The sequence below is a fragment of the Plectropomus leopardus genome, chromosome 20 (genome assembly GCF_008729295.1).
Source record: "Plectropomus leopardus isolate mb chromosome 20, YSFRI_Pleo_2.0, whole genome shotgun sequence".
Classification (NCBI taxonomy): domain Eukaryota; kingdom Metazoa; phylum Chordata; class Actinopteri; order Perciformes; family Serranidae; genus Plectropomus; species Plectropomus leopardus.
Genome location: NC_056482.1, coordinates 15,746,963 through 15,871,462, shown reverse-complemented (window position 1 = coordinate 15,871,462; position 124,500 = coordinate 15,746,963). Strand labels below are relative to the sequence as shown.

At 39.2% G+C, this 124,500-nt stretch overlaps 8 protein-coding genes across 11 annotated transcripts; 2 read left to right on the top strand and 6 right to left on the bottom strand.

The window, feature by feature from the left end:
- Nucleotides 1-3,922: 3,922 nt before the first annotated feature.
- On the bottom strand, nucleotides 3,923-48,611 carry rai14 (retinoic acid induced 14). Its single transcript, XM_042509429.1, has 21 exons — nucleotides 48,372-48,611; nucleotides 46,661-46,742; nucleotides 23,288-23,418; nucleotides 21,145-21,233; nucleotides 20,814-20,878; nucleotides 19,663-19,720; nucleotides 18,924-18,994; nucleotides 14,664-14,770; nucleotides 13,998-14,182; nucleotides 12,593-12,618; nucleotides 12,180-12,266; nucleotides 11,619-11,708; nucleotides 10,234-10,371; nucleotides 9,568-9,669; nucleotides 8,425-9,141; nucleotides 7,668-8,128; nucleotides 7,203-7,371; nucleotides 6,638-6,805; nucleotides 6,386-6,544; nucleotides 6,209-6,274; nucleotides 3,923-5,854 (listed from the first exon to the last, which is right to left on the bottom strand). The coding sequence occupies exons 2-21, from the start codon at nucleotides 46,694-46,696 to the stop codon at nucleotides 5,768-5,770; spliced, it is 3,012 nt and encodes a 1,003-aa protein (XP_042365363.1). The 5' UTR covers nucleotides 46,697-46,742; nucleotides 48,372-48,611; the 3' UTR covers nucleotides 3,923-5,767.
- Nucleotides 48,612-50,914: 2,303 nt separating this feature from the next.
- Nucleotides 50,915-52,602, bottom strand: LOC121960312 (liver-expressed antimicrobial peptide 2). The gene is made up of 3 exons (XM_042509985.1): nucleotides 52,511-52,602; nucleotides 52,239-52,378; nucleotides 50,915-51,479 (listed from the first exon to the last, which is right to left on the bottom strand). The coding sequence occupies exons 1-3, from the start codon at nucleotides 52,574-52,576 to the stop codon at nucleotides 51,446-51,448; spliced, it is 240 nt and encodes a 79-aa protein (XP_042365919.1). The 5' UTR covers nucleotides 52,577-52,602; the 3' UTR covers nucleotides 50,915-51,445.
- An 833-nt stretch (nucleotides 52,603-53,435) lies between these two features.
- LOC121959810 (lysosome membrane protein 2-like) lies at nucleotides 53,436-64,593 on the bottom strand. Its single transcript, XM_042509311.1, is given in 13 exon segments — nucleotides 53,436-55,298; nucleotides 55,558-55,710; nucleotides 56,003-56,054; nucleotides 56,429-56,502; nucleotides 57,495-57,613; nucleotides 57,787-57,965; nucleotides 58,659-58,778; nucleotides 59,510-59,601; nucleotides 59,747-59,938; nucleotides 60,636-60,780; nucleotides 62,506-62,537; nucleotides 62,539-62,664; nucleotides 64,378-64,593. Coding segments are annotated over 13 exon segments (1,446 nt in total). The 5' UTR covers nucleotides 64,501-64,593; the 3' UTR covers nucleotides 53,436-55,259.
- A 2,052-nt stretch (nucleotides 64,594-66,645) lies between these two features.
- On the top strand, nucleotides 66,646-79,003 carry LOC121960005 (iporin). Its single transcript, XM_042509590.1, has 10 exons — nucleotides 66,646-66,882; nucleotides 71,493-72,875; nucleotides 73,041-73,335; nucleotides 73,437-74,426; nucleotides 75,808-75,884; nucleotides 76,028-76,202; nucleotides 76,322-76,427; nucleotides 76,536-76,582; nucleotides 77,783-78,458; nucleotides 78,594-79,003. The coding sequence occupies exons 2-10, from the start codon at nucleotides 71,535-71,537 to the stop codon at nucleotides 78,703-78,705; spliced, it is 3,819 nt and encodes a 1,272-aa protein (XP_042365524.1). The 5' UTR covers nucleotides 66,646-66,882; nucleotides 71,493-71,534; the 3' UTR covers nucleotides 78,706-79,003.
- Nucleotides 79,004-81,083: 2,080 nt separating this feature from the next.
- On the bottom strand, nucleotides 81,084-85,172 carry fam166b (family with sequence similarity 166 member B). The gene is made up of 6 exons (XM_042508729.1): nucleotides 85,108-85,172; nucleotides 84,239-84,447; nucleotides 83,160-83,314; nucleotides 82,534-82,660; nucleotides 81,292-81,504; nucleotides 81,084-81,178 (listed from the first exon to the last, which is right to left on the bottom strand). Exons 1-6 carry the CDS (start codon nucleotides 85,170-85,172, stop codon nucleotides 81,084-81,086), a joined length of 864 nt encoding a protein of 287 aa, XP_042364663.1.
- A 2,663-nt stretch (nucleotides 85,173-87,835) lies between these two features.
- si:dkey-106l3.7 lies at nucleotides 87,836-91,938 on the top strand. The gene is made up of 6 exons (XM_042509687.1): nucleotides 87,836-88,642; nucleotides 90,205-90,357; nucleotides 90,548-90,713; nucleotides 90,859-90,941; nucleotides 91,061-91,158; nucleotides 91,461-91,938. The coding sequence occupies exons 1-6, from the start codon at nucleotides 87,836-87,838 to the stop codon at nucleotides 91,546-91,548; spliced, it is 1,395 nt and encodes a 464-aa protein (XP_042365621.1). The 3' UTR covers nucleotides 91,549-91,938.
- A 961-nt stretch (nucleotides 91,939-92,899) lies between these two features.
- rnf208 (ring finger protein 208) lies at nucleotides 92,900-103,371 on the bottom strand. 4 transcript variants are annotated; one of them, XM_042509313.1, is made up of 4 exons: nucleotides 102,677-103,371; nucleotides 94,527-95,095; nucleotides 94,381-94,412; nucleotides 92,900-94,093 (listed from the first exon to the last, which is right to left on the bottom strand). In XM_042509313.1, the coding sequence occupies exon 4, from the start codon at nucleotides 94,021-94,023 to the stop codon at nucleotides 93,247-93,249; it is 777 nt and encodes a 258-aa protein (XP_042365247.1). In that variant the 5' UTR covers nucleotides 94,024-94,093; nucleotides 94,381-94,412; nucleotides 94,527-95,095; nucleotides 102,677-103,371; the 3' UTR covers nucleotides 92,900-93,246. The 4 variants fall into 4 exon arrangements, with proteins under 4 accessions (XP_042365247.1, XP_042365246.1, XP_042365248.1 ...); XM_042509312.1 differs by having other exon boundaries at nucleotides 94,381-95,095; XM_042509314.1 differs by lacking the exon at nucleotides 94,381-94,412.
- An 11,496-nt stretch (nucleotides 103,372-114,867) lies between these two features.
- slc5a1 (solute carrier family 5 member 1) lies at nucleotides 114,868-123,570 on the bottom strand. The gene is made up of 15 exons (XM_042509051.1): nucleotides 123,433-123,570; nucleotides 122,780-122,851; nucleotides 122,317-122,421; nucleotides 122,034-122,093; nucleotides 121,531-121,635; nucleotides 121,334-121,439; nucleotides 120,818-120,898; nucleotides 120,504-120,712; nucleotides 119,401-119,536; nucleotides 119,153-119,260; nucleotides 118,917-119,067; nucleotides 118,658-118,826; nucleotides 116,166-116,381; nucleotides 115,936-116,041; nucleotides 114,868-115,844 (listed from the first exon to the last, which is right to left on the bottom strand). The coding sequence occupies exons 1-15, from the start codon at nucleotides 123,568-123,570 to the stop codon at nucleotides 115,630-115,632; spliced, it is 1,977 nt and encodes a 658-aa protein (XP_042364985.1). The 3' UTR covers nucleotides 114,868-115,629.
- Nucleotides 123,571-124,500: the final 930 nt, after the last annotated feature.

The window sequence follows — 124,500 nt, the reverse complement described above, 5'->3', positions numbered from 1 at the left end:
CACGATGTTGTTTACAATGTAGAAAATGTGTACAATGAGCTGCAGATTTACACACAATGTTAGACTAATTCACCATCTCACCAAGTGAAAATGTTAGTGAAATTACTGATATTAGTACTGTGAAAGGTGTTCACATCTGTATTTTCCCCATGGTGGGTGCAAAATGTAAACCAGTGAAGTGATGCCTTTTTGATATTGCATTTTAATTTGGGCTCAACTTACCACATTTTGATGAGTTGCAGGGCGTAGTTCAGTTGCAGTGTATGATGTGCCATTGTTACCTAAAAGGTTGTCCTGTCAAGATGTCATTAATAGCAGCCAAAATATTAGGAAATACTTAAATAAAACAACAAAAACAACACACACTGTCAGTTACAAGTACCAACACTTGAGAAGATAACGCAGGCCTGCTCACTGAGACGAAGAATGTGGCCTATGACGCACATTTGTGAGAAGCCATTCAACAATATTTACTAAGCCCACAAACCTTGATTAAAAGGAAATACACAGTATAAACAGTAAAAACATGGGTAGAAAAATTAAGATGTGTTCTAAAAATGGCACTTTGGCAGCTGAAACTGTACCTTATTGCTGCTGCCTTTAATCACTAGTGAGTCATGGTTGTCAAGAATACTAACTAGAAAAGTCATCCCTTCATCAGCAACTTCCTCTCCCTCCCTCTGCATGTTCCTCTCATGCTTCTGGCAACTTATACAAGTTTGTACGCAACTTCAGAGGAGTCTGTTAGTGGCAGATTAGTCATTCTTCCAGTGATTCAGCATATACACTTGTCCCTCTCTCCCAACTGATCTGCTACTCTTGCTTCCCCTTGTTTTTTCTTTTGGCCACAACTTCTTCTCATTTCCTCTCCGAATGGACTCTTTCAGCCACAGTCTTCCTCTCCTGGGCTTTGACCTTCTTTTATGACTTATTAACATTGTCTAAAAGCTGTCTTTTCATGGCCTTTTTGTTGAAGATGTGTCAGTCACAAAACACCTTATCTGTGCTCTGGTGTTCCTCTGGGTTCTTTTCTGGGTCACCTCATCATTTTGGCAGTCTGTGTGCTAAACCCATTAACCTCTTGACCCTCATTGCTTCACTGGCAAATCATCATTACAAAGTCTCTATTTCAAATTCTATTCCAGATTGGGAAGTGTCCAAGCACATGCTGGACAACAGAGAAATGTACAAGACATCTCCATTTCTCAACTGGATGTAATGGTGTATTAATACTAATCAAAAACTTTGGTTTGGAATATTTAAATCAAGACAGTATTAGTACAGATTAATCTGCAGATTATTTTGTCAATAGAGCAATTTTTCATTTTATTTGTAAAATAGATTTGTTTTCTGACATTTTCCCAGAGCTAAATGTTTCATTTCCATCCAAATCCCAAATATATTAAATTTGAAGTCACATAAGATAAAGAAAAGTAACTGCAAAAGGATAATTTTACACTTTTGCTCAATAAACTTTTTTTTAAAAATAATTCATTATCAGTTTTCACCAAGTTTTTGATGATTCATTTCTGTGTTTAATTTTTTAAATTACCTTGATAAATTTCTGATCGATAATTGGTTAATTGGGTAGTTATTTTAGTTAAGCTACTATTGAAACAAGCATATTAATAAAAAACATTTACCATTTTGTGAAAAACATTCTCATGTTTGAACATCCTCTTCAAATAACGTCCAATTGAATATTTCAGTTTAGCCAAGCAGAGTTCATCCTGCCACTCACAGACTGGGATGCTTTACAAATATGAGCCCTGGCTGGATTAGGATCACAGCGCTGGATCTCTCTGCACTAACCCCCGAGGCCTGAGGGCAGAACGTGTGGGAAAGCAAGATTGACAGGAAGTTGTCGTGTAAAGGCAGAGGTGTATGTGTATGTGTGTGCGTAGTTCCTTGCGTGCATATGTGTACGTGTGTGTGTTTGCCCAGCGGGCAGAACACAGGGCCAGGGCAGGAAACGAAGTGTGGTTGTGCCACCGGTTAGAGGAAACAGAACGGCAGATAAATTACCCAGAGTTGGGCTGGCAGGACTTCTGAGAGCCAAAGCTGAGTGGACATTGAGGGAGGACAGAGTGTTGACATGGAGGACGGTGTGCCTAACCCAACAGGAAGATAAACAATGCAATAATAATTTACCCAGTATAAGAGTATATTTCTTTCTCTGATTCTGGAGGAAGTTAGAGTGAATGCATGGGCTTAGAGAAAAGAACAGAAACTGAACATTAGATATTGTGTCTGTACGTTGTGACAAATTAAAGAAAAACAAACACATGGACGTGGGTAGGGGTTGAACAACCACGAGGCACAAGAATAGCCTCAAATGCTTCTTTTGCATTAATTCTACAACTCTCTGTTACTCTACTGCAGGGATAAAGCATCAGTCTTATAAAAGATATTCCTATATTTAGTGTTTTGATGGTGTTGGAGAGTCCAACATGTCAGTCCCAAATATTCCATAAGAGTTCAATTAGGTTACGATTTGGTGACCGTGATCGCCCCATCACATAATTTTCATAGTCATCAAACCATTTCTTTTCATGTCATTTATTGATTTTTTAATTGATTTTTTCTACAATTTGTCCCGTCTGTGGGGTGCGAGCAGGATGGCTCTATGGGAGCAACAAGAGATTCAGTTTTGGCAAAGGCTACCATCTAGTGGTCATTTATTATGTACACAGTCTTATTTTGCTGGAAAAGGGAAGCAGTCTTGTTGTTCGAACATGTATATGTGGTATTGTGAATCTTGTTGCTATTCATCTGTTGTGGCGTATAAAAGCATGCTGGCTGGGCTCACAAAACCAAAAACTGAATCCTTCCAATTTCATGCTTTTAAAGGGATTGTTCTGTTTTTCGATAGAACACATAATTCCCATTTTAAAACACAAGAGCATACTATAATTTGTATACTTAAATATAATGGTGAAAAATAAAGGTATTTACCCTCATGTTTTCTTTGTAGGCATCAAAGCAGTAGCAGCATGAGATGGTTCCCCTCTATAGGATGCACCTCCTCAATCCATTCAGGTAAATCCATCCATTACTTTGCCTAAAACAAACAAGTTAAAGGGACAGTTGATCTCAAAATCAAAAATACATATTTTTCCTCTTACCTGTAGTGGTATTTATCCATGTAGATTGTTTTGGTGTGAGTTGCTGAGTGTGGAGATATCAGCTGTTGAGATGTCTTTCCAATATAATGGAACTAGAAGGCATTCGGCTTGTGGTGTCTCTACAGAAATCATGACCCGGTTACTCAAGATAATCTACAGACCTTGTGAGCAATTTCATGTAAGACCTTTTCTCTTCTACCAAACTACATCCACCAACTGTATAAAATCTACTGCTGTGCATCTACAGTTAGCTCACTTAGAACCATTGAGCTCGCTAACATCACATGTGTGCAGTGATACGAAAGGCTCAAGCTCCTGACAGCAAGAGATATAAACACTAATGGCGCTGGGGGAGCTAGCAGCGGATGCACGTTTTCTTCTGCACAGTAATACTGTTGGAGGGTGTACTTTGGTCTAAAGAATATAGTTCCTACATGAAACTGCTCACACAGAGTCTGTGAATTATCTTGAGTAATCGGTTTGTGATTGTTGGAAGGTGACAGTAGTGTTGAGTTTATAAAATACATATTTTGGCACTTTAAGCACCACGAGCAGAGTACCATACAGTTTGATTATTTTTGAGAGAAGGCAGACATCATCACAGCCTATATCTCCAACACTCACACCAAAACAATCTAGACTGATAATTAGCACTAAACTAAGACAAAAAAATATGTATTTCAGTTTTGGGAGTGAACTGACGCTTTAAAGTTTTAAATTATTTAACGTTACCTTTTTACAACAATCTAGCAATTTTCATGTTTTGATACAAAAGAGATGGGAAATATAAAGCAAACTTGCAGGTACAGCATCTTGAAAATTTATTACTGTGGCCAAAAAAGAAGTTGGCAAACAAGCATTTTTTTCCATGTCACTACAAAACTGTTCATGAAGAAACAACAAACAGAAGAGGTGTTTCTTTTCCCTTTCGTAGTAAAAAACGTTTCAGTCAAGGCCTAGAGAGAAAAAGAGAAATATGTTGTTTGATATTCTACACCTATGAAATAAAGCAAAAGCTCGACTCAGAGTCTAACAAAGTTCAGTCAGGTGTTAGTCGTGTTCAGTATAAAAGTTCCTGAGTGAGAAACGAGAATGGGAGCGTCAGTCAGTCAAGGTTAACAGTGTTTCTGTTGAGTTTGGCTTCTCAATAATCTAAAACACTGTTCAGAAGGGTGATTATCTAAGTGTGTATGGCTCAAAGTACAGTACTAAGGCAAGGGAGTGTAATGTGAAAACAGTTCAGAAGCCTTGAAAAGACTTATTTAAACAAATTCATTCTGTACAGTGTATATCCATACCCACAAAGAAACACCGAAAGAGATGAGAGTATCACAAATAGAAAGACAGAAAAAACATTCCTGGTAAATGTAAATAAATTAATAAGGGAGTACAAGTAAGCCTGGTGGAATTGGCATCTAATAATTACTAATACTGACGTTAATTCTCAGGTGAAAGTACTGCAGACAGGCACATGAAAGCAGACTTAACCATTTGCTTTCAGCCAACGTATTTTGCATGCTTTTCAAGTAAGGAATTTCTGAACAAGAGACCAAACTGTAACATTAGCAAGAGGAGAGAAAACATGAGAATCTTACCTCCTAACTAACTATCCTTTGAGTCAGAAACACTAAAATATTGAGCCAATACAGTTTTTTTTAAACAGTACACAATCATATTCAACCCCTTATATGTAGAATATGAATAACAACATTTAACTAATTCAGATGTCACTAGATCAAATAGTGCTTTGTCATACTCAAGGAAAAAGAATTCCATTCACACAGACACAAGGCTATCGAAAACACAGCTATCAAACCTCTTCATTAAAGTATCTTAGAAAACATGGCATGGCAATACAATTCAGCAAAATACATTTTTATAATTTTTTGCGCTAATAGGAAAATAGCAATACAAACTGTATCATGCTGTTTCTTCATAGAAGTGCAACCAGAAAAACATTTCTATGTGATTTTTGGGCTGGCGTTGAGCAAAGTTACATGCATTGTAAAGAGGGCACAAATAATTTAGATTGTATCAGGAAAATGTTGACATCTGTGAAACCTTTAGACAATGAGTAAAATAATACTAACACTGTTGTATCATAAAATAGATACTAGCAACCACAACAAGTCTTTTAATAATCTAAGCGCGTATTGTAACAGAAACAAACCACTCACTGGACTGATTGGTGTGCACATACATGTATATGTCAGAGTATACACCTTTGTCTCGCTTGTTCAACTGCATGTGATTAAGATTACTGCACATTGACAGTGTAGTATTAACATGCACATACTGAGATATGTTTGGCTGGAACTACGTGCTTCAGCTGAGTGGTCAGTTTGTTGTTGTACAGTATCTGTATGCTGGGCTGAGGTTTCCCAAAAACATCACCCATCGTAATATTGATAACCTTTTTCTCTTAGTCGGTCCTGACATTAGCAAAGGCAATGAACATATGACTGTAAACCTACTCCACAGTAACAAATACTCAAGGTTTATTCAGAGGCACCATGTGTTGGCCTTGCTTGTTATCAGCACAAGCAATGCGTGATTTTGGACGGGAGGACACGTAGTGACAGCAGCAGTTCACTTCAGTTTTGCTAACAACATGCTTTTGGGGAAACCAGGCCAAGAGTGTCTTAACAGGCCTCCTTGGCTTGGCTCGGCACCTTGCACATCATCAGGATCTGCTTCAGGGCTTTCTGGACATCCTCGTCCATCTGACCCTGATAACACACAGTAGATAAAACATTTTGTGGTTGAATTGTAAAGATTTTTTAGATGTCTTTTGCTGCCAAATGAATACAGTGGAGGAGAATATAACTGTTGTAGTGATAATTAACAGATGTAACTATAGACAGCTTTAAGTGGAACTACTTTCTATGCTGTGGAATATTTTTTTAAAGGATTCTTTTAATCTTGCCACTTCCTCGAATACAGTTCTTTTCTCCTCCATTGAATAGGGATGGACATGGGAATTTTATTTCAAAACAAAATACAAAAACTATATGCATGGCTATGCATGCAGGCTAAGTCAGAAAAATACAGTTCTTCATAATTTGGTTTAACCATTCATTTACCTGGACAGCATAGAGGAGGTGCATCCTGTAGACCGACACTATCTCGTGGTGCTGCTTCTTTGACTCCTACAGAGAAAACAAGAGATGAATACACATCTTTTTCACCTTTACATTCAAGTATTTCAAGTACAGTATGTTATTTTGTTATTTGTAAAAAAAATGTTGACCAAAACATACAGCTAGCTGGTACTGTAGTTGTTTGATTTGTTGCTGCATCGTCTCCAGCTGCTGGCTTTGCTGTTGTCTCTTGGAGGGAGAACCAGAGCTGTAGGAGAGCTGTGAAAGGCTGTTTAAGGCATCCCTTAGCTTCCCCACTTCCCGTGACAGGTCATCTATCTGAGAGGGGAAAACATAAAACTCTCATGCAGTTCGTGAGACAATGCATTAAAAAAGATATAGTGCAATGGTAAAAGTGGTACTATTACTGACCCTCTTGTTCTTCTCTCTCTCTGATGCAGTGTGGTTCTCCACCAGCTGTTTGAGCTGACACACAGCATCCTGGGCCTCAGTCAGCCTGGTTGTCAGCGTCTGGTTCTCCTTCTCCCTCGACATCACCAGCTCCTGCAGGGCCTCCCGCTCTGCACGATTATCCCGAGCCTGATGGATGGGTTCGAGTGTTGATGGGTAAGTTTTAAGAAATGCATGGTAGGGTTTGGCAATAAGAGGGAAGAGCGTGAAGGGTGTCAGTAGAGAGGGTGGAGCGAGGGAGTTTAGAGAAGGGAGAGCGGCAGAGGGGAGAGTAGATCGAGACAATGGAGCGGGAGGTTAGCATGAAGGAGAGTATAGAGCGCTTAGAGGGAAAGAGGAGCATTTAGAGCAAGAGAGGTAGAGCGACAGAGGAGAGAAGAATGTGAAAGGGGAGAGGAGAGTAAAGCGTGTAGAGCTAGAGAAAAGCGTCAGAGGTGAGAAAGAAAGCAGAGCAAGAGAGAAGACAGAGCAGGAGAGGGGCGAGTACAGCGTGTAGAGCCTCCTCTGTGGCTCCTCTTCTTCTTACCTTCTGCCATGCATCAGCAGCCTCCAGAGCCATCTCGTCCTGCTTCCTGAGGGCCCCCTGGAGGAGCTGCGTCAGGTGGTTCACCTCGCCCTCCAGTTGCTCTCGTGCGGTCTCGTGCTCCACTCGGGAGACTGAATCATCTGGGGTGACCTCTTTCTCTGCTGCCAGCCTTTCATGAAACAGAAACAAATCTCATGTTGATAAATGACACATGGTCACCTTGATCCTCCCAGTGCTAAAGCCAGAGAAGCTATCTTCTATTCAGTCATCTTTCAGTCTCCACACTAATTACGCAAGTAGAGTACAAGTACCTCAGAATTGTACATTGTTTAAAAACTGTGCCTAACTCCATTGTTTTTTTGTAAATAAACCATTTCATAAGCCTTATATCCATCTCAACAAGTCTAGTAAAAGTGTAAAAAAAATGCATCTATCAAACATAGGTGACATAGTTTTTCTCCTCACCTGCTCTGAAAAGCCTCCACCTGCAAGACTTTCTGATGTAGCTGCTCTTTCAGGGCCTCTGACTGGCTTTCCAACTCTTTGATGGCATTTCCCAGAGATGACATCACCTGCGTGTGGTCGGCGAGGGACACGGAGCTCTGCGCCTGAGCTTCTGCCTCCTGCCTCAGCAGTGAAATCTCCTCTTGAGCAGCCGAGAGCTTCTTCTCTGCCTCCGTTAGCAACGTCTGCAGCTCCTCCACCTTGCTGTTCAGCTGCTGCTGCTCTGAGGAGGGAGACGAGGCTGCGCTGCTGTCAGCCAGCTGTTTCTGTGCAGCACTTAGCTGACTCTTGGTTTCACTGTAGGAGTGTGAGAGTTCCAGCAAGCGGCGCTGCAGCCCAGAAATTACCTCATTTAGCTCAGCCTTCATTTCTTCAAAGTCTTTGGCTGCAGCTTCAACTGGCACTGTGCCCCTCAGAGCCTCCTAAACAACAAAAAGGGACAAATATAAGAAAATATAGGAAACGTGCCATAGAATTCAAGAAGTAAGTGAAGTGTACTAATGATTTAAAGATAAATCAATGTTGAAGCAATTCCCTTAGTGTTCTTCCGCACTTTCAAAGAGTACTCCATTGATTTAGTGCTGCACTCATGATGATCAGTGCAACAGAAACGGATATATTGTCTGTTTTTAATCCACACATTCTTCTTTCTTGTCAAAAGTTGGTGCCTACATTACCCCAAAGGTAACAGTTTAGAGAGAAAAAGGCCTATACTCACCTGGAGCATCCTAATCTCCTCTTGTGCCTCCTTGTACAGCTCCTCAATCTGTGCATTCCTCTGTTCTTTCTCCTTTACACTCCTTCTCTCCTCCTCCACCCTCCTCAGCGCCTCCTCCAGTTGTCTGATTCGTTGAGTTGCGCTCTCTTTCTCTGACCCTGATTGGACAAGCAGGGCCCTCAGCTGTTTTACTTCATGTTCAAGTGTGGATGATTGAAGTCTCTGGCTCTCCTGCTTCTCCGTCAGCTCACCTTCTCCTTTTCCTATCCTCACCCTCAGCTCCTCCACCTCCTCCACAGCTTGGTGGTATCTCTCCTGAGTGTCTGTCAGCTTTGCCTGGAGCTCTGCGAGACTCTCCATCAGCTCTTCCTCTCTTCCTTTCTCCCTTACGCTTTCATCCTCCTCCCTTTCTCTGCCTCGCTCAGGTTTCAGCTGGGCCTGAAGTGAGCGGTTTTCTTTCCTGGTTTCAAGCAGTTTCACTTGAACACTCTCTAGGGCCTGTCTCAACAGTCTGATCTCCTCTTTGCTCCCACCTCTCCCTCTTTCACCGTCTTCTTCCTCCTGCCTGACAGAAACAACACCTGATCCATCTTCCTTTTCCACTTGTGGCACAGAATCAAACTCATCCTGGGTGGAGTGGAAGGAAGAGTTGGAGGCCATGCTGTTTGGACGACTGGTGTCCTTCAGGTCCTCAATTCCTTGGAGGGATGGGTGATTCTGCAGGGTGAGGGAATTAAAAATGAAATCTTACTTACAAATCACACACCACTTGCATGAATTAAAATTTTGTAGCTAAAGACTGTCGATACATAGAGGGCCAGTATATTTTCACAACCAGCTAAGGGTGACTAACACAGTGTCTTTTTTTCCTTAAAATGTACTTTTATACTATTATTATATAATGACTACTGAAGAATACTACTTGTGTGTACACTGTCTTGTAATGTCTAAATAAAAACAGAACTTGAAAAAGTCTTCTGTGATTTTTTTGTCCTCTAGTTTAGGTTCTTTGTTTCTCACATAAAGACCATCTGAGTACCATTTGCTTAGCCTATGTATACGGCTTGTTGCCCCCTACCATGAGTGTGTGTTCATCTGTTGGTTTATGTTTAACTCATGAGTATGAATGAATGGCTTACATACCTTAAGTTTGCTTGCAAGTTGCTGATTCTCCAAAGTAAGACTGTTGATCTTGGCTTGCAGAGCAGAAACCAGAGCTGCAGATGCTGTAAAAGTGTGCTCGACCTGTCGACACATACACACATATATTTATATGCAGAGGCACACAGAGACAGAAAAGCAATGTTAAAGACCACTTGCTACCTGCTGAAAAACAAAGCAAGTCGTGACACATCTAAAGCTTAGGTTAGACTTCCCTCAAGAATGCCCAAGGTGAAAAGGTTCAGCAGTGCACAGCTGTCTGTCTGCAGAGTATAGAATTACACCTACAAAAGCAGCGTTGATTTAAGATTTTCACAAACAGAAAGACTTTAGTCAACTTGTAATACATAGAAAAGACCAAAAAATAACCACCTTGTAAAAATACCTTCTTACTGTATATTCAGCCTAAAAGTTTTTGAATTCCATTCATCCAAACAGAGAGACATTTTAGTTTAACATTCATGAATGCTACACACCAATAATCATATTCAATGCATGTGCTGTACTCTACACTGTTGTATTTTTCCACTTTTAAACTAAAAGTCTGACCTCATTTCCTGATTCTGTTTAAGTCACAACATCTGCTTAGAAATGTGCTCATCAGTAACATAAATACAGTCACTATAGTTTCACTCAGTCATTAGTCACCTTCGTATCCAGTTCAGGACCAGTCAACGTCTGCTCCACCGACTGCTTCAGGTCTTCGATTGTCTCCAGCAACATGTTTCTCTCCTCATGGAGCTTCTCAACCTCCTCTCTAAGTGCCGTTCCTCGAACCTCATCCTCCTGCGAAATGAGAAAAAGGAGGAGTGGCGGGAAAAAAGAGTGGGAGGGGAGAAGAGCAAAAGATGGACAAAGAGAGGAGAGAAAGTTAGGGTGAGGAAATAAAGAAAGGAAGAATAGAAAGAAAAGGTATGAAGCTTGAAAGAAATCACTTATCACATGGTTGGCACACGAGATGCTACTATATGATGATAATAAGTTAATATTGTACACAATGTCTATTTGGAGTGGAAATTTAAAAATGCTGCATATTTGAAGTAATTCTGGAAACATCTTTGCATTTTCTACTAAACTTCTTACACCTGAAGACTAATTTGCACAAACATTTACTGTGAACCACAGTAAATGGCTGAAGCTGTTTTCATCAATGAAGGCAAAGCTGCTTTATATCTGTTTTTATTTTACATTTTTAGGGTCAGGAGCAGTTATCCTCATAATGTACTTTTTTGGCTGATTCTCTTGTCTCACTGTATATTACGTTTTCTAGTTATAAATGTAATTTACATTATTCTGTATTCACACCTTTTCATTGCTCCTGTGGACCTCGTACAACTTAAAGTTACAGGCTGTGTTTTTTCTATGGACCCTGTGGGTCTCCTTATGAAATTATGTTTTAAATTTGTCTTGTTTGTTTGTTTGAGGGATTACAATAAAAACTACTGGGTAGATTTCATGAAGTTTGGGGCTGATTTAATATTTTAATATAATTCTATAATAACATGATTGTAAATGTATTCAACTTTTTATTTTCCTCTAATCATTCTGTACATCTTGATGTCCCTACAGCAATAAATAAGACTATTTCAGAGGTCTGTTGTGTAGAATTTATTGGCCTCTAATGGCGGTACTGTGTACCAAGCATGTAGGAGAACTACAGTGGCTGAGGTGAAAATGTGAATGTCCCCATCTATGGAGCCAATGTTTGGTTTGTCCATTATGGGCTACTGTAGAAACAGCTTGGCAGACTCCAAAGAAGAGGACCTGCTCTGTATGTAGATATAAATGGCTCGTTCTAAGGTAACGAGAAATGAAAATTTTTAGTTTCAGGTGATTTTAAACTAATAAAAACATAGTTAGAAATAATATATACCATTTCTGCCAAAATACCCCCTTAAATCCTACACACTGGACCTTAAAGCTCTGAGGAAAGCATGTTGTTGATGAAAGCAGCTTATGCAATAAAGTCTGTATTGCCAAGCTTCTTATTTGTGTTTATATCTTTTTTTTGTTGACTGTTGTTTTGATATTACCTTGTAGTTGAATCTTTTGGGAGTGTCACTTTTGTTGGATCCAGGGGTCCCAGCGGAGGTAACGACTGAAGGAGAAGAGGGTCCAGAGCTCTAAGAGAGGGTGAAGTCGATTAGTTTTTGGATTTGTTTTCCTAATAACCCCTTGTCATGATTTGATTGGGGAAAAAAATGTCATCATTATATACAAATGTGTGCAGTATGTTTATAATCTATCGGTGCAAAAACCCCAGGGACTAAGATTCAAAATGTTAGTGTCCTATACAGTGTATAAAACGGATGGCTTAGATGTTTGTATTTAAGTACATTTTTAAACCTTAAACTCTGGAAAACAAAAGGCAGATTAGTACACAAATACATAGTACATAAGTAAAGTATTTTGTTATACTTTGGCAAGCCTTAAACCAATGAGGCACTGACTGACAGAACAATAATGTAGAAGATAATGTATCAACAGACAAGTCACGTACAGGTCTGACCACTATTTTTATGAATACACTGCAGACATGCATTAATACAAAGAGTGGCATACTAATACAAGCAGACAAAGAGACATGCATTTACCTGCAGTGGACTAATAGGAGGTGGAGGTGCTTTTCGTTTTTTGGGAGTTGTGATCCGTTCATCACTTAGTTTAGCTACTTGATCATGCTGAGGAGCCAGCAAAGAGACGAAAGAAGAAAGGTAACGGAAAGAAAAAGAAAGGTGGGATTCAGTGCTGGTTAGTAAGCGGAGGGTCAATCAACTAAAAGATCTTTCACAAGTTTCATATCAACACAAGAAACTACAATCCATTAGCTGTAGCTACAGGACAGAAATTAGAAATTGGCTTAATTTTCTTTTGTCACTTTGCATCAAATTGTAGTACTGAAAACTAATTTAGACTTAGTTGATTATTGTAAGTTCAGGTGTTTAAGTAACTTCAATTGCCTGTTTGAACAAGTAACAAGTATTGAAAAACAATACAGGTGTGTTACCTGAGGACTTCTAGGAGACTTTGAATCTGTCAAAGGAGACAGGAAGAACATTAAAAATGGACACAAAAAAATCAAATAGAAGTAATAATTGTATGTTTATCCTCAGATGTTTTACATTTTTCTACCTCAGGTGACATCAAATTCATAGCAGGGTTCCCACAACTTCTTACACATTTAAGTCAGAAACTTTCACGAGTTTATTTCCCTCAATTTAAAGGACCAAACACAGCAAAGTGACACACGAATCTAGATTAATTAGATACAAAACTGAGAATTTTTATATGAGAACTAGCAGAAGCTCAAAGACAACAACTAAAAACAAATGGAGGCTTGAATCATCGTTGAAACACATTAAGTCTATGCGTCCTGTATAAAATGTCCTCTATAAATAAACCTGAGATTGATGTGTGAACAACTTAATTTAACACTGTAAGACATTTTTCATGCCACAGAATGTAATTTCAGACTAATTTTACAATAATAAAAACTAAAGGAAAAAAAAGAACATGAAAAGACATAAATTACTCAGGGTTAGGAACAATTTTTCCCAAATGTTTATTTTAACATTTCAAATTAAAAAGTCAGAAAATCTACTTGAAATGTTAAAAAAGGAATTTAAACTTTGTTCTTTTGTCCTGATCTGCATGACATAAATGTGAGAGGCATTTGGGAAATTATTTACTAAATAGATTTTACTAATTATTTCAAGAGTTTACAATGCAATGTCTGCAAAAAAGTGTTTCATAATAGCCTACTTACTGTGTCTTTAACATTTTAAGACTTTTGTAAGAGTGATTTCAATTTAATTTTTTCTCATGCTAATTAAGGCCTTATTTTTAGACTAATAAATTTAATGCTTTTTAAGACATTTTTAGGATCCACAGGAATCCAGGTCACATAGAACAACTCACACAAAAAAATTGGAAGAAAAAAATAAGAGGAGAACTCCTCCAGATGGCAGTGTTGACTTTGTGTTGAAACCAGATCAGTATGCATCTCTATGGCACAGAGGTGATACGTCTTTGTGTGTGTGTGTGTGTGTGTGTGTGTGTGTGTGTGTGTGTGTGTGTGTGTGTGTGTGTGTGTGTGTATTGGTATTGATCATCAGAGATTGATAGATCAAAGATCTAAAAAAAAGGGACATTAAGGGGACTCAATTCTCATCTGGGGACAGAAAGTTGGCCCCCACAAGATTGATCATCAAACAGTAAGACTTTTTTGGTCAAGACTTGTGTTTGGTCTAAGGTTTGTCTCCAGAGAAATAATGTAAATGACCTTAAGTTACAAAACAAGCATGTGGGCATTGGTCCAAAAGAAAGTGTCCAGATAATGTGAATACAAACCAACACTCCCCTCCTGCTGCCTCAATGCTCACGAAGTGTGTGAGACTTTGAATACCTCTCACCTGAGACCTGCTGTCTGTTCAGGGCAGCGGTGAGGGCCATTTTGAGCTCAGCGTTGCCCAGCAGTTTGGCGTAGTGTGCGACATCATGGCCTTGTGAATCAACAGCTGACAGATCTGCTCCTCGCTGAACCAAGACCTCTACAACAGAAACGGCGTTGGACTCGCTGGCCAGCATCAAAGCTGTCCTGCACAACCGAAGAAAACAAATAATGATCATCGGTTGAACAGAAGTGTCTACAATGTAGGGCTGTACTGAATAGTTCAAAGCTATGGAGATTCAATGTTGAGATTTAAATTCTAAATCAATATCTGAATGCTATGAACCTTTTAATTGCACGTCTGTTCATTCTATTTAAACCAAGTATTTCTGCAGTCACAGATAAAGATTAGGCTACACCAATATTATCAATATTGTATCATTTGCAGGATTAGATTCCATTGGTGTCTGCACAATAACTGTGTTGTAAAGTCCAAAAGTTAAAATTTAGTGAAAAGAGTAGATGAAACCATTTAAAAAATTAATTACGCTATCTTACAAAATGTTCAGCTTCAATCCAAACTTGTTGGCATTAATCATTTAAAAAATACATACAGTACTTAAATTCCATTTATTCATTAAAGAAAGTTGATTTGATAATAAATGACTGTGAACGACTGTGTTTGTACCTGCCGCTGTTGTCAAAAGTGTTGATCTCAGCACCGCAGTCCAGCAAAGTGCTGCACACCTCAGCATGAGCGTGTTTGGCTGAGAGCAGCAAGGGGGTGAACCCGTCCTTTGGGAGAAACAGACATTATAGACAAAGATATGACCGAAAACATCCCACAGAGGGACGACAAACTAACACAACACACACACCTACATAACTTATCTGGTGTGACATCAGGACGTGGGCCAGGACATGAAGTATGGTAAGTGTCTGTGTGGTGAGAGAAATCTCAGATCCATGTGAAAAAGGAGTGGATGTCTACTAAATGAATTTCCCAGCCGATAAATATAAAAGCCCAAGCTGTTCCTCTTTCTGGAGAGGCACAGTTTTTGGAAAATCCCCGAAATGATATATTTACTGTTCTAAATGAAGGGGCTGACTCAGAGTTTATTGCTCTGAGTTGGGCAACTGAGGCAGTATTTTATGCAACGTAATCCCAAATTTTTCACCACGATTGACAGTTCCTAACCCCAAGCATGACATTTAACCTAACCTTAAACGTCTATGACCTAAATCTAAACTAAACATTTGATTGGCTAGGCTTGTGGAAGGCAGTGTACAGCCTGGAAGGAGCTGCTGCCACTACATCATCTCCACTAAGCTGACAGTAGGACAGCAGATAAGTATTCCAAAATGTAACCCTCTGAAACCCATGAAAATTTGCTTCATTTTTTCTTTCTTAAAAAAAACCCCAAAAAAACGGGAAGAGTGCAATGATGAAATCACCCAAAACTAGCCAAAAAAATGGGAAGATATACAAGAAAAAAAAAAAAAAAGTAAAAACACAAGTAGACAAGGCAAACAAGACTTTAAAAAACTGACCAAAATTATTTGGTTAAATGTTTCAACTAAAGTTTTCTCTGGAGGCTTTAAAGGATCCAGTGTGGGCAGAGAGCATCTGGTGTAACGCAATGGGGCACGATAAGCAGATGCTCGCTTAGGACACAATGTGGCTCCTGAAAGGGCCAGCCACATTTTCGCCTCGGACACTGTAGTTCTGCTACATGCTTGGCACACAGGAGATGTTTTTTTTCAGTATTGCAATCTCACCACTAGATGCCACTTAATCCTACAAACTAGACCTTTAAACTGTAAGAACAGACATTTCCATTGGTCATTTTTTAAAAGCGAAACAAAGGGGAAAGTAAATCTGAAGTCATGTACAACTGGAAAAACAAAGAATGTCAAGAAACAAGAAAAGTGTGTCAGCATAGCTTTGTGTTTTATATTACAAGGCTGCTGCTTTCACACACCACAGAGAACAAAAGTATGTTGTGGGTTCCTCTGAGCTTTGCTAAAGACTTTACCAGCCCTGTGTCTGCTCAACTCAGTATGTGTTTCTACTGAACTGTTTCTACTTTGGAATCTAAACGAAAGAAATATTTTTTCTTCTCAGGGCAATAGAGTCAGAGTCTATGTAGGTGAATGTGAGGGTGCAGGTGTACAAATGTTTGTCTACACTGCTTATTTGAGTTACGTTTACAACTTGCTGCCACCTTGTCACTTTTAAGCCAGAATACCAAATTTGGGCATTGAGGCAAAGACTGGGCAGAGCTGACATAGAGCAGCAAGCATCACAGCCAAGTGTGATAATCTGAGAGGCCTGTCAATCAATGCAAACACACACAATCATGCCCCTGTTTTAAGCTTAATACACTCATAATGGAACAATTACCAAAAAAGCTACCAAAACACATTAGAAGCGTTTAAATTGGCTTTAACACCAGCTTGTGAGAGAAAAATGACCAGTGTTGAAATTCAAGAGAGAGAATGAATCATTATATTTGTAACTCTCTGTGGTTGCTTCTTGATGTAGACACAGATTCTGTACATACAGCTCAGGTCTCTGCGTGTGTATCAGCCCTGTGAGTGAATATTTAATGAGTACAACATGTGACAGACCACTTTAGAAAGGGCATTTTTTTCATACCACCTTTGACTCATAAAAACTGACATGAGAGCACACATGAAAGTGGTCGTTGTGCTTTCTGAATTACTTTATGTGCTGCTAAATGAGGAGTGGGCGGCTTTGTCCTTTTTTAGCATGCCACCTTATTAAAAGAGGCAACGTGTATTTGTGACACCTCTTCACACGTTACAAATGACAATGAGCTGTGAACTGTTGAATCAAATAAGTTCGATCAGATTGCTTCATTTCAATAATTTCAGAGGCCTGAAGAGGTACACTACCCACAAAAATAGAAAGATAGACGGGAAAAAAGTCTATTTACAATGTCGAGTGAGAGAATTGTTTTTCCCTTCTCCTGTCTTGCGACTCTGTACAAGGTCCTCCTCATTCTCAGATTGAAAATAATAGTTAAAAACTTAATCAGAAAAACACTACACTTGTATTTCAGTAAAGTAATGAATAATGCGCCAAACTACTTCTTGATATGTGGATGTCCACTAAACCAGCCTAGAAATGACTTATGCCAATTTAAATTTGACCCTAAAATGTTTGTGGCGATTGAAAGGTCCAATATTTTAAAAAATGATGTTGTATGTATATATATATATATAGGACCCCGCTGTGGAGATTGCAGGCGCCTGTGTGTGTGTGTGTGTGTGTGTGTGTATTTTAAATAACTTAGTAAATATATCATTCTGGCTTTTAAAAAAATTTATCAACATCAGCCACAAAAATCAAGTGTTGATGCAGCTATACTCTGCATGGAAGTTGTGTATCCTCAGCCACATGACTCTCTTCCAGAGTAAAGAAATCATGTTTATTCCAAATTGTCCCTTTTGTACTCTTCCAAAACTCTTTGACTCACTCAAACCAAATGGCAAAGAAAAGCCAGCCAAGTCTATGAATTCTGTCGAGGCTGAGCTCCTTTCAAGAAACTGAGAAATATATTTCTTTCCAGCTGAAAACATAAGGAAGCTTTTACACTACACAGTATCACTGTCTCTGAGTAGAATTTAAGTTTACATTCACTTGATTTCCTATAAACATTTTGTCTGACATATGTTAGACTTGGCTGATGTTCCTCCATTTCTTTCTGTATCCTACAGGTATTTGTTACAGCCACGATGGATGCCCGCGGCTTATAAACTGGCATGTTCTGCTCAGCACAGAAACATGAATATGTTCCAGACGTTTTTGTGGTTCTCAGTCTATATGTCCGCTAACAGCTGACAGTACTGCTCACATCTCACACACACATTTGCAGATGATTATGCCTGGAAAAAATTAACATGACATCACATCTTCCTGTTAACAGAAAACAGCACTAGAGCATTGTCTTTGAGCTACAAAAATATGCTTAACAATTTCTGATTGATCAGGATGGAATGTTTGATGACCACATATTAATGTCAGAAAAAAAGTTTGGTTGGGGCTGCTCCAAGTGCAACAGGATTTCAGAAACGCTATACTTAAGCGTCAAAACCCTTACAGCCAGTGGTACTAAGTGGTAGCATGACCCAGTTTCAAAAGCCACAACATACAACTTGTCAAAGGCTTTAACAAGCTTGAGGCAGCAATAAACTTTAATTACAAATAAACTTATTTACATGTAGGCTAAGAGACCGCTGTGTGTGCATCTATCTCCAAAAGGCCAGCTGTGGCGTGATAATAAAAAGGGAAATAAATGTGGGCAACACATTCTCTTCTCTATTTCTTTGCTCTCACTTGCTCTCTTTTTCTATTGAACAGACACACTCTCACACAAAATATCATGCTCACACACTCGAGGTTGGTAAAAACCACAGGCATGGAGCATCACTGCAATGGAGACCACATGTCTGCGGCTTGAGAGCAGAGTTCCCACAGTATACTGACCCCCTACCTCACACACACTGACACATACAAGCACACGCACACACACAATGTACAACATTAATCAATCTTTAAATGGAGAAGGACAAATGAGAGGAAATGTCAGTAAATGAGGATCCTCCATGTTGTAGATTTACAGCTGTGAGAGACAACTGCAATTAAATTACAAACTTAAAGAGCACGTAAAGGGACTCAGAGAAAACAATTTTTAGGGGAGTAAGATATCTGCAGCAGATAAATCCTGAGAGCATCCTGTTGCAATCTCCAAACAGTGATCACTCTTCCCTGAACACATTCCTCTCTGGAAACAAGCGATATGAATGAGACTGAATGGAGCATTTCTGTGGTCTTTATCCTGTCTCAGAGACTCTCACTATCTTGCCAGGAAAAATAAGTCCAGGAAAGACAGAAAGTTGAAGTAATAATGAAAGTACATACTGCATCTTTCAGGTTGATGAGACTTTTGAGTTCACACAGCAGTTGGACGGTCTGGATGTTCCCGCTGGCAGCTGAGCATAAAATAAAACAGAAAGTCAGTCACGAAAAGAGGCACAAAAGGTGTCGAGGATTTAATTTGGCAAGTAATTTATCTGCTTTGTCTCCCTATTTGATTTCCACAAGAGCAAATTAATTCAAATTAAGATGACTTAAACATAATCACGCTTTTTACTTTCCTTTTCAAATAAAAAAGCTACTTATGGTAGCTGCACTGACATAAGGCTTTGTCTTGACTTTAAAAATGCAACATTGACAAAATAATTTCAATAATTTACCTAAACAGCTGTCAACTGACATCTGCATTGTAACACAAACTGAAAACAAATTCAAAACTATCTTTCATACTCAGTGTGGGCAGATGATGTTAAAAATCATTATTTTTAGAGACAGAAAGTGTCAGCATCATGACAAAATGATGAACTCTGTGGGAACCTCCTCAACACTCAGTGTTTGCTTTGAATAAAAACCTGCAAGAGTATTCCGGGAACTTTTGATTGAAACAAACTGGGCCGAAATCACGTTTAATCACTTAATTCCAAACGTGGTATAGGATTTCATCCAAATAAAATCAGAGATTAAATTAAACCTCAAGTTATTTTCCCACGTCCTTGTCCAAGCAGACTAATCTTCAATAAAACCACTTTTGTTTAATTAACTCTCAGGACACTGAGAAACTTACCAGCGTGATGCAGAGCCGCCTTTCCTGAGCTGTCCACAGCATCGACAGGACATTTACTCTGCAGAGGAAAAGAAACGTTAGACCTGCAAATCAATGTTATACGTGAATTATTATACTAAATGTCCCAAAAGGCATCCCAATAATTCTCAAAACTCAAAATATATTGTGGCTGCATGTATTTCATGCTGGTGTAGAGTATCAGAGTACAGTGATAATAGAGTTTATTTTCTCAGGAACTCACACCAGTAAATGCACACATGTGCAACACACAATGTATTATTTATTCTATTACTCTTATTCAATATTTTGTTCTCTTGCTGGTAGGAGTGACCCGCTACAAATTGTAAGGACAAATGAAATGTTGTTTTTTAACCGTTTAAAAAATAACTAATAAATCTACCTTCTACCTTCTTTACTTTTTTCTAACTGTACATACTCCAGCGTTATTTGTAACTTATAACCCGTGAAGACTTTTCTATATTTCAGAAAGTTACAGTACAAATTAGTTTAGGGCATGAGGGCAAAAAGATGTTTAGAGATTTTAAATTGTTGCTGTGTGTCCCAGGAGACTTGAGATTGGTGTTAAAAAGGCAAGTGTGTGTTGCTGAGATGCTGCAGACTGTCATGGGACAGTTAGGTCAGCAGATCAGAGGAAGAGGATTGTTTGTGTGTCTCCGCCTGCTGGGATCTGCTGATCTGCACACACACTCATAAGCAGACTGAAGAAATGAAGCAGTGAAACTGTCTGGTTTTAGCGAGACAATTCAGAGTGTGGGCTTCATACGGTTCACGCTCCTGCTTTCACACATTCCTTATTTTCTGTACAAAATAATGCGTCCAAGAAGACATCCTGCTGGGTGGCCTGATGCTCTGCCATTAAAACTCTCTTAGCTCCATATTTCTTGGTGTTATTTTTGTACAACGCGTCTTAAAGAGATTTCACTGAACCTAACATACTGCACAGCCATGATATTAAATAAAAAAAAACATTAAGTATCTTATCACTGTGAGACCATATTGTGAGTAAAATACATGACTTGATAGATTGCAGCAAATTTCTGCATTATTTTCAGGCCATTAAATATGACAAAGTGATTATAGGCATCACAACTTGTTACTTACAAAAGCCTCCCTTACTTTATCCAACTTACCTGAATGAGCTTTTTGCAGCAGTCAGTGTGATTGTTTTTGGCAGCCAGGTGTAATGGATTAAGACCTGAGCGTAAGTCAAGAAAGGACTAAATTAAGATTTTCATTAGGCCAAAGACTCTTGCGACAAATTAAACAAAATGTAACAAAACTCCATAAAACAAAAACACAAGAATGCATTTTAGAAGTGGCAATAGAACATATGTGGACATTACACTTTTCTATTTACAGTTTTCATTAAAAAAAAAAAAACGAATTTTTCATTAATTTATGTAGAAATACTGATTTTTTAAATGTTTTTTAATCACAGCTGTATGTAACTGCAGCACATACCTGCAGCATCAGTGATTGACAGGTCAGCTCCATGGGACAGGATAACAGATAGGCAGTCTGTCTGTCCATGTGCAGCTGCCACATGAAGACTACACACAAACACAAAACAAGGAATTACAAACAGTAATTTTCACATAAAATCACAACAGCAGAGAGGTTTTTAAGACGGATATTTTACATTATTTTTTAGCTCACCGAGTAACATTAAAAAAGCATTTCACTGCTGGAAAGATGGACTTGAAGTAGAAAGACACAATTGGTGCCATATAACCAGAGAAAATGAGTGTGGCACTCGCTGTTTGTAAAAATATTGTAGATGAGAAATATGCAGCACACTAAAACTCTTGGTTTATATTTGATCAGTTGCCTAGTTTTACCTAGTATCCATTTTAAAGATCTTATGATGTGAGAAACTCAACTTCCTTAAAAGCTGATGCTTTGAAAAATAGTGCATTTACATGTTTGTACAGCACATAACCTGCTGTAAAACCACAACTTTTGACTCTTGATTGTGTGGTTGTGCATATGTGTGCGGTGAGTAATCAATACAACCCTTTCCAGCTCAGGAAGCAGAAAGAAAAGAAAAAAAATGGAAAAAAACCCAAACACTACGCATGCCCAGCTTTTCTTTGGTGTGTGCGTGGGATACACACTCAAACTCACACTCACCCTCACACAACTATGCCCACATGCCTTTCAATCAGGTTTTATCACCATAGAGATACTGTAGACGCCTCCTTTGTGAGTACTGAAAAGATTGAAGCATTGAGATCCCAAACCACCACATTCATCGTGATTTACAAAGGCTGCGAGCATGCATCTGTATGTGTTTCTGTGTTCTGGTCGTGCACAGAGAAGAGGTCAAGGATGTGAACCACCGATGGAACAGAATAGCCTGTGTGTTTGTTTCAGCATGTGAGAATCTGCACTTTTGTTTCTCCTTGCATTTGTTCTTGTGTTTTGATGTTCCTGGCTCTGCGGGAGCTGCTCAACACATTGAGGTCATGGGGTGTTGTGTTTCAGGAAAAAAAAGGAGGTCAAATATTAACACTGAGCCTCTGTGTTATCAAAAATCTCAACTGGCGAGGCAACGAGTTTCACCGCCTCTGCAGAAATGAGCCGGCTCTCAAAACACCGAGTGTCAGGGAGGCTGAATGAATGGATGAAAATGTCAGGAACTCAGAGAAACAGCTGTATTTTTAGATTGGCCATTCATTTTTTAACATTGTGCTGTGGAGCGTGAAAGGAGTTTCATAAGACCAAGACTTGAGAATGTGAGCATTTGCTCGAGGGAGGTATATGTAATCCTAAAACTGAAAGAAAAACACAAAAATCACAAAGAATGGATGATATTTCACTGAAATTGAATACACCCACTTTTATTTTACCACAGTCACACTATTTCTTATCACACCTTTGTATGAAAGTGTGAGCCAAGTCCCAGATAGCACCTGAATAGCTTCACTTGTACTGTATTTTGCTTATCAGATATTACCAAACTAGGCTGCAAACCGGCGATTTGCAGATTGTATTCTGCTAAGGTTTTTGGGCTGCAGTCTTATCAGTGTAACAGATCTGAATCAAAGTGTCATTTTTGATATGACATACAGCTTTGTACTTCCCCCAGCTCAAACAGTATCTGTCCTTTAGAAGCCACTGCGGACTGTGATGTAAATCACAAGTTTCATCAGGATTCTTTCGACATAATTATTATGTCTGCTAATATCACAAAGTCTGACACAGTAAGATTTTGATTTGATTCAATTCAGGGGCCTGTGATTGATATTAGATGATATCAGGAAATATTCTCAATGTCTTTGTCTTGGCTGCTTCCTTTTATCTGCCTAGCACAAGGCTGCTAGCACTGTTTGAATGTTTAAGAAGGACAGAGATGGGAATTTTAAGGCACATCTCAAAAATGATGATACCTATCAATCGTTTCTCTCTGCATCGATAATATTTGGATCACTGATCATTTTATCAATATATATTTATCAACATCAATGGATCATTACACCTCTACCGAGTATTGTCTGTAAATTAATCTGCAGAAGTAATTTTGTGATAAAAAGTTGCACTTTGATCTGTACCACATCCATTTCTCCTTTATCCTTTTGTAGATAATAAGAATAAGAATTCTTACGCTGATTTGCCTTCGCTGTCAAGCTTTACAGCGCTGGCACCTTTCTTCCCAAGAAGTGATGCCACCTTCTCTGCCTCGCCATGCTCCACTGCAGCAAGCAGGCGCTCATCGTTTTTGTTCCACTCATTGACCTAAAAGGGACAAGAAAAACATCATTATCATCAAGACATTTAACAGACTTTAAAGATATTGTTATTATTGTGATGCATGTATCCAAGGTTTTAATCACAAGACAGTACGTTAAATCAGTCATTTACTTTATCTAAAAACACAATCTATACCTTCACAACATTATCATTAGACATTAACAGACACATGAGCAAATCTTACTCAAAACAAGCCAAAATGGCCAAGATGCCCTGAATGTGAGTAATGTGTCTCAGGGGGGAGAGAGTGTTTTTTTGGCTCTGCTTGAGCTTACATAAAAGATTTGTCTCTGATATGAGAGCACACATACAAACACAAGCAACATTCAATGTGGACACACACACTGACTTATATCTTATAAGTCAGTGCTTATATCAAATCAAAGAACTTACATCAAATACAGATTAGAAAATATGTTAAAAGAAATTGTGGTTGAAGTTAATAAATGAATATGTTTCCTTGACTTGATAAAAGAGTGAGGGGGAGAACTGAATCGGTGCACCCCAAACATGTTGGCAGCACAATTTCATTAGTCAGCTCTCCTTGCAACCATCTGTGCATATTAGGACGCGGCACAATATTAGATTTGACCCGATAGCCTACTGACCTACACGTGATAAGGGGGTGAACTCTCTGACTCCAGAAATTCTTGCAGTGGCAAACTGTACCCTATTTTAAGAGTGCAATAAGCCAACATAGCAATACATGGTGTAAATAGCCGCTGTGGCAAACACCCAAATGCAATCACTGCAGTACATTTTGCACAGCTGGTGGAAAATTGCTGGGCTATAAAACTCCCCTATGTCACTGAAACAGTTAGGATGACCACTGAGCTCCTCAGCCTAAGCCACAGAGCATCTGATGTGGACCAGTGAGGAAATTAAAAATTCTAAATTGTTAGTGTTTTGTTAACTGAAAATAAAGTATAAGATGACTGAGAGCAGAGAAGTACTCTTTCTTTACTGGCAAGGAGCTCTGGAAAATTGCTGTAAACCCACAGACACTCTTTGTGACCCAGGCTTCAAAGCACTAAAGCAGGAGGTGAGATACTATTTAGGAGGCAGTGTAAGATGAGAAAGTTCTCTGACAGACTGGAAATAACAGATTGGATATAAAAACACTCAGCTGGGCACTGACAGAGACGTGTGAAAAGATATATGAATCTACCAGGTGGCTTTCCGTGTCAGTGATGAGCAGTGATGGGCAAACTCCAACAAGTATTTCCAAGAATACACAAGACTAGTTTAGATTTGCCACAAAATAAATGCAGGATAAGGGAAAACCTTCCTTTATAACACATGTACAGTGGTAAGAATTTCAGCGACGTCATCATAGAAAACTAAAAAACCCAACACTAAAAACATTCCTTTCACTGCCCTACTCCACCTGGTACTGACAGCAAATTAATTTTTAAACTTGATTTTTAAATGATTTTAATTAATCTTTTTATCTTTACACCTCTTGTCTGCATTTTTGCTATTTTTAATGGATATTTCTTTTAAATTGTAAATCATTTAGTAATTTATTTTACCTTCATATCTTTTCTCTTTACTCTTTTATTGTTGAGTCTCTATCCTTTAATATGTTTTTACGTTTTATTGCTCTGTAACACTTTGAACTACCCTGTGGTATGGAATGTGTTGAACAAATAAAGCTGCCTTGCCTAGCTAATTTGAGATTTAATATTCTGATTATTGCACTATTCTTGTATTATCGATATTGGGTATCCTGCAGAAACTGCTCCTCTGTTGACTTACAGCAATTCTGTATTTACCCGTAGTTTGTCTATTTGCTTCTGTTTTCTTAAAAGGTACCTTGCCAAGTTTTTGACCACTAGTTACGCTATGAAGCAGTATGTTCACTAGTGAGTCTAAGTCTTGTTTGCATCATGCTCACGCACAAGAGTACATATACATGTGCCCAAGCATGCTGGAAACATGATACATATCAACGCCGCCAGTTTCATGCCTACAAAGGCAAGAAAATAGGTGACTGAAAGCCGGCAAACATGGATGTAAACACTGCAGAATTTTAATTTTTTTTTTTTTTTTAAAAAAAGGATTTGCAGATGTTTTATGAGGAAGAATATATGTTGTGACTATATATCTTCATTTCGTTAGGCCCCAAGAATACACACAATACATTTCCATGCTAAACACAAAATGTAAATGTAATTTCCATCTGCTTACAAGAAAAGTTGGAGTGTGTTGACAACTCTCAGTCATGCATCAATGGGGTTCATTACATGTGTAATTTTGCTCTGATTTTTTCTGTTTGAGTTTTACATTTGTTGACCACCTTGCCTGAAATGTTGACTACCTCAGCAAACATCATAAAAAAAATCAATACGCTTGTATAAAATCAAACACTAACCTCCAGAAAAAAAAGAACAGAGGAGCTTTTTTGCACAGCAAATGCTATATTTCTATGAGTGTCACAAACATTTTGACTGTCATCAAATTACTAAACTGATATTAGACAAGCTGAATAAGGACCTGCATCAGGTGGCTTAACATCTCTGCTGAGCTGCTGTATTTCTTAGGGGAAACCCCATGGTGCAGAGTGAAACATTCACAAAGGTACTGTGGGGGTAAATGAAAGTGGAACAGAGAAATCAGAGAACGTGCATCTGTCCAAACTGTGATTGATGTGCAGTGAAACATGACACAGCACGAGATAACTAAGGCTGTAAAGGACATATCCCATATGGTGTAGCTGTTAGATTCCTTGTTTTCACAGAGGTGGGTTAGATTTGCCTCTCAGTATGCTGATATGAAAAGTCTCATGATTTTCATAGAGACAGTCATATGCTCACAGGTCACTAGGGCAATCACATACTAAAAATAGATACAGTGAGAACTTAAAAAGGAAAAGATGAAAATACATATCTGAAGACAATGGAAAGAAACATGTATATACATATGAATGTGGGCTGTGTTTTTGTTGCCCAAGCATTGCCAAAATCTTCAAAGACAGTGTAAGAGGAACTTGGAGAGCGCTTTGTTTATATTATTCAACACAGTACCCAGTGCTTTTCTTATCATGTTTTGTGGACATCAGGAAGGGTGGAACTCACTGCTGTAATTGAGTGCCTTTTATGATCTGGAAACAGCAGCAAAACAAACCCACTCCTGTACATGACCGACTGAATAACAGGAGCAGACACATCTCGCAGATGGTGAGGTGTCACTTTATGTGGGAATTTACTGTGAATTTAAGCTTGCTGGTATTTGCATGAAAAGTCTGCTAACTGACCTAAATGTTCTTATTTCCTATATTGAACCCTGAAAGTAAATTATATATTGCTTATGTATGTGAAGCCATGCGACTGACTGTTCCACTAGCTTTTTTCAGCTTCCCTGTGACCAATCTGATCAAACCACATTCAGTACATTTTCTAAATAATTTAATCCTGCATCCTTGTCTATTCCAGGCTGTAGAATAACTAAATATGCATTTTTTCAGAGAAGCTTTCCACACTCTAGCATACAGCAGTACAGGAATTAGATCTTCCCCAATGATACTAGACAATTCAGTTCCTGGTTTCAACTCAAGCTGCAAATATTTAACATTTTCTGAGTTGCTTAACCAGAGTAGCATGTCACAAATGACGCAGAATATTGCTAAGATAAAATTCTGGTACAGTGCCTGGATGGGTATTAATTGTACGTGCCTAAGTGTGCTGGGAAAATGTCTTACATAAAGAAGTGCAGAATGCATTGAAACAACTACCAGTGTTTATCCTTAAGATGTACCCACCCAAGATTTACAGAAAAACTCAAGAGGAAACTAAGTACAGTTGCCAAGAAAGATGGTCAACCACACAAACCTGTCCAACCTAAGAGGGCAGTAAGAGGAGTAAACCTTGCAATTAGTAAGTTAAAGTGCGGTTTTACAGAGACGGAAAACCAGAAAAAAGATATGAACTGGTTCAGCGTTTTATAACTGCAGTCCAGGGATCTGTATATTTTCTTGGTTCAGGGCTTTTTGCTATCATTAAAAACACTGCCAGTAACACTAGAAGGCCAGTTCTCTGTTTGCTCGCTTCAGTAAAGATTTGTTCATGCTGCGGCTGGTTGTCAGTTGCTTTGAATCAAGAAACTGCAGTAAAATTTAGGGCAAAGGAAATGATAGAAAGGCCAACTACTGTGTGTGTGTGTGTGTGTTTTAACAACTGCCTCATAGGCAAAAGTTTCACTCTAAAAGTATGCAACTCTACGAAACATTTTACCTCATCTGAACCTCCACTTCGTCTGCACAGTAGAGTCGACACTCCCTTTCTCTATTTAACAGAAATATGCACTGTAAGTTATTATTAACATGCAATTTATTATTAGCCGAAGGGGTTTATATAACAAAAGAAGCAGAACTACAACACTTGCGTACTTTAAACATTTGACATATCTCCATCTCACACTTTCTGTAGTGTTCATGATTATTTCCCTTGTTTCATATTGAGCAGAACTTCCTCTTTGTACACTGAAGCATCACATTGGTCATGCACAAGTAATTTTCTGTCAACTGACGCTGGATTCCGTCAAGTGAGTTGCTCTTATTTAGTTCCAAAGAAACATGTCTATCCAAAAACTAACAAGTACACAATTGATGCTTGCAGTGGATGTTCGTATTTAAGTCTCATTATCAAGAACTGCATGTGGAAGATAAACTGGAATGGTCTTTGAACTCCTTCCAACACAAATACCCTCTGCCAACCAGCACTAATGGTTTGTAGGCTGATCAAAAAATGAAGCGCAGTCACGACAGAGCAGCGTGACACCGATAGCACTGGACTACAGTACATTGCAATGGACAGGTTTAAGTGGAGCGGAATGCACTGCTCCAGTTTCGGCCACATACACAAAAAGTGTCGTCGCAGGGAGGCTGATCAAATAATAATGTGCTGGCAGAGATGGTGCAAAATCAGCACGGGCCCTGGCATCAACAAAAAGTGATTGAACAAAGTGTATTTATGAGTTTTCTTAACTGACGAGGGGCATGATGCAGGCATAATTGCTTGTTCTGGGAGAACAAACAGTGTACAATATCCTTGCAGTGCAACAGAAAAAATATCTATCATGTCTTCAAAGTAAATGCTGCTTTCTTGTATCCATATGAGTACTTGACAACAAGAGATTAGAAGTAAGCTGCTTTAAGGCAGACTGTATCAGCAACTGAAAAGTGGTAGGAAACTAAATATGTGGTTCCCATGGGAAAGTTTTTTTTTTCCTGTGATGGGAAAACAGGTGTGGGGAGAAGTAGCTGATCGGGTTAGATTTTAAGAACGAGTTCTGAACTCTAAACTTAAAAATATGCTGAAAAGGGTTGCATTCAGGACACCTGTTCATTTTTTATAATCCTATTATCACTGACAAAAAAACACAATGCCCGGCCAACCCTAGCCACTGTCATCAAAACTACTCCTAAAACTCACTCAACAGATTAATAAACAATCATTTGAAGTCGTGTTTCTGATCACCTGACAAACGTTAATCCAATATTCACTCTCTTTTAGCTCCGTTTGGAGTCTCTACCAACCCCTGAGGCAATCTGGCCCTTTTACTACTAAATGCTCCAATATGCTCACCAGTTTGTCTCTATCTTTGTCTAGTTTGTTGCTGCAGATGCAGGTGATAAATCTCTGTAGGTTCATCACTACAAGTGACGCTTTCCACAATATCATATGATACAGTGTTAGGGCCTTAACACACTGGAGGCGAGACAAAGAAACAACACAAAGACTTTGCAATTTTTTGCATCAAAATAATTCATGCCAGCAGCAATGCATTTGCGACAGTTGCAAAACTTTTTCATTGAAACATTTTTTGGTGCAAATGGATTTGCCCACAGTGATGCAAACAACTACAGGGATCCTACTGATGCAGAGCAGCGATCGCTATAAGTTGCTGTTAGCTATTTTTTTAAATTTCCTTTCAGCAAAATGCCTTAAATCTGACTTCCTTGTGGCTTTTATTGTGAAAAGTCAGAACAGAAAGAATGGATATGGTATGCGCTGCCTTTGCGAAGGCTGAAAGGAGTAATATAGTTTGCCGCCTTTGTTCAGACTATGGGCCCTTCATCATGTTTTATAAAGTATATAGGCCTAACGTAATTGGTTGATGTATTGATCTATAGTGTAGTAGTAGTGTACTTGCATGAAAAAAATGTTCAATAGGTCTTTCAATAAGTATTGAACACTGTTGGCTTAACCTACATTGGCTTGCACTGGACAGCATGGATTTAACCCATATAAATTTAGTAATGGGTCACTAATCCTTAAGACCACCGTCGTCCTGTGTGTACCACCAGGAAGTGAAAAGGATCTCACTTCCTCTCGTTTTCAATTCTGTTTCCCCAACTGCCCCCCGTCCTCTCCTGTTCTGTCCGTCCGCCCCCCTCTCTTTCAGGTTCTGCCTCTCTTTCTCTTTCTTGTGCTGCGATAAGTTTGTTTACAGTGGGATCAGGGTGTGGACGGTAGTGTGTGTTCTCTCTCTGTCTTTAGTCTGACACTCATTAAGACACACAAAGAGTCGACTGATAACACTAAGTGTTTCCTGTTTGACCAGGCCTGAGGCCGACTGCAAGGGCAAGGACAAGAGGACAAGGAGCAAGAGAGCAAAAGAGGTGAGGGAAAGAGAAAGCAATACATGAATTAGTAGAGACATGCTGAGAGACAAAAAGAAACAGAGACATTAGGCTGGTACAAATCAGAATTTGTATATATGTTCTGTGTGCTGTTTTGTTATTGTTTTCTGCCCCCTATCCTCTCCTCAGATGTCTCCCGAGTGTTAATGTCTCTATTTATGGAGTCTAAAAAACAAATTATGGACTAACAACTTCAAACATCTCATCATTACTACAGTTTCAGAATAAACTGCAAAGAAAACAGATGCCCATCAAGTGTGTGTGCCTGTTTGTTAAACTAATGGCTTGTGCATTAACATTTCTGCTCAGAGTGTTTTTTCTGCCTCTCTGAACTTCCTCAGCTCTCTGAAGGAAAAACAAACTAAGATCAGGAAAGAATAATTCCTACATCACTTTCTGTGTGTTTGTAGAGTTCAGCCACTAAGAGCAGGTGGAGTTTAACCTAAAAAAAATGCTTAAAAAATACTTTAAAATGTTTGTTGATCTATGGATAAAAAGATGTTTGTTCTTCTTAAGCTTTATGGTAGTCCTGTTTGCCTTTACTATGTAAAAAATACAGGTTATTCAATGCAGCTGCTTTACTTAAAAACGTATAAAAATAATTTAAAACTAAGTTAAGTTTGACCTCATAAGCTTTTGACCCTGTTTTTTGTCAATGTACTATATCGGCGCACGACGTGAACTCACGTGACACTGAAAAAGAAAACAAAGCAAATCCTTTTCCAGGAAATCTAAAGATTAGAAACATTTGTGAAGGGTAAAACCAGGACTACAAACAATATATCCACAGCAAATTCCATTGAAATCCAGGAATTACTTTTAAGATGCCTTTTGATGTTGCTTAGGGGAAATTTGACCTGACTGTGGCACCAGCATCACTCAAAGATATACTATGGGGATGAAAAAACAATCTTAACAAATTTCACGGTGATCTGGGCAGTAATTGTCAGGAAATCTTGCTCTGAAGCTTTTTACACACAGACCAACCAACTAGGCCCTTCCGTTGGTTGTACAAGAAAACCAAAAAAGTTTGACATAAAAATTCAATTCAGTTTTATTTATAAAGCCCATTATCACAAATCACAATTTGCCTCAGAGGGCTTTACAGCATACGACATCCCTCTGATCTTGAACCCTTACAGCTACTAAGAAAGAACTCCCCAAGAATACCCCTTTAACACAAAGGGGAAAACACAGCAGAAACCTCAGGAAGACTGACTGAGGAGGGATCCCTCTTCCAGGATGGAAAGCATGCAATAGATGTCGTAAACAACAATAAAATCACAGTAGATGACAATATGATACATAGGAGAGAGAGAGAGAGAGAGAATAGGGAAGGGAAAGATAGGAGAAAAACAGAGTAGTTGAGTAGTTAAAGGATTACTTTTTAAAGATAATGCACAGAGAGACTGCTGCAGCTTCTACCAAAGACTAGTGTGACAGTCAAGGGCACTCACTCTGCAGCAAAGTCTGGGGACCAAAACATCCCCAGAAGCACACTGCACAGCACACTGACTGGCAAAAAACAAACAAAACAAAAAAAAACTTAAAGCAAACTCTGATGATCTGAATCTCTGATTCCAGGGAGCACAACTACAAAATCCAGATGATAGAGGTGTTTTTGTGCAATGAGAAAGGGGTAACTAAAAGCTTTCAAACATGCGCTGCAAACCTGAAAAAAACTGGACATTACCCGGAGGAGCTATATGTGAGAACTCAAATGTCCAAATCAGTTGGATGTGACATGAAACAGACTTTATCCCACCACCTTCTCAGGACAAAGTGTGAATAGAGCAGGTAATTGTCAGTCAAAGTCTCCCCTTAAATATTGTAGATAAGCAAACATACATAGTTTGATAATCATCAACCTTCATATCAAGGTATACCGTAAAAACCGATGTATCACCGCAACCCTATCCATGTGATGTCCTGCCTCCAGCAAGCTCTACCCAGACGCCACCCCTCATCTAATTCTACGAGAGTATTTCCAGTAGGCGATAATGCTTCTGAAACAATCTCCTGTTGTGTGCTTCATGTGTGAAAGAGAAACTCCGGACATTGTCAGTAGTTCATTTAAAAAAAGGCTTATAAGGCTGAAGCATGGAGAGGAAATATGAAAAGGAAATGGAAAGTGGAAAAGGAAAAAACAACCCAAGCAAGACAAGATCATTATGATGAAAATACAGAGAAACTGTATGAAAGTCTTTTCTTTTCAACAGATTCTCAGAGAGGAGACTGAACATGAATATAAAACACCATGCACTCTTCCCATTCACACACACAAAACCAGATTTATCTTTTGTGTAAAATGAGAATTCTGCTCTCTGTGGGATTACATGCAGAGCTAAATAAATGCAGGGAGAAAAGTAGGTTAGACGGGAGGTACGACACACAAGAAACACAGACTTAACTCCAGAGGGGAATTACATCTATACAGGTTACAAAAATATTCTTTGTTTGAGAAAGAGGCTCAGAGACAGAGGAGGGCAGTACAGACCGGAAGTAGAGGAGAGGATGGAAGTGTGAACAATGTCACGAACAAAAAGGAAAAGAAATAGTGAAGGAAAGACAGTGACACATCTACAATATCTCTGCCCTTTGATCAGTAGTGGCTGTTCAAACTTCAAACCCCTTATCTTGAACAACGCAGATGCTCAAATGTCCTCAAACAATACATCCTTTCTCTTGGGCCACAGCTGAAACCGCTTACTGCCCTCTGTAGTACACACACACACACACACACACACACACACACACACACACACCACAATAGTTTACTAGACTCTGAAACTCAAACCCAGAATAAGAGCTAGTTGACAGAACTGTTAAACAAAGACCAGATGGTTGTTCTCATGATGAAAGATGCTGCTGTGTATTTCACAATACAGCCCAATCTGGACCGCACTTTTAGATAATGAAGTAAGTTTACATCATGGCAACATTTTTCTCATTTGGCAACTTTCATTTGGATAAACTGCAATTTTACTCTATTTCTTCCCCTCAAAACTACTGAATGTTTGTACATTGTCCATAAATGAACAACAGCTAATAGTGTAGGTACGTGAGTATTCTACGGATTAAGCATTGCACTCCTATAACATTGTCTCATTCAATGTTAGAGGAGTGTGTGTCCAAACCTGGTGCCTACATTACTCACAATGCAATGCAATCATCAACAGTTGGGTCAGAGATTTGGATGTGTTATGCTTGTACTAACTTATTCAGGGTTCCCACACAGTTTTTACCAATGAATGTTAAACGCTTTTCCATATGTTTTCTGTACTATTTCACCCTTTTTCTATGACTTACTTTAAGTAGTTTAAAATGTGAAACTCCGTGTGGCAGTACAGCCATACTTGATTCTGTACATGCTGGTGAAAGTTGACGTGTTTGGATCATAATTTTGGCTAGTTTGTATGCATTTATTTTTTGTTGAGTTATTGTTTACACTTGACCTAACATCTGCTGTCAGTAATAACCGTCACCAGCATCATTTAGCCATTTACCACACTGAATATTCACATAATCTCATGTTCCTTAAATCTCATTGTGAAAACCTAAGTTGACCCACTTCTTTCCCTCAAAAGGGGGCATGGCCTTGGCAATAACATGCCATGCTGGTGTATGTGTACCATGTGAAGTACAGCAATAGATAACAACACATCGCTCATAACTTTAGACATGATTATGGATCTTTATAAGGATGATTGGGGGAATTCTGCTTTTATATAACTTTTTTGGCATGTAATTTAATATTCTGCAAGATCAGTAAACAGACCTTGATGTGCAGAATCGTTGGAGTTTCCTTTTGGAGACACCGATGACAGCCAAGTTGAACGGCACCCCCATTAACACACAATGTCTGCCAAGAGTGCTTCTCTGCACCCATTTTGCCAACATCAGACTGCCAAGGAGAATATGTGTGCCCAAGATACACTGATGATAATGATAATGAGCAGTTACCATACAAATCTACCTTAGCTCATAGCTCTGCCATGATGTTACTGGGTATACTTTGTAAGATCTTAATGCAAAAACTGATTATTTTTTATAATATACAAAATTTTCATACTTTTTTTGGTAATTTTTAGTTTCTTTATAAATGCAAAGCTTAAATGCTAAATTCAGTGCGGTGGAGACGCTCAGAAGGAAGTACTATGAATGCCAAAAAAAGGACTAGGGCTGCCCCTTGAAAGTCAAAGACTCGAATCATTGGTTGGAAACCCTAAGTCGATTGAGATTGCTTTAAATCAAGCAGTTGTTTTTCTGTGCAGCGTACTTGTGGGGACATTTTGGTCCCCAGATTTTGTTAGAGTGAGTGCTCTTGACTTTCAAGCTTCTCTGCACGCTGCAGCAGTGCAGAGAGAGAGAGAGAGAGACCACACTGTGAGGTGAAGAAGTGGTGAATTTACAGCTCACAGCAAGTTAATATGATAAAGTCTCTGGCTTTTTTTTTTAATATCTAGTGTCTGCGAAAAATGTTATTGCACAATTGCAACCTGTCATTAGCACCATTAGCTTGTTTACTATATGACGTGGATGCCGCAGTCACACTGAACATCCTGCTGAAACCATTCAAACTTTAAAACTGTATGGAAAACAAAACAAACTGTCAAATACTCATATTGAACAGCAAAATTTGATTTGACTGGCATAATTATGAATCAGGTACAGCCCTAATTGAGTTTATGCTTTACACTTTTAGTCGAAATACATGAGACTTTGACGTGGCACAACACATCTGCTGCAACATACCTGCAGTAGATGTGTGCTGCTACACTGACCACAGAAGCCATGTTTGCACACATAGGAATTGAATGGCTCAACTCTATTTATCTGTGGTTAGTCTATTTTTTTTTTCTCTGTGCGTGGCTCTGGGGCCCTCCAACAGGTGAAATATATACAAAATATACAAAACTGTAAAAAAAAAAAAAAAAAAACTAGTACAAAATGTTTTAAAATGATTCAAAAGGATACCGCATTATACCAATGCAATGCAGCAGAGCAACATGTGGGTGTTTTTAGATTTCACATTAAACTTAATGACTCGAATCAATACATCCTGTTGTTAAAACGATTAATTAAATTAGTATCAGTTAATATAGCCTGTACGCTTTCAAACAACCAACTGCATTATCACTTATCACAAATTAATACCATTGTTTCTATTTTCTAACTAAAAACTACAGATAGGATCTTGTCATTGTTTCAAAAGTGTTTCTCTTTCTCAGCCTTTCCACTGATGACAGGACATCGACATTAGGACTTAACAGAGAGGAAAACTTGTCATCACGTCATCAATCAGGCCCTCTTACCCTCTCTTCACTTCAGTGTTAAAGCTTTGAAAAACATTTCCCTCTAACCTCTCTAATTACCTCTTATTTGACTGCTTTTCTTGTGCTCCTCTGATAAACAACTTGTGTAGCTCCAGTAATACTGTGAGGCCACCATGACTCTAGGAACTGCATTGAGACCATTTAAAGAATAAGCTAGGTTTTGCGTAATGCATTACAGGCTGCCAACAAGCGGCAATCTCCGCGGCTGAAAAATGAAGCAGAGGCAGAAGTGCCGAAAACAGTTCATCTAAGGGTCACTTCAGTTGATCCCCATCTACGTCCATGTTAAAATGGCTTTGGATTTCTTATAGCTAATTTCAACATTCATGCCAGCTGTATCACAGCATTTTTTTCATAACTCACCTGTAATATACTACTACAACTTAAATGTATGCATAATTAAGGGCGTGGATGCTCTGAGTAACAGGCTGTCTGTGAGTCTGTTAGTCAGACTCACCTCTCGCTTCCCCACAGTTCCATCTTCTCATCCAAATATGTTCACTTCCATCTCCAAAATCCAAGATTTCAACAGCCCAAACTTAAGGCCTCAGAACGGGAGACCACAAACCAATAGGGGACAACATGGTGGCAACTTCTATTATTTTTATGAAGTCTACGGCTGCCAAAAAGGAACAAGCCTACATGTACATGATTTTACCATTAAACTCTTTCCATACAAACCATTACAAAGCTCTTTTCATTAAATGTGCTTAATTTAAAGCTGAGGAATTAATGCAGAAATTCAGCCTGGGACATTTATGGGTGCAAAAATATCTGCAGTACAAAATAGCCCTCGTGCAACACTTCCTTTTGACACAAATAGCCTTTCCTGCCCTATAAATACACACTGCTGGACTTGGAAAGTAACCAACCTCATTACGCCTGAGGACTGCTCATAAAGTCAGTGGAGTAGGGCAAAAATATACTGTATTCCTCACTTCAGTTAGGATAGGGTAGCTCACGCACACAGACGTCAGTGTACAAAGAGTCAAGGTATAAAAATTATATATGCTACACAGTCTCACTGATCTTTCAGTTAAGCTCCAAGGACAAATCTTTGGGCATCAGATCTAAAACAGGAAACAGTATTTTTCTGGCTACTCTACCTTAAAGTCTTTTCCATAAAACTGTCACTGTCATCAGTGAAATCATTAGACAGAACTAAAAACAGCTCTTGGAAGCACACTGCAAATGGTGCAGTGCAATGCCAAAAGTCTTTCATGAGGGAAAGTTCTCATATTTGATTCAGATGAACTGAGTCTAACCTCACTCCATCCATCCCCGAGCATGAATATTGTTCCAGTTGTTCGGCACAGGCCAAACTAAACAACCCAACTGAACCTGACTGGGGGCGGGGAGATGGTCTCGCTCATTTATAGTTTCTCTCCTGCTCACTTTCTTCTCCAACATCCTCAATCTCTTTTCCTTGTTATTCCTTCGTCTTTGTCTCTCTTCTATTACTCTTTACAACTCCCTCTTTTCCACAACCTTTGAACTCCCCTTATCTACATTCTCTGTTTTTTTCTATTTCTCTAATGCTCCATCATTATCAGTGACAAGTAATGTCTTGCATCATTCTTCTACACGTAATTCTGAACCCAATAAACTAGACAGTAGTGAGTCATGCCACACTTGAAGTACAGCAACACTTTTCTAAAGAACTGTAGACTCACTCTGATAAATATACCTTCACAAACAAATGATCCGAAACATATACATAAAGCAGCAGAGAAGCCCCTTGGATCATGTCCACCCACCCACAAAAGACAACAAACAACATGCACAAACACCCACCTGCACATAAATGAGCATGCAAACACATGCACAGACACATGAATCACACCCGCCTGCTTTCACCATGCACGGTGCTTCATGTATTTGCTGACGAGCAGGTTTCCTGGCTGTACATCTGTAGTTCATGTACACAGGCGATAAGGAATAAAGAGATCCCACGGGCAGTTCCTGCTTTAATTGGATCCGTGTTTAAACAGACTCTAAGCCATTTCCCACAGCTTCTTCGGATCATTTTAAACTAGTTCAAGTCTGTATTTTGTAACTTTCATTTAGAAGCCCTGGGGGCAAAATTAAGGGTGAAACTTTAATGACCACAGCGGCTAGTGTAATCAACAACTCACTCACCATGGCGTGCATACCAGTATGTGCACTGGTTATCTGCATGGTACATACAGGAAGTTACTGTAACACTAAAACAATCATAATGACTAGACTCCATACTGTGACACTATCAAGCCGGTTCCACAAAGGAGACAAAAATAGTATTTGACTGGAAGACATTTACTTTCTGCTCATGCCTTATGCCAAAACTGACATACTGAACTCACAAAAAGGACTGCTCTAATAGCTTTGAATGTGCCACATGAAGCAATTCAGAAGCTTAAGAATTAGGAATGTATTTTAAACTAGTAATCATGTAAACGCAGTACTGAGATGATTACAGGTTACTGCGAAAGGCTGGGTGCACCTAAGGAGACCACAATAGTCTGTGTAACACTCAACAATTGTGAATAAATAAATAAATAAAAAGGTTAGGAAACTACTTTTCAGTAGGGGTGTGGTAAAAAAAAACAATACAGCATGGTATTGTGATATTTTATGTGGCAACATTGTATTGATACACAGACCCCATGTAGTGATTTTCTTAAATTATAAAACTTACTAATATTACAAATACAAATTAAGCTTTTGGTGGCCTTCTATTTGGACCTTCTACATGGACTTTTTCAGTCCATGTGATATATTTTGCTGCAAAAAAAAGTATTTAAGTGAGAAACTTTATCTTTAAAACTTAACCTTAATAGACAAATTATATACTTACAATTTTCCTCTTGGGGACACAATTGACAGTTGAAAAATGGTAATTAATTGCGATATATCCAAATATATATTATCACTAGAGAGAAGCTGAATCCTGAAAATACCTGTAATTTTTGCTTGATACGTTGACTCAATCATGAAACTGGTCGACTCATTTTCGGTGAATCAACAATCGATACACTACTTGTTTCAGCTCTATTTCTGATAATGCCATTCTCAAACCAACAGTCTAAAACCAGACAGAAAAAAGAAACAAATCTACATCTGTCAAGGTGGGATAAGAAAATTTGTCACTTTTGCCTAAAAATGGAAAAATCAAACTCAATCAACTCAACGAATTAACTGATCATTTCAATTCTAAACCTAATCCACATCATAGCATACATGTGATTGGCTGGTGGGTCGCTCATCCTCCTGACAATCATCTGTATATTTACATCAATGTTGACACTTTCTGCTGGATTAAGATAGAATCTGATACACTAGCCTTTATCTAAATAAAACACTGCAGTCAGTGTGAACAGGGTGAACATACTGTAGTTATCCTTTGGACTGCTGCATTATCTCCTGCTGACTGACAAACACACACATCCACAGACACACACCGTTCCTCCGCCTCCTCTGCCAGATTAATGCCGGGCTGTCCCTGAGGCTTTACTGTCACTACCAACACTAATACTCTTTCACTACACCAAGCCAGAGCAAACCATTCCATGCCAAACCAAGTCAGACTGGGCCAAATCAAACAGAGCCAAGTGGCTGTGCTTCAGTTAAAAGGAAGCCTTCTATAATTGAAGGGCTGCTACGTTATTGTTACTATATAATGGTTTTATTTTGTGACTGCTGCAGTATGTTTTAGCTTTCATGGAATCATGGAATATTAGGGTGTAACATTTTATTCCTCAGCGTACAAAAGAAAGTGAAATATTGTGGTTTATTGTTTTCAGTCACACAGAGGACAGTTTTTTTAGAAATCTTCAGATGCTCAGCATGTGACTTTCTTTGCAGTGCTGCTCCAGTGAACACATCAGACACATTTTATAACTACTGATAATAGGGACAGCATTCCTCCGGTGTTTAGATAGCTTAAGTCAGATTCTATACATTTCAGTAAGTTTACAGCAAACAGTAAATGTACAGTTAAGGGTCTGTGTTGTGTAGCTGAATGAACTGAAGCCATGAAACAGCTGTGAGGAGTGAGAGGAGACAGCATAATCCACACATCAATTAGACTCGCAGAGACTGGATGATAAGGGGTGGGTGTGTGTGTGTGTCTGCGCATATGCTGTGGATACCAGTCTATGCTCATGGATGGGAAAGTGTGTGTGAAAGCCCAGAGTAATCCTTCTTATAGTCTAGCAGCTGGGGGAGCAGGTTTAAGTAGTGACAGTATGAAGGGCTGGGTGAGGGTTTAATACTAGAACCACTGTCAACAATAGAATACACACATAATAACGAGCACAGATTGTGTGCATGTGTGTGTGTGTGTGTAGTACATATGTACATGTGTGCAGTACAGGCAGTGAGTAATGTGCTTGGGGGATGGTAGTACGGGACTAGGAGTGAGATAACAGTGTAAGTAAATTAACTAATTTAGAACAGCTCCACTCAAACAGCAGGGACGCAGTTGTTAATGTGGTCTCAAAGGGTCGACGCACACCACAAGATTTAATTAAGATTCCTCACACTAATTACACATGACTGTTTTTTCTTCAATTAAGGCTGTTTCAACAGAGTAGTATGTTTGTAGAATAATTTCCATACTATGGAATGTTTTTTTCTATTTTTGGAGGTGGGCCATTCATTAGGAGTGCTGTTTGAAAATATACATCTTCCAGTTCATTGCATCACACTGAGCACAAATGGAGCAGCAGAACACAAGGCGCCTTGAAAGTACAACTGAGTTTGCATTCACTCACAGCAGCTGCTCCTCTCATCCACTGATTTGATGTGATCAGTTCTGAACAGATCAACTGATCAATTATTCACCCTGTGAGACACAAACTGCTGCTGAGGAGAAAAAAAATCATAGGGAGCTCCGCCTGCACTGTGTTCATGGACATGCTCAAATCTGTAGTGTTGTTAACCTATTTTAGGATAGAATTGATCGGTTCACAGCTACAGTTGGCAACCTTTATGAAAATAACAGCCATATTTGCTGAAATGTTCACTATATTCTAAAAGAAGTACATGAGCCAAGTAGTCATAGTATGACCTTTTTCACTTCCTACTGCCTCAGTGGCATTGCTAGAATCAGTGTTGCAATGCAACAACAACCAATTACAGACAAAGAGTCTGTAACACAGCTGTCAATAATGTCAATCACTCTATGAACTGTAGGCAAACTGTCAAACTAGGCAGCGCTGATCAAATATCAATCAAAATTCTTTTACTGCATCGTCTATTTCTCACCTGAAATGTTTTCAGAAACATATTTTTGTGGACTGTTAAGCTGTAAAATGATAAAGCTGGTCCAGCTGGTGAGCATTGCTTCATATTCTGTTTAGTTTTATCCAACATGGTGACCAGGTAACAATCCGTCTCATTGACAGCTAAACAGTACACTAAAATATGGTTCTGAAAACATTTAAGGCAAGAAATAGGCAACAGCAGGTCACAACAAAACCACCTCCGACAGCTGATTGTTCAGACATGGCTGGAGCAAAATGCCTGCTAAGTCTCCCTGTGGCTGATCGCCAACCCTATTCCCAGAAACCAGATTACGGCGTCTGCTTGTCTTAAACACTGCTCATACACACACATACACACCCAAACTCCCTCATTACACTGACTGTTTAGCCAAAACAGGCTTCGCCAAAAAGATCTACAAATGAATACCAAAATGTCAATGATACATCCCAAAAACATATTCAGACAGACTCAGACAAACAGAACAACACTCAAATGCAGACACTGAGTCTAGCAGACAGACATGCAAACATTTCAAAACACCCCCACACACACACACACACTTAAAAGAATTCCTCTGATTCACTCTGACCTTGCATAACTACACACCTGCTGATAAAGCAACACTGACGTTACTCCCTTTTAGGTATTGGCATGCACAGAATTTTGATTGACGAGCTGAATGTGGAACAAGTCAGAACTCAACACGGCTATGATGATCCCAGTGCAGAAAAAAATACTGTTATTACCTTTGCTGTACAATCTGTGAGAAAATCATAGATTTGGTTCTCAGATAATCTTTTTTGTGCCGCAATAATGCTGTTTGATATCAAGGTTTGAAAAGCATGGCCACCTTACATGTAGGCAGTGTTTTCCCCCTCCTTATCCTTACAGTGCTCTCACAGTGCAGTATTTGAGAAAGCTGATTTACTTAACCTGGTGATAAATTTTGCTGAGTCTGCTCTGTTAATACTCTAAGCTACAGTAATATCTCAAACGTTATTTACATTATATTACTATCATGGTCTAGTGCCATTCCTTGTGGGCGAGTACAAGGAAGAGGGAGAGTAGCTGGCAAAGTGTTGCATAGCATGGTCTAAGCCACTCTGCCGTGTATGACCACAGGCACACACACAGAACAGACAGAGCGGACCGTGAGGAGATATTCAGAATCGCTGATTGCACCTCAAACTGCCAGTTACATTTCAATTCATTATGATGACAAGTTCGGTCAGACATTTACGTTTGCTCTCTGCAGCCTACTGCCTCAATCATCCTTGTGCAAAAACTACCCAAACCAACACAGTGCAATGCCAAATGGGTGCGTTATATTTTTCTGTATGCGCGTGTGTAGTCTTAGAGAACCACACTGATAATCTTCACACAACCTGACCTATTCCCATCAGTAAAAATCGCCTTTACCTCTGAGGCTGACACACTCTGGTACAGCAGCTTGATCAATAATACAGCAGCTCACAATATAAGGTACAGCGTAGGGCAAAGCGATAAACTCACCTCTTAACCTTAAATATTCTCTAAGTGCCTATAAAGTTAGATAAAATGTTTTTACACATCGTACCACAATAGTCACATACATAAACTTTCAGCCTTTTTATCCTGGAGGAAACTGTTGTGCAGCCAGGCGTTAAGACACATTCAAGAGGCACAATAAGCACATGCACACCCAAGATCAAAGAAAAATAAAACAATTACCTCTGCAACTATCACAAATATTAATGTTGAACTAAAATAAGACCACCAGGCAAAACACTCCAACCACAAGAATTCTAAAAAATTAGGGATTAACCAACTGTGCATGATTAAAAGTGTAAAGCTAAGTGCATGTGGACAATCTGATACACATTCTTTATCTCTCTCTCTTAGTAACTATGACCCTTACTTAATATTGAGGTTAATATTCACACCCAAAGGCATAATTTATGGCTGCACTATCACATCAAATTGAACGTTGTAGGTGTTTACTGCATATATTGTTAAGCATTTCCCACAGTCCAGCATTCAAATTCATGATGTGGAATGGCCTTTCAAATCAAATGTGAGGTGTGCATTTAAATGGTAGGTGTGGTTGATGAATAATAACATGTCTATTCTATTAATGTGTTTGAATTATGTCGTGGCGTTTCTTGCTTGAGTAAAGAAACTAAACTAGAATTACCACCTTGTGGTCGTATGCCTCTGCCAACCAGTCAGGCACATGGGAGACGTTTGCTTTGAGGACTTTCTGACATAAAAGCCCTTTCTGGCAGAAACCCATTCATTTCAAAGCAAACCACTTTTTTTTACATTTAACAATATACCCCTTACTGTCAGAAAGCCCTCTAAGCAAACTTCTCCTAACAGCAATTTACATCCATGGGTTTAGGTTAGGAAAGAATTCAATAAAAGGTATTAGCCTAAGTGTACTTTCTCTAGATGCTTCACACACAACCTGGAAGCAGAGAAGATCTACTGTATAATCAGCAGTTTTAAGATGAGCACCTAAGATTTGTGTCACCAATTGAGGATCCGACCAAATGTCTCCCCTTCTGTTCCTAAATTATGGCGCTGAATGATGGCCAGAAAAGTGTTTTTGGAGAGTATTATGTGATCATAGCAAGGCTGACATTTGACCTTTGAATTTGTTTTTTGAGGTCACAGTGGCCTTTGACATTTGTGCCAAATTTTAAGAAACTCCCTCCGTGCACTCCTGAGATACGACATACCAGAGATTGGGAAGGTCACACTTACCTCTGACCACTAAAATCTAATTAGTTCACCCTTGAGTTCAGATGCAAGTTGTGCCAAATTAAAAGAAAATCCATCAAGGCATTCCTGAGATATCAGGCTCATGAGAAGGGGACAGATGGACGAAAAAACGATGCCTATGGTCACAGCTGTTGTTAATTCAGATGCATAAAAATCTTTCAATATCATAAAGCATCCATGAATTTGTAAAATAAACAATCCAGGTTTTATTATCCAGACATATCATTCAGCTCAACAGTTAGCCCTTATGCTGCCTGTATCACATTACAGTGATAACACATTTTATCCTCTCCTCCAGTCCCATTTTTAACATTTCTACCTTATTTAGGCCTCATGCTGGAGAGGTGTTTGAGTAAAGGTTTGGCTGCCTGATGTGTTCAGTTCTCTCGGCTGGAGGCAGATCCCCAAAGTTCAGCATTTAGTTAAGATTTGACATTAAAACCCAGATTCCATTACACATTATCTGGAAATGTCTTGACTTCACAGCGAAGCTATTTACAAAAGCATTAAGTTTCTGCTATTTTGTTGACAAAAATGAGGGTCTGGTTTTAGGTTTTAGGGGGGGAACATTCCTGAGAAATCTGTCACTGACACACACGGCCTAAAATAGAACTAAGGAGATATTTTCTTTCTGTTAAGGTTGTTCAGGGTTTCTATAAAAAGCAATGGAATTACTGTTGGCTCCGAGGATAAACATGCTGGCCTGTGAAACAGTTTTCTGCATATCTTAATCATGACCATTAATTTTAATCAAGTGTGCACTACAATGCTGGCACTGTTTTACCCAGGATCCCTCTGCATGAAAAATGAATGTGCTGAAAGTTACTTGTCGTAAGAAGTATATCTATGGATCTTTCTTCTAACTATTTTTGTACTGTACTGCACAAAATTGCTCAACAGCAAACCATCTAAAATTAGAATATTGTTAGTTGCAATATAAACATGCCTTTGCAGTCAGATCGGTTATTAAATTATGCAGTGCTCTACCGCAAAATAATCATACCTCATTACCTTATTTTTATTATATAATGTGTGCAGTTTGAGTGCAAAAGAACTGGTACATCCATCAAAACTGTCACTGGTCTAGATGTTTGTGTAACAATGGGTCACTTGTTTCCTTTCCCAAACATCATCATATCAGTGCACAAATTTGAAAACAGAGATTCATTACAATTAGAAGACAAACTGAAAAATGATCAGATATCAAAGCGGACATAGTGTGACAATGTGTGTGGGTGTGAGGTCTGCAAAGGCATGCATGACTGCAAATGGCTTCAGTCGTGTTTCTAAGCAACATTCACATCCACTGCTCTTCCCTTTCTTCTCTCATGCCGCCTACGTCTGGCTATTTCAGCGAGGACAAGAATTCCACTCCAAAAGCATCCATCTCAAAACAGTTTACAACTCTTAATGTAACAATACTGGTTTTGACTGGAAACAATCCAGTGAAGGTGAGACAGCCACCGTGCATTTTGCACACTGAGGAGGAACAACTGTGACCTTGCTGCCCAAAGCTGGACTCACCATTTTCTAGAACAAAGGACACTATTGTACTCCCCCACATAGCTGAATGAATTTGCAATAATTTACTAATATTAGGCTGTAGACCCTTGTAAAATTGCAGGCTGGTAAAGATTAAATCAGAAACTTGGAATAAATGGTTGTTTTTTCCATTTTCTATAAATACATTTTTGCATCTGCATTACTTATAGAGTTATAAAAGTCAAGTGTGCAGGATTTAGGGGAATATATTGGCAGAAATGGAAAATAATAAGTATGCTTTCTTTAGTGTACAATCATCTGAAAATAAGTATTGTTGTTTCATTACTTAGAATGAGCAGTTTATATCTACAAAAGGAGCCAGCCCCGTCCATGGAGTCACATCATGTTGTACCACCATGTTCCTACAGTTACTCAGAACGGACAAACCTGGCACTGGCTCCAGATAGGGCCATCCGCTTTTTCACGTAACCATAGATAGCAGCAGCCTCCAAGCAACAAGCAGTGTCCGAAAAACACAGATTTTTATAATTTAGTTCCCCTTGAAAAAAAACTCTTTAACAATGAACACTGAAGGAATCCTAACCAGTAGAAATTTTAACTGATTGCTATCCACTGTCTTCGCTGCTAAATGCCACTAAATCCCCCTAAATCTTACACACAGGACCTCCATTTCGACATTTGAATTTTCTTTTAAATGATCTGCAGAGCACGAGTCTCGTTCTTCAACAGCTATGAGCTAGTTATGCCTTTCAATATATTATGGTTAAAAGTGAGTAAAAGCAGGGATGTACTCCACCTAATTCTTCCTTTCTGGGACAGTCTCTCTCTCAACACAACATGCCATTTAACCAGAGCTCACCATCCTGCCCTGCCACAAACTCTTTATCTCATGGAAACAGTCTACATAAACCAAGTATCTCATTTAGCAGGCATTCTCCTCCCCAGTTGCCAAGTTCTTCTACTTCTGACACTCCCTCCATCCCCTAAAACGTATCCCATTCATCCAGCAACCCTCCAGCTTTTTCCTGTCTGGCGTTTGGCTCTGTGTCATTATGGTCACCGTGACAACAGATGAGTCAGACGCTGTGGAGACGCCTCACTTCCTGTGAATGTATCTCAGACTGTGACTGAATGGCTGAACCAATACACAGAAGTTACTCCCAAAAGACTGATTCATAGTAAGAGGGATCAAATCCTTATCTGGAGCAGTGCACAGTATCTGAGGATACTTGTGGTCTTTGTGGGTTAATCAAAAAAAAAATTCCATCACATCCACAGGCTCATTCCAAAGTGGCTCAACATGTCTGTATAAAAGTGAGTGTTGCATTGCTAAAACCATTTATCAGAGTTTCTCAAACGCATCATGACCCCAGTTTTAGTTCCTTAAATTCCCATGACACCTACAATTACAGCTGACAAGCTGTCATGTGAAACTGAGCATGGCATACTTTTTCTGTTTTCAAGAGCACGGCGGAAGCTCTAAATGGATTACACAGACATTCTGATTAAAATCTATTTATTTTATTTTTCCAGCCTATTTTTTTTTGTCTTAAATAGCAAAACGTCAACAAGCCGTGGGGTGCTGCTGACCCAGAGGTTGAGAAAATCTGCCATAAATCATCCACAACCGCTCAAACCATGCATACACAGACGCTGACTCAGCCGTGCAGACAAGCACACACGCTTGCATGTACACATGCTTAACACAGGCATGAACACATGTTACAGTACTTACATCAGTTTTTCTAAACTTCGCTTTGAGGCTCTTCATGTTCAGTCTGGTCCATGCAGTCACTCACTCAATCACTCAGTCGATGCTGTGAAGAAAAAAAGATGTAGATGTTTTAACTCACCCTCAGTGATGTTTGCCTCCATTTCAAATGGGGTTTCTAAAAGACTAAACTACGTGATTTGTGAAGCTTTATCCACACAGATTTCAGCCAGTATGAGACTGTTCAGTCCAGCAGAAGGGATTTACATCAGCAGTAATCTACAGCCTTAATTAACATTTTCCTTACAAAAACTAAAATATGCTGTTTATTAAAACCTCGTCAGCAGCATGACTTCTAGTACTACAGTAAGTGACAAAAGCAACAATGCTCATGAACTTCATCGCAGCACTCCATAGTCAAGCTGAAACAAACCTGAAGCACTTTAACAGTCTTCTATTCCTCTTCAATCAATGGGTGGTTTTAGGAATGGACTTTGCATACCATATGCAGCTCTATTTAAAACAAATTGCTGGAAATGGTATCTGGCTTTGTATTGTTTCCTAAAAGGATGTTTTCAATCACCACAGGAACCTTAGGGATGTCTGATGACTGTTTTTTTTGCACCCTAACTACCTCTAGCAATTTCAACCTTTCATTTAAACAATATTTTTATTGTGGTTTTTCAACTAGCCTACAACAGATATGATAAGATATGATATATAAAGGAAATTGTCTTGGTAGCAAATATATACCATAAAATGATGGACAAGCCAAAAACAAAAACAAAAGAGAACCAACAGCAACAAAAACAGAGCTGAAAACAGGTGTTTACTGATGAATATTACATGGGCTAAAATACTTTATATTCTTATTTCAATGCCCTGAGGCCACTGATGTCTTTGGTCCATAAAGCTCCCCCTGATATTTTCAAAAACTGCCAGCTTTCCTTTGGTAATATTTTCAAACGTGCCATGCCTGAAATGATTGTCTGTGATTTACTCCTAAAATATCATTGCGTGCATTCCAGCAAAATTCATCTTACTTCATTATCATTACATCCAGGTTCTACTGTGTCTGCTTGTATTTCAACCATGTAAGCAACTCACAAAGGTTTTGCAGACACACAGCAGTGTTAGGGTACTTCTGAAGAGTCTTTATGTGTGTAGATACTGATATGGGGGTGCACTGTAGGTGGGTGTATCAAGGACAGCCATGTCTGGACTCCTCGGGCAGCATTCAAACCAGTCAGATTAACATATACTTGCCTGACATGTTCAAAAGGCAAATTTTCTGAGAGATATCAGCAGCAGATAAATGAAAAATCTGGTAAAAACAGTAGTGGACTGTCTCTGTAGGTAGCAGAAGCTAACTGATCCATTGTCAAACTTTCAATAAGAGCGCCAAATAAATCATCCACGACCAACAAACATCACAAACCACAGTTTATCAAGTAGCTTCTTGTGCATACAGCCTCGCAAACGATGGAAGTCATGCATGAATGCATGCACAAACACGACTGCAGCTCGTTTAGCACAAAAAGTAAGCTATCAAACGCGCGCGACGTGCATCATTGTACACAAACAATCAGACTGGACTCTTTGTCACATGAACTGAACGCGTTTAACTCACCACTGAGACTTCAAACAGCAAGTTATGAGGCTTTTTAAAGAATTACTAGTCATCATTTCGACCAACAACTACGCTACATGATATGAAATCAGTGGACACACTTACCCGGTTATGTGTTGGAGTCGTGCGAGCGTCGGTCACATACAAGAAACTGACACACAGCCGCTTTTTGGGCCAAAAACAGGTTAGCTACCGAGCCGGTGAAGAAACAGCGAGCCGTCGTCGGGCAGGAGGATGCATAAAGGAGGAGAAAACAGTGGCCCAGACCGACACACTGGCCCGCATACATTAAAAGTTGTTCACAGAGTCCTGCCTGTGTATCTCTCTCCGGGACTCTACTCAACGGCTGTTGCCCGGTTTAGGAAAGTGACGTCACTCCCCCAGTGCTCTCGTGACCAGCCCCTTTTCTGTTCCCCATTGTGCCCCCATTCATGCTCTGGGTGAAGGGGGATTTACAAAATACTTACACACTTAGAATAAATTATAACATGATAAATTCCTTCTTCTTTTGCCGAAAACATTTTTTTGTTATCTAATCACAGAATAGCCTTATGCATAGGATTTTTGGTGTTCCCTGACCCCCTTAAAATGACTAGCTGTCATGTTTTCACACAAAAAAAACTTATGTAGAAATGGTGCTTAATCAATTTTTCCAGAATGTACTTTTTTTAACCACTGTTCATCTTTTCATGTTTTTAATTCTTTGTGTGTATGTGTGTTTATTTGTTTATTTGTGTCAGTTGTTTACTCTTTATACATAGGCCTGCTTACAATATTTCGATTTGTTGTCTTTTACATGTTCATTTTCAATTAAAAAAATGTGTAAATGGAGCTCTACTCTATCACATGGGCTGTTTGAAAACTAAGCAAAACATATTTTTAATGAAAACTAATAAACCAGTCAATGTGTATATTTGCTCAAAGAGACATTCAAGTATGTGACTTCATAAAAAAAAAAAAAACAGAATGCTTTGCAAATATGAGAGTAAGTCATGCATATTTGAAAAATCACTTGTATTTTTGTGGATATGACTTTACAAAAAACAAATATAAAACGACATGTTTGTGATTATACACATTTGTAGATTATCATTTAAAAGTGGTATATAAATAAGGTTATTATTATATAATATTAATATTATTATATAATATTATTATAATCAGTGTCCAACAAAAACTTCCATATGTTGTACTTATAATGAGTTAATATGGTCTTCATGTGTAAAATCAGGATGTATCATCTCTATGAAACACTCTGCCACTCAAATACGTCATGTTGATGATATGGGCCTATGATGATGATGATGATGATAATGATGCAACAGTAGTCTACCGCAACAAAACATATTGATGCAAGTAATCAACTGAGGAAGTTTTATAGTGATTTCCTTTGGTTAAAAGTTTTGCCTTTTTCATTCACTGTCCTCCCTTATCATTCTTATGAGAAATTATATTATCTAAAATAAGCATTATTGTAGATGATCATCAACATCAAAAAATTAAACTGTCAGAATAATCCATTTCCACATCAGTAATAAATAATTTTAGCATGCATGTAGAACTATTTAGTGTAATTGTTTAAATCCCTAAACAATGGAAATAATGATGCATACAGTCACATTAGTGTAACTCTAAACCAAACAACTGGCAGATTTTAAAGAATGAGTTTAGAAAATACTACAGTTCACATCTCAGATGTGCTGGTGGCATATTCATCCCGCTGAACCTGGCTCAGCTCGCCCTCCAGTGGAGAAAATAATGCATATATATATATATTTTCAAGAACTGTTGTACAATATGTGCCATGTGGTTACCTCCAGTGGTGTAGTTGATGAGGTAAGGTGTATTCTGGGTAGGTTACTGAAGAGAAAGTGGGTATACTCTTCTATCTATTACAATAGCTTTTTTGATTTTTGACTTTTTAAAATGCCCTGGGTGGGTACACTTAGAAAAGTCTCTGTATACCTGCATATAGCCTTCCTATATTGACACCCCAAATTACATAGGGGTTGTCTCCTCATTTATACCATGTGGGTGGGTGCAAGGAAATCTCAGAGCAGTCTAACCTCAACATGAAGGTAATCCAATCCAGCACATCAAATTCATGTTTGTGTATATGTTCCAGCACGGTAAAAAATGAGAAGCCTCATCAAATCTTCCATGTTAACATGTTTAGGTGCCAGACTGAGCGGATCGGATATCATCTAGGCCGTCATCTTTTAACCAGATCTGATCAGCTTTCCTTGTCAATGTAAGACATAAAAGCTGAGAGCAGTTTTAATATTTGTTCTCTCAAAACCACGCACACTCAAAATGATCCTCACAATTCCCAATCATACCAATTTCAGAACCTTTGACACAGTAACTTTGTTCAGTTTTGTCCCATTTCTCACACTGATGGGCAATGTTTATGCATATTTATTTGAATTCCAATATTTGGTGGTACTTCATCACAAGAGCTTCTAATGGAAATACAGCAATAAAGAATTAATAATAAATTAAAAACATACAAAAGCAGCGAGACCAAGCTTTTTTCTTGAGAGTAAATAAGTAAAGAGTGGGTAAATAATGAGAGTTAAATTAAAATGAAAATATTTCATTTCTATTAAAGGAAAATAAAAAAACAGTATATATATTTTTTAAATTACCATCAAAGTTTTTTAAATCATGTTTTTGCATTGCATTAATCAAGCAGAAGGAACCGTGAGGAATATTTTAATTTGTTGACAAACACAATGTGGGTAACACAACCTCTTGAAAAAGTATATTTAAATATCTATATTGTTTACAATATGTACAAATAAATATATAATAAGAGCATGAATCAATAAACTCCGGTGTCTCACAAAATTTGCATGACCATTTATATTTTCTTATTAAAACATTTTACACAGCCCGCCTGGTGTTCTGCAAGTGTTTTACATAGACTGAATCATAAAAATCAGTATCGCTCTAGATGGAGCCATTTTATTGTTCATGTGAACGCAGCTTTTATAGCTCTGTTTTGTTGCAGTGCAGTGCCAAATCAGATTATCTGAACCACAGAGTCTGATAAAGTGCCAGCAGGTCAAGACAGAATATGGCAGAGATCATTTCACAGTTTGGAGACCAGTCGCTTTGATCCATGAGGCAGATGTTTGTTTGTCACCGTGATGGATTGCTTTGTCTGTGTATCATCTTCAGGTGGAGCTCCTGAAGGAGCAGATATTTTTCCTGAAAAGATAAGGAATAACTTTATTGCAGTGTCATTACTTCCTGATCCTGTCTATGCCATGCAAATTGCACTTGAGTAACACACACAGCACAGAGAAATTATTGCACAGTGTGCTAAAACTGCAAAAAGGAGCATTATGTCTTTGTAATCTCATGGAATGTGATTTGGAGAAACATAATCTGGTTTCACATTAATGACAGAACACTTTAGGAGGATTTAGGGCGATATATTGGCAGAAATTAAATACAAAATAAATAAGTGTTTTCTTTAGTGTATAATCACCTGAAAATAAGGACCATAGTGTTTTTGTTACCACAGAGTCATGTGTCTACAGCAGCCCAGAATGGACAAATCAAACACTGACTCTACATAGGGCCATTTGCATTAGTGCCTTTTCAAATTGGCCACTGTATTTTGCAGCCCCCCATGACAAGCAGCGTCAGAAAAATACTATTTTTTAACGTGAAACTGCTTTATGTAGTGTCTTTACTGGTTTAAATCACTAGGTCAGTTTGTTTTGCTCCCTGTAAAATCGCCTTTAACAGTGAACAGTGAAGGAATTCTAACCAGAAGTTTCAGCTGGTTGTAATCTGTAATCCTCACCACTAGATGCCACTAAATTCTCCTAAATCTTATACCCTGCTCCTTTAAGAGATGGGGTAAAAGCCATCAGTAGCAGTGCAAATGTGTGAGTTTTCCTAAATATGCCAAATATCAAATTATGTTAGCCTCAATATTTCAGAGAAGCTGTGCTGTACCTGCAGTATTTTGTGCCACACTCCACGTTTTCCCTGCAGCTGGCGCCCACTGCTTTCATGCTGTTCCAACGCCACAGGAGAGACCGCTTGGTCCGCAGGATCAAACCACTCCAATCTTCAGCTACGGGCAGTGAATCAACCTGTGAAGGAAAATATATAAAATATGAAGAGCCTGCATAATATATGGCAATAAAGTCCAAATCAAAAAACATGATGTTCCATATTAGCACAAAAAGATGAAGGAAACAGTATCAGAAGGGTTATTATCTTACCTGAAAGGCACAGATCAGAGACAGAAGAATAGAGAGAACAATGATTTTTTCCTGAAGAGTCCTCATGTTGTTTGCAGATATCAAGCTCAGGAGAGAAACCGCTCTACAGTGAGGCTGGCGTGTTGTCTCATGCCACTTGTATTAAAGGCTTCAATTGGGTGGGGAGGAGTTACCCTTTGACATTTATGAAATATTAATTCTCTAATTTGCTGCTTTAATGACGGAGGCTGAGGTTTGGCAGAGAAGCTGATGTCAAGTCAGAGCAAACAATGCAATTATTTCTGAATGCTTATCAGTTTTATGATGACAGCAAATCAAAGTGTATCTGGCGGGAGTCAAAGTACACGTTAACTACCTGTAATTTAGGGCAATTCCACGTCGGAGCTATATAACTGAAACCTTAATGTGTCACAGACTATAGACGTTTATTAATCCACACATTTACTTCACCTTGAGAGACTCTGATTCACCTGAGCTGCAACTGAATGATGTGTGCTGCCCATGAACACATTTCTTACAACAGGTTGACTGATAGTGTTTGTGGATCCAGCTTCCAAACAGTAACATTGGATAACAAAGTCATCGATTTAGTTGCAAATTTTGTCAAATTATTGTGAAAAAAAAGGTTTATTTAATGAGGACAAAGGTATGATTACCCTGGTTTATCAGTGAATCAATAAATCAGAGTCAGAAATCAAAGGGGCTCTGTGTGTGTGTGTGTGTGTGTGTGTGTGTGTGTGTATTAGGTGCAGCTATAATTAGAAAAGTTTCAACATTGGCTTTCAACATCTGCAAATAATAAATTAATCAGACCAATGCCTGAAATTTGTCATAAAGCTATTGATGCTTTACTGGTGATCTCTATATAAATTTCATCATTTTGCAGTAAGTGTGAAGGAGGAAACATAAAGAGACTTTCAGAGAATAAGAAGCACACCAGGTTTATTGAAGCTGTAGCAAATGACAAGACAATGCGCCAACTGTTATATGTGACCTATTGTGAGTATGTAAACAGTGATTACATATTGATTTTAATATGCAGGTGTAGTAGTGTAAACAATAATCTCTGTTATACGTGAAACAACGACCAAGTCAGTGATGTGTGTGAAACAGTGGTTATTCAAAACAATTAACACATTGCAGTGACATTCTGTATAGTGCCAGACAGAAAAGCAATTACATTTTTAAAAAAGTTTATCATCCGTAGCCCAATTTAAAAAAAAAAAAAAAGTTTTTTTTTTTGCTCACAAACTTCCAAGGTACACTATGCAGAGATTGCCCTCAAAAATAAAAGTGAAAGTTGACAAGCTTTGATTTTGCCTCTCTATATTTGCGTTTTTGCACTGTGTCTGTAATTTTCATAGCTCACATTAGGGTGCCTGTTGCTTCGGTTTGACACCTGGTCCCAGAAATGTCCATAAGACAGAAAATATGATAAAATTATCAGAAAATATCAAATAAAAGCAGAGAGCAGAGTTTCTGCAGACGAATACACCGCAAAACACTTCTTGTGGGTCATAAGTTAAGACTGAGGGGGATTACTTTTGTACGAGTCTATGCATAGTTTTGTTTCAGGAAAATCCTGCATAATATACCTTCAATTAATTTAGAAGTGCAAAAATGAAACCATGAAAATCATGAACAACTCCTAGTGGTTACAGGAATAAAAAACAATTTTCTATGAGCCAATAATATTTATCAGTAGTATCACTAGCATTAAGCTGTTCATACACTGACTTTTAAATTAAAACAATCACACATTCGAAGTATTGGAATTAGAGGAAAGAAAATATTGCATTGCACCTCACACCATCATGAAACGAGACACTGCACTGTGCACCAGGCAAAAATCTTCCCTTTATACTGCTACTGTTGAAGTAATACTATTTGGATGCAATTCCACATTACTGCATATATTGTGGATAAGTGGATGTCCATACAAGGTTACAACAGAGTAAATGGTTTTAAAAGGAAGCTGAATTCACTACAGATTTACGACATTAAGATTAAAACGTCATGCCAGCAGTCATTTTACACAGCTTGCCTTTGTTATTCACTTGGCTTGCGCTTTGCAACAATACAAAAATGTGAAATATTGATGTGAAACTGTAAAAAGGAAGAATATTTGACTTGCATCAAAACAGCTGTATGAGCTTTGTTCTTAGTGATGACTTAACAATCTCTCCAGACCAAAAAGTGATGACTGGGACTTTTTATAAAAACACATAGTATTATGGACACACACACACACACACACACACACACACACACACACACACACACACACACACACACACACAGAGAAAAGCAGCAATTTTACACAAAAACATGGGCTATGGTAAAAACATGGCACAGTATTGATTTAAATTTCTGGAGGTTTGATTAGTTCAAGGTCGAATCTCGTGACGACCGACATTAGATTTGGTGGGAAATTAAATTCTCTCAGTTCACGTAGTTCAATCTAAAATCCCATATTAGGAATTCAAAAAGAAAAATATTTAAGATTTGATTAAAAAAAAAAGTAGGGATTTTAACATCATTAGAACTGACACTAACCCCAGCCCTGTAACAAACCTCGTGACTTTGTTTCCAATAAAAAAAAAAAACACAATAAAAGACTGAATTCTGGTCATTAACGGAAAACATTACTTGGAGGTTAATGGTAAAATCTTCAGATCCTTTGAAGCCATGAAATGTGGATTTAAACTGCAAACAGGCGATCCCTCCTCTTTTTACACACTCTTTGGTGCTATGATGAGAGCAACGGCTGTCGTTCAGCTGCAGTGCTCTGAAAAATGAACCCAGACACAAACATTTTACAATAATATTAAGTAAACACTTAAAACATTTCTACAGATATAATGTTATAGTGGCAAATGAATTAGGCCCTAGTTAATGTTAAATATGTATTTCAACAATATTTGAAGTGTTTCATAATTGTTTTCCAAATGACCACTTGAGCTAAGTTGATTATTAAATTAATACATTTTTGAATCGGCAGAATATTAATCATTGATTAATAACAATTCTGATGATCAAACACTCACCTCGGGGATCTTCTGTCGACACATAAGGAGCATGAAGATCCCTCCCAGAAGGATGCCGAGACCGATCAGAATGAAGGGAATGTTCACCACCACGTTCTGCTCGACCATGATCACCTTCAACTTCGTGGCTGACAAATCATCGATGACGACGCTCTGAGGAGAGGGCAGTAGGGCGAGATTGAAGGTTTAGTTCAGCATAAAGAAAAGAGAGAAAACGCTGCCAGAGCTGTTTGTCTATTATTATACAACAGTGCAAAGACAAAGGCAACTGAAGTCACATATCAGGCAGAGATTGGAAAAAAATTACCAACAAGCATTTGAAAATCATTGCATTTGGTTTGTCTTTATGTTTTACACAACGTCTCAAGTTTTTTTTTTTTTTGCTATTTTATGTAACTTATGACTAAATGGCAGTAAAGTGTGTGTGTGTGTGTGTGTGTTTTACCTCATTGAGATAAAGCACAGGAAAGATCACTGTCCTCACATTTCCTGTTTGACTGAAACAGAAAGAACATTCAGTGTTTTACCTTCTATCCGAAATATGCATTTTATGTCTAATGAATAAATGGCAAAAAGACAGAAAAAAACTAATAACATGCTGTTCACATATAGGGTACATTTAGTTAGTGTAAATCTGTCTGGAGATTATATGAAGATTTTTTGTTCTTTCGGGTGCCGAATGGATGCACAACACGAGTCCAAAAGTCCACCCATAATGATGATGGTGGCATAATTGCTTTACAGATATCTTACTGGCAGCCCTTCCCCGACTCACATCTATTACAGATTCATCAGAGCCAACATGATGACAGTCAGATTTATGACAAGAGGTGCAGTAATAAGAGACTGATGAAGGCAATGAGCTCATTACCTGAAGGTGGCGATTTTCTCGACATACACGTTGACCTGCAGCCGCTTTGCTGCCTGCAGGATGATTCCCGTTAGCTGTAAAACCGAGTCAAACTTTGTCAGGAACTGTTGCTTCGAGTAAAGGACCAACCTAAGTGCAGATCAGTACTCACACTCCTGATGTATGAACATTTATGCCTCATTACAACATCCTCAGCACCAAAACCACAAGTTGTCAAGACACTGCGCGTTACGTTATACATCTTTATGCTGCAAACATTTTTAGCAAATGTACTTTCTGAGTCTGGAAGGCAGAAATGATCTCAGAGCGAAAACAGAATTTTACGCATACAGCAGAGATGTATCTGCATACATCCTTACTGAACGTACATCACAGTCCTAAAATTGGCAGTGGAGGTGGCTTGTCGGCCCATGACAGGGCACCGCAACCCAGCATTCATGACAGATGTCACAAGACTTTGACCGATAATCTCATTTAGTGGCACAGTGGAGATTACGGTGTAAGGAGGAGGATAAACAGTCAAAACAGTAGCTTGTTTACTGGGTTCAAAGACTGATTTAACCTCATGATGCCACCACCTTACCAGTGGTGTTAAAGTGTGCACGACTTAGCGTAAAATAAGAGAGTGTGTCACTGTTGCATGCTGGGTTAAGAGACTAAATGTTTTTGTTCTCATGTTTGGGTGCATTTCATGTGAGTTTTGCAGGATGAATTTAGTTTATTGTCATTAATTCTTTCTATTGATACATACTAACATTCATTTATTACAGTTTTACACATAATAAGAGCTGATTGAGCTTATCTTTGACAGCTCCATCCCAGGTACCTCTGCTTTAATCTTTAACTACTGTTAAAAAAACAAGCTGTGCTTTGTTGGCTTGCTGTCACAAAGCTGAGATAGTTCACCATCTAGTGGTGAACGTCACTGTCTTTGTATAAAGTTTTACACCATTTTATCAGCCTTCTACACTGACTAATGTTTCCAAATGGAGAAATGAAAGCTGGAAGTTCTTATATTTCTTTTAAAAAATGTTTGCTGGGGATCTTTAAGAATTAAAATTCCTACCGGATTGATATCTATCGTCGTCTGGTGCTGCTCTTTCTTCGGCTTCATGCCAAACACATCCCGAACAAATTTCTCATCTGCCTGGTAGAAGTGCGGTGAAGACATTATGATGGGAGCTCCTAAACACACAAAATATTAAGTTAGAATAACACCATGAGAAATATTCAGCTGGAATTCAGGGAAAAAAAGCAGTTCACAGTGAAACAGCTTTCTACACAACATTTCGCTATGTGACACACTGAAACGTTCGTCTGGTTTTGCATACAGACCAGCTGCTTCATGCACTTCCTACCTTGTTTACACATGCTGACGTTCAGCACGCCAGAGCCCAGGCAGTTTCCAGCAGGGACGCAGAAGCCCGCGTTGGCTGGGTTAATGGTCTGATTGGCAAACACCTCGCTGGGGGGACTAAAGCGATACCCGGGAATCCCCTTCACTGTCACATCCTCCTCATACAGAGCGTACAGAGACCTCGGAAACAGAGTCAGATACTAGTTAATCTTGCAGGCACAAATAATTTCTGTGAGCTTTGTGTTAAGCTGATTTACTGGAAACCTGCACTGAACAAGCAGGTTTTACCAAAAGAGTTTAAAAGGCTGTGCCGGTCTTTGGCATGTTACTGCCGCATAAACCTCGGCTGTGTTTTCACAACATCAGTCAGCTGTTAGTTGACCTGCATATGTTGCACTTCCGGTTTTATTGTATGAACAGCCAAGGAGGGCTGATATGAGTTGTTTTAAGCAGCATTAACTAAGCAGTAATCTAACAGCGACCTCATTCAAGAGGCCAACACTGACCAGCACGGCTAAATTAGCATCCTTAATACGATATCAGACACAAATAACCGAGGGAGAGGCTTGGGAAGACAGAGCTGTTTCACTAGTCAACTTAAGCCAGGCAGATAAGACAAGAAAAAGACTAACTCAGCATGAGATGAAGAAGAAAAACACATTTCATTGAAATCAGTTTCATATTAGCTAAAGTTGTGCTCACCAGGCCAAGAAATATAGTTGAGACACATTCATTGTAGTGTTCAAAACTATCGTTCTGATTTCATTCCAAGGCTAAATTACAAGGAAGCTGCTGTGGTGTTTTTTTTTTAATTCTACCTACAACCACCCTTATATGCTGTGTCGATTTGCGAACACTTTGTAGTCGACTAACCTGCACAGGTCAGAGGAGAACATGTAGAGCGTCTCGTTCTTGGTGATGACTGGATGGAAAGATGCTCCATTGGTTCCATTGATCATGTTGCACTCATCTGATGTCCACCAGTTCAGCATGCTGAATACACACATAAAATATAAACATAAAAATATATAGCAGTTTGTCATTTATGCATTTAGAAATCCAGTTTTCAGGCATTTAAAGAGGCAAGCGCCCAAACATTTGATTCGTTTTTCTTTGTTGGCTTGATTGGAAGATGTGGGCTTGCAATAGATGTGATCAGGTCAGAAGAAGCTTGGCTAAAGCTGCAGCTGCTTTTGTAGTCCTTAGTGGGTTTAAGGAATAGTTTGACATTTTGGTCTCTGTGCTGAGCTAAACTAACCGACAGATACAAAACAGGCATTTCAGTTATCATTCAACTCTCTCCTGCAAGAAAGCAAATATATTTATTTCCCAAAATATCAAACTACTACTTTCCTAACACATCGAGTATGGAAGATCACTGTTATACCTCAGTGACTGACACAACAGCAGTAGGTGAAACAGTTACTGTAGGTTTGAAAAGAGAGACAAAGATGTGAAACAGAGAGGATTAACATCAGTGATAACTGTGAAAATGACAATGGTGGGAAACATCAGCAGGACATTCACTGTGTGATGCCTGAATTAGACGGGGTGAAACCAGCCTTGATCATGTGCCTGTCTGTGTCTGATACAATCACTATTTATCTCTTATCCATTTAAACTGCATGTAATTGATGATTCTCACCAGTTGGATCTATAGATCAAGAGACAACTGTCATTCCTTCATTGTCACTTTTTTGCTGCAGGTGAGTGGAGACGATTACCTTTCACCCTTCCATGTATCCACTCTGGCAAAGTCTTTGTAGTTCTGCTGGCCAGTGTAGAAGACATATTCACCATCGTTGGAAGCGTTGCTCTACAAGAAACAAAAACAGGAATATTTTCAACAAACTGTTGCTGTTTTTCTAATAAAAATTCTGAGCTTTTATCTCAGAACTTATTATGAAAAAACACACTCCAGTCTGTACAAAGTGTACAATAATGTATTGCTTAAAGGAGACCTTATAGAAGAGTCCAAAAACACTGTCCAGGTCGGGTTTGACAGCACTGAGGGCTTTGAGCAGGGGGTCTTCATATCCCCACAGCAGCTCTCCCACTGTGTGCGTGGTGAACAGGCCTTCGCCTGTGGACTTCATGTAGGCGGAGATCAGATTGGCAAAGATAGTTGAGTCCTTGAATTGCTCCATCACCGTCTACCAGGAGAAAAACGGAAAGACAAAATGTTGTGTAAAACACTACATAATGAATAACTTTTTTTATTTTTAATTTGTATGAAAGTTTACATTTCAGAAGCACACAACAGAATATATCATCAGTCTCAGTGCGGCAGTACATCATTTACTGCAATATTTTTGTAACAATTAAAGGAAATTACATCTAACAAAGCAAAATAAATATTAACACTAGAGAGAAAAAGATTATCCGGTGAAACAACAACACAATATGTACCAAACTCTAAAGTGGACAAGCTGAATAATTATCGGTAGAAGCTGAAAAAAATACAAAGCATGCATCATATAAATTAAAAACATTGTAAACATAATAATTGTGCATTTTTAGATAATAATTTGACTTCTTTGTGGCTTTCAAAGCATCATATAATAATTAGCTGTGTGTTGTAACTCCATACAGTGAAGTACTTCTTATTTGCTTGAAAATGTTACTCCTTGTAATTAAATAGAAGACATATAATCTACTGATCTTTGATATCTGACTTTAAAATGTAAAATAAATCACTGAAAACTCATTAGATATTAACCAAAGACATCTTCCTCATGTGTATGTTGCTGCCCAATAAAATAAACAGATAAAAACAGAAAACATTACTGCTGTGACTCAATAATTTATCAGAAAAACAACACTAGTAGTGTTTGGATTCCTGTGGCTCACCATTGCAGGGATGTTGACCGTCCTGATGAGGTCACTCTCTGGACCGCGGGACATGTTGCGCTGGAATACGTAGGTCTTAGTGTTGACAGCTGCTACTTTAGTGCCATTATCCTGGAAGTCCACTTGCTCCATGGGCCGGTACTCTCTGTACAGGGAAATATAAAAACCGGGTTGAGGTTGAAAGAAGTCAACTGATAGTTTCTTGTTACAGTTCTGCTCTGCAGAAGGCTTAACTGTTTTCTCTATCTCTGAAATGCTTCGCTAATATTTACACGTGTCTTATGGCATTTATTGTCAGACTCTCTTTTAGGCTCTTTTTGAGTCTGTCGTTCTTTTTTGTGGTTGCTTTGCAATGTAGGCAGTTGTTGCCAAAGTCTCCAATAACATGCTGGATTTTCTAAAGCCTAAAAACAGCCAAAAGAAGGTGCAGAGGGCTTGTTTTCTCTCAGACCACTTGAATTGCAATATACTGAAAGGTTAGTATGGGCTATTTGTCCAGTGATGCCAAAAATAAAACTGCCTATGCCAGCTGGCATCATGCGGGAAGAGGAGGTTTCCTTTCATGGCTCAATTTCATGTGACTCTTAAAAAAAAAAAAGGAACACATCTCTGCAGCTCTTAAGAAATGATGAAAAGAGACTTTGATACACTCACTGACAATCCAGGAAAATGAAACTCTCCCTACAGGAAGTGAATCTAATCAGTTTCTAACGACTGATCATTGTAATCTGTGTTAATGTGATCATTTAGGTCAGGAAGTTAGTAATATTGACCTTTTCTCAACAACTCCGTATGATGTGCCTCAAACTGTTACAGTTTAATTTATTAGAGATTCAGCAGAACATGTGTATCTGTTTGGTCCAGCGTCCAGTGTGACTTCAAAGAAGTTCAGAGCCAAAAAATGTAAGAAAACCATCTTAAGGGTGTGGTAAGATATCTACCCAGTTTGAGCTTTTAGAATATTATGAACAAAAAACAAATAAAATGGAGCAGTCTGCAAGGGTGTAAATGGTCCATGGGGTTATTTCAGGTAATGGTTTGGAAAATAAAATTGTTGTGCTGACATTAAAAACTGCCTTTTGGTACAGTAAAATGCTCTTTGGCAGCAAAGAAATAATTCTATAAAAATCTCAGCCTGACAGATAGACATCGGTACAAAGCTACTGCGTCTGTCCCTGCTGAGAGGCAAACCAGCTGCCTCAATCAAGCCAGAGACAGGCCTGCACAAACATCTCCGCTTCTGTCTCTGAGAAAAGCCACGCCCATTTTTGAAAAGACAGTAATTTAACAGGGACATAAACATATATTCTATCTTTTTTACTATTTAGTGTCAGTAGTTTGTTTGCTGAAAATGCAACAAAATGCACAATATGAGTGAGAAGGACAAATTTTCCAACAAAATGTACTGTAGTCACGTGTGACACATATGTGGGATAAATGCTATCGTACCCCTGTGGTTGTAATAAACCATTCAAAACTTATATTCTTATATTTTGTATCATGGTGTATTGTGTATTGCTTGCGCATGTTTTGCCTTTTGTTTTTTCGGGTCTTTTTCTTTCCTCTTTGTGCTTCAGTTAATCTGATCATCAGCTTTTTAGCACCTTTCCACTTTGATGAAGGACACATTTTGTTTTCATTGTGTGAGCTGTAGTCAGTCTTGATTGTTTTTCACTGACTTAACAATTCGGCTTCTTGGGTTTATTTCTATATGTGATGCAACAGAGAAAGGCTTCTTGATTACAGTGGTGTTTGTGCCCTCCCCCTCAGCTCTGTGTGGCTGTGTTTTTGGTGACTTTTGCACTTCTGATTTATTAAACAGGTGATTAGAGGAAATAAGAGTAAAGTTTTTTTCCTCTTCCCCTCTCACCTATATGTGTATGGTCCAATCTCCACCACAGCAGGCCTGTCCCCCATCCAGCACCTCCTCTGGGTTGGTCAGATTGAAGAAGTAAAACTGCATGTAAATCGGGGCCGGTGGATTCTCCCAGGCCTCGTATGCCTCGGTGCCATTCTTCAAAACAACTTCCTATAGGGAACAAAGGCCAGTGGGTTACTTACCCAGCACAACTGAGAAAAATATGTGACAGATAAATAGTTTGCTGCTGACTAAGCCGCCCACACATCATATGACAAATGCTGCTGCATACATCCGCTGCAAGTTGACTAAAGATTTTTGGATTACCTGTTATCATATGCCATTTATTGCACATTAAAATTGTCAAATTGAGGTGAAGGTATCAAGTACAGACTAAAATAAATATCCAGGTGATAATGATTTTCATACGTTAAACAAAGTTATGAGTGTATGATTATGCTACATGAAATACAAAATGTTATCAGATATTTAATTTTTAAGTTTAAACTGACACAGCAATATACCCGTCCAGCCCCACCTCTCCCACAACAGCTAAAAACATTTCAACAGTTCAATAAACAATTAACTAACTAAAAAAACGGCCATCACAACATGTCAAACTCATTGTGTCACAGTCCAAATGTGAGTTATTAGTCACTCAACTAAGTAATTCAGCTAAAGACCAAAAGCAAACATTGACATAGTGAATCTCAGTGGTAAAGGTGAAACACAGCAGACTGTAGCACCACACTTTGATATTTCACAGCAAGACTGGATATGTAGCCTGTTGCAAATATCTGTAATTTAAGTCCTTCTAGTCAAAAGGAGCATTTCAGAGATTTACAGTGACATTCTTCCTGTCCACAGTTGTCACTTAAGATATCAATAATGCTATTTTTCCTGGGAAAAATTACATCAGTTTCGCCAATCATATGTATTGGGCTTAAATTTCAGATATCCATAATTACTTTTATCGTCAAATTATTATCCCTAATTGTGATTTTAATTGTAAATATTTTAAATTGCATTTTTACTGTGAATAAGAATCACATTAGCCCCCCTGATACAATATTATCATGTATTTTAGGTCATGGAGTTATAGTATTGCAATATCAAAAGTTTTGAAGTATTGTGAAAACATATTTTGCTTGATATTGTGATTAAATACCCCATTTTCTACTGCAAATTACAGAAAAACGTACTCATCCTCTGTTTATCGTAAAAATTTGCAATGTGTTCATTTCACTTCAATCATTTTTTATTGCAGCAACATGTGTCTAGTAGACTGAAAAAACTGATTATGGATTTGTAGCATAAATAATTCATATAGGCTCAATAAAATATCAATACTTGGCATTTCTATATTGATACAATATTGCCACACAAGATATTATGATGCTAAAGTGTTTTGATTATTTCCTCTCACCCTAACTAGTCATAATCGTAATTGTGGATATCTATAATGACATTTTTACTAAAAAATATTTTGGGATTTCTAGAATTACATTATGAATAACTAGAATGTTTTTTCATTTTGCAAATCTGAATATATGATATGTATGACCTTAAATTTAGTTTTGACCTATACGATTAAAGTTGTAAATATCTTAAAACTCAATTTGTATTAACAATGTTGTAGTAGATATCCTGTCACCATTTTGACTAGTGAGAGCACATGTCTGGTGAAATACTACATGGATATCTAAAATGAAAGTACAGATGGGAGTATGATTAACTTAAAACCGCCTAACATAGCAGATCGGTTTTGTAAAGTCATGCTAGCTAACATTAACAGTCAACAAAATATCGACGTTAGCTTCAATCGTTTTAGCGATTATCTTGTTAACGCCTGTTACAAAACGTTGGCCTGAAAAAGACTTTTACCTTTTCAACCATCGACTGTAGAAAATGTGGAAACACGTTAGACAGGACCAAAGCAATACCGAGGATCAAGAGCAGTATGGACAAAACTCCGGTGCTGTAAATGCAGCATGATTTCAGTAGCATGATGACACAGCAGGCTGGTTTCTAACAGCAGTGGCCCCCACTGACACTAGCTGCTGTGTGTGGGAGCTGTTTTTGTTTTGATCGCTCAGGAACTTTCTCGGTCAAGCGCAGACAAACATCCGGAACGAAATACTTCCCGATTACCACTTCCGCTTTCTTCGACAGACGACGGCTATCCGGAGCACACAGCAATAGACGAATATATTACAGTGATTCATTATACAAAACATCCTATTTAGTTGTAATTAATAATGTAAAACATGGTAGTGTTGAAACATCCATTAGATGTTATACGAACAAATTGTGTTTTCCCACATTAGCCGGTTGTTGAAGGCTAAATGTAGGGAAAATAACTATCTCACCGACGAAAACTCTTTGATTTTAATCGCATGACAATAACGTCATTCATTCAGTGTTTTGTGGACCATTTTGTCTCAAACACGCATTCATAACTGATTTATTGATTATTCTGAAATTATTATTATTATTATTATTATTATTATTATTATTATTATTATTATTATTATTATTATTATTTATTATTATTATTATTATTATTATTATTGATTCTGAAACATCAGGTAAAATGTGACAAAAAGGTTTTACATCTTGGGCTCTTAAAATATATACAGCCAGTCACCAAACATACTTTTTTTTCTGTGTCTTAAAAAACATGAAAAAAGAACAGAATGAATGTTATAGCTTTGAGGCTGGATCTTATAAACAGCAAAGTGGCCCCAAAACATAATTCTCCTTTTGACAGGTTTTACCCCTTAAGCAGAATACACACTGACATTTCCTCTGAATTTACCTCCTTGTCTATGTCTTGTATAAGCTCATACAATAGTATTTAGGAATTACCACAAAGGCCAATTTTGGCCCTGAACTATTTTTTAACCTCCAGCAAGCAAACCAAAAATGTTTATTCTTACTTTATTTTTTGTTTAATCTCTCCACACCTATAATAAAGCGCATCTTCAGTGCCTAAAGTAAGTAGCCGTTGTCTTTATATTTTGCCTGACATTTTTCTGAGGAGATATATTTCAGCCACTTACAGAAACAGACTCACTAACTATTTATTATTCTATAGCTACAATATTCACAATCCGGAACAACACTAAAAAAAATATCTTCTCCACTAGGTGTCACTGTCTTGATATACTACAAGACTTGATGCCACTGCCTACATTCTTTATTGGCCTATAAACCGGAGTCACAATAACTGATGAGTCAAAATTTCATGGAAAAGAGCCACACCTCGGCTAAGTTGTCTAACATATGTGCAGTTGTCTTTGGCTCTGTGTCAGACAATCTATTTTTCCCATTCATTTTCCTCTAATTGTTCAGACAGAAATTCCAAAACATTTGAACATTTGCGTGTAATTGAATGGGTTTGGTTTATTTATGACTGACTCACAGACAGTGAGGTAGCCCAGGCAGCATTATCTCATTTTACCAGATAGTATCAACATGACAGCCCTGCAGCTCAGACACGTCCCCACGTTAAGATGATCGTTTTTGGATGAGCCAAGTTGTCTGACATTTGATGTTAACATGTACTAATTTGCATAAATTTCCACCAGAAACCTCAACATCGGCAAAACACAGACACAAAAACAACTACTTTAGCCATGTTTTGTTAATACATTTTATTACAGATCAGGCTAGGAATGACATGAATAAACCCCCCTGTAAAAAACTTCATAATGATTTAAATAAACCTGGAAAATCTGGTTTATCTATGTACTTCTAACGAGGACTGTCTCACATTGACTTGGTAGACTATATTAAATGATATCATGTTTTTTTCTATTAGTCAAAATGTTTTTGTTTGTTTTTTGTCTAATATTTGTGACTCCTTTTTCTCAGATACAACAAAAATCATTTCAGGGACTGTGCCATCTGTAAATATAATCCTGCCCATGATGTCTATTTTTATCATTCCTTCAAAAGAAAAAAAAAGCAGGCTTTGCTTTGATAATAACTCCTCTCCTACCCGGTGTCTTGGATACTTTTGAGTGGCAGCCCCTTCTCCCTCCTCATTGGTTGAAGCCTCCGTGACGTCAGGTCTCCGTCAGACAGAGTGGTGCTGAAGCTGCGCGTGGGGACATCTGTGTCTGTCCGGACCTCGATGTCGGACCGGCTTCATATTACCACACAGTGTAGTTATAAATTCCCGGTGTAACGTTTTTAGCATGATTATAATCGCGGATATCAGGTAACACAGCTGAAAATGTTTGCTTTCTAATGCACATTTGACGTTAGAGATGCGTCGAGCATTAGCATCTTTTTTTTTGAGGAATTGTTTGGTTGCATAATTTTGGACTTAAATCACCCGAAAGAAGAGGATGGACATCACCTCTGACTGACGACTGTTATCTAGTAGGTGATCATGTTAAAGGAGATCAGAAGATGGGCTGATGATGGCGTTAAATGCATGAGCGCTTGTCTATTTTTATGAGCTTTATCTACTTTGAAGTCAAATATTGAGCTGCGTTAATTCTCATCTTTTGTCTTGTTTTATTTCGGGTGTGTGTAAGAGAAAGGAAGATGCTTCTTCTGTTATGGGTGGTTCTTTTGGCATGTGTGCATCTCTTGTTGTCTGGCATGTCCTACTTCAGCCACTTTGAATATTGCATTTTCATCATGAAGCCAACACACACAGATGGGCGATTAAAGTAAAAAAAAACAACATGAAATCTCCACGTAGTCCCTTATGAGCCTCCAGGACAGTCACAATGCTCCTTGTCAAGTCTGTGAAACAGTATTAAAGGGATGCACACCATTCCTTCAATTATATGTAACATTTATATACAACCTTTTTTTAATCATGTATCTTATTGGGATCAAGAGAGACCTGAGTACAGCAGTTAGACAGAAAAACATAGCAAGAGGACATGTAGCACCAGAGACTATCACAAACATCACTTAACCCTTTGTAACCTTAACAAAAACACTTGATTTCTTTCCAAAGCACAGGCAATGGGCAATTTCACAAGAAAAAAGAATTAACAAGAAATTTGTAACAAAAAAAAAAAAAAAAAAAAAAACAACAACAAAACTAAAACTAAAACTAAAAATACAAGAAACTACCTAACAAAAGGCAACATTTTTTTTTTATAAATATCATGTTCTGTAAATTCTTCCCATTTTTAAAATAACATCTAAAAAATCTTCCCCAAGGTTATTATCACGTCATTTTCTTGTCACCTTCTACACATTTTTTGCCAAGTTGGTCATTGCCTCTCACCTATGTTTCCAAAAGAAATTAAACCAATTTTCTCAGGTTTCAGATGTATAAATGCTTGTAAAAGGCATCTGAACGCAGCACAAGAAAACTGATGTCAATCCAGGTGTTACAGGGTTCATTTATTTGAAGATGAAAGTAAATGTTGTGAAATGTTGTCTTTTGAAATTGGTGGTCGAGAGCACTGTCTTATGTGTTGGTCCAAAATCTTTCGTAGGTGTTCAGCTGGGTTGAGATCTGGTGACTATAAAGGCTGTAGCATTTCATTCATGTCACAGGTGTAGATGTCAGGGTGTACGCAGGGGACACGTGCTCCTCAATATTCATATACATAATAATATTCTTATATCATGTGCATTTGTCCCCCCAATAGGAACATGAAAGTAGCACAGGACCTTTATTTTTTACAAAATTCAAGACATTTACACCATACACTGATGCAGAAAAATTCACCAGAATGCAAGAAATAAGTGTTTGCCGCCCAAAATTTTATGTTGGGGAGCCCCAAACCTCCTGTTTGTGTGTCCCCTCTAAGGGGCTTATGCAGTTGATATGCTAAACATGAGCTATAATGATGTCTCATTATCAGACAGACATCACTGATAACAAGCAGCATCACGATCTGATTCTACTTCCAACAACCACAACAACCACAACATCAACATCAACAACAGCAGCAGCAGCGGACGTCAGTCTCTTCTTTTCCACAGAACCACACAGACACTGAGTTGACCTGACAGACATTTCCAGTGAAATCACTTAATCACAGCCATCTCAGTGTGCTCCAGCACCCAGAGGACAGAGCTGCAAGTCAGGGGACCTCCAGATACACAAGAGATGTATCCGCTTTGCAGTGAAATTGTTAGTCCTCTGCAGACAGCCAGTCAGTCACATTGTCCTACTTTCCTGTGATATTGAACTATTGAACTGTTATCAAGATTCAGTGCAATGCAGCCCGCTCGTGTACCATATTGTCCCTCATATTACATGACCAGAGACATTAAGTCTAATAATCAAAGGACAACATAATTATTTTTATTGATTTTGTCAAGGATGGTCAAAAGGACTTCCTCCAGAGAAATGTGTTTTGTATAATGTTTTTTGTGGACAAAGTAAAATTCAGACAGTCTCGTCCAAACATCTACAGATACACTGGGAGCAGTCAAGGACATCATCGCTATGAGACGTACCTGCGCTACCTCCTGAGCTTTGCTGATGAGTCATTCAATGAGGTGCTGAACAATAGTCTGTGGTTATATTTCAATGCCTTAATGGCTGGCCATATTTAAATATAAAATAATGCAATTCAGTGTTATAGTCAAGCCACCTAAACCAAGACCAAGTCATGACCAAGACCACTGTGCTAAAACAGAGACGAGACCAAGACCAGTCCAGTGTGAGTCCCACACTGCATATGCATATGTGTAATATGCAAATCATAAAGACTTCTCAAATTGGTCTAAAAGATCAGTTAAGGATAATTAACAATAAAGTCCAGAGTCATCTTTGTTTGAGACGGAGACAAAAATGCAGTCCAAGACGAAACAAAAAGTGGTCTTTAGGCCAGCACAGATCTCATTACCCAAAACCTGATTCACTGTAGTTAGGCAATATCTGGAAATAATAGACTATATTAGAAATAGCCTGACTACAATTATGTGCAATATATAGGTGTGCCAAAATAAAAACCTGTCTCTGGTGTTGTAGGATATAATTTTTCTAAAGTGCTCCTTGTCTTTATTGTTTGTTCTTGAAGAAAGCTTCACAGTCAGGCCGTATCCGCCTCATACTCCGATCAGACTGATATTTCTGTCTATGAGCACGCTCTGATCTGTTTACTATTTGTTGCCATGGTAAGGATGTTGTTTTTTTGTTGCGATGTGAAGATAAAGAGGATTACCCCTTCATGGTCATCTGCAACAGATGTTGTTTGTTTACACACATCATGCCCAGTCAGCAGCACAACAGTGTGACGTCTATGAGCGGACGGCTACTTGATGTGTGACATAACACCCTCGACAATGTCTTACGACTGTGGACGGTGCCTCTTAAATAGTGACTTTTCTGAACATGATTTTCAATCTAGTTTAAATTCACAACAGAGCGCAGACACTCTGTAACACTGCAGATATCAGTAAATGCTGTGTGGTTCTATCCTGGCAACATTAATTATTACTAATAACTTAAATAAATTATTTCATGATTGAATGTCATCCACACTCCAGTGCTTAAATATTTTATGTGCTTTGCAATTACTTTTATTTTTGCTTAGCAATTCTCCTCAGTGAGGGAGGAGGATCATTATCATGCTGCCTCCTGAGTATAGTTGTCTGTAAAATCAGGTGCTCAATCAGATGGTGGAGCACAGTAAATTAACTAAACTGATGTGAAAATGTATTTACTCTTAGCAGTGCCAGCAGAGCATCTCTGCAGTGCAGCTGCCCTAGTTACAGAGCAGCTGAGTAACTGTGAGAGACGGTGGTTGGCCCAAGCAGCGAGAGGAGGAGTTTATTAACGGCTGACTGAATTATGGAGGGTAGGCTGTGCTGAGGGCCAGAAGCAGACAACACGGCAGGACTTTGACTGGAGGACCAGTGGTGAAAAGTGAGGGAGCAGAGTCTGACAGCAGTACCCTGCAGGTGTGCTTCATGTTTTCTCTTTTTATATTCTGCTGGGATGCTTTAACGCCAGAGTTAAAGATGCAATTTTTTTCCACTAACCATTAAAATCTTTAATGAGGTCCCTGATGCTTTAAGCCTGTCACAGCTTTACAGCTGGGAGGGTCACTGAGTCCAGAAATCAGCAGATCCAGAGGGGGATAAACATAAACACTTCATATGCAGATACAAACAACAAGCATCCAAGTTATTCTGAATACATTTACATGAAGCAATAAAATGTGTCTCCATGGTCCAACTGAAAACATTTTCTCTCAAATTCAGAAGATTTACAATGCTGCCTCTGCTCCTAGGACATGGCCTAAACTCTGGTTTTCTCGCATGCCTCCACAGTGAATGAAGAATAGAATAAAGGCAACATTCTCAATGTATTAAAATCAAAGCTGTCCGTGTTTAAAAGGAAAACTATTGGAAAACATCAGTTCACAAAGTCTCACTCAACTCATGCAGCAAATTCCAAGTCTCATTTATCCACTTTTATCCAAAAACATGCATTTTCAGTAAAACTGTAATATTTCAAACACTTAATAAATGGCTCAGGTGTGCTACTCATCCATGCTTAAGACTATTCACACAAGAAGTGTTAAATATTACAGTTTAATGGAAATGCATTAGTTTGGGAAGCACTGAGCTTGGATTATACTGCACAAGTTGTTTTGCAGTTTTTCAGTGGATGTTTTGATGTAGTTTTTCTGTGGTAAACATGGACCGTCTTAATATAATTCACCAAGAATGTATACATTTTTGGACTCCTTCACCGTCATACCTTCCTTGTTCAACTTACTGAGTACATGAAGAGTTTTTCATTGCTTATTTTGTCAAATGAGCCTCAGAAAGTGTGCTGCAGATGCTGTAATATTTGTAACTTACGTAATGCATTTAATCCTCATAATTCTCATGCCCAATGCATTTGTATCACCATTGGCAGCTAAACTGTGTACACAGTAGCAGTGGTAGTAATTGACTGTTTGATGCATTTTGTATATCCACACATTTCATCTCCCATACAATGCAGATTTATTGTACTTATATGTGATTCTATTTTATCGTTTTTGGATTTCTTTTAGGAACATGGAGACAGTGTCCATGGCCCAGCCTGATCCAGCAGTATGATCGGAGCATCCAGTCTCTCAGGGGACACCCTGATTGCATGCCACTTCCCTGTGGTCCAGCTTCCCACTTGGCAACTTCCTGTCCAGGCCCTGTGCAGCTCAGCCAAGAGACCCGGCCGGCTGTGCTCAGTAGGCCTGACCCGAGCCGTGTCCCTCCCAGAGCAAGACTCTCTGAACCGAGAGCATGTCTTCACCTGTGGACGAAGACATTTTTCCAGCAGCTACGGTAGCCTCAATGAGGACCGAGCAGAGGAGGAGGGGGGCAGTGACAGCAGCGGGAGGTATGACTCTAACTCGTCACCAGAAGAGGCGAGTTCACACATGAGGAAGGAGAGCTCTGGAGCGAGAGACAGTCTGCGGTCACACAACTCATTCCTTCCTAATACAGAGCTAGATGAGGATGAAGAAGATGAGGATAGTGATGGAGATAATCTACACAGATATCATGAGGACTCGTCTTTTGTGTTGCACGGAAATTCCAACTGGGGTCTAAATAATGGTGCTAGAAACCATACAATGTCCCAAGTGTACATGGACAGTGATTGGGGGAATGAAGGGACCATGCTGAGTGCTGAGAGAGACCGAGAGTGGCTTTCTAACCAGCCTCATCCCTCAGACTCACTGCAGACTGAATGCCAGTGCTTTCATGTGAGCAGCTCTGGCATCACAGTGATGGCTTACAGCGAGCAGGATGCAGACAGACTGAAGGATAACGTGTCCTGCTGCATCCACAGCCAACACAAATGTTCCCCAGAGCTCTTCTCCAACACAGAGTATGTCAGCGACTCCTCCTGTAACAGCTCTGATGGCGTCTTGGTTAACTTCTGCACTATCTATAACAGGAGCAATAACCCCGCCACGCCTCATGACCTCAGCAGTCCCGCAGTTCATCCCTCTCAGTCATCTGAGGGATCTGTGTTCCTCAACCTCCAACCTGTTCCTCAGACTCCAGCCGAGGGTGTCCAACATGATGACATCTCAGTTAACTCTCCCCCTAAAGAGGAGGGTGACACAATGCCCTCTGCTTCCTGTTGGTCTCCTCAGGGCCTCGACTCAAACTGCAATCTTTACTCCCTGGAGCCGCTTCCCCCGGGTCTCTCCTCGCTGGAGGTGTCAGACCTGGCCGCCTGTCTCCAAAGCCAGGCCACACTGGCAATGGGGACAAACCAGAAGTACTACAAGCTTGTAACTTGTGATCTCTCCTCCCAGTCACCCAGCCCACCCTGGTCGAGCCTCACCAGCTGCCCCGAGGGTCAAAGCAGGAGTAGCCCCTTCCCTCCGTCTGCGCACCTCACTGCTGGTCATAAGAAGGAAGAGCAACACGAAGAGGAAAATAAAGTAACTGCCCTCTTTCAATGTTTCAGAAAGAAATCCAATTTGTGTATTATGTATATAATTCTGTATGTATAAGGGGGGGAAACTGCTGCTTTCAACATTTTGTACAAAATGCATATGTGTCTCGGTTGTGTAATCCTGAGCAGTTCTATTTTTCATCTTTATCAGATGAAAGAGGATCAACTGAAGGAAAAGAGGTTGCTCTCTGCACAGTGCAGCACCGGGTTTGACTGCTCTCAGTTTCAGACCTATGATTACCAAGTTGCCTCCACCTCCGCTGACAAAGCCCTCTGCAGGAAGAAACATGCAGACAGCATCCAAAACCTCTCCCACTCGCCCTGTTCGCTGTGCCCCAGCCAGTGTAGCCCACATAGCAGTAAATGCCAAGGCACAAGCGCTGTGTCCACACAGCCATCTGTGATTCTGCACCAGGAGCACTGTGATACTGATGCCACTGCGAACGGTAAAGCAATGGATAAGAGTTTCTTTGTTGCTTTTTTAAATATACAGCAACAGAAAAAGTAAAGTATTATGTGAATCTAATTTCTTCTATTTCCATCTCAGGTGCATGTTCATTGGAAAATGCAGTGGTGCGCTACAGTAAGGCCCAGAGACCAACCTCACTGCCCATCCAGCCCTTTGTTTTGGTCCCTGCTGGTAAACCCCAGACCCAGCACTTGGGCTGTCTTCTGGAGCAATACATGAATCAGAAGAGCAACAAGTCCAGTAGTTCCCAACCAGGCCTCAAGTTCAAGGGTAAAAGCAGCTTTTCTAATCTTCAGCCATCACCGATGGGCAGCCACTGCCCCATCTTCCTGGAGGCTCCTTCGAGCTCTGACACCTGCTCCACCTGCACGCCGAGTCCAGAGTGCTTCAGCCGCAGACGTGCATGGAGCCAGTCCAGCAGAAGCCAAGGACGCCTGAGTCCATGTGCATCAAAAAGCAGCCTGGGTCCAACCCACCTCAGCCCAAAGCCCAGACTGCTTCAGGAGCAAGACAAAACAAGCCCCTACTTATGCAAAACTCAGACTTTTTCAAATCTGATTTCAGCCCAAAATCAGTCTAACCTTGTGAAAATTCCCACCTACCAGGACCTTATTCGCCTCACCCCTGAGCAGAGCAAAACTGAACCCCAAAATCCAAATCAGACCCACACTCCCTACCATCCAGTGTTCTCTCATACACCACCCACTTTACTCCTAACCACTGACGCCCAACACCCAAACCTGCAGGTGTCCCTGTCTCCTCCCCCCGCTGTACGACCAGAAAAGAAGCTCCCTCAGCACCGGGCCGCACCTGCAGCTGACTCTGGGTTTTTTCACGGTAGTTTTACAGCTGCCCTCTCCTCAGTAGCTCCTCTCTCGTCTTTGAGTTCTCTGCTTTCATTGGCTGCTTCTGGGCTGCAAATCCAGGACTTGGCCGGGCTCAGTGGGAAGCCGAGTCAGAGTCAACACAGTGAATCTCTGATCCTGAGTGACAGGCCGCCCACGGAGTTCTGCCTCTCGCCCGATACGTCTTATGAGTCCATGTCTATCAGCCATCTTCAGAGGAGAGGTGAGGCCAATGAATGACTGATATCGGTGTGTGTAGATTAAAGACACTGAAATCTGAATGGAGTAAAACATGACCCAGTAACAGTAATGACTGGATTCCTCCTTGATTGGATTGTCTATCCAGTGATGAGCTGTTGAGAGCAGCAATAAAAACTCACTGTGCTGCAGCAGTGCCTTCAATACCCTGAAGGGGCTTCCTCTCAAACATGACCTATTTTTAACTCTCCCTGTACGGGATTGGCTGAGCCTTCTGCTCTGTAGCCTATGTGTGTGTGTGTGTGTGTGTGACTGTGAGCTCCAAGAGAGAACAAGAGGGAGAGTGATGCAGTACAAACAGAGCAAATGATTTACAACACAGCTAATCATTTTGTTGTACCATATGGGCCACTTGGTGCAAATTTGATTCAATAAATCTGAACCCTCTGCGATGGTTAATCAGCAGAGGAGACACTGTGGTGTACAGTCAGTGTGGTGCAGCACTGCAGGCAGCATCAACATGCATAAAGAATTTACCGTGACATTTGCAGAGGCTAGTCGGTGTGAGATGAAAAAAAGAAAAACAGGGGAAAGCAAGTCAATGAGGAATGCTGCTAAAATGGATTCTTTCATCTTCAGCTCACTTTCACATTTGCATTCTGGCAGAATAATTAACCCTAAAAGAAATCTCTCATATTCCTATGCAGTGACCCAGTTAGTGAGGTGAAAATCCTATCAAGTATGTTTTGTTCATTATTGAGTGTAAAACTATTAAAACATCTGTCGCTGAGTGCAGAATTATTGTTTCAACCTGTTTCCAATACAATTTACCATGTTTAAAGAATTTTCTAGACATGACAGGACAGACACAACAAGGGGGATGAGTGCACTAGATTAAAAATGATGTATGACATAATTTGGCAAATTTTGACACTTTTGAAGCCAGTTTGCAACATTGAGCCTGCCTACATACAAGGGGGATGCAAAATCAATGCATTAAAATGAACATTTTGTCTATCTGTTGACATAAACATATACATGATGACTGATATTGCATTGAAGAGAAGTTTTGTAGGGTGGGTATCACGAGCTTCGAACATGCATGTATTATCACAGAGTGTTACAAAGAAACTGACATGATATTTTCAAAAAGTATCAAAACTTAAAGGTTCATTTCATTTATGTGTATCACCTCAAAGGAACTGAGACTCTGAAAGGAATCGGTCCAACCATTTCCACTGCACCGAAAACAGGTTAATTAGAATCACACTATAACAAACTGAAATGATGTAAAATGGGTATTTACAATGCAACGTGTATTGTATGAATTAATTTATCATTGTTTTGTATGTGCTCAAACAATGTATGAAGCTCATCCAACCTCTTTCCTCGTCCAACGTCTCCAGGCTTGCTGAGATCTGTGAGCAGAGCGGTGGATTTGATCATGGCTCATTTTGGCAGCAGCAGAGACCCTGAAGAAAAGGTATGAATTTGGCAGAGCTGAGCAGCTTGAAAGATGCGTCACAATGGAAACGTGTCAAACTGAAATTACTCACATTCTAGGACAGGATCAAACAACTTGTGTCAGGAAATATACTGTAACGCATCTCTTTCCTTCTGCTACAGATGCGTCTGGGTAACAGCTCTCGCAGTCCCACGATTGGCGGTCTGGTGCTGGAGCATTTGTGTCCTGCCATCCAGAATATTTTAGAGGACGGTCTTCGCGATCACAAACTGGATTTTATTATCGGGCAGCGCCGCAACCACTCCTGGAGTGTAGTGGAGGTTTCTACTAGGATCGGTAAATGAAACTAAAGTGATTATGATTCAAAGGTGTCATAAATGTTCTGGTTTGATGTGCTGGTGGACCAGTATTGTTTGTGACTCTTTGATAAACTTTTTTGTCTCATTCTGCAACAGGTCCGTCCACCAGGGTCCTACACAGCCTGGTCATTAAAATAAGACAATGTCCTCAGCTCACCAGCCACTGCATGAGACTGAGGGCTTTCATCATGGGCCTGCTTAAGTAAGATTACCTTTGACCATATTGACAATGCTAAAAATACTGATGACATTACTGAACTGACTGTATTATTATTTGTCTTTTGCTTGTTGTTTTTTTTTTGTCTTTAAGCTTGAGAGCTTTGGAGTTCTGGCTCAGTCACCTTCAGAGTCAAAAAGGTGAGCACACAAACAGTTAACTGTACCAGCAGCATTGCAAAATGTCAAATGGCAACGTGAGTTGGTCCGGTGGTCGATCACTTTAGTCCACATTCAAATACCTCAACACCTATTGAACGGACTGTCATGAAATTTGGTACCAATACTCATATTCCCAAAGTAAATTAATTAAAATAAATTTAGTGATCTCCTCACTTTGAATTCAGCTTCTATATAAGGTAAAATTATAATAATAATAATAATTTGCCAAATACTAGTACTAAAGCTGAGATGACGAACATGGTAAACATAAAATGCTGAACACCAGCATGTTAGTTTGACTGAAAAAACAGTTGATCTGCTAGGAAGGTCGATGAGTTGTTGTTGAAATGTCTGAAAAAATTGCCTTTTTATTGTCCAGCATGATCTCATCTCTACTTGTAATATTTTGTTGCTTGGGAAAAAGCCCCAAGCGTTATTAAAATAATGTTGGGGGTAGTCTTTTGCTTTGCATCTTGATGCAGAGGGGGTCGACTGTAAGAAGGGGGTTCAGATTTAGGCAACAAAACTACTTGGTTGTGAAAAAGACCATGAATGTCGCCAAAAAAACACCTGGCTTTGAATGGCCCAAACGTAGCTGGACAGGCAGTGGTGTGTCGCAGTCGTGATGTCTAATAATAATGTGGCTGAGTTTACACGGAGCGTCTCACACACATGCTAAAGAGACAATGCTCAAGTGGCAAAGTTTAAAGCTCTGGGAGTGAGACCAGACTCTATTGCCCAACTGTTTTTTCCAAGGTCATTACTTTCACAAACTGCATTTTAAGATTGTCATTGTGAGTATGCTGATGTGGGGGGAACTGGAGAGGCTTCCTCTGCGATGATACCGCTATGCCACAGTGGGTTAGGACAGCGGTAACTGCTGTATGCACAGTGCAGACTGGTGGAGATCTGCTGGCCAGTAGGATACACACACAAGGACTCACATGCACTAATATGCACATGCCGCCGGACTGCCTATCAAAGACCAGAGAAACTCGAATTACACACAGAGCGTGACTTTATTCTCTGCTCAGAATGTCATTACTCCACTAATATCTTCATACATATAGTTGTTTGCTGCTATATTAATGCTCTGAATGTTGTATACGGCACCGTAAGTCAAAAATTATTGCATGTGTTTGAATCTTTATGTGTTTACACCTGATACTGTGTCCGCAGATGTGGTGACGACATACTACCATTCCTGGGGGTTCCTGTCCATGTCACTGGGTCAGTGTCAGCCCTTGTTTCAGGAGCTGCTACTTCTGCTGCAGCCACTCTCTGTGTTACCCTTTGACCTCAACTTGCTCCTGGAGCCCCGACTGTTACATAACAGACAGCTGTGTTCGGATGAGCAGGGTGTTTCTCCGCCTCCGCCGTGCTCAGCCCTTCTAGTGACCAGCTGGCCACTACTGCAAGCTGACAAAAAGGCAGACAACAGCCAAAGCAGTCAGCAAACTAAGATTTCACACCAAACAAGTCTGCATCACCAAGAGTCTCCAAGCTCTCAGAATTGCATGATGCAGGATTTCGGAGGGATGCAGACTAACAGGAGTCCATTGCTCGCTCCAATTCCAGAGTGGTGGCCGAAAGAGGCTGACCTAATGGATGGCGTGGTTGAAGGAGAGGACTGTAGCAAGACTTATGCAGATACTTGGTCTCAAATAAGTATGGACAGCAGGCAAGAGGAGAGGCGGGAGCAGAAAAACAGTGAGACCCCAGTTGCATCCAGCTGTGTCCAGGCTGAGAGTCCATGTCAGGGTGGGCTGCGCTGGGCCAAACTGTTTGGAGCAGCTGACATGTCCCCCAGGATGGAGACGGTTTCTCAGAGTCACATTGGAGCACAAACCAAAAGGTAAGAACCAGCAGCGAGCAATAAAAACAAGTATTGCATTTAGTCTTTGTTTGATTTGGGATCTAGCCTGACGGAAAACTTATACTTTAACTCCCTACTTCATAAACAAATACCTCTGCGTCTTTGCTTTCATAGGTCCAGGCGACCATCACAGTGGCTGCATTTCGACAGATCGCAGCTCGGACTCTTGGCTCAATCCATCAGAGCAATGAAGCTCGGAGGAGCGCAGACAAACAAGGACTGCTGAGAACTGAATCCTCTGTGGGTGGAAGACAGAGAGGAGCCTATTTACTGTAATAACACGAAGTTTTAACTGCATGATGATACATACACAGTGCTGAACTGATCAGAAAGCACATAAAATACAGGATTAACAGCTTTCGCAACGGCCCACATTCATCAAGCTTTATTTCGCACCAGCTATTCATATATCCATTACTAAAGCCTGATTTATGGTAGGGCACTCAACACTTTTAATGAGTGCCGCTGGACAGAAGTTAAAGAGCTGAGGGACACTTTCGAATGGCAAAAGCTTTTAATCGTCTCCATGGTTCACTATACTCCAGCCCACTCGTTTAGTTAAATTATATCATCCTGATTGGTATCCAACAGCTGTTTGTTTTGTATCTATATTTTTCAGACTTTGAAGAATCAAACAAGGAAGCTGCAGGGTAGATATACATGTGCAATGTGACTTACCAATCACATTGCATGACAAAATATGATGGTGTCAACATTCAACATTCAGGCGCTTAATATGAAATGAAAGTGTCAAGCAACACTTTTGTCTGTTAAAAATGAGCCATTCATGTTGAGCACCACCTGATCAAAGAAGATCCCAGGCCCTGCTTTTGCTCAGTATCACAAATTATTGGTTGTGCCAACATCTTGGTCCCTCTGGACATTCATCAGAACTATTTTACACAATTTTTACAACATTGATCTTAACAGATAGTAATCCACCCATTTTTCGTGAACTGGTGTGGGACAATTAATAACCTCTTGGTGTGTCTCTGTCGAGTGTCCTACCATGTATCAGGATTTAGTTTGTGTTTTCCTTCGAGGTTCTTAGTATCAGGTAGTTTCAAAATAAATCAGTTTGCATCATTTAAACTAAAGGAAGATCCTAATTTGTAAAAATTTTAATGTAAGGAAAAGACTGTCCAATCCATTATGCAAACAGGAAGTCACTGTAGCATTCAGCATTGAAAGCATTTAAAGGTCTAATCTATAATTTGATCTAACTGCCAATCATTTGCAAATGTTGGTAGGGCCTATTACCATATGCATACATGGTAAAACACGTGTTCAGACTTAGTGTTTAGTATATTGTTGAGTGTAATTTAATGTAGTCTGTTAGATGTGTGAAATGTCATTTTCCCAGTTTACATCACAGTCAAAGAGCATTCAGATATTTTGACTATATTTTATATAATCAGTCACTTTCCAACCTAAACAAGTTACATGCTGTGAAGCCAATGTCGATTTTCTCAGTTGGTCGAGTTCGCTAACAGGCTAGTTATAGGTACCAGGTATAAATATTGCAGTGAGTACCTAAGAACTAGTTTCTGCAGTGAAACCCGTTTTAATTTAGTGTTATAACTGGGTTAAGTTTGAACTTATGAACATTCGGTGCAACAGGCTCCGGTTTGACTGACTCCTTATCCTAAAATGTCCCTTGGTTGTTGTTTTATTGGTGTACTTTTGTAATCTGTGCTCATATTAGCTGTGAGAGAGTTTTATGAATGCGGTCAGAAGAGGCTGGATCATCCTGACTTCCTCAGGATATAGCTTGATGAATGAGGGCCAGTTACTTCGTTTGCAACTGCACTCCAAAATAACTTTCCTTTATATTTCCCGTCGGCCAAGATCAATTACACAATGTGAATACTGACCTGCTTTAGACTGTTGGACATTCTTGTGGTGCAAAACTATTCATTTCTCATATTTCACTGTCATTCTCTCCATAGCTGTACCTCCATATGTAAGTGGAAAAATAGAGAGCAATTCACTCTTTCTAGTGCCAAATGTGACACTACACACCAGCCTTGTGGATTGTGAGTGATGCTTTATTTCTGCTTTCTTGAGCGAATCCCTAGCATGGATTAACTGTAGGTGCATGAGTTAACAAACATGGTAGGTGCTTCAGTACTTTGTAGGTCTCTTATCTTCCTGTTAATGTTTTTTATAGCTGTAGAGTCAGGTTTTGGACATTTTCTGAAACAGAAATTTGAAATGTGTGGAACTGTTTGGTATATACAATAGTATGTCTTCCTGTGAGGTTTGTTCAGTTGCACAAATATAAGCCATCTTGTGGTGGTTTCAGGTATTTATATGTGTGTCAGGTATATTTTGATAGACTGGTGGATGGACAAGATGAAGAAAAGAACAGAAAATGTGACAATACAGAATTTTTAATGTATTGCTGTAATGTGAAGTCTTTTAAATTATTTCACCCTGAATCATTTTCTCAACCTCTGAATGCTTCCTCTGATGCCCAGTGACAATCAAAGTCTGTCAATAAAGACTTCTTCATGTATGCCAACAGTGAAAATGTTTTTTACATTATAATGTCATGACTTAATATTTCCTGTAATGATCATTTTAACAAAGTGTGTGATGGTTTTATGATTTTGCCTGAAGGATCCTCTTGATGCCGCTCTTCTCCAGTGCATTCTTGGAAAGTTGACCATAGGTATGTCCATACATGAACTGGTATCCTGTGGGTTGGTGTAGAGTTAGATATACTTGAATATGATGTTAAGTTATTCATTTTCTAATGTAATTTTTATAAAATAGCTGATCACAAGGCAAATGTGTTGTTAACACTTACCTGGGATGTGTCCTGTGAATGACGGCACCACACCCCTGTCTGATGGGTAGATAGTGGGCATGGGAATAATTGTGCTGTCTTTCCTCCCTGGGTTCCCTCGAAACGCGGGGTCAGTCCGCCGCTGCTTCCCAAACTGGATCAGTGCCTGGTTTGTAGTGATGGGGAAACCTTTGCCAATTAGGAAGCGAGATTTTGGCACATGCCCTGTAAAACCTGTAAAAGGCATCACTCAGTTAGCTGCTGGAGTATTGTAGGAATCCTTTGGCATAATATGCACACAAAAAAGTATAAAAGCTACTATCAGTATTGTATTTATACATGTTTTGGAGTCAACAGCAGGCAGCCATTTTCAAGGAAAAATGCTCTAAACACCCAGCATGCACTGCCTGCTCAGCAGTGTTGTGCATTCATTGAACATGCTAATGTGTTTGGTTAGTGGTGAACTGAACCTATCCTTCAGTCATTCATTGTCCGTAACCGCTGGTGCTCGTAAGGGTTGCGGGGGGGCTGGAATCTATGCCAGCTGTCATTGGGCGAGAGGCGGGGTATATCCTGGACAGGTCGCCAGACTACCTATCCATCTATCCATATTAAATAGAGTATTTCGCATGCATTTGGCATGAAACAACTGTTAAAGTTCTCTCTCTGCTGAAATAATAATAGCAATAATAACAATAACAACAACAAAAACAATAATAAACCTATTCATATAGGATCTTTCATACAAGAAATGCATCACAAAGTGTTTTACAATAAGAGCATCATATGCATCGAGTTCTTCACATGATTATAGACTGAATGGACATAAAACAGGCCAACAAGGCAAAAAAATATAAAAGGACATTTAAATACAAGTTAAAAACAAGATGAAACGGAGTACACGGAAGTGATTATAGTTCAGTATCAGCAAAACCATAAATCTGCAAATCATCAATTAAATCATGAAATCAAAACATTATAAATCCAGAAATCATAAATCCAGTAAAAATAAAGACATTTAATCCTGCATCAGGAAAGTCAGAGCTCGTGAAGAGATGCATCTTTAGCTTTCTTTTAAAAATTTGGCTTCCCTGATATCTATCGGTAGCTTTGGGGGGTAACTGACAAAGGCTACATCCCCAATTTTCTTTTGGCTGTTGCTGCGAACCTTGATGCAGTTGATGACTGTAGTCTCCTAAAGACAAACAGTTAACAATGGAGTTAGCAATGTAGCTTGGCCCTACACCACTGAGGGCTTTGTACCTGAGATAAAGTACTTGTTTGGGTTGTTATCATCCATGAAATATGGATTTCCGGCCGGGGTGAAGGTCTTCAGGGGCCTGTAGGAGAACACTTTGTTGGAGATTGCTGTCAAGGGGGGTCTTGGTTTCTGGGCCAAAATAATAAAAACAGAAAACCATTTAACCATGCGTGACTCAAAGATTATTCAGTGAGCTTAATCTTGATCTTAAAAGGAAGTTTATAAAGACAAAACAGAATCTAAATACCAATATCTAATAATACTGATGAACACAGCTTTATAAAACTTTCCCAGTAAAAATATCACTAATTGGTGTCATAATTAAACTGATTACACTGCCAATAATCCATTTTAATATATAAAAAGGTTAATTAAAGTGAATCTGAGAGACGTAATGGGTGAATCTGTGGTCAGTCCTTCTGGAAAGCTGACCACTTCTGCCTCTCAGTGTTTTTCAGGGAGGATTACATTACAGTGAACTGACACTGGAGTTCCACTATGGATAATTAAACAAGAGTGAACCTATTCAGAAGTGCCATGTCAACATGTATGAGTGTGTGTGGGCGACAGAGTGAGAGGGAGAGTGGTAGAGCCAGAGCATGTGTGTGTAGTGGAGGGAGAGAGTTACTTCAGACTGTTGGTTGGTGTAATTGACAACAGCTGGCAGGTCTGTTGATTGCCGCTGGATCTTCACACACCTGTCCTGGTAAAACTCAGTCATCGCTTTGCGACACGTTTCAGAGTAGCTGAAGGAAAAGTAGTTCTGACTTTTTGGAATGAAGCCTGAAACAGCAACAAGTGACGTTAAAGCATCGGTTCAGACATATTTCTATTGTTGCCTCAGCATGAGATTTAGAGTTTAAAAGACATTTATTGTCAAAAGTAGAACAATTACAAGATCAGTTGTTATGTTGGAAATTGCAAATTAAAATAGCATGAATAAAATATGAAATAAAGTGACATAAATTAGTAATTTAAATACATAGTTTGCATTTTATTTGCTCAGTTTTTGAAACATTTGTCACTAAGATTTCTCCCTCCACTCAAATACAAACAGGATTGTTTTTTCCTAAATTAAAAAGATAACATCAGTATTTTCTGTTAATGTTTTTAAAGGGACTATGTCTTTTGCTGTTGATTCACAAGGCAAATAAAACTAAAACAACTTAAATGGCAATATTTCCTCTTTTTTTTTTGCAATTCGAATTTTGCAATTTGAATTTGAAACTGACCCTTGAAATTGTTTTGCGTGAATGTGTGCATAGGCTACGTGTGTGAGATTTTCCTGCCAAATGCTTTCATTAAGATTGAAAAATCAATGTAAACTCTTCAAAAAAGACTTTCATGTCACCACTGCAAGCATTGCTACAAATACGGCTGCTGTTATCTCGATTTTCAACACTCACTCACTTAATAATTTAGCAGTTGGACACAGATTAGTTTCATGTTCTCATAATCTCATGTTATTGTGCCACAAAAATGTACATATTTAAAGACATTTACTGCCAAATTTCAATTAAAACACACCACTGATCACTATTTATTTCTCTTACACCATAACTAGGTCATTAACAGTTTAAATGTTACCAAATTTGTCCCTAGTATGAAATCATTTTCTACAAGGTGTTCAGTTACTTTACTGACCCCCGAGAGTGTGTGTGTGTGTGTGTGTGTGTGTGTGTGTGTGTGTGTGTGAGTGAAACCGGCCTGTGTATCCTGGTATCACTTTCTTCAAGTTACTGTCAGAGATACTTCTCAGTGTCAGAGCAGCGCCAAACTCTGTGGAGGGGACGTGACCCGTGTGGAGGACCAGACGATTGGAGTGTTTCACCTCAGGACTGGTCAGCAGCTCGGCTGTGAGCTGACCGTAAGACTTCCCCACATTGAACTTCAGCTGTGGACAATATCCTGCATACCTGAGCACAACAGGGAGTCTGTGGTAAACACAAAGTGCTGCATATAGTGTTCCTCAGAGGCAGCTTTTCAGTTAGAAACAATAAGATATCATTTGTAGTAACACTTTAACCCTTTGAAACTGGATCAATGACACTTTTCTTGTGCTCTGGTCAGATGCCTTTCGCAAGTATTTAAACTTGAACCCTGAACAAATTGTTTTGATTGGTTTCAGAAGCAAACTGAGAAATTAGTAGATTTTGAATTTTTTTTTAAAAAAAGCTAGGGATGTACCCATAGAACCATATTTAAAATGATCATATTATACATTTTAAATTATTTTAATACAGTTATTATAATTTTGGGCATTTTTTTCAGGTCATTTGCTTTTTTTTTGGCATTTTTGCTTTTTTGCTTGAGAATAGAAAAACCTCACTCTATACACAGCATATAACGCAGTGAAAATGAATTACAGCCTAACACTACTCTAACAAACTTTATGAAATAAAACGATAAAATATCTTTATTATAATTTCACATAGCATTGCATTTGAACTGTTCTCCTATGAATTATTATACAGCGCTAAGGAGCCCATACAGACACTACACTGCGCAGTCATGATTATATATTATTTTATCTACACTATCAAATGCATATGTCGTGTCAGTAAACGTGGACTTACCCCGGTATATAATGTGGATCCGGTGTCAGCAGAACTTCGCTGAAGTTAGGGGCGTATTTCTCCATGTTGGTCCAGTTTCCAGCTGAAGCAGCAGGTCGTCCTGCTGAGCGTGTTTGCTGGTTGCTACAGACAATCACACACAAACAAAGTGATGGAGCTCAGCGTTAGTAAACTGACGTGTGCACCAACACTTTTTTACAGGTACACAAAAATACTAAGTTTCTATAATACTTATAGAGTGGATCATTTTACAGGATAATAAATTATAGTGATTACTACATATCAGTGACCGCGTTACTGTAGGTCGTTCATCACTTTTTGGACTATGTTGATCCTTTCTGTGTCAAATACTGCAGTAACAGCTAAAACTTAAGGGTTTGATGTGTCCTGTAGCGTCCTTTATTTCCTCTCCGAAAGACGAGTGATTAAAAGAGCTGCTGTTCTCAGTTTGTACTGTTGTTTTCATGGACTAAACAACACCTCTAATGCTCCGATATTGCATCTTTCTGTTGTAATGATGGCGTTTAATAAAAGAGAGTGGCGGTATTATTGTTATTACGTGACTTTTTAATAAATGGAGAAATAGATACTCTTGAGAAATGCTCCACGACGCCCCCTAGCGACTCCCTGCGGTTTTCCAGTGACCAACTAACATAAAGATATTAAAAAACAAAGGATTTTAGAAATATTGTGGTCAAATAAAAAAAACTGACAAAAAATACATAATTTTTTGAAAAAAGAAAATGCATACATCTATAATTAGTTATATTACTGAGTCCAAGCCCCTGTGGAGACTGAATGACCACTCTTTCAAAGCCTTTTTATCATGCAAGGGGAACAAATCTGTGGGGAAATATTCACCTCTGTATTTATCTATATTCACTTATCCCCTTTTTGCTTTATAGCAGTATGATGTTAGACATATTAAGTCCAATAAATGCAGGATGACCACTGCCCCACCCGCACTTCATCTCAGCAAAAGTGCTGGGAATATCATTGAGTCCAAACTGACTGAATAAATGACATACAATCATTTATGAGGTGTTTTACTTCACTCTGAGCTTTTGGTCCACCACACTTTCCAGAGAATACACGAATGAAATCTTTTTAAGTAAATATATTTTAGTAACCAGTATGACTTTCATTTGTAGGCCTATCCAAAGTACTTTCTTCAGTACTTATAAAACTTTAATTCCCAAGAGGTGGAGCTCATTCCACCTGGGCTGTGCAGATGTGTTGCATAATGATAATGATTAGACTGGAATTGGCTCCTTTTACCCTCCTCTCCATTGCTGAGTCATGTATGTTCTGATAAAAGCTCAGAGTAAGTAAGTGAAACACTGCATGGATCTCAGCGCGTGGAAATTTTTTCTATCAGACATGTCTAAAAGGCCCATGAAACATCAACCATGTGTTATTCATGTATCATTTTTTACTGAAGAATTAAAAAAACTACAGGGGATGACCCCAGTGACCTGAAATCTTAACCCATCTGCATAAAACACCACTATACACACCATAATCATAAGGGATGATTATTTAGTTTTTTTATTTAGTAGCATGAAGATTGTTTTGCTCTGTTTAAGTTAAATACAATCAAAAACATATTTTCCCTTTTAGTTTTACTGCCATTTATGAATCTAGATTGCTTTTGTGTGAGTTGGAAATACTGGCTGAAGAGATATATGCCTTCTCTCTAATGTAATGCAACTAAATGGCTTGTTGTTCTCAGAGCGTGATAATGGATAATCTTGAGTAACCAGGTCATGATTTCTGGAAATGCATTTTTTTTTGGCGCTTTGAGCACCACAAGCCAAGTGCCATCTAGTTCTGTTATATTAGAGAGAAGGCAGACCGCCGATATCTCCAGCACTCGGCAACTCACACCAAAACAGTCAAGACTGACAGATAGTACCACAGGTATGGGGATAAATATGCAGCTCTGATGTGGAAGTAAACAGTCTCTTTACGTATGTTTTACGGGTAGAAGAATATTTAGTTTATGTATCAAACTGTGAGAAATTCATTGTCATGGCTAGGAGTCTGTGTTTAAATGAACATGGCTGTATTATGGAAAAATAGCCCTAAATTAAATTGTGAACATAAGAAAATAAGTTGAAAGACAACTTCAATCACTTTTATCAGGACAACAATAGACGTGACTGTGAGCAGCGGCTCAAAATAACTCTTTTGTTTTGTGTCCAGGACCGTGAGTGATCCGGTGCGTTTGATCAGATGTTGCCGCTGTGCTCACCTGGGGAATGTAGATCATATCTGCAGACAGGAGTGTCCACTCCACACATTCCTGCACTCTCAGATAAATCTTGGTTTGTTGAAATGACGAAACAGCGTTGACTGTTGACACACATACCATAATGCTGTACATCCACTGAGGAATTTTAACATATTACATTACGCATCGACACTGAGTGACTCAGGTATGTTGAGGGGTGTAGAAGTGACTTTCCATCTCAACTTGTGGAAAACTTTTTGAAAGCAGTTCTGAGACTTGATTTTATGAGTATTTCTTGAAATCAGCTGAAGTTTATGTTATTTAATACTAAGTCCTGCCTGTAAACACACAGGTTGAATCTCCGTGTCCATGTCATGGCTTGTTTTTGTTGTGTCTTGGATTTCTTACAGGTGTGCGGTCAAATCTTTCATTTCAAGTAACAGATGAGTCACTCTTTTTCCCAGGATTTGGTGACAGGAAGGAGCAGGTATGAACATGCAGCTCCGCGCTCTGACAGGCCAGATGATGGGCAGAGGCGTGGTGAAGGAACAGAGGCGGATCAGAGGGGATGTTTTGAATCCTACCTCACCAGTTCACCTCAGCTCACGACCGGGCTGGTGTCTTGTTGGTTCTCCTGCTGCGGTTTACAGGGACGGAGGGGAGATGAATCTATACAGGAGCTTTGGGAACCTCATGGAGGTTTGGGTGGTTGACGGAGGCCAGTGTTTGGACACAGAATGGCTTGAAAATAATGGGGAGGACCCTCCTACACCCTTCTCTGATGTGGGGACAAACCTGCGCTCAGAATCAGTGGACTCTGGAGTGGAGACAGCAAGCTCTGTCACGTCTTTGCCACCTACACCCTGCTCTATCTCAACAGATAACGCAGAAATTGAGGCATTCACACCAGAAAGAGGACTAACTCCAGCTTCAACATCACAGTCTCCCGTCCTCTCATCTCCTGTGCTTCCCTCTTCATCCTCTTCCTCCCCGCAGCTCCATCCCAGCAGAGCTCAGCAGAGCTCCCCAGACTTGCACTTAAAAGTGGAGCAAGCACTACAGAAGACGGACTCTCTACGTCTAAAGAAAAACCCGGAGCCTCTTACAGTGGATGAGGTGCTCAGGCGTCGACCTCGAGCATCTTTCCTACCCAAACGGCACACATCGGAGTTAGTGAGGGGTCAAAGGTCAGAGAGTTTTAGCCTAAGGGGGACGGAAAACCCATCAGCGCTCATGAGGCAGATGTCAGACATGTGCAGACGGCCGGTGTCGATGAGGTGTGACACGCAGACAAGATCAGAGGTGAGATTCTGTGAACCGAACTCAAATTTAAAAAAGTACGACAAAAAACAGAAGAGATAAAAACACTTTCATACTGTGTGTGATTTCTGTTTCTGTTTTTTTTTAGGCCTAGTTTCAGGATGACATAAGTTTCACAGTAACATGTACGGTCTTGCACACCACAAGCTTGTAAATCTAAAAGGCAAGCCTGAAAGAAAAGCTCCACAAATGTAGCAAGGCCTCTACTTTAACCTTACTAAGAGGGTTGCAACACACATCTCACCAAGTAGCTTTCAAATTCAAAGTAGGACAGGCATGTCATTACTCATACAGGATCTCTTTCATTGCTCTTGTCTGCGGTGTGAGGGATCGTAAACCAGTCTGCCCAGGTGACTCTACGCCCACAGGCACGAGAGGAATGGATGGAGATGTGCGGGGGAAGCGGGGCAGTCTGTGGGGTTTTTATTGCACGTGGCAGATGTGATGTTTGCCAGATAATGAAAACAAAAATAGTTTGATTTTGACCGACAATGTGAAAAAAAAGTTTGGATTAACTGCTCTTTAATGAGCTAGTGTGCTCTGTGTGAAAGTCAGGTCACGCTGACAGCATGCAGAGGTGTTGAATCAACAGGATTAATCGTACCGTTTGTGTCTAATTAGGTCTGTTTTTATAGTCTTTGGGTGTGTGTGCACTCTGTTTGTTTCCTTGTATAAAGGTTGAATATAAAAGGCTTTGTTGATCGAAACACTATATGATTCCAACTACACATAATTACCCAATTATATACTTTTATAATTAAATGTAATTATAATGTTATAATATAAATATGTTATAATGCTGTTTCAAAGTTCACGTGATATATGCAAAGATGCATGAACAGAAAATGAAAAGCAGCCAGTCAAATCTGAATACTCTGATCAACAGGCCGAGCACTTCAATGCTGTTTTCAAAGTCCATGTCGAGGTTTGTGGGAAAGAACAACTTAATTATGAAGTTCACATCCTGATCATTTTAATATTTAAGTTTCATATAATATCTATTGTGAATATAATTTTGATGTTATATTGATATATTACTTATCTTTAACCCTGTTCTGTTTTTTTCGGCTCCAGTTAGTGCTGAATGTAGTTTGTAGATCAACATAAATTATATAAACTTAATTTATTTGAGGTCTGAGCTGTTGGTCTGACTAAACATTACATTTATCGACAATTTGGCAGTAGTGGATATTTTTTTTATTTTGTAGACCGCGGATCTTTAAAATTTTTTAGGCTAAAGACCCTTTAGTTGAAAGAGAGAAAGAGAGAAAGAGAGCGCGAGCAAGTATCCCCAAGTGCATATTGTGTAAAAACTGAGTTGGACTTGAGATAATTATCAGGATATTTTTGGGTCTTGTCTTGTTAGTTGTTGACATATAATAATTTTTGAAAAAGTAAAAATGTAAATTATTACTATTAGCTTTACTAACTTCACTAGCTTCACTTTCCGAGAATTTGAAGAGCAGCAGCAGTGAAGAAACTAAACTAAACTTTGTTAAACATTGTTACTGTATTAAACTTTTCTTCCTTAATGATCTGTGCAGGACTTTGGTGAGGAGGGGAGGCCAGGACTGAGTCCCGGGCTCTGCTACTTGGAGCAAGTGTGCCAAATGTTAGAAGAAGTTGCCAGACAACAGATGCACAGCCGAGCGTTACAGATGGAGACGGATGCCCTGCGGGAGCATCAAGACGTGGAGGTGAGCCAGGTGAATACATTCATGTATCAGATCTTTGCAAAGCAATTAAGATGTCACATTTTCCACACCGTCCTGGGTTTATAAACATGACACAAGCGTGTCAAGCTGGCGATGACAAGATGTCTTCTTGCAGCCTGAGGGTTCAAACCGTGATTAACATTGTTTTCTACATCACTTGTCTCTCGTTTAGGTTCCTGACACCTGTCACAGTGACTCTAAAGCTGCAGAGGAGGGCCTCACTTCCTGTCAGAATCCTGGAAGTGCAGAGCCCAGTTCCAATTCCCAGCAAAGGAAAGTTTATGGCCATTTTCGGCAGAGATCGGCTTCAGACACAAATCTTTCAAAACTACATTTAAGTGAGTCATGGTCCACTTGTTTCTTTCCATTTTAACATTTTGAGGTTTTGCATATTCCCTATATTCTGGTATGGAAACATTTTGCCAGTCTTAGGAAAGTCTTCTGTGTACTGTAGATGTATTTAAGTGTGTATTTCTGGTGCAGGAAAAATGAACACAGACTGCAGAGGGCAGCATTTGAGTACAACTGACCTGCTGGAGGAGCAAGAGGAAGACCACGAAAAACAGGTAGAATACGCTCAAATACAACACATAATTTGTACTAAAATTAATTTAAGAAAAAACACAGCTAAAGAATATAAACTGATTTGTATTCTGTTAAAGTGAAATTTATCGTATCTTTTCAGGAGTCTGGAAAAGTGCAGACAAATAAATTTAACAGGAACTGGAGGTTAAAATTTGGGTCTTTTACAAAAGAGGAGTCTGCAGTGAGAGATTTAAAGAGGTGAGATATTGCATGCATAGCTGTGAGCTCTAAGGGGGCAGTATTATTAATCTCATATGATGCATGATGCTGTGAGGAACTGTGTGCTCCAACATGGCAGCTGGCCACACTGACGCAGTGGTCCAGAGCTAATGCACAGTAGATGCAGAGGCTTTTGGTGGGAGTTCATTTCCAGCCTGTGCTTCTGTTCCTCCTGAACATTTTGTCCCATTTTTTCCCATGAAAACCCAACTTAAATGTTGCTTCCAGCTTTCTACAATAGCTTGCTTCAGCTGTGTTTGATGAATTTTTTATCTGTACAGCCAACAGATGCAGTCATCTGTGAGAAACTCGGCCCGACGGCGGCTGAGCCAGCTGTTCAAGTGGAGGAGGAAAACTCAGCCTGTGTAAATGGACCACGGTGTGTCTGTCAGGATGTTTGGACATTTTCTGTTTCAGTTCTGAAGAGGAGGAAGCTTTCCTTTAAAGGTCTGAGCACTGTCACTGCTGCTTTCAAACTGACAGCCCTGACTGTTCAGCCCATGTGATGTAGCAACCTGCCATGTTTATTTATTATTAGCTGTATACTTGCCGTTTTATACTGATAAAATTATTTTGTAAAACTGTGATGGAGAATGTAATTTCTCTGTCATGTTACGTCATAGCACTACAAAGCTTTATTTTTCAAACATCAAACTTGTATCTGTAAAAAGCTCAAAATTGGTGAATACGGGTATGCACTGTACAGTTTATTACACTGTAAATGTAAAGTGATGTAAATATAAATCTCAGAGATTCTTATTCACTTTGTCTTGTTGTTTTTCTGCGGCAAAGACAAATATGCTTCATATTCATCAAATACTTAAATGCTGTATGTATATATATGCTATAAAATAATAATCTGACATGGCGGCACCACAAAAGGCTTTCTTATAACATTCTGCAATTGTTGACTCTTCTGTTAAATATGAAAATAAACATCTTTAAGTCTCCATTGGGGCAGCAACAATTAATCATATTAATTATTCAATTTTCAAAATGCCCAAAATATTTTCAGAACCTCAGAAAATGTATCAAAATAAAAATTAAATTAAATTGAAAAAAAAAAAAAATTTGGTTTTCTACTTGAAAAAATGGGTTTTGTTCAGGGTAAAATATCTTAAATATTACCAGATACCAAAAGCTTAATTTTCTTAAAGAAAATTTATTAATTTTCATCTTAACTGCAAAAAAATCATTAAATTATGTAAAAGAAAACCCATTAGGAAATACCTATATCTCCAATTTATCCATTAAATATCCCCTTAAAATGTGAGGGGTAAAAAAAATACCTTAAATATTACTATATAGCCTGAAAAGCTTTCTGAAGCATCAAAGCCATTTCTGAATTTTCATTCTAAGTGCAAAAAATAGGGTGTAAATTAAGTGAAAAAAAGACAATTAGGAAAAATACCTCAACCTCGAATTGATCCAATAAATATCCCCTTAAAATCTACATGCAGGGGACACTTTCCCCTATATACTTAAACCATGTGCATTTGCCTCCCCTAATAAAAACATGAAAATAGCAGACACCTTTATTTTGACAAAATTAAAAACATTGACACCATAAATTCATGTAGAAAAGGCACAAATTGGTGCATAAATATTACCAGAATGTAGGAACTTTGATGCTCAAATCCCCCCACCCTGCAAACCATATACCCCCCCAACTCCATTAATGAAATAAACCCTACAGATAACAAGTGCAGGCCACACAGAGTTATCATTTATTTAATCTTTATTCACCTAGGTTGGGGGGATAGACCTCCCCTGGCATTCCCATGTAAAGAGATGTCAATGACAAACACGTCCAACCAAACGAGAGAGGGTGAATAGGATTCCAGTCCATACATAAAATACATTTATTTACTATTTATTGAACCACCGGCATCCATAAGTCCCACATAGCATCCATCTGTGCTATTAAATATATAGAGATAACATCTGTGGAGGGATTTATTTACTGTGTGTGAGAGAGGGGGTTGGCAGAGAGGGGATAGCTTATAGACGTAAAGAGTGGTGGTGGGGGGGGCAGCGTCGAGTCATGCCTGCAGTGTCCCCCCTTGTCTACATGATGCCACAGGAGGACAAGGGGTTGGCGATCTGGCAGGTGCAGGCTGACTGGCAGTATTGGCGCACAGTCTGGTAGCAGCTGCGGTCGGCGTCCCCGCCCCACTGCACGGGCCCGTTGGGGTCAGAGGGCAAGCGGCTCAGGATGCTGGTGTTGATGGCCAGAGCAGCCAGGCCATAGTCAGTGAACAGCACTGTCTCACGCCTGCACGTGGGGCAGGAGATGAACTTGTACTTGGGACAGGACTCGTAGAGGATCTGCAGGCACTCCTCGCACACCGAGTGCAGGCAGGAGAGGATGCGCGGACGCTTGCCGGCAAAGTTGTAGGTGTGGCCGCAGGTGGGGCAGTCCAGGGGCTCACAGGGCATGACGGGTCCCGAGGAGGAGGAGGAGGACGTGGAGGAGGAGGTGGAGGAAGAGCGCAGCACGTACTGGTTGACTATGACGTCCTCCATTTTGTAGTGGAACTGGTGGTAGCAGATTTCATTGGCACTGGTTTTACGCTGCGCCAGGAAGGTCTGCTCCCTGCGCATCACGGGGGCCGAGGGGGACACCATAGGCCGGGGAGACCCTGTGATGTCAAGGGTCAGGTCGCTGCAGGCCTGGTTGACGATGATTTCGCCTTCGCCTCCGCCGTCCCACGCCACTCTGGGGGGTGGGGCATAGCGCGGCTGGGTGACAGGCACAGGGCACTCTCTGGGGAACTTCTCCGACTGGATGATCTTGACGGTATCCATAGGGATGGTGACGGGCTGACGCCTGAGGCAGGACATTCGCACGTTTTTGGAGGTGGTAGAGAGAGGGTCTGTGGCTCTAATCAGCGCTGGACACCCCTGCCTGGTTCTGGGCAAGGGGAAAAAAAATTAGGCTCTTTCTCTGAAGTCAGCCATTCGAGGGGACATGGGGACGGATGGTTGCCTCCATGTTTCCCTCAGTGATCCTCCGCCTGGTGGGAGCTGCTGTCAGCCTGAGTCTTTATGAGGAGAAGACAGATAGAGGAGCTCAGCCACTGCAATCTGCAGCTCCTTATTCTGTCACCGCTGATATGTACAGATGATTTAACAGTCCAGCTTACAGTATGTGACCAGTGTTGACTACTTAAAGGTAGTTTTCTGTTGTTTTATACTCACTTATGCTGATGATCCTGTGCTGTCTCTGATGGCTGTTTACAGTAAATTCACACACAAAGACGGCTTAGCACAAAGATATGTTCTCACTCAGTAATGACTCTAATAAATAATCTCATATGCACACAGACGCTCACATTTATACATACAGTACAAGTTGGTGGATTTCTGCATTCACAGCGTAGAGGGGGGTTGAGTTCAGGCAGTTCAGACAAGTCCAAGAGGTATTGTCTTAAAACATATCCTGTGGCCTGCCAAGGAAACTCTTGCCTTTTTAAACTAGCCTCTACCAGTGGTTCTCGCTTTAACGCCTGCTCAACTTCCTGTTTTTGACTGCGGTTGTGTTACACGTTTTTTTTTTTTGTGTGTATGAAAAAGAAAGAACAACCTGCAGTCTTTCTCTCTGCTCTTGGTCCAGTTTGGCCAGGCGACCCTGTGTGACCCTTCTGGGCGGATTGTTGATAAGAAACAGGGAGGAGGTCTTTTTCTGGGAGGTTTCCTAAATGCTTCAGAAAGCTGTTGCAGTGACTCCTTCAAGCTCCAAGGCTCCTGAATTCCTCAGAGGTGGGAGTGAAGGTTTTTTTTTTAACTTTCAGATAGTCCTCCCAAATGAGCAGAAGAAGTGATAACAGTCTGAAGGATCCCTCTGTGCTTTTCTCCCCTCTTTTCACAGACTCAGATGCATAATGAGCCCTCAGAATTGCTTTGGACCATCTACCTGTGAAAACAGTAAATACATATTATCATCAAGCACTTGAATAAGATTTAGTGATTGTTTTTTAATGGCATATGAAACATAAGCAAATTGGCTTAATTTCTTCCAAAACTATGGAGAAAGCCGAGTAACTTAAGAAGTAATGACCCCAACAGTAGGCAGAAATGAGTAAAACGTACAAGAAAATTACTAAAAATAAGGGGGAAAAAATGCAAAGAAACAAAGAAAACCAAAAAGAAAACAAAAAGGAAAAATTAAAATAAATTTAAAAATAGCTTACAAAAAATATAATCATTCTGCAAAATAATTCTAAATACACAATCATGATTATTAAAAATATAGTTCTCTGGAATTTTTAAAAAAAAAAAGTTAAAAAGTTTTTTAAAAATAGTTTTTTAAAAATAATTTCCTAATCCTTTTTGTTTTCTTCTTCTTCAATTTGCATGCTATTTCTTGCAAAGTTGCTTATGCCTTTTTCCCCTGTGTTTTGGAAATAAACCAAACCAATTTGCTCAGGGTTCAGAGGTTTAAATACTTGTGAGAAGTGTCTGAATGCAGAAAGAAAGAAAAGTGATGTTGATCCAGGTTTCAAAGGGTTAAGATTGAAAGCAAAAAAAAACAAGTGGATAGGAGAGGGTTAGCTTCTCACAAATATATAAAATAATACATTACTTTTTAAAAATCTGTATGCACTTAACTGCCATTTTCATGTTGCATGGAGAGAATATTGTCTGTGCGATACTGGTTTGACTCTGACACACTCTTCTGACCTTCCTGTTTATGACTGACTTTGAAAGAATCTACTGTAGCTGAATGAAGATCAGTGTCTTTGTGTTTATCTGATGACAGAGGCTGTCACTTTTGTATCTAGGCCTTGGCCCAGGTGCATTTCTTGAAAGAGTGAGATCATTATCATGTTGCCACATGCGTTGGGCCACAGCACAGAGAGCACGCCTTTCTTTTGACTCAAAATAATCAGCGTGCAAAGATTATGTTGATATGTGGTGTGCTTAATTAAACCTAATAAAAAATGCTGTTTGTGCATCTTATGCCTGCTGTGAGTGTAATTCAAAGCACTTAAATGATGTGCTTTTTAGGACAGCAACTAATGATCATTTTCACTAACATAGAACCATTCTTAGTAAGTAGCAAATACAGTCAAAGGCTACATCCTAGAGACAATGTCCTCCAATGCAACTCTGTCTCCTAGAAATGACACTTGTATGTTAATAAACTGCTTTTTTATTTGTTGTAGCAACGTGATCGCTGCCTGGATTATGCTTAGACACAATGTTTATTTCAGTTAACCAAACACTGCATTCGTGTACCGCCTAGCATTAGGAAGGAGGTGGTTGGAAGGCAGGCGTACAAAGTATGAAAGCACTCTGGTTAAGGTTAGGAAAAGATTGTGATTTCGGTTAGATTTGAATAAAAAACCAACACTTTGGTTAAGGTTATGGAGAGATTCTTAATAAAAAAGAGAATTAAAAAATAATGCTGTAGTCACTACAAGTAGATACTTAATTGTAAGATTGCTTATTTTGGCGGAAAATAACTGAATATGTTGTCAGTGAACATTTTGCTGATGTTCAGTATCCATATTTTTGCGACTTGCAGATATGTTTATTGGCAACATTTCCTCATTATGGTAAAGGGACCTGCACGACCTGTAGCGTTTTTCTAGTCGCTTGAACACTCAAAACGCTTTCACACCCATTCACACATATATTTACACACTGTACATGGTACCACCTGTTACTCAGTTTCTAACCATCATACACATTCACAAAGCCATGGAACGGCCATCAGAAGCAATTTAGGGTTCATTATCTTGCCCAAGGATACTTCGACATGTTGACTGGAGCTGTAGTTGTAATTTGCTTGGGATTATGTTTCACTCAAAATGTATTTGCTGTATATAAATGTAATTTCTAAGAACTAAGGGCTCTACAATGACTGCTTTCGTCAAAACAGTAAGATAACAAAATATGCTACAAAATTTCAGCAATTTTTGTTTGGTAAATTATTTATTAATCAGCTCTTTAAATGGTTTCAATACATTCATTAGGTAAATGCTCTATTGTTAGATACATTTGCATGCAGTCCAGTTCAACTGTTCTGCCATAAAATTTACTTTCATGATGCTCATAATTTTCTGTTTTTGTTGATGCTAGATATAATAATCCAATATATGTTTTATTATTGAGGTCATATTTAATGATGGTGCTCTATTATTTGAAGTGTTCCTAATATTCTGCCCCCCGCGTGTATGTAAATAGGAATATGTAGGAAAAACATTTAGATAAAATGTAGTGATAACCATATGACTGAATTCATGCATTTCTTGTGACGTCAACAACTGAACATAATGAGCATTGTAAAGACCAGATGTTATGGCTGGACTGTTAGATTGTACAGGTGTAACTAATAAAAAGGCTACTGAATGTATGTACAATATACGCTTTGTATTTCTTTATACATTTAAGCTTTTATCATTATCAGCAGATTCTCTCAAAATAATTAATTTTTCATGTATTAGCAAGATTATTTGTGATATCATTGCTTCTGGTGCACGCACACACACACACATGTCATACATGAAAATGTACTCCTCATGAGCCATGAATATGGGTGTGCCTCTGCACCCCTTGTTTTAACACAAAATAGTTAAAACATTTGAACCTTTAAAAGCCGTGTTAATGTCAGTAGGGTGTCGCAAACTGCACGAAAAGACCAAATGCAACTGACAAGTAATGAAAAGCCAGAGGCTGCCACTCTGTCTGGTCAGAGCAGGTGATTGTGACACACGTTGCGGTCCTGCTCTTGTTATGCTTCTTGCTTCCTGTCATATCTTGGTGAGTTGCGTCAGTCAGACTCTAACACGCGTGGGAACAGGTTACACTCTGCGTGCTGGGTTTGTGTCATACTGTGTGTGGGTTTATGAAAAGAAGAACAAGTGTATGGATGAGGCTTATAAGCTTGACCAAAACAATAGCTGCCAACCAGCAGAGGAGGGAAGATGACGCATCGTTCATTCTCTTCACGGCTGCCAACAGTGATGATTTATTAGAGAGAAAAAAAACTGCAGAGGAGGTGACCTACATGGCGAAGAGGAGAGAGAGAGAAAGAAAGAAAGGAGAGAGCACAGCACTGGTCCTGGCTTCTATTTATGGTTTGTTTATCTGTTCATTTCTTAGTGGTTTCCTGCCCGCAACCCCCTGCTGGAGATTCACAGTGAATGAGAGACATGAACCTAACAGGCGGAAGTGCTTTAGCCCATTACTTCCACGTGATGCAGCGAGCCATGTTGGGCAAGCAGGCAGACATTTGTTTTTTCCCCTGTATCCTTTCTCAATGAGTCTGTTGACATATTTGTTCACCCCACACTCAAACACACAAAGCTGTTAGCCAGAATCACACACAATCTCACAAAATGTGTTCCTCCAGCTCTGCAGTGCTGCAACACTTCTACCAAAATAGCCTCTTCTCATTCTCCTGCACACTGAGTATGCATTCACACACTTGATAAAGACCATGATATATTTAGAGCGTGATGCTTGGTGCTTTCAGAAGATATTAATGCAAGACACTGCTGAGAAACAATCATCATGAATGTGTAAATGCAAGGCTCACAGGTGCAAGCGTTAACAGCTAGATGAAAAATGATTTAAAAATCTGAAAAAAGGAATGTTATGTAACGGTAACTAAGCCTGTCAGATCAGAAAAAGACAAACTTTTTCCTATATCCAACTATTATGATATCTGCTTGATATTCATATGAATAAAAACATGGCAGATATATGCAAAATCACATAAAAATTATTGTTGGTATTCAATTTAAGGAGCTGTGTTCCACTGTTTTGTATTATATGAGACAAAATATACACAGATACATTTAGCAAATAATTTTGTTAGTATGTATGTTTTAATTCCTTGTAACTATTGATTTGGACATTATGAAAAAAGTACACAAAATATGACCATATTGTAGAAATTATGGCCAAAAGGTGAAATATACCTATGACACATTTTATTTAAAACTATCAAAGTTGGCATTGAGTTAATGATCAGATTCTCAGTGTTCTTCATTTCCCAAAATGTTTTATTGGGAAAGGTGGACGGTGATATATAGTACATGTGGGGAAAAGTATGTATGTATATATATTTCCTTTTCTTTATCAACTCCTACCCACTTTATCTCAATCCAACTTCATCCCATCCTACAGACCCCTTTCCATGAGCAAGGGGAATAATAATAGCCAGAGGGATAATGACTTAATGACTTAAATGAATTAACTGCAGAGTACAAAGAAATTTCTGGGATCTAAAAAATGTTAGTTTATTTTTTTATATTTAAATGCTGTTTATTTAAAAAGAAAACAGCACGTTAAATCATCATCATCCGATCTTTTAAACTCTCACAAAACAATATTGGTATTTGCCTCTAAAATCCTCACAGATATTATATGTCTAGTCAGGGTTTGTGGATATGAACAGCTTGTGAGAGTATGTCTGTCTGTTAGTGTGCAGGGGTCGAGTTGATAAAGCAACCAGGCTGCACAAGGAGCCTTCAAGCCTGGGGGAGATGAAGCAGCTAAAATTACCCTCTAATTTGGTGACAGTGCTATGAAAAGGGCTGATAAGTGATGCAGGCTGCCTGCTGATGGGCCGGCTTTGGCGCAGCCTCCTCCTAATCGACGGAGCCCTGTCCTGTTATGTAAGGAGCTCATCTCCGACCCAGCCACCATATTAACACAGTGCTGCGGCTCTCCCACAGTCCTCACACTGAGTGTGAGTGTGTGTGTGTGTGTGTGTGTGTGTGTGTGTGTGTGTGTGTGTGTTTATGCATAGCTCTGGATCCTCTCCCTGCAGAGGTATTATTACACTAATGAAATCATGGCAGGCATTTGACCTCGTCATCACAGGCACGAGGAGGAAGAGGAGAGCTGACCAACAGGATGTCAGAGGAGTTCGCCTCAGCAGCAAATTCCTCGTAGCATTAACCCTTTGAAACATGGATCGACACCAGTTTTTTGGTGTTGTATGCAGATGCCTTACACAAGCTTTTTGACCCTATGAACCCTCAGCATTGGTTTGATTTCTTTTGAAAACATTGGGGGGGGTCATGAAATGTCTCACAATGCACAAGAAATTAGAAAAAGGTGAAAAGAAAATGACTTGTTTTAGTTAAAAAAAAAAAAAAGAAAAAATGAGAACATTTTCAGTGAACTATATAATTACAATCATTTTATAGTTAAATTTCTGTCACAGAAAAAAATAATAAAATATATCGCATACTTATTTTTCAGCAATTTTTGTAGTTCAATTTCATGATTGTTTATCTGGGATTTTTTTTATACCCCTTTTTGCCTTATTTTCAGGGGATTTCCTTTTAACTCTATTTTTTTGCCAATTTTTGGGCCATGTGTTGTGTAAATGCTCGATGCCCTCTCTCAATGTTTTCAACAGAAATCAAATAAATTTGCTCAGGCTTTAAAGCGTTAACACGCACAGAGCTGCAGTATAATGTCTCTCTTTCACACACACATATCCTAGAACATTCTCACCCTCAGACAACTCCCCATCACGTACTCGGCACCACCCTTTACATTCCAGTGGACGCAAACAAACGGATAACCAACAGATATGAGCCTCTAACAGGAATATTTTTAAATGTGACTATCAGTGTAGATTAAACTGACATAAAAACACACCTGAAGAGCTCCACACGCCAAGAACATTCCTATCCACACACACACTCACGTCCTCATGATCACACTGATAGATTCCACCTGTGCACATTGGAGAGCACGGGAAGGGCACCATGTTCTGCATGAGTCATGGAGACCCTGCCCATCCGCATGTCTCACCCTCTTTTCTCTCAATGAAAATCTGTCTCTCCGTCCATCCAGCCATACGAGCTGTCTGTGTGCCTGGACAGACGGCCAGGGTCTTTGTGCCCCTACATCACACACACCAGCAGTATGTCGGGTATGCCAGCTATGTTGAGATGCATATCCACATTCGTGCCTCGGCTGGCGAAAAAAACATCGCAGCATATCTCTCCTCGGACCTGCTGCGTGGGATATTATGTTTCTATTTTTGATTACATAATACGTTGTGACCTTAGTGTGATCCGAGGACAAATCCCCAGATTTACTGTATGTTTGCTGGCTGCAATTCAGGGGATTCAGTGAAATATTGTGAATGATTTGAATAGAGGAGGATTTGCTTGTGTACCAGATTTTACAATTTGATAAGTATGTTATGTGTGACACTGGCAGATGACAGATGCAACTCTTAATTTTGCTTGTTTTGCTAGTGTTTTCTTTTTGTCTGTTACAGCCAAATATATATATATATATATTTTTTTTTTTATAAATAGATGCTCTCAGTGGGCTGTCTTCATTAACAAATGTACTTCTTGCACATACAACATAGGGTAGATTAACATAACCTAATTTGAATGCAAACATTTAAACACATTTAGATCAGATCTATGACGTTTGGGTCTAATTATTACATTTACAGTCAGTCCATTAAGCTGTAATGGCATGCCATTATCCTATATGCTACTGTATGCTGGCAGTGTGGTGTTTGTGTTTTTCTGCATGGGCACAAAGTGCTAAGTGAGTATGTAGGGAGGTGTTGTTTTTAATAATTCAGCCCGCCGTCATTCATGGAAGACATCGGCCATTTTGCCTCGCAATTCATTACAGCCAAGTGCTCTTTGTTCTGTATCTCCCACGGCAACATGGCAGAGCTGCACACAGCAAAAACTAAAAAGCAATAACCATCATCGCTCTGCCTGACAGAGACCTCATGGAAGATTTATGACAGAAAGGGTTCAGCAAAATGCCCAGCTCTTCAACAGCGGCTTGATTGATTAATTGATTTTTTTTCTTTTTAAGGAGGCTACCTCACCACCGGGTTTAAGGTGAATGGCATTGTTGGTGTTGTGTGAGCTCAGGAAGGGACTGCGAGGTAAAGGCGAGGTGGCCAAATACATTTGTGAGATGGGTCAGCTTTAGCATGTGGGAGGGGTGCATTTGGGGAGCAGCAGTTATGCAATCGCAGCATGGTGTACCGTCTCACTGCAGCGCCGATGTATGGCCAATATGGAGATGCCTTAATGCTGCTGACGGCTACAGAACAGGCCGTTCCTGCCCTGTCCTGATCACATCCCCCTCCCTCCCTTTCCTCCAGCCCCCCCACTGTCTGTCTGTGCAGAGGTCTGTCAAATGTCATAACCGCTGGAGACACCCTAAAGATCTACACCCACACATCACCAGGGTCTATTCATGGTTTGTGTTCAGTGCAGATAAGCAGGCGTGCAGGTGTGTATCTCCATTCATGCATCCATGTGTGCAAAATGGATGACCATGATGCAACAACCATGTAAATCCCAGCTAACAAAAGGCAAAGACCACCTTTGTCTCGCACAAAGAGTGCTACAAAGATAAGAGCAATAGTATGAAACCCAACATCAAGCAGCCACACCTCACAGATCTGGAACATACAGATGCAAAATATGAAAATAAACACAGAGAAAAACCTCAGTATGTATGACTCTCTCATCCTCACCTGTCTGTCTACGCACTTGTCTTCTTTCAGTCTTTTCTGGTTTCCATTTGTTGACGTTGCTGATGCTGCTCTGTGAAGATAAACCGTTCAGTCTCTTTGTTCAGGGATGAGGATGCTCTCCTGTGCGTTTGATTCTAGCAGGATGAAGAGCGAGCTGTGGCGGAGGGAGGAGGTGTAAGATGGAGGAAGCTGTTGCAAGGTGGATGCGTCATGTCTCGGGCTGCCTTCGTCGAGCTCTGCATCCCTCGTTCCTGCTTCTCCTCTCCTCTCTGGTACCTTTTGTCCTTCACTCTCCCACCCTTGCTCCCTCTCCTCCAAGCTGTGGCTGAGCGTCTCCCTCTGGTCTCCTTTTTTCCATCCCTCTTCCTAAATCTCTCAGTTTATTCAGCTTATTCTGTACAGTGAAAGTGAGTTTCTGCATGTATGTCCTCCTCTCCTCTTCCTGTCTTTCCTCTGGTCTTCAAGTAAACCTCTCCTTCTTTCCCTCTTCTCTGCTGCTCCTCCTGTCTCAGCTGCCGTTCATTACTCCTCTTTCTCCTTCTCCGTCTGCTCCAGTCAGTGCACCTCAGCGTCACACATGCGCAGTGTTTTCACACATACATGATGCACACACTCTCCCTCTCTGTCTCTGTGCCTCTGGCTCCCTCCTTATGCATGTGGCTTGTTTTGCCTGCCCACCCCCTTCTCTCTCTCTCTCTCTCTCTCTCTCTCTCACACACACACACACACGCGCACACTCTCTCGCTGCTCTCTCTCGCTGCAGCACACACTGCAGTGCCTCTGCAGGCAGGATCACGTTTTCTAGTTGCCAGAGAAAATATTTCAGCCAATGAGGGACGTTAACACCACAATCCACACCCCCCACGTCTAAACACATATTGCATACTCACACATGCTCATTTATACACAAACATGCACGCCGCCGTCTGAGATATGAGCAGGTTTGCATAAAGTGTCTGAGGATAAATGTGAAGGATTTCCACTGAGAGCCATGAATCATACTTAATATGCAGTATTAACACAGGAGATATGGGATGCTGGTGCAAATAGATCTAATCTCAGGGAGTGCAGCTCATCTGACAAGGCAAAAAAGCAGAAATGTACTCAAATTAATCTTCTATTAGGCTGCAAACTGAGAGCTTTGTGGAAAAACAGATCCATCATTTTCAAAACCGACCACATGTTTCTCACTCTAGTTTGCAGAAATGGATTCCCACAAATAGTCTCAAAACAAAAATGTTGACAACATTGCAGCAGAGAGGTTTCATTTGTATTCATTCCTCCTGACACTGTGAATCCTTTAAAAAAAAAGAAAAGACACTGCTGAGTTTCTATAAGCTCCCCTAGAAACTTGAAAGCAGCATCCTGTGAGCTCCCACCACAGATCTGCTCATTCAGCGATGTTGCATAACGAGGATCCTAATAAGTTTTGTATCTGCTCGAGCCTTCATGCTGACCAATAACTAATCCTCAGATCAAAGTGGAAAAAAAAACATGATGCGATTTTTCAATCAGTGTAAGAGGGTTATGCTTACATAATGTGGGCATTGAATGCATAATGTAATGAGAGATAATCTGAATGCCAAGTAGCTTCTGTTTGAAGGAGTTTTAGCAGGCGGCACTGTGTAAACTTGCTCTTCTGTGAAAAGTTTGAGGAAGATTCACAGTATGTGTTCAACATGTCAAGTTCCTCAAACTCAGTTCTTTGCATTTTAAAGTCATCATCACAGAGCAAGCAATATAAAGGCACAAGCACATTCAACTCTCAGGTGATTGTGATCTGCTTGATTGAGAGACTCTCAGGCAGAGGCAATCAGATTGGGACAATCAGAGCAGAGCTGACAGGCACTCTCTGACACTACAACATTGGAGAAACATACCTCCATGAAAAAAAAAACAATATTGTGCAAGAATAATACTGAATAAAACACATAAAAAGTTACAAGTATGTATCACAAATATCTCACATTTGTGATATATACTAGTAGCTTTCGATGTGTTGTATTTAGTATATTGTACTTTTGAATTTTTGATGTGTACAGTGTGCAGATCTTTTGTTTGATTCTTATCTTTGTGGTATGTCTCATTTCTTTTACCCAGCATCCCTTTTTCGGGAAACTGGATGTGCATGTTCAAACCCTGTCATTAAAGCCCATTACAAGTACATATAGTTAGTCCACTGTTCAAACAATCACCAACTCTGATTCGGTTGAAATCAATTCTTGATTTACAGTTAGATGAGCACATTGTTTGTCATCACAGGTCACCTGAGCAGCATCTCTCACTTGTTTTCTCAAGCACCCACAGTTTCAGTTAAAATTTTTCAAAAAACATGCGACTGAGCAATATAATACACTGGTAAATATGGTTATATTTTAAAAACAATGGATTGTTAATTTGGAAATATACTACTCCACAGCTTGTTTGGAAGTTGTTGCAAAACCTCGCCTTGGTGACTTTGCGACTTGCTGCATCAATATGTCACTGCTCTGATCATCCTGCTACACTGACTTAAATAGAAATGTCTGTTCTATTTTCATTCTATTTCTATGGTTTCAATAAATATTGTAATTCTAACATTGCTTTAAAAGTATTTGATGACTGTCAACAAGTTCATCACTGATAAAAGTTCTGAATATAAAAACTGTACCTGATATTACACAATGTCTAAATATTCTGAATGGTGTATAGTAGTGGACTATGCTAAGGTTATGTATATTTATATATAATATGTTCACAATATTTATTATACAATTTCTGTGTTTGAATACAGGTAAAAGCATTTTGCGACAGCTATGGTGTCCTAAGGCAGTTTAGTGTGAATAACAACAAAGAATGATGAAGACGTTGTTCTTGAAGACAACGAAAAGTCTTTGACAACTGTGTTATGCAGTGTTATAATATATAATAGACCTAAAGGGTGATTTGAGATTATATTGGTTAAGTTGGTCAAGCTGGTACAAGACAAGATGTAATTTTGGAAGGACTTTACCTGCTGAGTTGTTTTTTTTTATCTTTAGTTAAAGCCTTTTCAACTACTTTGGATTTTCACAAAAAGGAACTGGATAACAAGTTAAAACTGGACACTTTGCAGACTAAGTAGCCTAGGAACTTTATATTAAGACAGCCACTATACAAATAGTTCAAGAGGTTTCTGAGTAATAACATCAAAACCAACAATTGTTGGTCCATACCCCCCCCCAGTCTCCCCTAAATTACAGTGTGTCACAAACCATTTTGTTGATGTTCTGCATATAATTGCTAAGATGGGGAAGTTACACTCAATTCAATTTTATTATGTGTCTGAGGACAATTAGTCTTGCAGCAAGGGTAAAACCATAATAAAAACACAAAGCACAACAATATTACACAGACAACATACACCACATGACAGTCTGTACACAGGGTGACTGGCAACTTTGCACATTCAAACTCCACAGGAGCAATTTAATAAGAGTCCACCATAACACCATAGGGCCTGTAATAATTCAGTGAGTGTTAAATATGACAACATCTCCTAATAACGTGTAGTTGATATTCCCAGTAAAGCTACATAACTTTGACATTTCAAGGTTATATAGTTATGCAGACTTATGGGGAGTTGATAGAGGGCTGATGTCAGTGTCCTCTGTGTGTGCTCAGTGACAGACTGGTCAAAGATGTATCATAATTAGCTTGACGAGGAAAAGAGCTAGCCTCTGCAAAAAAGTTCAAATATTCACACTCTACAAGTCCAAAGTCGTCTTAATTAAGTGCCGTTAATCAGCTGGTTCTGCTTAGAGTTCCAGAATGTATGAACCATGTGGTGTCTTGTTGAGGACAGGACTTTTGCATGCAGGATTAATGTTAAACTAGCTGTTAATGGTCGTTAAATACCTGCAGCTGTCAGATTGGCTGCTCGTAACAATGTCTCCCTCTTGATTTCCACAGGCAACGTGTGGTTTTAGAGTTTCTTAAAAAGGTGGTTTTGAAGGAACTGTGCAAAGCAACAAAAATAGGAAGTGATGTAACATTTGCTGTTGAGTAATTAACAAAGAAATGGAATTACATTTTTTTGTAAGCAAGAGCCTACTTTTAAAGGAATAAGCTTACTTTTAATGAATGAATTAGCATCATTTAAAGGTAAAACTAAGTTCAGAGATGGAATTCAAAGAAAAATACTAGCCTAGTATAACATCAATAGCACTGAAATATTAACATTAAGTAGGCTATTGAGAAGTTTCAGTTACTTCAGAAAATAAAATATTGGGCCATTCTTTGCATTTAGAAAACAAAACAACTATGTTTCAATGGTAGTGGTATACCAAAAGTATTCTGATAGTGCACAGAAATAGTGAAATAACCAAAACTTGTTAAATGTTGGCAGAAAGTTGTGTCTGTGTGTGGGTTCTTGGTAACAGTAAGAAATTGTTTGAGAAAATACAGTTTCAGAAGCTTTCATTCTTCTTGAAGGAGTAATACATGAAAGAAATCTCAGTAATCACACCTGTATATTTATTTTAATATTTAATTCTTAAATATTCAATTATGTTATTCTAGATCAGCTGTAACCAATGTTGTAGTATTTTAATGCAACTACAAAAAGAGGAACTCTGTTTTCTCTGTTCATCTAGATCAATATATTCCCATGAGTATGAGTAATTCATTAAAAATACTTGTCTACAACCAGTGGAATAGCCAGTTTTTGACTAAAAGAAATATGAAAAGCACGCGTAGCAGAGCTAAATGCTGGTTAAAGAACAGAGCAGGCTGCTGTTATTATGAACAAATGTCACTGGACCAAAGCATTACAAAAATGTGTGTGTGTGGGAGGTTCAAGGCTAAGTGAAATCAGTTGGCCGTGAACTAAAAGGTTTATGGTGAGGTCTTTGGAGTTGTTTTCTCCTTAAAGAATTTTCTCATTGCTGTCCTCAGAGGTGAAGTGCAGTTCAGAGGGAGCTATAAGGAACTGAAGAGCTCTATAATTGTCGCCATAAGGACAATGAGGCCTGTCACATACACAGACAGCCCAACATGCCCTGAGGCTTCTTCTTTCAACAAGGCCTGATTTGTACTTTACCTGTGAGAAGAAATCACATGTTGTCATTATAGAGGTACTACATCAAGGGTGGAGCTGGACCTTGAAAACATTTGGGCCTCAACCCAAACTGAGGGGGGTCTTCTGCCCCACCCCCTTTACAGCAGCTAGGATATATGTGCTATTTTCAAGCTATTTGAGATAATAGAATGCCTAAAAAATTGGACATCATTTGGTAGCTGGCAGAGAAAAAAAATAATCCTGTAAGAGCATACATGTTATTTTGTAACAAATTGTTCTCCAACTATTTTCGTCATTCTGAAACTATAAGACAACTAATATTGAGGTTGACAAATTTCCACTCCTGCCTCCTAAAATAGGCAAAATCTATCTGACGTCACTACTTTTAAGTTACATAGTGATTTAGCATAAACAGCATTACTAATGTTGAAACCTATATTTGTTGTACCTCGCTGGAGTAAAGATAATAGAATGAATGTTAAGCTGACACATCTGCTACATTTGAATCCGTGCCATAATAACCTGAGCTGCTCTCATTGCTCTAATTGCAAATTTACTTGGCATTGTCAGGAGCTGCTGTTCAGCAGGCAGAGACACAGTGGGGGAAAATAGTATGTCGAGCCATCAGATTTTCACATCTAACTAAGAAAATATGAAATTATTTCAACCAAAACAGAGTTGGTGATTGTAGGAAAAGTGGAAAGACTAACCAGGATGTTTTTTGATGAGTATATATAGTATAAGAGTAGTAAAAGAAATGAAAACAGTAGACATTTCTTAAGCCTTCAATATTTTCTCTTTAGTGTCTGAATTGCTTGTTAAATGAATCTACAACATATGTAGACATTGCCTGGCCTTTTTTAAGTTTTCTTGTATAGTTATCTTTGTTTAAAGATAATTCTATGGATTGAACATGATATAATAATAGTAATAAAAAATAAAAAAATGAATAAGCACCACTGCACAGTTGCACTGCAGTATATGCACTGTATACATCACTAGAGGAAATTGCACCTCGGATATAATGGCAGATATATCCAATTTAAGTTCAAATACCTGTAGTGTAAATTATTTGTAGGGTTTTATCCATTTAAAGTTTGTTTTGTGCCACTAGGAGGCCACTATGTTGTGCAGGCTTATCTTGCTCTGTGCACTGTCCTCAAGTTTTACATGATGAAAAAAAGTTGTGTGATTTCTTTTTTTAAGATTTAAATGTTGCTTGTGCCCCGCATGCTGTATGAAATATGGGATTGGGGGGGTCCTACACCAGACAATTTGAAGCATCAAACCCTTAAATGGTGAATTGTTTTCCACCAATTTGTGCCTTCTCTACATCAATTCATGGTGGTTATGTACTTAATTTTGTTGAAATAAAGTCTTCCATTACTTTAATGTTTTTATTGAGGGGGACAAATGCAAATATTGATGGGGGGATGTTTCCCCTGCTCCCCCCTACATCTAGGGCTATGGTTAACAGGGTCATTTTCTGCTTAGAAAGCAGCCTGGGCTAACAAAAATAATTATTTCTTCCCAGAAAAAGTTTTACATGACTCATTTAAAAAAAAAAAAACATCATCAGTGCTTTTATTTTGTTGATGTTCTTCCCCTTCTGGGTGTTCATATCTATCACAAACATCTCAGTCTTGCAATTTTCAAAGAATTCCAAACATGTCACGTCTCTTCATGACTTATCAGTGTGGGTAACGGTGGCTGAGAGATAGCGTTTGAGTTTCTAGCACTGAAACAAAAATGTCTCTCCTAACTTTTGATTGTGGTTTGTTGGCAGAATCACTGCCAGACGTATGATTCAAACCGACATAAAGTCATATGAGCTTCTGGAGAATTAGGCAGGGACAAAGAGATAAAACTGCAAAGAAAAAAATGCATGCGAGTCCAAGGCAGAAATCATAAATCATTCATCGTGCACACATCCAAGGCCCACATTAGTGCACATTAACCACAGTGTTACTGATAAGAATGAGATAATGGTGTGTCACAATGGGAATGACTTACAGTACATGAAAAAGTGATCATGTGTGTTTGTCATTCAGGATTTATTTACTGAGTACATAACATACATAATATACCGCAGCAAGAGCAAATTTATTTTTAGGAGTTTAATGTTGTAGTAAAATAAACAGCAAACCAGTGTGCATATATTTTCACTGTGAACCAGCAGAGGGAAGCAAAGACTCAGACAGCACTTTGTAATTCACAACCTTTCTTCCCTGAGGGGTTTTTATTCATTAACACCTGAAACAACATACAGTAAGGTGTATAGATTTAAGAGGGTACAGCACACTTGGACTTTGAGCATAAGTTATGAGAAAAACAAGGCTGACATACAATGAGGTACACTGGACAAAAAAACGGAAAATAAGGAGCTATCCAAGGTCAGATATGTCTGTCTATGTCAGAGATGCGGACAATATCCACAAGAATACACATTGCATCTTTGACGGATCCTATCTTGACTCCGTAAACAGACAAAATTGGACCGTGAAAAATCTGGAATCCTTGAAATATACATAAAATATCCTACAATGTAATCTGTTTAAGATCTATGTGTCAGATCTTTTCATACGTTACCAGCATCTTTATCATATCCTGTTCCAGATATCAGATATAGTATATGTGATACCCGACCGATATGATTCCATATATTCAATGCATCTCTGATAGCCTTAAATATGTATATAATATCCTGAATTCAAATCTGCTAAAGATCTTTGCCGCATTTCTCATTTATTCACTGCATCTTTGACGTATCCTCTTTAAGATATCAGATATAAATGGACCTGATACCTGACAGATGTAATTTCATATGTATAATGAATCTCTGATATCCTGTAATGCACGAAATATTCTGCAATTTAATATGTTAATGAGCTTTATATCAAATGCATCTTTGATGTATCCTCTTTAGTATATCAGACATACAAAATACGGAGCAATCCAAGGACGGATATGTTTGTATTTGTCAGGGATGTGGACGATATCCAGAAGAATACGCACTGCATCTTTGACTGATTATATCTTTACACTGTCAGAAATAATGTGTAAAATTTGTACCTTTAGGCATCCAGCAGCTTGTCATGGTAGTATGGGTACTGGAACGCACAGACAGCTTATGCTGAAGACCAAAAAGAACCGAACCCCTAATTGCTTGAAGTGCTCACTATGCAGTAGCTCCATTTCTCTGACATCACTCTACAGTTATTGACATGCGTACAGGTCCTGTGTGTCAATGTGTGTATTTTTGGTGTATCTGTGTATGTAAGGATTACAAGAGTGAAAAAAGTGAATTTCCCCATTGAGGGATTAATAATTAAAAATATATTATTGTATCAATATTGATTCAAGCTAAAAAATATAAAAGCATAACAGACAGTCATGGCACGGTGGCCATACAAGATCATTCCAAGAGATAAGTCTGCACGGCAGCCAACCAAAAACACGACAGCTTTTAAGTAAATAAAAACACTATGTATCTTATGTGAGAGGCAAGAGAGATGAGACAGAGATGGAAATAAATATAGCTGGAAAGATTAGGGGAAGATACTGTAGGGTGATATATGGAGGGACAGTCATGGCACAGCGGCCATTAAAGATATCCAAACAGACATGTCAGCACGGCGGCCATGACAGATAATCAAACAGATCGGACGGCACGGCAGCCATGACAGATAATCAAACAGATCAGACGGCATGGCGGCCATGACAGATAATCAAACAGATCGGTCGGCACAGCGGCCATGACAGATAATCAAACAGATCGGTCAGCACAGTGGCCATGAAAGATAATCAAACAGATCGGTCAGGAGAGCAGCCAAAAACACAGCACAGACATGAAAAATAAAAATGGCACTTACTTTTTGTAGATCTGGGCGGCAATAGCTCAGTCTGCAGGGACTTGATGTGGAAACTGGAGGATGGTGCCCTTGAGCAAGGCACTGGAACTCTAACTGCTTGGAGCTCTGCATATATTTCAGCTCCATCAGTCTGACATCCCCCTGCAACTAATGCAAGGTCCTGTGTGTGCATTTGCGTGTGTATAAATAATAATATGTTATATTCAATTACGACAATTATTGTATCATATTGATCTAAACTAATAGATCCAAGAAGATAGACAACAGATTGTCATGTCACAGCGTTAAAAGGTTATTATAATTTTTGCAATTCTGAATGCAAAACTTTGAAGCTCAATATCTCAAAACCACTCAGAATGCAAATAGAAACTCATAATTCTAAGGTGTCAAAATGTAAAAATGTAAATGACACTTATATCTCACAGCAGATAGAGAGATAGAGAGGAGATATAGAGAGACAGCCCAGCCACTACAGCCATATATAGATAAAGAGGGATGAGGAATAGAGATAGACAAAGATAGAGAGCTAAAACCAGAGATAAACGATTGTTACAGAGATGAAAAATTAATAGTCATGGAACGGCGGCCACCATCAATAATCACACAGATTGGTCAGCACGGCGGCCAACCAAAAACAAAACACACACTTAAAGAAAATAAAATTGGCCCTTACTATTTGTAGATCTAGTTTAGCAGCGGTAGCTCAGTCTGGTGTGGGAACCAGAGGGTGCTGAGTTGGAGTCCAGGAGTCCAGAAGTCCAGCGTGGACCATGTGTGGACTGGTAGAAAGACAAAAAATAAGGAGATATAAAGGGATAGTCATCGCACAGCAGCCAAAAACACAACACAGACATAAGGCCCATTCACATGGGACTATTATACCTAGGAGCACATTTGCACAGGATAAGTGATATTTTACCCAAATTTACTGACAATATAATACTAAATTTGTAACACAGCAAATGTTATTGATTTTGTATCGATATTATGATTATTCATTTATTCCTCAGCCTTCTTGCTCACCAAAATAACTTCCATTAGCTAATGTTATTGAATTAGTTAGCCAGCAATGTAATTTGCAAATGCTTCTTTAACATAATATTTATAATGTCTGCATGACCAGGCTTATTCCCTAACGTTAGCTAACTGTTAAGAGGCTAACTTTACACTGACAGGCTTCATTTGGAAACAAAGGCTTGGTACGTTTATGTTAAATTGGTCAACCTTAAATCATAAAACCCCCAAATTAGTTTGTCACCAATTTTAAGTGAACCTCACCTTGTCAATAAATGTTAAGTTTACAATTGAGTGTATGGAAGTTGAGAGTGATTCTGGTGTCTTTGCATGGTAACAATAGCCTACCTTGTAGAGGACCTTCTAAAAACCAAGTGTTTCTTCTTGAATATATGATCATAAAAATTACAAAATCATCTCTGTGTGATGTTACAATTAGGAGTAAGATTTCCTTTAAGTTTATTAATGGGGTTAAGGTAAATATTGAGTTCACAAATAGCTTTTTAGGTTATGGCATATGAGTTTAACTAACAAGTGAAGAGAGGCTCTTAATGCAAGCTGACGGGAATGCGCATCGGGCACGCTGAACGTGAGCGCCCCTGGATGAAAACCCCCACTTTTCCACCATTAGTTAATGCTACTTTAAAGTTGCGTTAGCTCCTTAGCTAGCCATCTATCCTTAGCTTAACCATGACGCAGCACCGCATCAAGCGCTCATGTCAGTGGTACCGAAGTTACTAAAAAACGTTTCAAATTGTCCGAAATATAGTATAGTTTTCCAATCACAGAGAAACAAATTTCACCAGAGTACAACATAGTAACTTCAAATACATCAGTAATGCATCTAAAAAGGAAAAAAAAAAAAAATACTGACTTTTTTAACCGCGATAATGACACCCAAAATGTTGGGAGATTTCTAAAATACTCACCAAATGAGTGGGATTCCTTTAGAAAGTTAACCGTCCACTTGGCTAACGTCCAGAAGGTTCCAGAAAGTTAACGGTCGGAAAATTCAAAATCTGGCGGTGCATAGCATGCGCGTGACGCTATCCCGCTCTCACTGACATGCGCAGTAGGCGGGGTCAGTCCCCCCCAACCCCCACGTACACCTGGATATAAATGTATAACATTGGAATTAACCAAGCGCTATAGTGGTCATCCAAAGAATGTCCATAAGCAGTGTGTATATTTACATTGTATATTTAAGTATTTAAACACCAATCAAAATGTTCAGAAACTTCCACATTTGCTGTATGAGACCATATTTTCATTGCTGCATTTATATTAGGACAAAAATAGAGAGTCTAAACACAGCCCAATTTTTAACATCTATTTTTGGGCTATACAAGGATCAAAATAGACGGTCTAAACATAGACCAATTTTCAATGTCTTTTTTTTGTGAGCTGAATTGAATTGACAAAAAAAGGTTTTGTCTATCACGTGAGCTATCTTCACGTGAGCTTTTTTCCCATGATTTAAGGCTGCATTCTGTTTTAAAACCCATGAAAATGAACCTGGCTCAGCTCACTTTCTCATCGCTTACATGTAAACAAATTCATGACACAATAAAGAAGCTTTAACATTTCTATAGTTGAATATGAATAAGTGCTGTAGTTGAACCACAATGGACAGTTGTGATAAATATTACACAAATTACTATTACAGCTAAAAGCATTCTGATTATTTTATCAGCAGAGGCGGTCCCAAGGGTGGCCCAGTGGGGCCCATGACTGATTTCCCCCAGAAAATAATAGGAGGTAGATATTACTGTATTTAAGAGACTGTGGCACTTTCATCTTCTAAACTATCGGGAAGGTAATGGTATTTTGTGAAACAAGACAACTTCAGCCATCTATTGGTACCAAACATTGTTGTTATAGCTTGTCAAGATGGGGACGAAATAACACGCTAATGTTAGGTTACATTTTGGCGAGGGAGCAACTGGCATGGCCATTTTCAAAGGGGTCCCTTTAACTCTCAAGATATCTGAATGAAAACATGTTCTATGGGTACCAACGAGTATACCAACCCTAAACTTGAGAAGGTATGCTCCCAGTAAATGTTTTGTCCTGAAGGGGGGGGTCCATCAAACCCTGGAGCCGCTGTATTCTTCCCATGTGAATGTTTAGCCAAACCATTATGTTTTTGTTTTTTTAAACCTAACCAAATACTTTTGTTGCACAATTAAATAAGTGTAAAAACAAGGCATTTTACTTACATCGTAAATGTATTTTGAAAAAGACTGTATGCATGTGATGAGCAGAAACTGTGTTACTGAAGTGTATTTTGAAAAGACACGATGCATGTGACAATCGTAAATTGACAAGCCATCCCCAAAGGTCAACAACATACATAGGAGGGTACCTTGCACATTACATCTAGGCATGTAGGTCTAACTGACAAAGTGATAGCATTTAAGGAGTTGGGATAAGAACGTGTTGACTATGAGCAGCATGAGTGCACTCCTTTCAGGTGAAGATTAGCCTGCAGCTTCATACATGAACTGTTCTGATTTACAAAGACACTCCTGACATCTCTCATTATGCCTACAATCCCAAACAGCAACAGTAAAGACAAATAACAAACCTCATATAGTTAACACTGGAAAACCCAACTGTGCCTGCAGGACAATAGATGTGTGAATATTTATGTAACACACTGACATGTTTTAAAGTGTAGCATGTGTTAATATATTACATTATAGTTTACTGGTTTACTTCAGCTGCAGCGTTAACCAAAAAGAGAGATTATGTGCGATAGGAAATTTTACATCAGACATGTATACAGTATTGAAGTATTTTTAAGAGTTTTAGACAGGCACATACTTTATAAAAATATATTTTCTGTCCTGGAGGAGCTCAGTAGCCATACATGACATACATACAGTAATAATGATACACGAAAGAGAGGTATCCTTATCTATTGTAAAGAGGGTTGTAGGCAATAGTTCAATTGAGGTCATAAATTACATTAAAATAAAATCTTGTCACTTAAATATGAATTCTGAGAGCAACCGGGGTCAGTTCCTTTAACCGTAAAAACCATGGAAGAAAACGGCCACACACAGGAGGATCAGGGCGTTGGCGTTGACAATGTTTCTCCATAGTGGCACTTCTGTGGTGTCTGTGAGCTTCTTCTGCAGCTCTGCCTGCTCCTCTTTGCTCAGCTTTGGGGCTTTTTTCTGCTCCAGGCCGCAGAAGCCCATCACCGCTTTCTTACACAAGCCTGGCTCCTCATCGGGCTCTGTGGCAGAAGAGATAAAGATGATGAAGAATGTCTGCATGTGTGGCTGCAGCTATACTGTATATATTTATATCATCTGTCTGCCGATTACCCGCTATGTCCATATCTTCTGACTTTGTGTCCTCAACCCAATCATCCTGTTCAAGATCCACCCTCTCCTCCGTACGGTTCCTCAGGCTCCAGCACAGGCGATATAACTAGACAAGCAACAGAACACAGGGGTCGAAACAAATTATTCATAAAGATGGTTATTGCAGTATCTTCCATTTATGTTTGGGAAATAAATTTTTTAGATGGTCTCATCTCACAGCGGTCACATACATGCTTGTCGTCGATGGGTTTTGTCATAAGAGAGATTCCCAGGATGAGGACACATGAGACAACAAAAAGGATGATGGAGAAGTAGAGGTAGTGGACTCCACATATGATGGTGGGACAGCTACTGGGGTTAACACAGCTGCCTGTCCCGTAAGCAAACTCTGCTATCATCCTGGACAGGCCGATAAGAAGGCCAATCATGAGGCCGTAAAATGCACCCTGTGGAAAGAAAAAAAAGGAGGAAAGCTGTCAGTATGCACATATAGTCTACAGCCATGCCAGCAGCTGTGTGGTGCTTTTAGCTATGATTGCATCAGATTCTGAGGAAATTAAAATGTGTACCAAATTTCATGACAATCCAACCAATAGCTTTTAAGACATTTCGCCCAAAACCACAAATGCCAACTTGCTGGTTGCTCTACAGGAAAAGCCAGAGGATCATCAAAACCAGTAGATGTGGCGTTGCTAGGTCTCAGATCTAAATATGTAGACTATATATTTAAAAAATAAGAATAGGCCTAATAATTTACAAAAACCATTTCAAAATAATATGTCATTCTGTTCAAACTTGTGCTTGAATAAATGGTACTTAGTTACGTTCTACCACTGTTGACAGAAATACATACATTTAAATATTTTTTCAACTCTAGTCAGTAAATTTATTTTTAGCAAATTAATTTTATTTAAGTATAAGTATTCTGTACTCAATACTTACTAACAATTACTAATATTTTCCCAATCACAAGTCATAATTAATGTGCAAAGTGAAAAAAAGAGTTTTTGAGGTTAAATAAGGTGCCAGAGTGTATAAAAAGAAAAAAAAAAAAATGCTCCCCCTGGACTCCCCAACTGAGGTCTAGGCTAAGCCCCCAATATCCTCAAATCCTAGAGATGCCCCTGGTCAGTAGGCACGTCTTTCTGGGGACCATGGCTGTCTACCATGGCAATCCATCTAATAGTTATAATTGTTAATAATAATAGTTCAAGTCTGGAGCAAGGTCGTGAACCAATCAACCAAACTAAAGAAATCCACATATCTTGTAATAGATTCTGTTGAGCCATAAAACCACCTAAGGAGTACATGGAGCATCCAGCAGACACATAAAACAAAGATCTGATAATAAATAATGCAGAGTGAAAGACGAGTCATAGCAAATATGATTGACAAGAAACCGCTGCAGGAGGAAGCTGGAGAAATGAGTACTAGAATAAGTGAGTTATCGGATGTAAAATCCTCTTCACTGGCCTGTGTGACCAGCGACTGTATGACTCTTCTGATGCCTCACACAGATCAGCTGATAAAGTGCATGACTAATTGTCTTGTCTAGGGTTAATGTGGCGATGATGATAGTAGAAACCATATCAGGGGGTCTATGTTCACGCCACCTTTTAAAAGCATGTTTTCTGACCCAAGCCCCACTTCCTTAGACCACATAATACATGGTTATTCAACTGCTTTAAGGTCAGAAAACACCCGATTACACAAGAAATGTGAGGAAGCAATAAAAAGGAAGACCTTTGGCCTGTAATTACTTGAGATGTTTATAATGGACTGCATTTGAGCATAAACACCAGCCTTTATATCCTCACTAGAGGCTCTGTGGATGATAACCTCTGATGGTGTGATCGTTAACCCACCACTTTAGTCCAGACAGAAATACCTCAGTAACTAATAAATGGAGTGTGATCACATGCATCGTCATCAGGTTCACAATGGAGGTTTTGAGTGAAATGTCTATTGTATGCCATATAATTAAGTGAACACATGTCCCCCTTAGGGTGAATTGTGATCCGTTTGGAGATCTGGAAAGCTTTTCAGCTGAAGCTGTCATCATGTCAAAATTTCATTTTGTCTGCTAACTCGCTTTCCATCATCTAACATTTGACCTGCTTAAGGTCAGCGAGTTGGCATTGTCATCATGAGCATGTTGGCAATCTGAGTGGCCTGAGAGGCCAAGTTTTCATATTCAGGTACTCAGATTAAATCAATACGAAGTCTAGTATTCTAAAAAAAGAAAAAGAAAATATAAAGTAAGAATAGGGATTGAAATAAACACCCGAGCAAAAAAACAGTTAGCCAGCATTTCTGCGCTGCACAGACTCCATAAGCCATTAATTTTGTCTATCTTTAAATACTTAAATACACAACTCTTATGCCTTTTTGCCATTTAGCATGTCAAATTAGATTGAGGCTGCGGCTGTGCAGATATTATTGCTGTATAGATATATCTGTGCAGAAAGTCTTCCTGTAGACAGCAGTTAGCCCGCATCATTGTGTTCAGTCCCAAAAAAAGTAAACTTTTAATAAACAACAGGGTCAGTTTTCGAGTACTCATGCTCATCACCCCCAAAACCCCTTTGTATAACCTGACAAAGCTGACAGCGTATTTGTAGACTTCTTGTTTATGTGGAACAGGCAGTGTGCTGCAATGGAGTGAAATGTTGAAATGAACTGAAATGTGTAAATAAAGAAATTACTTGACATAAAAACTCACAGGCTCATTTACACGTTTGCAGAAGATGGCAAGCATGAAGACAGCTGCAACAGGTGGTGTGAGGTAGCTGGTGATGGACTGGATGTAGTCAAAGAGCTGACCGCTCTGGGCAGACTGCACCACAGGGATCCATGCTATGCTCACACCAATCAAGGCCAAGATAAACAGTCTATAAACAGTCAAAGATAGTGGCATTAAGGCAGGCAGGAATTCTCTCATTGTCAGAAACCCTGTCAAATTTAACGCAATTGTGTTTTACCTGCCAGCAATCATGAGTTCCCTTTCACTGGCTGTGCGGCGAATCTTAGTGTAGATGTCCATTGTGAAGAGAGTACTGGCGCTGTTGAAGATGGACGTGAGTGAACTCATCAGAGAGGCCAGCATCACTGACAGCATGAGACCTCGCAGACCTGAAACACATAGAATAACAGATTGAAATGGGGGAAAATAACTAGTCAAAAAAGTTGACGTTTTACAAGAACTTTAGCCACTAACCATTGGGCATGAGGTCCACCACCAGTTTGGGATAAGCAATGTTGGTGCAGCCCACACTGGCACCGCAGATTGTTTCACATTCCTCTGGCACCACACAAGCCACCTCATCTAGAACAAAATGAGTAAGATCAGCAGAATGTTCACAAATATTTATAACCACCATAAGCTACAATACTGCCCTGCTCTCAGCCACTGAGCTTGCTTCAGCCAACATCAGTCACATTATAAACTTGGCACAACATACTCACTGGGATAGAGGATCCTACTGATCATCCCTGGGAAAACCATGAGGAACATGGGCAGCAGCTTCAGGTACCCACACAAGATGCAGCCTGCCTTAACATGAGATAAATTCTTGGCTGAGAGGCAACGCTGGACAATCACCTGCAGATGAGATGAGAAAAGATCAGTGGTGCAATTTAAATTTAAATGTATTTGAAAAACATCCCGTTCTCTCTATTTCATTTGCTACACTTTAAGGGACAGTTTACCCCAAAATCAAAATGACATGTTTTTCCTCTTACCTGTAGCACTATTTAACAGTCTAGATAATTTTGATGTGAGTTGTGTGAGTGTTGGAGAAATCAGCTGTAGAGATATCCTCCTTGCCCTAGTTGGCAATTTGCTTGTGGTGCTCTAAGTGCCAAAAAATACATTTGGAAAAAATCAACAGCAATGCCCCTTTCCAGTAATCATGACCCGGTTACTCGACATAATCCATAGACCCTGTTGTGAGCAGTTTCACGTAGGAACTATTTTATTTCCCCTGAACTACACCTGCCAACCGTAACACATCGCAGAAGCAAGAGTGCATCTACTTCTAGCTCACCAGGCACCACTGAGCTAGCTAAAGTTACAGCTCAGCCAGGGAGGATGCCATTAATGTTTACAATTTACGCTGTCACAAGCATGAGCCTCTCATCCATGAGTAGATGCATGCTTCTGCACAGTGATTTGGTTCACAGGTTCAAAAATAGCACTACAGATAAGAGGAAAAATATGTATTTTTGATTTTGGGGGGAACTGCTGCTTTAAGCCAAAGAAGCCAAACGGATACTTGCTGGTAAGTATTCTCCACTGTTAACTAAGCAGGGATACAGACTATAACGTGTTTATCTTTGTGCTGGATGTCAACATCTCAACTAGCATCTTGACTGAGATCCAGCAACAGCCTGCTCGTTAATCTTATCTCAGTGTCTGCAAGTGCATTACGGTCTAACCAAAAGCTCCTCTTATAGCAGGCTACCTCAGACCGCTTGAGTGAGTCTGGCAAAAACAGGTGGATAAAGGCACATAAATGTGTCAACAAATGTGTGCGTGTGTGTGTTTGCCACCATTTTGCTTGACGGACCTGATCAGAGCACCAGTACCAGGTGGCCTGAATGGTGAGTCCAAACACAAGGCCAGGCCATGGCAGGTCCCCTGTAATGGCGTCCCTAAAAAGATGGAAAGAGTCGCTCCGAGGTTCATAGCAGCTTGCATTGATGTTAGTTGTCAAAGAGGGGATGGCTTCCATGTAGCGCTGCTGGAAACTTTCATAACCTCCCACCTCGTGGAAAGCTGAAGACGTGTTAGAGTGAGAATAACTTGCAGTTATTTTCTTAGTCTTTATCACAATGAATAATAAAAAAGTACAGGGACAAAAAATTTAAAATACTGTATTACCAAAGCCCATAAGGATGAATGATCCAACAATCATGATGATGGTCTGTAACGTGTCTGTGTAGATCACTGCAGCCAGTCCACCTGACAAAATGTGTGACGTTACCAATCTATACATTTTGCATTCAAAAACAATACAATTTATCACCTCTAATGTATACTTTTTGGAGAGAATAAAATCAAATGTTTTTACAGAATCCAATTCAGTGTTTAGGAGTGTTATGTAAGAGGCTTTGTAAAGGTAAAGTTCAGGTGTGCATTACAAAACAGCAACAGAAGGCCATTTCCTGCTTATCACAGTCCACAGGTAATCAACCACAATAACACACCACTGATAAATCAGCTGGGAGGAGAGAGAGAGAGCGAGAGCGAGAGCGAGAGTGTGTGTGAGTGTGTGTGTACGTCTCCACATATGGAACTAAGAGGACTTTACCCCAAGTCATGATGCAATCCATCCTGTAAACTGGATGACTGCATGACTGATCTGTGAGGTAGTGGGTGCATCCTCACAGGACTGACCTGTGACAGTGTACAGCGCAGTAATCAATAGCAGTATGACAACAGCAACGTAGATGTTCAAGCCGAGAGCCTGGTTGATAAAAATGGCGCCAGAGAACATGTCTGCCTGAGTGGAGAGGAGAAAACACATCATTGCAATCAATACTGGTTCAATGTTGACGCAGACGACATCACTGAGGGGTAACGTGGAGACTTACTGAGATCTTGGTGAAAACATACAGGAAGAGAGACAGCACAGAGAGATAGATGCGAATACGCTGTCCTCCAAACCTCTTCTTCAGGTACTCAGGCATAGTGACCACCTACACACATCCATAATAAATTAGATTTATATTTGTGTTTGTTTAACTATTTTTTGCTTGTCGATGTTCTTTTTTTCCCCCATTCAAACACATTCCAACAAACCTGTTTTAATAAATAAGTACATTTTAAACAGCATTGCTGATTTTGTAAAATGTAAGGTACTATAACTCTGGCATTAAATTTGGTGAAGAACGCATTATGAAGTCTTGAAACTGAAAGTGTAGAACTTCGGGACTTCAGTGCAAAGACTTTAGACGTACTCCTTAGTTGCAAAACAATGACTTGGTCCCACCTCTGGATATAAGTTTACATTGGATATGAATGCATATTTGGATAGAGGAAATTAATGTATAAAGAGTAAGGTGTGTTATGTGTGCAGCAAGTGAGTTGTGTTTACCCCAGCTTTGATATAAATAGGCACAAAGAGCCATCCCAGAATGACGACCACTATAAGAGCCTGAAACACACAAACATACAAAGACACAATCAATAAATGATAAATCCCAATATTTAATCAAAATGTTCCCAATTACAATAAAATGAACTTCTGCTGTCGTTCTGTTTCCTTCCATCCTCTGCAGGCTGAAACTCACCATATCATCTACATTTTTAAACTCATCTGACCTGAGATAAAATGAGATGAAATTTGTGTAATAAGTGAATATAGTGTTATTACTCACATTCCATTCAAATCCACCAATAGCAATTCCTGCAGCTGCAGCAGTCCCGGCCAGACCCACAAAGTGGCCGCTGCCAATGTTGCTGGCAAACAATGACGCGCCGATCTGCAGAGTGCATAGACATAGATATACTTATAAATAATATGCATGAGCAATTTCCAGAATTCTCACAACTTTTATTGAGTACATTTAATTATGAGAACAGATATCAATACTGAACAGCTATCAAAGAATAGAAATTACATTGATTCCAGCTAACTGTGCTTTTATTGAATGCCATCTAGCAGATAAGAAAAAGATGATTTACACACCTAATTAACCTAATAATACCTCAACTGGGACACACTGCATCATATTTATACCAGCACAAAACAATAAAAATTTGTTATACACCTCAAGACAGAGCTTAATTTCAATAAGCGTAAAAGTGACTCAGTCGTATTCTTAGCAATAAGATACCCACTGGCCACCACACCATACTCCTCCCCGCCAGGAAGAAGCCACCGACAGTGGATCGGTTGGTGCGGACCATAGCCTGCAACAGGAGAAGGGCACATTTTTAGAAAATCCATAAATGCATTTGTGCAAAACAGCAACAGACACTTTATTTGAACTGTCAGTCCTGATTTGTGAATGATTACATTTTTGTATGATATACTGCTGCTCTAAGAGTGACTGACGGATGCCACAAAATGACTGCATACAACTCAAAATCACAGTAACATTACTCCTCATAAATTTAGCTAACTATGTGCATTGACAGTACTTTGATCTGCTATAAAATATTGTGAATTGGGTTGAGTAAGATGCTGTGATTGCGCAATGTGAGTCCAACCAATTACATATAATTTACTCCAAAGTGACTGTTGTAAATGTGCGAAAAAGGCTTTATTAAAGAAAAAAGTTGATATTCACTGGATATATTCATGATATAATAATAATAACAACAATAATGGAATTATTACATTTTCCCTTGTGGCTTAATACACACAGGCGTTTTCTTATTCTTAGATTGAAGAGAAACAAACTCTCACAAATTTAAAGCTGGAAAGGAGTTAACTATTCACAGGACAGAAGGATTCAACAAATGGTCAACTGGGAGACTGAGCAACTCACCCATACTCCGACAGCCAAGACAACCAAAAAGTAGATTACAATAACGGCGATATCTGCCGGGTTGTTCAGAGCCACGGTATTTGTGCCATTTCTTGCATTGCTCCTTATGAAGGAGAATCCAAAATAATCCTGAGACATTTTACTCAGAGGGTGAACAGAGAACAGGAGTGTCGCTCCTCTGCGACTGAAGCACCTGCACAGACACTTATGTACCTTTGGGTGAGGTGTGCTTGTGTGAGAGGGAGTGTGGGAAAGACAGGGGGGCTGGGAGGGGGAGAGTGTGTTTGTCTAATGAATTAGCAGATATTGTGTTTGTTTTAAAGTGTATCTGGATGAACAAATAAACTTTGCTGATACAGGTTTGTGAAAATGAATGTGTTAAAATGTGTAAACTTTTATCAGATGAAAAAAATGTTGTTAATCATCAACCAACAAGGAAATACCGCAAGTAAACAGGTGTTCCTTTAAAACAAAGGACTGACTGAAGAAGTACTACAGCTAAATCCAACTAAAGTCGAACACACACACATGAATTTAGGGTTTTTACTGGTAGAAGAGGATTTCCCAACAGTGATGCTGCTGCTTTTAAATAATTAAAAGATACATCAACTTCCTCAACCACTGTTTCCTCCTGAAAAATATAGTTTGAGAGTCAGATGTCATTTTTGGCCAGATGGTACAAATGTCTAACTGTAAATATTATTATTAATCTTGTAAAATCACATTTTTCATCTCTATATAGGTCTATCAACAAGGAAATATCTCCTCATTTTCTGTAAGTCTAGTACAAATAAAAGGCACTTAACCCCGACTTGACTCCACCCACAATGACATTCTCCTTTATCCCTAAGGAGATGAGTGTTTATGTGTGTTAATTATTAGTTTAAAGGCCAAGATTTGAAGGACGATACTGAAAAAGAGACAGAAAAAGACAGAAAAAGACAACTGAAAAATCAATGATCATCAAAGTTGGCATCATGTTACACACCCTGCAGGAAAAAGGCATGATTTTTTTTTTGGGGGGGGGGGATTAATGGAAGTACAAAAATATAAAGAAAGCACTGTGAG

Coding starts and splice junctions, on each gene's coding strand:
- fam166b (XM_042508729.1), bottom strand. CDS start 85,172: ATGGAGAAATACGCCCCTAACTTCAGCGAAGTTCTGCTGACACCGGAT. Junction 83,315..84,238: donor AGTGATACCAGGATACACAG/GCCGGTTTCACT, acceptor TTGCTGTTTCAG/GCTTCATTCCAAAAAGTCAG. Junction 81,505..82,533: donor AAACAAGTACTTTATCTCAG/GTACAAAGCCCT, acceptor TGCCTTTTACAG/GTTTTACAGGGCATGTGCCA.
- LOC121960312 (XM_042509985.1), bottom strand. CDS start 52,576: ATGAGGACTCTTCAGGAAAAAATCATTGTTCTCTCTATTCTTCTGTCT. Junction 52,379..52,510: donor CTCTGATCTGTGCCTTTCAG/GTAAGATAATAA, acceptor TTTCCTTCACAG/GTTGATTCACTGCCCGTAGC. Junction 51,480..52,238: donor TGTGGCACAAAATACTGCAG/GTACAGCACAGC, acceptor TTATCTTTTCAG/GAAAAATATCTGCTCCTTCA.
- rnf208 (XM_042509312.1), bottom strand. CDS start 94,023: ATGTCCTGCCTCAGGCGTCAGCCCGTCACCATCCCTATGGATACCGTC.
- LOC121960005 (XM_042509590.1), top strand. CDS start 71,535: ATGATCGGAGCATCCAGTCTCTCAGGGGACACCCTGATTGCATGCCAC. Junction 72,876..73,040: donor AACACGAAGAGGAAAATAAA/GTAACTGCCCTC, acceptor CATCTTTATCAG/ATGAAAGAGGATCAACTGAA. Junction 78,459..78,593: donor ATTGGAGCACAAACCAAAAG/GTAAGAACCAGC, acceptor TTGCTTTCATAG/GTCCAGGCGACCATCACAGT.
- si:dkey-106l3.7 (XM_042509687.1), top strand. CDS start 87,836: ATGCAGCTCCGCGCTCTGACAGGCCAGATGATGGGCAGAGGCGTGGTG. Junction 88,643..90,204: donor ACACGCAGACAAGATCAGAG/GTGAGATTCTGT, acceptor TGATCTGTGCAG/GACTTTGGTGAGGAGGGGAG. Junction 90,358..90,547: donor GGGAGCATCAAGACGTGGAG/GTGAGCCAGGTG, acceptor TCTCTCGTTTAG/GTTCCTGACACCTGTCACAG.
- rai14 (XM_042509429.1), bottom strand. CDS start 46,696: ATGAAGAGCCTCAAAGCGAAGTTTAGAAAAACTGAT. Junction 23,419..46,660: donor CGAAGTTTAGAAAAACTGAT/GTAAGTACTGTA, acceptor TGTCCCTTTTAG/GTCAATGAGTGGAACAAAAA. Junction 10,372..11,618: donor CCAAAAGATTCAACTACAAG/GTAATATCAAAA, acceptor CTCATTTCGCAG/GAGGATGAGGTTCGAGGAAC.
- slc5a1 (XM_042509051.1), bottom strand. CDS start 123,570: ATGTCTCAGGATTATTTTGGATTCTCCTTCATAAGGAGCAATGCAAGA. Junction 119,537..120,503: donor GGTACTGGTGCTCTGATCAG/GTCCGTCAAGCA, acceptor TCTCATCTGCAG/GTGATTGTCCAGCGTTGCCT. Junction 119,068..119,152: donor GGTGGACCTCATGCCCAATG/GTTAGTGGCTAA, acceptor TATGTGTTTCAG/GTCTGCGAGGTCTCATGCTG.